The 130000-nt window shown below is 36.6% G+C and overlaps 6 protein-coding genes across 9 annotated transcripts in view; 1 reads left to right on the forward strand and 5 right to left on the reverse strand.

Annotated features, from left to right (window-relative positions):
- Positions 1-36951: 36951 nt before the first annotated feature.
- Positions 36952-55024, reverse strand: mst1rb (macrophage stimulating 1 receptor b). Of its 2 annotated transcripts, XM_089125177.1 has the most exons (21): positions 54775-55024; positions 52064-53355; positions 49121-49297; positions 48916-49038; positions 48609-48779; positions 47713-47873; positions 47363-47501; positions 47083-47219; positions 46470-46649; positions 46278-46377; positions 44946-45164; positions 44558-44704; positions 44312-44465; positions 44053-44145; positions 43448-43660; positions 42884-42964; positions 42317-42498; positions 41991-42100; positions 40782-40947; positions 40567-40703; positions 36952-38737 (listed from the first exon to the last, which is right to left on the reverse strand). In XM_089125177.1, exons 2-21 carry the CDS (start codon positions 53261-53263, stop codon positions 38506-38508), a joined length of 4122 nt encoding a protein of 1373 aa, XP_088981303.1. In that variant the 5' UTR covers positions 53264-53355; positions 54775-55024; the 3' UTR covers positions 36952-38505. The 2 variants fall into 2 exon arrangements, with proteins under 2 accessions (XP_088981303.1, XP_039529640.2); XM_039673706.2 differs by lacking the exon at positions 44053-44145.
- An 886-nt stretch (positions 55025-55910) lies between these two features.
- LOC120480504 (uncharacterized) lies at positions 55911-61127 on the reverse strand. Its single transcript, XM_039673707.2, has 5 exons — positions 58445-61127; positions 58132-58245; positions 57914-58039; positions 57164-57247; positions 55911-57007 (listed from the first exon to the last, which is right to left on the reverse strand). Exons 1-5 carry the CDS (start codon positions 58494-58496, stop codon positions 56763-56765), a joined length of 621 nt encoding a protein of 206 aa, XP_039529641.1. The 5' UTR covers positions 58497-61127; the 3' UTR covers positions 55911-56762.
- A 147-nt stretch (positions 61128-61274) lies between these two features.
- On the reverse strand, positions 61275-67390 carry mon1a (MON1 secretory trafficking family member A). 2 transcript variants are annotated; one of them, XM_089125178.1, is made up of 6 exons: positions 67247-67390; positions 66397-66652; positions 64734-65150; positions 63278-64043; positions 63011-63158; positions 61275-62535 (listed from the first exon to the last, which is right to left on the reverse strand). In XM_089125178.1, exons 2-6 carry the CDS (start codon positions 66539-66541, stop codon positions 62395-62397), a joined length of 1617 nt encoding a protein of 538 aa, XP_088981304.1. In that variant the 5' UTR covers positions 66542-66652; positions 67247-67390; the 3' UTR covers positions 61275-62394. The 2 variants fall into 2 exon arrangements, with proteins under 2 accessions (XP_088981304.1, XP_088981305.1); XM_089125179.1 differs by having other exon boundaries at positions 66397-66610; positions 67247-67367.
- A 153-nt stretch (positions 67391-67543) lies between these two features.
- Positions 67544-72861, forward strand: traip (TRAF-interacting protein). The gene is made up of 16 exons (XM_039674279.2): positions 67544-67712; positions 67835-67939; positions 68332-68389; positions 68479-68565; positions 68661-68700; positions 68789-68916; positions 69012-69106; positions 70055-70168; positions 70343-70430; positions 70518-70607; positions 70863-70951; positions 71065-71220; positions 71304-71343; positions 71438-71545; positions 71979-72029; positions 72140-72861. The coding sequence occupies exons 2-16, from the start codon at positions 67842-67844 to the stop codon at positions 72254-72256; spliced, it is 1359 nt and encodes a 452-aa protein (XP_039530213.2). The 5' UTR covers positions 67544-67712; positions 67835-67841; the 3' UTR covers positions 72257-72861.
- A 43447-nt stretch (positions 72862-116308) lies between these two features.
- inka1a (inka box actin regulator 1a) lies at positions 116309-118859 on the reverse strand. The gene is made up of 3 exons (XM_039673234.2): positions 118735-118859; positions 118517-118565; positions 116309-117355 (listed from the first exon to the last, which is right to left on the reverse strand). The coding sequence occupies exons 2-3, from the start codon at positions 118517-118519 to the stop codon at positions 116432-116434; spliced, it is 927 nt and encodes a 308-aa protein (XP_039529168.2). The 5' UTR covers positions 118520-118565; positions 118735-118859; the 3' UTR covers positions 116309-116431.
- Positions 118860-123854: 4995 nt separating this feature from the next.
- The window catches only part of gnai2a (guanine nucleotide binding protein (G protein), alpha inhibiting activity polypeptide 2a), a 60998-nt gene continuing 54852 nt past the window's right edge, over positions 123855-130000 (reverse strand). The window contains exons 5-9 of one of the 2 annotated variants that reach the window (XM_039673597.2): positions 128764-128892; positions 127502-127631; positions 126736-126889; positions 124935-125142; positions 123855-124852 (exon numbers count right to left, since the gene is read on the reverse strand). In XM_039673597.2, coding sequence (XP_039529531.1) covers positions 124952-125142; positions 126736-126889; positions 127502-127631; positions 128764-128892 — 604 coding nt within the window. In that variant the 3' untranslated portion in view covers positions 123855-124852; positions 124935-124951. Of the gene's footprint in view, positions 124853-124924; positions 125143-126735; positions 126890-127501; positions 127632-128763; positions 128893-130000 lie in introns of both variants that reach the window. The other variant, XM_039673596.2, reaches the window with a different exon arrangement.

Consider the following 130000-nt stretch of genomic DNA (forward strand, 5'->3'; position numbering starts at 1 on the left):
TTTCAAAATTGATAATAAGAAGAAATATTTATTTTTTTAGTTTATCAACTCAGAAGTTAGCGGCGCATGGGTTCCCTCGATCGAAAAGCTTTGCATTTTCCCCAAAGAATTTTGGAAAATTGCAAAAAAATAAGATCTTTGTTCAACAAAGAGTTGTGATCCTTACACGTTTTGTCTAGCAAGATGATATTTACAAGTTAATCCAAAATGTATAAATTTTGAAGCCAATATAAAGTTTTTTAAAAAAAACACAAGCAGACACAATAAAGTTTTAAAAACCACAAGCAGGTTATAACGGTGTGTTAGAGCTGTGAAACGATTAAACGCGATTAATCGCATCCAAAATAAAAGTTTGTGTTTACATAATATATGTGTGTGTAGTGTGTATAATTTTTTTATATATAAATACACACAAGCATGTATATATTTAAGAAATATTTGTATGTATATACTTTATATATATATATATATATATATATATATTAGGGGTGGCACGGTTCACAAAACCCACGGTTCGGTTTGTATCACGGTTTTAGGGTCACGGTTTTCGGTTCTGTACGGTTCTTGTTATTTTTTCTTTTAATCTTTAACACTCCAGAAATGTACTTCAGCATGTGATATATAGCTTAATTATCCACACTTTAGGATACAGTATTAAAAAAATATATATTATATTCATGCAATCATGCACAAACTGAATTTGACTCTTTGACTTTAAGCACATTTTGGGACTATCTCAGAGGAAAGCTAGGTGAGATTTTGACACAGCAAGAGAGAAGAAATTGACATGCTTTTTGTTTATTTGGCAAAAAAAGGAGAATGTGTATCACTATCTCTACAAGAACTTGTGCATTTTTATCACATAAATCTTATTTACACAAAGAAATTAACTTTCATGTATCAACTGCTAACTTTTGTAGCTCTTACCAAAATTCTATCTTTTAAAAGAAAAATAGAGGAACTCTTAAAACACTGTCTTTTAAATGTCAATATACATGAAACCTCATTGCCTATAGATAATTAAGCTATAGCAATAGCAAAGGCCATAAACATAAAGTGAAATTGAAATTCAACCTCAACACAAAAACAGTATCAACAATGCTTCTATTCCCAAAATGTGAGGGTACTTTTTTCCACTTAAAATTAAAGTGCATTGTTTGGAAACGTATGACTGAAGCTCTTATCTATACATAAAGTGCCACTGTAGTTAAATTAAAATATCATAACATGAAATCCAAAATGTACCCACACACCGGACTTATACCATAGACTTATACGACGCTGGCGCATCCTCCAACTCCCTCATCTCTCCCACTTGCCATTTCTCCGCGTGCCGTGACCTGCAGCGCTCCATACTCCACTTTTACTGGCTTGTTTATTAACTTGAACCGGCGCTGCACAGAGCGATCGGTAATGACATCAAATACTGCGAAAGTGATGAATGCATACGGAGCCGACTCGCGCTAGATTGATGTTATTCACCGGTCGCTCTGTGCAGCGCCGGTCCAAGTCGAACAAGTTTATGTCGCGCGAAAAGAAAACACACGTCACATACGGGCACGAGGTTACATTGCGCATGCGTCGAACCGTGAGACGCACACGCGCTCCGAACCGAGACAAGCGAACCGAACGGTTCGGGTGTTTTTTCATGTACCGTGCCACCCCTAATATATATATATATATATATATAATTAATATTATACATAAATATAAATATCTGATATATTAACACATTTTTCTTAAATATATACATGCATATGTGTGTATTTAAATATACAAAATAATAATACACACTACACACACATATATTATGAAAACACAAACTTTTATTTTGAATGCAATCAATCATTTCACAGCCCTACTGTGTGTTCTAGATGTTATAGATCAAAATGTGAACATATTTAGAGGCTTTGTTCACCACAGACCTTGTTTCAGGCAATTTAGCAAAAACCAATTCAAAAATCCCATAGACTTTAGAGCGAGGGAACCAGGAGTGCTAAAATACTCACTTCCGCGTTTTGGCCTACAGAGTGACGTCATCACTTCGGCACTCTATTACAATGATTTCTGAAGGATCATGTGACACTGAAGACTGGAGGAATGATGCTGAAAATTCAGCTTTGATCACAGGAATAAAAAACAAATGTAAAAACAGTATATTAAAAATCAAAATAGTTCATATAAATTGTAATAATATATATTTTTTAAATGCACTGCATTTTTTGCCATTATATTTTTAAATTATTTTTAAAAGAAGTCTTAAGACAGCAAGGCAAGAGACTTTTGAAGGCAAGTTTATATATGTTCTGAACACACTCCCATGGTGTTTGTGGACTCAAACTACCAGTGTCGGACCATGCTGAGTTCCAGAAACTCTCAATTGAAAGCCTTTCATTCTATTGCTATTACTGAGGAAGCCATGCGACATATTCACATTTGTGCATCATGCAGACCAGCAACTGCAACCATTCATTCAGTATGGTATCAATACCTGTCAAAGGTCACGCTGTGTCATGAATAATTAAGAGACAGCGCATTCTCATGGGATAAGAACAATAAGGCTCTGATTACATTAATACTATAGTGACACTAATGGCACCTGAAAAAAAAAAATCACAATTTTCCATTTAAAATTGTTTAAATCTTTACAAAAAGGTGGTTCGATTTAGGCAAAAAAAAAAGTGTGTGTGTGCTCTCTGTGTCAGTTGCCTGGTGTTGTTACTTTGACTCATCTGTTGCATTATTAAAGGACTTCTTTATTTTGAACTACTGCTAGTCTCTTCGTTTCCTTCTTGTACTACCTGTGATAGTAGGATGAGCTCAAGATAAACCTGAATTTATTTTTTTTATGTTTTTATTTTTTTACCTGAATTCTGCCTATATTATGGTGATGTGATTCTTAGAAGCGCAGTAGAGTTGCCCTTAAAAGCACTGCCTGCTAACACAAGGTTCACTTCATTCAAATGAGATGTTGGATATAGCAAAAAAAGCCACGGGCTTAATCTTTTTATCATTCTGCTGAAAATCCAGGAAGTCTTTTGCTCTGATATTTTTTCTGCTTGGAAAGCACAAAAGTATTCAACACTTTAGAGCCATCTCACACTGAAACACATCAGAAAATGCCCCGACAAACCAACAGACCATGTAAGACCACTAAATAATAGAATGGTTGTATGGACATGCTAAATTGTCATGGATATGCTAAAGAAATTGCTTACAAAAAAAACGTCAGCGCACTTAATAAGTATATTGCATGACGCATATGTAACTAGAATAAAACATTAGGAGCTACTCTGATAAAATATGACATCATCCTGCCATGTTTTCTTAAAAACACTTTATTGTTCTTTATTGGAATTGATGGTTAACTTCCATGAAACTTCCCATTGCATAAAAGGTTAAAACACTAACTTTCCATAAAAACATGATTCTTTTAAAACCCATTTCCTGAAAGGTCAACTATCCCTTTAAGATCAATTAGATAAACAATTATGATCTTGAAAAAATGTAGTTTTGCACATCACTACTAATCAACCAGCTTGGTGCAAACAGCAGCATCCCATGCTGAGGACCAGCATCTACATCCCAGCATACAGCAGATTTTCCTTTCATGCTGAGTAATGAGCATGCATAAGAGCAACATGTAGATGAACTTGGATATATCAGTGGTGTGTAGAAGCAGAGGAAGGAATAGTACACTACAGACTTCCAAGCATGTACGCTTCCCTCTTCTCCCACACACACTGTCTGCATTACAATCAGCTGGTAGGTGGTGAGGTGCCGTTGACGTCTACTCGTGGGTTGCTAGTCTGTACAGCGTTTTTAACCTCTTTCTCTTTTACTGTCCATTGACGGGGAAAATGCAAAGATGAAGAAATGGTATATCTATTCTTTAGATGCCAAAAGTCAGCTTTCAATATCTGTTTGTTTGTTGTTGTTTTTTTTTACTATAGTCACAGATATATCCAACTCATCAGGGTTGCCATAGTTATGGAGAGGCAATGGAAAAATACAGCAGTGGGGGAAGTGAAAAACATCTCACATAGGACAGGATAAAAGATCAACATGGCTGTTGAGAGTACAGAGACGAGAAATAAACGAAATACCCTCATTTAAATGTGCTTTGTGGAAAATTATTGTCATTTACTCATCATGCTTGTTCCAAATTAGTATCATTCCTTCATGAAACACACTTATAATTGAAGGCTACTTTCCATAATGAAAGCAAATGAGAATGGAGCTGTTAAGTCTAGAATCACAAAAATGCACCATGAAAGTTTTACGAAGAATTATCCATGTGACTCGTATACTACATATCAAAGTTATACTGAGTCATAAGACAACTTGTGTGAAGACCAGACCGAAATTTAAGCTACTAAATCAGTTCTTCACTGAAAATCATCCCCATCCAGTGAGCTGTTAAATCGCTGCAGCCTTTTGTGTTCAATGGAAGAATAAATCAAATGATGTTCTTTTAGTATTTTTTTTTACACAATACACACACTATTATATTTATTAATATTTTAAATTTGCATTTATTTTCAGTATTCATTTTAGTTTAAGTACAAACTGATTTTGATATTTGATTTCATTATAGCTTTATTTCAATGAACAAAAAAAGTTTTAGTTCTGGTTAACAATATCATCACTGGTCACATGGGTGTAGCCCTCAATCGGGTCATGGGGTCTATACGACCCCAATCGACTTTTATTTAATAAAAAAAAAGGTTCCCTTCATCTCAGTGGAATAAGATTTTGTGACTTTTTTAATACATTATCCATCTATACACACACAAAAAACTTGATTCGGTTGTTCTGAAGGTATGTAAAAAAATGTTTACACTTCTGGTCTTTGGGGTCAATATGTCCCCACATTGAAATGAATGGGAATTGTGAAAAAAAAAAAAAAAAAAACTAAAATATATTTTCTTCATGTGTCAAAAAAAAAAAAAAAAAAAAAAAATACGGCATAAATCTGAAAATTTTTACACAGAAATGAAGGCCTAGTACTAGAGCATAAATGCAATGTATCATAAAAAATAATATTTCATATGCAAGCTAATGGTGTAGTTGAGGAATTGTGTGGTATATAGATACAAAAGTACTTTATATCTCCAAAAACACAGCATTAATGAATAGATGAGAAGGAAACAAAAAAATTATATATTATTTGTATGATTAACTGACGCTGGTAGGTCACATGATAATGACAACATGGCGAATGTAGTGCATTCAGATTACATTCGCTACACACAATCATACTAAATAAAACATATAAATAAAACAACATACCTTTTAGCAACCATGAAGTAATTATTTGTTCAAAACAAGTACGCGAGAGTATGCGATTTCAGACACACCATTGTTTGTATACAATGTATTTATACAAGTGCATGGTGTTTCTTGACAAAGTGACATCGCCAACTACTGGCCTGGCATGCATAATAGAGCGGTTTTAGTTGTTTTCACAGATCCGTGAGAAAAGTAACTTTTATTTTCAAAAACGCGAAGGAAAAGCTTTTTTTTTTCAGAAATCATGTTGTCATAAACGTATCCTAAGCTACGCTAATGCCCTGACAACCCTCAACAACACCCTAGTATTATTTTCAAGGACAAGCACCACTAAAAATCACCACTTTATTTTTCTTAATGCGCATTAACACTCGAAATAACTTTAAACTTCATGGTGCTCTCTTCACAATGAACATGTGAAATATTTGTGCCTTTTTCGAGGCCAACAATTTTCTTTGTGCGAATTCTTTGCAGCCCTGTAGTTTATTTATGAACCGCTGTCAAGGTTTTCACCTCAGCTGACTGAAAATATCCTATCTTCTGAAGAACGTCCCTTCGGTTCAACGTGGCCCTTAAGTTGATTTCAGTTTAATGAAGTGTCTACTGCATGAACTCAAGAGTTCAGGGCTCTTATAACCTGTGAAGATGACAGTGATGAAAGAACAGCACATTCATCTTCACCAAACAAATCACCATGGGAACTACATCACACATACATCACGCAGATGCGCATGGGTCCTCTAAGCTCGAGAAAGCAGGAGAGGTTTGGATGGAGGAGTGATGGATGGAGTGTTGATAATCAGAGAGATGAGAAAGAGTGCTTCACCGCTCTCCTACCATTTTAATGATCCTTGTGTGTGATTACTCATTTGGCCAATGACACTCTGATTATATAACACTTTACCGTATTTTGCTCTTAATTTATATCTGTTGTGTTTTGACTCAATACCAAACCTTTGGATTTGGCATGATGATATACATGCTTTGACAGGAATATGGCCATATATACACGCACTAAACCGTTCACAAGTCCCTCGTGGTGGTGAAAATTAAGCTTTAAATGTTGTTTATGTCTGTGGTGTTTTATGCATTAATCTTGTAATCAATCACGTCAATGTGTGAGTGCAGATGGGGCTAATTTGCATATTCATAAAAACATTTAAATATGTCATTTTGGTGATGCATTTGGCAAGTATTTGAGCTTATAAAACTTAAATTTTCTTTTTGTTTTTTTAAATGACTGATCTTTTCACTTGATAAGAATCGTTTAAAGCCATTTGAGCAGTTTGCAGTTTGCACTAAAACTGTCTTTTTAACCGTTTGGTGCCCAATGAAGTCCATTGTTTGGAGAAAAATCCTGGAATGTTTTCATCAAAAAAAAAAAAACTGAATTTCTTTTCGACTGAAGAAAGAATAACATGGATATCTTGGATGACATGGGGGTGAGTAAATTATCAGCAAAATATTTTTTATAAGTGAACTACCCCTTTAATGCATGCTTGCTAAATATAAATAATTTATTAAATATAGAAAGGTGAAATCAAAGTAAAAGACTTTTAGTATTTTTTCATTTACTTTTTATTAAAAGGTTTTCCAACGTTATTTTATTGGCATTTTTTGTACCGGTATAAAATATTGTGTTCTTAAAGATCTCAGGCCGTATTTCCTTTTCCAATTCAAACTAAAAAAGCACTCCAAAAAGTCTCCACATTTCCACCTCTAACAAGGCACCATCATCAGCCTCTCAGGAGGACCTCTTGCAAGCCTCTCTAACAGGAAGACAGGGTGGGGATTTTCCCAGGTACAGGTCGATGTGTGATCTTTAATTAAACAGCACTGCTGGACAGTAAGCCGCAATTATACCTCCCCCTCTGCTGAGTGAACCGTAGGTCCCTCTACTGCATGCATTATTTACCCGGCCAGGGGTGGGATGAATAATTTACGGGCCTTACTGGGAACCATTGGCTGTATAATCACAATCATCCAATCCAATAACATATCTTCAATATGATTATTATTCAACACAGGTTCAATCTTCAACTTCAGTCTTGCAGGAGACATATACTTCTGATGTTCCAAACTTGATTAAACGGAAATACACTGAAAGGCAGTGAACCAAAGGGATATTCTTCAAAACAAAAAAGAAAAGAAAAAACCCTCAATGTTGGAAACCTGTACGCCAGTTCTTCAATACATACTGGGACGCAAGTGAAAGATTGAACGTTGGAAAGCCAGAAAAGGAACAGATGCATCACAAGGTCACTGTAAACAGATCATCAGATCATCTTGTTTATAGAGAGTCATTTTAAATGATCACACATTAAACCCGGGCTCAGATTACAGGAGTTATTCAATCTTAACCACTTCATGCACAAAAGGACAATTTTCTTCTTTCAAATCTCAAACCTAGACACACAAGATTGGAAAATCATGTCCAGTCTATTTGATGTGTGTGTTTATATCTGGAAGGCGTATTATTAATTTAGAGTCTTTGCTGATCTGTAATACATCTTTAGGACGTTTCCTGTCAGATGTCAAATAGACGTTTAGAAAATACCTTTAAGATGATTATGATAGTATGTAAAACTGAGATCTTAAAGACATCTATCAGATATTAGTAAACAGCAGATGCTTTCCAGATGAAGTGATATTTAACAGACATCTTGCAGACGTGTGCTATCCTCACAAGATTTTCTTAAGGTTTTCATGCCAGATTTCGTACCTCACGGGGAAGTAACTAAATTGATACACGATTGTTTTCCCATAAATCAGTCTGAAACTCCTGTAGTCTGAGCCCTCTTTCACGGAAAGAGTTAACTCTTTTATGAGACAATGCTTAATTCAAATTTTGCAGACCTTTTACATTCACAAACATCTACATTAGACACTCCATGAAAGGTCATTTTCAGAAAAACACAATATAGGCGCACTTTAATACTAACCTCTGATGGCAAACCTCTTCACTAGTCAGTTTGGAAACTGTGGTTGCGATATCATCTTAAAAGTTTATTAATGTAAAAACTCACTCATAATGTTTCTGCTGATCTTGCACTTCTGGAATATCAAAGCAAACCTGTAACCACGTACGTGTTTCGCATATTCATGTTTTAAGATGATTTTCTCTCTCTCGTGTTCACAGACTAGACTCACTGTTTGCCAGGGCCTACTACATCGCTCTGACCACCACACAAAAATCCAGCGAGAGCATCATGGTGCCTCCATCTACCCTTTATGTGTTTGTTCTATTCCTGAATAATAATAAAAAGTAAGCCTCATCACCCAACAAATCTTATGTAATATACAAATTTCAGGGGGAAAATGGTGCACTTATGCCTGTTCAAAACACTCATGTTGAACTGAATCCATTATTCACTACATCTACATCCTTCAAAAAAAGCCCAAGCAAGGCCATTTGATCTGGTTTGGAAGTGTTTCACAATCACTATTCCAGTTTTATTATCTACGGCAGCAAAATAAAGAGAGTGATGTTTCGTAGCTGTGAATAATTCCATTTGAATAAAAGTCAGTCAGAAAGCAACAAACGCGTGTGTAAAGCAAACGCAGACCCGTTAATCTATAAACCAAAATTCTGGCTTTGCCTCTGGCAACCTACACATCCTCATTGTCAAAAAATCTGTTACCTAGGCAACAGGATCACGACAATAAGGCCATGCTAGGGAAGAAACAAACGTAGCGATAGCAGAGAGTGGAGGTTGGATCGGTGAGACACATTTACGTAATCACAAACGCTTCTACTGTACTGATCCTCAGTGCCATCTCCACGGAAACACTCTGAAAAGCACAGCTGCGGTTCCTTCTGTCCACGGAAAGAAACCACATATGGAACATTTGGAATTTCCTATTGTCCCTAAACATGAAACCAGACAGATTTTGTTGTGCTCTAAATAGATGTTGTTGTGAATCATATGTTAACCGCTATTTTTGATCATAAACAAGAGATCTAATGCTGTAAACAACATTTTTGCACACTTTCAACTTGGGGATTTTGACGTTAACTAAAACCATATATGATGTTTCATTGCATTTTGTTACTTGAAACAAAATAAACATTAAAAAAGACACTTATTTTATTTTTAGCTATTTGCTTAAGCAACATTTCTCATTTTGGATTAGTTTAACTTAAAACTTAAAATAATACACTAAAACTAATCAATTATAATGAATAAAAATTATATAGACATACAAATTACAAATTATATTAATTCTATATATATAAATATATACAATTATACATAATTAGACATATTAAATGATAAATATGACACTCAAACTTACTAAAGCTTTAAATAAAATTTAAGTATGAGAAATTATGAAGAAAAAAAATACATTTCAAAATATCAACATTATCATCTTCACCTGTAGGGAAATTAAAAGAAAGCTGTTAAAACTGCACAAATGCAACAATAATATTCCTTAATTTATTTATTTGTTTACTCATACATAATTTAAGTATTTTTTGACATGAACTTTTATTTTATTATTATTTCTTAGAAAAATGATAAATGATAAAGCGTTTTGTCTGACTTTTGTCCACCAAATCAAAGTAAATATCTTTCTGAAATATATATATATATATATATATATATATATATATAAAGATAATATTTTATCTTGCGCACGCACACACACAAAAAGACTGCCATCAAATGTCAGAAATCAAACATTTTGTCTTTAAATGCTTTTTGATCCAATTATATGAGCTATGTTCAATATGATTACTTTATGTTATGTTATCTGTTTTATTTCATCTAAAGGGATTTTAGGAAAATCATCTGAGACAAAGTTGATCCTTAAATGATGCGTAACTGAGAACTCCATTAAGTCTGCCGAGCTGTGAGCCTGTGAGTAATAAAAATCTTCCTCTGGGTATAACAATGCCATTCTAATACCATTATAGAACTGTGTAGAAATGTTTGAGACATGTTTATGTAACTACTAATGGTCAGAGGGTTTTTATAATCTTGTCTCTTATTAGCTTTGCAATCTCAACAGTCAAGCCAGAGAAAAGGTGCAAACAGAACAGGTTTAAATCCTGTCAGATTTGCACTCAGAATCGCTCCATTAGCTCACCTCTCCTCAACAGGGTGAGACTTTTGTGCTCGACCTACATTTCTCATGCCTAGAGGACAGCTTCCATCCAAAATCCAATTAAAAGCAAACACTCGGATCATCAAGAGAGTAAGGACACTGTATCGCACATAGATTTCCTGGATCTCAGTCTATCATGGATGATATCATATGTGGACTCCAAAAAAGCCAGATTTCTTATACTGTAAGTTGAGTGCGTCTCAATCAGCTCCCTAGGTCATTAATCAGTATATCATTAACATATCAGTTGTAAATTATGTCTAATTATAAATGTTGGCTAGATTATGCCCAATACCCATCTAGCGGTGCATTTATTTGCTTAGCTCATAATTTTTGATATGTATTAGCTTTCCTACTGTCTTTGTTTCCACAGTATTTTCAATTTTGATATTTTTAGGTCAAACCGTTCTTGTCTGTCAGTCATATAATGGAGGTCTATGGTCACCACCTCAAAGAACATGCACAGAGAAGTTAAAATTAAACATGATTTGATGACTCGTAAATGTAAGTACACATTGATGGCCTAAGACATGAAACGAGCGGTTTGTGTGAGAAAACGAACAGCATTTATATCGTTTTTACCTCATGTAATCACAACCACATCCAAGTGATCTGAACGCTTTTGTCTTCGTTGGGTTATTTTGGTGTTTTCATGAAGGGTGGTCTGATTTAAACATATAGCCATTAGCTTTCAGGTACCACTTGTTTTAGTAGTCTTTTTTGTCTAACTTCACTCTGTCTTCCTCTAGCCCTTGTTCGTTTTCACTCGGCTTCTCTCCAGATCACTCATCGAATAAAAACTTTTACATCACAAACTCCGTCTCAGTGCCAGCTGAAGTTTCCAGCATTAGACAGCTTCGCCACAATGTGAAACTCCATTTTGGATTGAACATTCAGCTCTGAGAAGCAGACCATATAGCTCAAAAATAATGATCACCATTTCACTTTTAATAGTTCTTTGACAATCTGTAGACGGGTGAGAAGACTCCATCATCGATTTAAACAAGCACTCTGTCTCTGTATGGGTGTGTGGATCGCTGTAGCTAAGTATAAAATGGCTGTCTGCACGGCAGGCTAATGGCTTTACAAGCCTCAAATATTTCAAATGGAGAGTAATTTCTGATGTTATTCTGTGTAATTGGGGAAGCTGGTGGATGGAGTCAGCAATACATTTGTCCCATCAATAGAAGCATTATGTTGCTGACGGTGAAATCTCCACTTTTACACAAGTTTCTAAACACAGGGACTATAGTTTACTGAAGTTCACAGGTCAGAACATGGAATTCTAATCTCCACTGGCAGACAAGACGTTTTCCTTTATGTGTCTAGGTCAGAGGAGAATGGGCCGACTGATTCAAGCTGATAGAAGAGCATCTTTGACTGAAATAACCACTCGTTACAACCGAGGTATGCAGCAAAGCATTTGTGAAGCTACAACACACACAACCTTGAGGCGGATGGGCTACAACAGCAGCTCATCTCCACTACAAATAGGAAAAAGAGGCTACAATTTGCAAGAGTTCACCAAAATTGGACAGTTGAAGACTGGAAAAATGTTGCCTGGTCTGATGAGTCTCGATTTCTGTTGAGACATTCAGATGGTAGAGGCAGAATTTGGCGTAAACAGAATGAGAACATGGATCCATCATGCCTTGTTACCACTGTGCAGGCTGGTGGTGGTGGTGTAATGGTGCGGGGGATGTTTTCTTGGCACACTTTAGGCCCCTTATTGCCAATTTGGCATCGTTTAAATGCCATGGCTAACTTGAGCATTGTTTCTGACCATGTCCATCCCTTTATGGCCACCATGTTCTTATCCTCTGATGGCTACTTCCAGCAGGATAATGCACCACGTCACAAAACTCGAATCATTTCAAATTGGTTTCTTGAACCTGACAATGAGTTCACTGTACTAAAATGGCCCCACAGTCACCACATCTCAACCCAATAGAGCATCTTTGGGATGTGAACGGCCCTGGATGTGCATCCCACAAATCTCCATCAACTGCAAGATGCTATCCTATCAATATGGGCCAACATTTCTAAAGAATGCCACATAGAATTAAGGCAGATCTGAAGGGGGTCAAACACAGTATTAGTATGGTGTTCCTAATTATCCTTTTGGTGAGTGTACATTGTACTGTCCCAGTGGCAAAAACACACATTTTTCCAGAGAGTATCTCTTAAATTCCAACGTAAAGTTCACTCTTGGAGGTCAAAAACTACAAGTTTGGTTAAATTTGTTGCACCATTTTGTCCTAAACTAGTAGATCAAGAAAGGATTTTAACCCTTTCAGGTCCAATACAGCATTTACCACAGCAGAACTGCACAATGAGACATGATCAGATTCCTTGTTAGACATACAATTTCACTGACCATGTGCCTACAGCCAAAACTGTAACAATGCTACAGCCTCGAAAACACAGTTCTGGGAGGTGTGCGATCAAATAGAGACAGAAAAACACAGCATGATGGTGTCTATCTAGAAGATATGATGGGATACAGCAGCTCTCTATGTGAATGTCACACTGGATTTCTTATGAGTCCATGACTGCCTCATGGATTTCGACACCAACACCCTCCATTTAGCATAAATCCCGATTCCTATCAGCCGCAGGAGGAGTTCAGGAGGAAGGAGCTTCAGCTCATCATAAAATGTGAATTAAAAAGTGTTCCATACATAATGCTCATGAACCTTGTGAGAAACTGGGTCAGATGTGATGAAAACAATGTCTTCTGCTGTGTGTCCCTTTATGGCATGTAAGCACGATTGTGTTGTATGAATCTACTTACTGTGTTGGCACTTTGAGTGCCTCTGGGCTCGTTCTATCCGATTATACGGATTACACAGGTAGCACACACACATGAGTGTTGACATCTGCTGGAGGTGCATTTCTTCAGTGGCACAGCATGATCACCGCACTTTCAACATCTGCCATGACAAAAGCAAAATACATGATTTAAATATAGTAGTCAACAATTAACCTTGGTGTACAATTATTCTTTAAAAAAAACCTGAAAAATAAACTATAATTATTTAATTATCAGGGTTTTTTTTAATAAACAACATATATTGTAAATCATAAGAAGACGTATCTTTATTATGTCTGATGTAAAAACCTAACCTTTAAAGAAAATATTTTGCATAAAACACAAAGAATAATATAAAAACTTACTTGCAAAATTAAATTAAATTTAATTAAAAAATGTTACAAGTCTAAATGACCTTCAAAAGATCAGGGCTTGTTAAGATAAACAACATATATTGTAAAATATATTGTAAAGGTAGCTTTCAACATAAAACATTTCTTTAATTATTAGCATGAATCCACAATAACAAATTATTAGTTAAAAAAAAATGTAAATATCCATCTAATGTACAACCATTAAAAACATTTACATAATGAAATCTTATAAAAGAAAAAATATTTAAAAATTCTTTGGACATATAAATATACACAAACACACACACACACATGCTGTGCATTTTAATGATGACAAATTTAATGATGAATTATTCATTCTTTTAAAAAATTTAAACAGTAGATCACAGTAGGCTAATACATTTTAATAAAAGCTTTCCTTACTAAAAGTTCTACCCAAAATGCATATTCATAGACTGACTTTGTCTATAGATAGACCGATTCCTCTTAGTAAGTGCCACATTCCCACAAGCCAGGCTCTGAATTGGCAGCATAACAAACCAAATAAATCAGAGGGGGGCGAGCAAAGGCACTTTGTAATGACTTTAACCAAAGCAAGAGGACTGAAGACTGTTAGTCACATTTCAAGGGTTCGTAGATGGGGAGGGTGACAGATACTAGAGGGGATTCTCAGAAGGGCGAAGGAATATTCAAGACCAGATGAGATCTGGTGTCTTAATCTGATATGACAGTTAGAGACAGTGTGACAGCCAAGATATATATATATATATATATATATATATATCCAATTCACATCAGTTTATTTTCAGTGATGAAATCTGAAACATCCTTTTCCAAAAAAACAAACAAAAAAGCATTGCAGTCGACTGACCTTTTAAATATTTAATTCACGCACACATAGCTGCAGTTTCTAAAAGATGATAATTTACTGATATCTTTAGGTCTGCTTTTAACAAGCTTTTTTGCTTCTATTTTAAACTTGGCAGAGGAAAACATTCAAATAGTAATACAGGCCCGCAGGACCTGCCCTGAGGTGAACCCTGAATTCAGGCCAAAAACTCAACACTTCTACTACAATTTCATCTGATAATTAGTTTCATACCAATTCTGATATGAAGAGAATAAGCGTTAAAGAGAATGGCTTACAAATATGCTCTCCGTTACGTGATTATTAGTGTTGATTTAATGAGTTCACAATTAAAAAAAAGGCTCTGCAATTCAATTCAGTTGCTGCATGGAGATTCATTTATTTTCAATGTTAAAGGACTAGGGAAACACGTCAAAACTTGCCTTAAATATTTCCTGCATCTGTATCCTACAAACTAGCACTCAAAACTTGCCCTGCAAATTAAAGTGGTGGGGTGTTAGCGCCACTACCTAATTTGCATAATACCTTTAGTGAATCATGTGCTAAAATAACGCAGACAACACAAACAATTAACAACGCTATCATCAGCATCATTCATTCTTGATGAATTCACCACTTTGTGTCTTGCACATTTTAGTATTTCACTTTGTTAACACATTATATAACATCATTTTCCTCGTGTCAGCAAGACGTAGAGAGATTATGAGCTACATTTCCAAGTTATTGTTCAACAAACCTACAGGGATTTGGGTTCAAGACTGCGATATGAATGCGAGTGATTTTTCAGAATATATCATTATATGCATGACTCAACAGACTTAATGAGCGACCAGAGTAACTAGCGGAACAACAAGATTCATTCTCACACTGACAGTACTTTATCCTCATGGCTCTATTACTGTTAAACAAATAGAAGGGAAAGGTAATGTCAAAGCACAGGATGGCATATGAGAAAGCAGCACTTTTGTTTGCATGACATCCAGCTAATCAGAACACCATGACATTTCCCTGCTGTCTGCATGCGTTTTTGCAGTTTAGGAAGTAGATTATCTATGCCAGTCTATGCAACTACCACTTTGACGCTTCAAAAAGTTCATAAAGAGATTGTAAAACTGCCAAATAAACCACACAGATATGTTTTAGTAGAGCTCAGGGAACATTTTTTATCAACAGCATGGAGCCTAACAGGAAAAAAAAAAAGCTAAAGTGAATCAGTAACTGTGAGTCACCTTCAAGTAAATTGCTTTTTGTAAAATGTTTTTTGACGTTTTGATACCAAAGGATTGAACTTATTTGAGTGAGACAAATCAATTATCCATTGCTCATACTTACGTATGTTTGTGGGGTTGTTTTCCCTCCAAGTGATGTCACTTCCTGGAGGATGAGGTCATCAAGACCTTTTGTTAAAGGGATACTGCGAAAAAAAAAGAAGATGGATCATATTTTGAGGACACTTATAAAATGATTAGCAATTTTTGAACTTTTGAAAGGGGGTTTCAAAGTGCATTTTTTAAAGGAGTAGTTCACTTTAAAAACAAAAACAAAACTTTTGCTGATAATTTACTCACCCCCATGTCATCCAAGATGTCCATGTCATTCTTTCTTCAGTCGAAAAGAAATTAAGGTTTTGGATGAAAACATTCCAGCATTTTTCTCCATATAATAAACTTCAATGGGAACCAAACGGTTCGAGGTCCAAAAGACGTTCGTGACTCTCCTATTTGAACTCGTTCATCAAAACGAATCTTTTCCAGAGTCAACTCGTTCATTTCATTCATTGAATGAACCAAATGACACGAAAAAAGATGAACAAGTTTGAACAGGAGAGTCACGAACGCGCATCACAGAATAGAGCAAGGTGAGCATTTGAGCTTATAAAACAAACTTTGCTATTTTTTTTTAAATGAGCGATCGTTTCGCTTGATAAGACCCTTATTCATCGTCTGGAATCGTTTAAAGCCCTTTGAACAGTTTGTAGTTTGTACTGAAAGTGTTTTTTGGACCTTGAACCGTTTGACTTTGCATCAGTGAGCATATCTGAAATATATTGAGGTCCTAGCCCGTTGAATGATTTATATACCAGAAATAATACCTTAAAATCAATTCTAAATGTAACTGTGAGCCAGCGTGCTGTATGAGCTGCAATGGTCTTTTTAGGAAGGCCAGTGAGGAGACTGCGGTCAAGCCAGCCGCAGTTTGAAAATACACGGTCAAGCCAGCCGCTAAAAAAATAAGCGTGTGCGCCTATTACTATGAATACGGTAATTTCAGTAACGGCAGAGAGAATGCGCTTTCATGGCGCTTCAGTTGCCCAGCTCTCTCTCTCTCTCTCTCTCTCTCTCTCTCTCTCTCTCTCTCTCTCTCTCTCTCTCTCTCTCTCTCTCTCTCTCTCTCTCTCTCTCTATCTATCTATCTTTTTCTTTATTTCTATCTATATATTCATAACCTTTCTTTTTCTTTCTTTCTTTCTTTCTTTCTTTCTTTCTTTCTTTCTTTCTTTCTTTCTTTCTTTCTTTCTTTCTTTTTCTCTTTCTTTCTTTATCTTTCTTTCTTTCTTTCTTTATTTCTATCTATCTATCTGTTTGTTTGTCTGTCTGTCTGTCTGTTACAAAAAAAAATTGTAATAAGAAAAAAAACTAATGGCCAATTCTTATAGGTGACGTCCCATGCAATATCACCTCATATCAAACAATTTTATAGCATTTTGGAGAAATGTCCCATTATTCAACTTCAGAGGGCCATAAATACCTTATTTCTAATAAGTAGAAAAAATTAACTGTCAGTTCTTGTAGGGGACATCCCATAGAGTACACACACCTCATATCAAACAATTTTACTGCAGCATTTTGGAGTAATGTTACATTATTTGACTTCAGAGGGCCATTATACCTCTTTTCTAATAAGTAGAAAAAAATGACGGTCAGTTCTTATATGGGACGTCCCATACAGTATACGCACCTCGTATCAAACCATTTTACTGTAGCATTTTTGAGAAATGTAGCATTATTCTACTTCAGAGGTCCATAAATATCTCATTTCTCATAAGTAGAAAAAAATAATGGCCAATTATTATAGGGCACGTCCCATACAGTATACACACCTCATGTCAAACCATTTTACTGTAGCATTTTGGAGAAATTACACATTATTTGACTTCAGAGGCCCATAAATACCTCTTTTCTAATAAGTAGAAAAAAAACAATGTTCAGGTCATGTACGGAACGTCCCATACAGTATACACAACTCATATAAAAACCATTTTACTGTAGGATTTTGGAGAAATGTCCCATTATTCGACTTCAGAGGGCCGTAAATACCTCATTTCTAATAAGTAGACAAAAATAATGGTCAGTTCTTATACGGGACGTCCCATAGAGTACACACACCTCACATCAAACCATTTTACTGTCGCATTTTGGAGAAATGTCCCATTATTCGACTTCAGAGGCCCATATATACCTCATTTCTAATAAGTAGAAAAAACGAATGGTCAGTTCTTATACGGGACATCCCATACAGTACACGCACCTCATATCAAGCAATTTTACTGTAGCATTTTTGAGAAATGTCCCTTTATTCGACTTCAGAGGCCCATAAATACCTCATTTCTAATAAGTAGAAAAAAATAATGGTCAGTTCTTATACGGGACGTCCCACACAGTACACACACCTCATATCAAACCATTTTACTGTAGTATTTTGGAGAAATGTCCCATTATTCGACTTCAGAGGCCCATAAATACCTCATTTCTAATAAGTAGAAAAAACTAATGGCCAATTCTTATACGGGACGTCCCACTCAGTACACACACCTCATATCAAACCATTTGACTGCAGCATTTTGGAGAAATGTCCCATTATTCGACTTCAGAGGGCCATAAATACCTCATTTCTAATAAGTAGAAAAAAATAATGGTCAGTTCTTATACGGGACGTCCCACACAGTACACACACCTCATATCAAACCATTTTACCGTAGTATTTTGGAGAAATGTCCCATTATTCGACTTCAGAGGGCCATAAATACCTCATTTCTAATAAGTAGAAAAAACTAATGGCCAATTCTTATACGGGATGTCCCACACAGTACACACACCTCATATCAAACCATTTGACTGCAGCATTTTGGAGAAATGTCCCATTATTCGACTTCAGAGGGCCATAAATACCTCATTTCTAATAAGTAGAAAATAATAATGGTCAGTTCTTATACGGGACGTTCCACACAGTACACACACCTCATATCAAACCATTTTACTGTAGCATTTTAGAGAAATGTCCCATTATTCGACTTCAGAGGCCCATAAATACATCATTTCTAATAAGTAGAAAAATTGAATGGCCAATTCTTATACGGGACGTCCCACACAGTACACACACCTCATATCAAACCATTTGACTGCAGCATTTTGGAGAAATGTCACATTATTCGACTTCAGAGGGCCATAAATACCTCATTTCTAATAAATAGAAAAAAATAATGGTCTGTTCTTATACGGGACGTCCCACACAGTACACACACCTCATATCAAACCATTTTACTGTAGCATTTTCGAGAAATGTCCCATTATTCGACTTCAAAGGGCCATAAATACCTCATTTCTAATAAGTAGAAAAAACTAATGGCCAATTCTTATACGGGACTTCCCACACAGTACACACACCTCATATCAAACAATTTTACTGTAGCATTTTGGAGAAATGTCCCATTATTCGACTTCAGAGGCCCATAAATACCTCATTTCTAATAAGTAGAAAAAAACTAATGGCCAATTCTTATACGGGACTTCCCACACAGTATACTCATCTCATATCAAATAATTTTACTGTAGCATTTTGGAGAAATGTAACATTATTCGACTTTAGAGGCCCATAAATACCTCTTTTTTAATAAGTAGTAAAAAATAACTGTCAGTTCTTGTAGGGGACGTCCCATACAGTTTACACACCTCATATCAAACCATTTTACTGTAGCATTTTGGAGAAATGTCCCATTATTCAACTTCAGAGGCCCATAAATACCTAATTTTCAATAAGTAGAAAAAAATAATGGTCAGTTCTTATACGGGACATCCCATACAGTATACGCACCTCGTATCAAACCATTTACTGTAGCATTTTGGAGTAATGTTACATTATTTGACTTCAGAGGCTGATATATTCCTCATTTCTAATTAGTAGAAAAAAACAACGATCACTTCTTGTAGGCAACGTCCCATACAGTACACACACCTCATATCAAACAATATTACTGTAGCATTTTGGAGAAATGTTCCATTATTCGACTTCAGAGGGCCATAAATACCTCATTTCTAATAAGTAGAAAAAAATAACTGTCAGTTCTTATATGGGACGTCACATACAGTACACACACCTCATATCAAACTATTTTACTGCAGCATTTTTGAGAAATGTCGCATTATTTGACTTCAGAGGCCCACAAATAACTCATTTCTAATAAGTAGTAAAAAATAACGGTTAGTTATTGTAGGGGACGTCCCACACAGTTTACACACCTCATATCAAACCATTTTACTGTAGCATTTTGGAGAAATGTCCCATTATTCAACTTCAGAGGCCCATAAATACCTCATTTTCAATAAGTAGAAAAAAATAACGGTCAGTTCTTATACGGGACATCCCATACAGTATACGCACCTCATATCAAACCATTTGACTGCAACATTTTGGAGAAATGTCACATTATTCGACTTCAGAGGGCCATAAATACCTAATTTCTAATAAGTAGAAAAAAATAATGGTCAGTTCTTATACGGGACGTCCCACACAGTACACACACCTCATATCAAACCATTTTACTGTAGCATTTTGGAGAAATGTCCTATTATTCGACTTCAGAGGGCCATAAATACCTCATTTCTAATAAGTAGAAAAAACTAATGGCCAATTCTTATACGGGACGTCCCACACAGTACACACACCTCATATCAAACCATTTTACTGTAGCATTTTGGAGAAATGTCCCATTATTCGACTTCAGAGGGCCATAAATACCTCATTTCTAATAAGTAGAAAAAACTAATGGCCAATTCTTATACGGGACGTCCCACACAGTACACTCACCTCATATCAAACCATTTTACTGTAGCATTTTGGAGAAATGTCCCATTATTCGACTTCAGAGGCCCATAAATACCTCATTTCTAATAAGTAGAAAAAAGTAATGGCCAATTCTTATACGGGACGTCCACACAGTACACACACCTCATATCAAACCATTTTACTGCAGCATTTTGGAGAAATGTCCCATTATTCGACTTCAGAGGGCCATAAATACCTAATTTCTAATAAGTAGAAAAAACGAACGGTCAGTTCTTATACGGGACGTCCCACACAGTATACTCATCTCATATCAAATAATTTTACTGTAGCATTTTGGAGAAATGTAACATTATACGACTTTAGAGGCCCATAAATACCTCTTTTTTAATAAGTAGTAAAAAATAACTGTCAGTTCTTGTAGGGGACGTCCCATACAGTTTACACACCTCATATCAAACCATTTTACTGTAGCATTTTGGAGAAATGTCCCATTATTCTACTTCAGAGGCCCATAAATACCTCATTTTCAATAAGTAGAAAAAAATAATGGTCAGTTCTTATACGGGACATCCCATACAGTATACGCACCTCGTATCAAACCATTTTACTGTAGCATTTTGGAGTAATGTTACATTATTTGACTTCACAGGCTGATATATTCCTCAGTTCTAATTAGTAGAAAAAAACAACGATCACTTCTTGTAGGCAACGTCCCATACAGTACACACACCTCATATCAAACAATTTTACTGTAGCATTTTGGAGAAATGTTCCATTATTCGACTTCAGAGGGCCATAAATACCTCATTTCTAATAATTAGAAAAAAATAACTGTCAGTTCTTATATGGGACGTCCCATACAGTACACACACCTCATATCAAACTATTTTACTGTAGCATTTTGGAGAAATGTCGCATTATTTGACTTCAGAGGCCCACAAATAACTCTTTTCTAATAAGTAGTAAAAAATAACGGTCAGTTCTTGTAGGGGACGTCCCACACAGTTTACACACCTCATATCAAACCATTTTACTGTAGCATTTTGGAGAAATGTCACATTATTCGATTTTGGAGGCCCATAAATACCTCATTTCTAATGAGTAGTAAAAAATAACGGTCAGTTCTTGTAGGTGACGTCCCATACAGTTTACACACCTCATATCAAACCATTTTACTGTAGCATTTTGGAGAAATGTCCCATTATTTAACTTCAGAGGCCCATAAATACCTCTTTTTCAATAAGTAGAAAAAAATAACGGTCAGTTCTTATACGGGACGTCCCATACAGTATACGCACCTCATATCAAACCATTTGACTGCAGCATTTTGGAGAAATGTCACATTATTCGACTTCAGAGGGCCATAAATACCTCATTTCTAATAAGTAGAAAAAAATAATGGTCAGTTCTTATACGGGACATCCCACACAGTACACACACCTTATATCAAACCATTTTACTGTAGAATTTTGGAGAAATGTCCCATTATTCGACTTCAGAGGGCCATACATACCTCATTTCTAATAAGTAGAAAAAACTAATGGCCAATTCTTATACGGGACGTCCCACACAGTACACACACCTCATATCAAACCATTTTACTGTAGCATTTTGGAGAAATGTCCCATTATTCAACTTCAGAGGCCCATAAATACCTCATTTTCAATAAGTAGAAAAAAATAATGGTCAGTTCTTATACGGGACATCCCATACAGTATACGCACCTCATATGAAACCATTTTACTGTAGCATTTTGGAGAAATGCCCCATTATTAGACTTCAGAGGCCCATAAATACCTCATTTCTAATAATAGAAAAAACTAATGGCCAATTCTTATAGGGAACGTCCCATTCAGTATACACACCTCATTTCAAACCGTTTTACTGCAGCATTTTTGAGATATGTCATATTAATTGACTTAAGGGGTGTATAAAGAACTCATTTCATATGAGTAGGAATTCAGTGGGTGCTGGGGTCTTGTGGATTACCACTTACCGTCCTAACTGTGGACAACAACGCCAGTCCCACTCACAACCCAGTTCCCAGATAAGATCACCCAGACTCTGAGGATCAACAGCATGAGCCCACCACAAGCAGCAAGGGGGAATCTGCTGGTCCCGCCCAACCTCCCACCCCATCCCCAAAATACTTGTAATAAACTTGTATATTTCCTATTATCTGTCTGTCTCTGCAGTCCCAAGACACTCCTGCCACCAAGTCATCTCTTCCTCCCATCAGTCCCGCAGTGCAACTCAGTCTCCTCTCTGTGGCCCTGCTACATCTTTTGCCTGCTGTAAGCCATCTCCTCTTGGGGGTGTGAAGACTGTGGCTCCGTCTCCAGCATCTGAGTGCTCCGCCTCCGCTCCACCTTTACCCGCCGCCCTTGCTCCTGTGCTCACTTACCACCCTTGACTCCAGCGTGGACAATCGGCCATTCAGCCTTCCCGGGCTCCCTCTGTTGGACATTACACCTTCTTAGCCATGGACTTGCGGCCCATTCGCTGCCCTACGGCTCTCCACCTCTTTCGCCTTTGACTAGCTCCGCCCTCCCTCAGCTTCCACCTCTACCTATGGTTGTTGCAGCTCAGCCTCTAACCTCAGGATCGCTGCTTCCACTTCAGGGGGTCGGCGCTGTGGCCTAGTCGTGGTCGCCTAGGTCTTTGTGTCTCACTGCCTCATCGCATCTCTGGCTACGTGGTGTGCTCCACCTCCATCACCGTTATCACCTCTGGTAATCCCCTTGGTAGTGTTGGGACTCTTCACTCCATGGCTACTCCCTTCTGCGACGCCGCCGTGGGATGCAGTCTTGACTGTGGGCTGGGTCTCCGTCTGCTCTTCCCTGCTCAAGGCCATCGCCCTGGCTGTCACCATCATCTTCACCAACCTTTTGCATGGTTCTCTCCGGCTTTTTATTGTCCTCCAGCTAAGCCGCATTCTATACATCTGCCGGCACAAGATGGCACCTTTGGCTTTATCATTGTGTTCATCTGCGTTCTACAACACAATCTATAACATGCATATAGTATGGGGCTTTGAAGTAGTAAAATATAACATATCTTTAAAACGCTGCAGTAAAATGTTTACTCTATGGGACGTCTCCTAAAAAAACTGACCGTTTGTTTTTTCTACTTATTAGAAATGAGGTATTTATAGGTCTCTGAAGCCGAATAATTGGACATTTCTCCAAAATGCTACAGTAAAATGGTTTGATATGAGCTTTGTATACTGTATGGGACGTCCTGTATAAGAACTGACCGTTAGTTTTTTCTCCTTATTAGAAATTAGGAATTTATAGGCCTCTGAAGTAGAATAATGTAACATTTCTCCAAAATGCTGCAGTAAAATGGTTTGATAAGAGGTGTGTATACTTTATGGGACGTCCCGTATAAGAACTGACTGTTCGTTTTTTCTACTTATTATAAATGAGGAATTTATAGGCCTCTGAAGTAGAATAATGTAACATTTCTCCAAAATGCTGCAGTAAAATGGTTTGATGTGAGGTGTGTGTACTTTATGGGACGTCCCGTATAAGAACTGACCATTATTATTTTCTACTTATTAGAAATGAGGTATTTATGGGCCTCTGAAGTCGAATAATGGGACATTTCTCCAAAATGCGACAGTAAAATGGTTTGATGTGAGGTGTGTGTACTTTATGGGACGTCCCGTATAAGAACAGACCATTAATTTTTTCTACTTATTAGAAATGAGGTATTTATAGGCCTCTGAAGGCAAATAATGTGACATTCCTCCAAAATGCTACAGTAAAATGGTTCGATATGAGGTGTGTATACTTTATGGGACGTCCCGTATAAGAACTGACCGTTAGTTTTTTCTACTTATTAGAAATGAGGTATTTATGGCCCTCTGAAGTCGAATAATGGGACATTTCTCCAAAATGCTACAGTAAAATGGTTTGATATGAGGTTTGTGTACTGTATGGGACGTCCCATATAAGAACTGACAGTTATTTTTTACTACTTATTAGAAATGAGGCATTTATGGGCCTCTAAAGTCGAATAATGTTACATTTCTCCAAAATGCTACAGTAAAATTATTTGATATGAGGTGCGTATACTGTATGGGACGTCCCGTATAAGAACTGACCTTTATTTTTTTCTACTTATTGAAAATTAGGTATTTATGGGCCTCTGAAGTTGAATAATGGGACATTTCTCCAAAATGCTACAGTAAAATGGTTTGATATGAGGTGTGTGTACTCTATGGGACGTCCCGTATAAGAACTGACCGTTATTTTTTTCTACTTATTGAAAATGAGATATTTATGACCCTCTGAAGTCAAATAATGTGACACTTCTCCAAAATGCTACGGTAAAATTGTTTGATATGAGGTGTGTGTACTCTATGGGACGTCCCGTATAAGAACTGACCGTTATTTTTTTCTACTTATTGAAAATGAGATATTTATGACCCTCTGAAGTCAAATAATGTGACACTTCTCCAAAATGCTACAGTAAAATGGTTTGATATAAGGTGTGTATACTTTATGGGACGTCCCGTATAAGAACTGGCCGTTCGTTTTTTCTACTTATTAGAAATAAGGTATTTATGGCCCTCTGAAGTCGAATAATGGGACATTTCTCCAAAATGCTACAGTAATATTGTTTGATATGAGGTTGTTGTACTCTATGGGACGTCCCGTACAAGAACTGACCGTTATTTTTTTCTACTTATTAGAAATGAGTTATTTATGGGCCTCTGGAGTCAAAAAATGGGACATTTCTCCAAAACGCGTCAGTAAAATGGTTTGATATGAGGTGTGTGTACTGTATGGGACGTCCCGTCTAAGAACTGACCATTATTTTTTTCTACTTATTAGAAATGAGGTATTTATGGCCCTCTGAAGTCGAATAATGGGACATTTCTCAAAAATGCTACAGTAAAATGGTTTGATATGAGGTGTGTATACTGTATGGGACGTCCCGTACATGACCTGACCATTGTTTTTTTCTACTTATTAGAAATTACGTTTTTATTTGTGTCTAAAGTAGAATAGAGGCCTATATCTCCAAAACGCTGCAGTAAAATGGTTAGATAATTGGTGTGCACACTCTACGGGACGTCCTGTACATGACCTGACCATTGCTTTTTTCTACTTATTAGAAATGAGGTTTTTATTTGAGTCTAAAGTAGAATAGAGGCCTATATCTCCAAAACGCTGCAGTAAAATGGTTAGATAATTGGTGTGCACACTCTACGGGACGTCCCGTACATGACCTGACCATTGCTTTTTTCTACTTATTAGAAATGAGGTTTTTATTTGTGTCTAAAGTAGAAGAGAGGCCTATATCTCCAAAACACTGCAGTAAAATTGCTAGATAATTGGTGTGCACACTCTATGGGACAACCCGTACATGACCTGACCATTGTTTTTTCTACTTATTAGAAAATATTTTTTATAGGTGTCTAAAGTAGAAGAGAGGCCTATATCTCCAAAACGCTGCAGTAAAATGGTTAGATAATTGGTGTGCACACTCTATGGGACGTCCCGTACATGACCTGACCATTGTTTTTTTCTACTTATTAGAAATGCGGTTTTTATTTGTGTCTAAAGTAGAAGAGAGGCCTATATCTCCAAAACGCTGCAGTAAAATGGTTAGATAATTGGTGTGCACACTCTATGGGACGTCCCGTACATGACCTGACCATTGCTTTTTTCTACTTATTAGAAATGCGGTTTTTATTTGTGTCTAAAGTAGAAGAGAGGCCTATATCTCCAAATCGCTGCAGTAAAATGGTTAGATAATTGGTGTGCACACTCTATGGGACGTCCCGTACATGACCTGACCATTGTTTTTTTCTACTTATTAGAAAATAGGTTTTTATAGGTGTCTAAAGTAGAAGAGAGGCCTATATCTCCAAAACGCTGCAGTAAAATGGTTAGATAATTGGTGTGCACACTCTACGGGACGTCCCGTACATGACCTGACCATTGCTTTTTTCTACTTATTAGAAATGAGGTTTTTATTTGTGTCTAAAGTAGAAGAGAGGCCTATATCTCCAAAACGCTGCAGTAAAATGGTTAGATAATTGGTGTGCACAATCTATGGGACGTCCCGTACATGACCTGACCATTGTTTTTTTTTTCTACTTATTAGAAATGAGGTTTTTATTGGCATTTATAGTACAATAATGGCCTATATCTCCAAAACGCTGCAGTAAAATGGTTAGATAATTGGTGTGCACAATCTATGGGACGTCCCGTACATGACCTGACCATTGTTTTTTTCTACTTATTAGAAATTAGGTTTTTATTTGTGTCTAAAGAAGAATAGAGGCCTATATCTCTAAAACGCTGCAGTAAAATGGTTAGATATTTGGTGAGCACACTCTATGGGACGTCCCGTACATGACCTGACCATTGTTTTTTTCTACTTATTAGAAATTAGGTTTTTATTTGTGTCTAAAGAAGAATAGAGGCCTATATCTCCAAAACGCTGCAGTAAAATGGTTAGATAATTGGTGTGCACACTATATGGGACGTCCCGTACATGACATGACCATTGTTTTTTTCTACTTATTAGAAAATAGGTTTTTATAGGTGTCTAAAGTAGAAGAGAGGCATTGGGACATTAGGACATGGGACATTTAATTCATGAGAAACTTTCATTTTAATACTAAAAAAACATGAAAAAAGAGGCATTTAAAAAAAAAAGTATACTTTTTTTATCTCTTCTTACAAATAATTATGCTGTAAACCTGTACATAAAAAATGTCTTGAGGTGTTACCTGTAAAGAAAAAAAACAAAACATATGTCAAAAAATTTCAAATGTCAAAGACGAAATGAGTGTATATAAAAAGGAAAACAGAGTAACACAAAAACATTCTCAAAACATGGAATATATCATCATAGATAGATAGATAGATAGATAGATAGATAGATAGATAGATTAATTACAAAGAAAGAAAGAAAGAAAGAAAGAAAGAAAGAAAGAAAGAAAGAAAGAAAGAAAGAAAGAAAATAGATAGATAGCTAGATAGATAGACAGACAGATAGATAGATTAATTTCAAAGAAAGAAAGAAAGAATGAATGAAAGAATGAAAGAAAGAAAGAAAAATAGAAAGAAAGAAAGAAAGAAAGAAAGAAAGAATGAAAGAAAAATAGAAAGATAGAAAGAAAGAAAAATAGAAAGAAAGAAAGAAAATAGAAAAAAGAAAGAAAGAAAAATAGAAAGATAGAAAAAATAGAAAGATTGAAAGAAAGAAATTAAGATAGAAAGAAAGAATGAAAGAAAAAAAATAGAAAGAAAGAAAGAAAGAAAATAGAAAAAAGAAAAAGAAAGAAAAATAGAAAGAAAGAAAAATAGAAAGAAAGAAAGAAAGAAAGAAAGAAAGAAAGAAAGAAAAATAGAAAGAAAGAAAGAAAGAAAATAGATAGATAGATAGATAGATAGATAGATAGATAGATAGATAGATAGATAGATAGATAGATAGATAGATAGATAGATAGATAGATAGATAGATAGATAGATAGATAGATAGATAGATAGAGCTGGGCAACTGAAGCGCCATGAAAGCGCATTCTCTCTGCCGTTACTGAAATTACCGTATTGATAGTAATAGGCGCACACGCTTATTTTTTTAGCGGCTGGCTTGACCGTGTATTTTCAAACTGCGGCTGGCTTGACCGCGGTGTGAGGAGGCCATTACAGTAATCCACCCTGCTGGTGATGAAAGCATGCACACATTTCTCTACGTCTTGACTGGAAACAAAGCATCTTATTCTTGAAATATTTTTTAATATGCTGATTTAGAACAGACGTCACAATTACGTCATGTATTTTCAAAACTTGAAAATGTGCAGCCTAGTAGGAATGACTCAGCTACAGTTTTACAGAGTCTAGTTGAAAAGAAATCCTGCAGTGATCTTCCAACATGCTAGTCAATAACCATTGATTTACAAAGTCCTGTGTCCCTGAAGTTACAACCCGTCGATGTTAGACAGCTTCGGGCATTCAAATGCAAAATGTGTTGGATTATCTTTAGATTTAACAACCATGCCGAGCTTGAATAATTAACAATTTTATATAAATCAGCAGCAAGGTAATTTGAAAGCTGATGGTACCATGCATCACCAGTGGCAGCTTAAACACTTAATGATGAGTATGATGAGGTGAGCTAATGATGCCTTATGTGCCTGTTTAGTATTAGCCTACACCGTGCAAGCATACGCTTAGATAAATCGTGGCCAATGTTGAACTAATTCGGGAATAAAAAAAGGGAATGAATCATTACAACGTGGCCAAATTTGAGTGAAACGAGAGAGTGAATTATTGTATCGTGCGCACAATTTACTTAAAATGAGGTAACGAATTCGTAAAAAGCCGCGGACGTATATGTTGTAAGAACTAATTGTTAATTTGTGTCCACAATAAACATATGAAAAAAAAACATAAAATGTTTTCTTATTGGTGATGTGAACGTTAGAGAAAACATTAAGGGGACGGTCCATTTTATCATTTTGCAAACGTTACTTTTGTGATGTTCTCTTAATGGTCTCAAACAAGTAGTAACTTTTAAAAAAAATTGACAATTTGACAATTTGTTCTAATCTTTTGAGAACATTATTAAAGGAGTAGATCACTTCTGAAAAAACTTTTGCTGATAATTTACTCACTCCCATGTCATCCAAGATGTCCATGTCTTTCTTTCTTCTGTCGAAAAGAAATTAAGGTTTTTGATGAAAACATTCCAGGATTTTTTCTCAATTTAATGGACTTTACTGGTAACCAAACGGTTCAAGGTCCAAAAGACAGTTGCAGTGCAAACTGTTCAAAGGGCTTTAAACGATTCCAGTGGATGAATAAGGGTCTTATCAAGCGAAACGATCGCTCATTTAAAATAAAAATAACACATTTTAATTAAGTTTTATAAGCTCAAATGCTCACCTTGCTCTGTTCTGTGATGCGCGTTCGTGACTCTCCTGTTCGAACTCGTTCATCAAAATGAACTAATCTTTTTCCTATAGTCAATTAGTTCGTTTCGTTTGTTGAATGAACCAAATGACACGGAAAAAGATTTGTTCATTTTGATGAACGAGTTCGAACAGGAGAGTCACAAACGTGCGTCACAGAACAGAGCGAGGAAAGCATTTGAGCTTATAAAACTTAAAATTTGTTATGTATTTATTAAATGAGCGATCGTTTCACTTAATAAGACCCTTATTCATCGTCTGGAATCGTTTAAAGCCCTTTGAACCGTTTGTAGTTTGTACTGAAAGTGTCTTTTGGACCTTGAACCGTTTGGTTCCCACTGAAGTGCATTATATGGAGAAAAATCCTGGAATGTTTTCATCAAAGACCTTAATTTCTTTTCGATGACATGGGGGTGAGTAAATGCAAAAGTTTTTTCAAAAGTGAACTACTCCTTTAAAGAGGAGCTAACTTTGAACGAATAAGAAAGTTTGTTCATAATGTTGAGAGAACCTCGCCAGAATGTTCTGAGAATGTTCCCTGTTAGCAGGGATGAGGTTCAGTGTGTTGCATTAAGTGTTCAAAACTAGACACAATGCAGCAAAATATTGGTAAACTCAGTGTTTAAATTCTCTCTCTTTCCTCCACTGCTCATAAGAGGTCTCTTCAATCAAAACATTTTCTCTCCAGCATGTAATTGAATTTCAGAGGTAAAAAATAAACTATTTGAGATTGTGTTTTTGAAGCGGAACAGTTTTTTTTTTTTTACCTACGTTATTAGAAATATAGTATATAATCGATATATGCATAGAAGTATTTGTGCACATGAGAAGCACAGGTTTATATAATATAATTCTTGACTGATCCAGAACCAATAGTACCCATATAACTCTTCCAGCTTCAGTTTGATGCCCACAAGAGCCCTTATCTACCTCTGCAAACCCACAGGGGTCAGGTGTGTGTGTTTGGTACTTGACAGGTGGCAGTGCAGCCAGCTCCCCATATTAAATATGGATGTGAATGTGAAGAGCCAACTTGTTGATGTGATATTGCAGCAAACCCATCACATAGGCAAGAGTAGCTGCTGTTTCCCCAGCAGTCATTGGCTGTCAGTGTGGGGTCGAGAGAGAACATTGGTTATATGGGCTTAAAAACAGCATTTGAGTGAGGGAACAACACTGAATTATTTCAGGATGATTGGAGCACACAGTAAACATCACTCTACAAATAATCACATGCATTGCATAATGTGTTTTTATGAGATTGTGTAGCTTGAGAGGGGCTTGTTTATCTCTGTATGAACCTTTTGTGGAAGAAAGGGCAGTTTTGGATTTGATTTAGGTGCTTTTATTATAGTTCAAACAAACAAACTAAAAATCTGATTATATAGTGCACAAGCTTTATGGGATAATTTTAATATATATTTTTGGAGCAACTGCATCTATTTTTTCTTATCCCCTGTTCTGTTAATTGTAATAGCAAATGGAGTTTTCAAGTCATTGAATGAATTAAATTTTTGTGGAAAGCATTCCTTTAATGACATCGATTTTATTTTATTTTAATATGTTCCTTGAAGTTAATTTATAATGTTAATAAAGATTTTTGCACATGCACACACACAAAAACAACAAATATAAACAGTATGTGGAAAAACAATTATTTTCGACCTTCCTTCTGACTCTGACAGAAATTATATTTTTTTAAGGCGCGGCTCGTTTAAGGCTTGTCAGTAAACGACCACTATTATTGGCTAAAGTCATTGCATAGGAAACAGTATTTAAACTCCCGTCTCACACTGGGCTCTATGCACGGCGGTATTTCCGGTGAAGCATTAGGGATGCTCGATAACTTCCGCCGATCGTAGAGTCCAATGCAATACCGAGAATTTATATTGAATTTTATACTCCATGGTTATACTAATGAAACGTTAGTCACAAAAACAGATAAAACAGACACCCCTCGTTGTGTTTATGCTTCTTTTTAAAATTATATTAAATAAATATAACTATATATAATATTACATCTAAACGTATGTACGTTTCATTTCAAAGACTGGAGGACAGTAAATTTTGAAGACTCTGCCATAATCCCGTTTTCCTCCGCTTTAATCTCCACAACCGGAAATGGACGAGCATCCTTGCGTCAAATGCGGAATTTATGCGTGCATTTATATAGCCCATTGCACGAGTGTTTTTAAAAGCATTATCCATATAAAAACCGTCATTTACAGACAACATATTATGAAATAATTTACCAGTTTGTGATGCAGCTGCTGTCAGAATCTGATCCAATACCGCGGACTGCTTCATCTTTGTTTTGAAACAGTCTTATTTATTTTTTTCTTTCTTGTATTGTTATCTATGTAGGCAATGTAAGCTCAACCATAATACTTGGTAAATAAAACGTATATAACAGCAGTTTATTTGATTATTTATGTGCTACATTTAGGCCTACTAATATTTTGAATGAGCTTTTTCAGTTTTAGTAGTTTTAGTACTTCACCAATAATATTTATTTCAGTTAGTTGCCAAGGCAACATATTTAATTTTCATTTAAATTTTTCATCAAATATTTATATTGTATATGGGATGCTATTTAACACAATATAAAAAATGTTTGGCCGATACCGATAACCAATAATTGTTTGTTTTTGAAAGCCGATGACCGATATATTGGTTGATAAATCTAAATCCAGTCCATTTCCCAAGCATACAGTTCTTGTTATAATTTTATGTATTTATAACAGACTTGTCCTGTGCATGATATGTCGTGCATCCCTATTTTATTTCAGCTTTATTTCAAGTACTAAAATAACTTTAGTTTCCAATAACTACTCTCACTGTTCTTCAGGAAGGACAAAAATAACAAACTGAACTGTATGATTGTATGAGTGGAAAACAGTGGGTGTGATTCAAAGACTTCATCACAAAACAATTCTTTCCTTTTCATATTTGCTGAAGCCAAATGATCCTAACAGGTCTGGTCTGAACAGAACTAAACTGCACCGATGACAGCGACAACAACTACAGTACGTGTGATATTTCACATTTCTATGTTCTCAACACCCACACAAACACACATTGAAATGAAGTCTCCTATTGCACCTCAACCCTGCTCGGTAACCTCGAGAGACTCCATCCACTGACTCTGAGATTGAGCAGACTGGCCAAGACAATGATTTCCTGTCACTCCCGCTCTTCATCACACGCTAAGAGAGGTGCTAATGCCCCTTTAGATACTGATAAATCTGAGACGGTAATGAGTTCTAATGTCTTATTTCATCTAGCAATGAGAGCCAGCCAAAAGCTTAAAGCTTAAACCATATTTAAACTCATGGAAGCAAGTGCCTGATCTACAGTACATAATGCTCCAAAGATATTTTAGGGTTTTTTAATCCCTCTAGTACCCATATGAATAAATAACTTCACCACTTGCAACTAAATATTCATTGAGATTGATTTTGCAGATTAGATTGTGTTCCATGAATGTGTTCATGTAATATTCAGTGGTCATGACAAGCTTCATTAGTCATACTGCTGGTTGGTGGTTGTCTACCAAATGTATGTAATGTACAGAATGCTTGCCAATTGTCTTCTCTATTTCAGGCTTAAGAATAACAAGTTTATTTCTGCAATTCAAATTCATGTCTATGCACATGAGATTCTCTGTAGACGTGCTTTGGGAGGTGATGCCAATCAACCTCACAAAACAGGGCTTAAAGGGGTAGTTCACTTTGAAATAATTTTTTGATGTGTTTTAGCTTACCTCAAGAGCATCCAAGATGTATGCGTCTTTGTTTCCTCAGTATTTTCAATTTTGATATTTTTTGGTGAAAGAGTCATATAATGGAGGTCTATGGTCACCACCTCAAAGAGCATGCACAGAGAAGTCCAAATTAAACATGATTTAATGACTCGTAAATGTAAGTACACATTGATGGCCTAAGACATGAAACGAGCGGTTTGTGTGAGAAAATGAACAGTATTTATATCATTTTTACTTCTTGTAACCACATCCACAAAGCGCCCACGCCCTCAGATCACTTTGCTGTGGTTTCAAGAGGTAAAAACGATTTAAACATTGTTCGTTTTCTCACACAAACCACTCGTTTCGTGACGCGTCTTAGACCATCAATGTGTACTTACATTTACGAGTCATTAAATCATGTTTAATTTGGACTTCTCTGTGCATGCTCTTTGAGGTGGTGACCATAGACCTGCATTAGTAGACTGATACACAAACGGTTTGACCTAAAAATATCAAAATTTAAAATACTGCGGAAACAAAGACACCTACATCTAAAGCTAAAACATACCAAAAATTAATTTCAAAGTGAACTATCCCTTTAACAATCACATCGTTTCGTTTGTTTCTTCATGCATTGCAAATACAATAACTGCTACCAGTCTGTTTCAGAATCATCACAATGACTAATTTGAGGACGCCATCACAAATATCAATTTTAGATGATATTCTAGTTAATTCAATTTAAGTTCCTTTTTAGTTACATTGTGTTAAATATATCAGACGTCCTGATACATATATTTCCCTCCAATCTCCTATATACGAAAAATAAACTAAATTCTGAAAAGCTTCAATTGACATGCAGGATGCTAGAGGATTTTTTTTTTTCATTGAGGCGCTGACAGAAGCTCCAGCAGAGTGAGTCTGGGTTTATTCAGGCTTTACTTCTCCCAGCACCATATAGAACTTTTGTTTTGGTGCTCAGTAATGAGTGATTCAGAGCAACACTGCTGGAACAGATCCCTACGGATAATAACCCGGACCTGGATGTGTTTTCAAACTCTCACACATGCCGGAACGTCTTTGATTCTCTCCCCCTACCTCTCTGTCTTTCAGAGTTTGCTCTAGAGCTGTCTCTGTCTTGGACACAACCACCAAAACCTTTTTTTTTTTTTTTACTCAACACCCTTATTGATCTCTCTTTCTAATACCAGCAGCATAAATCTTTCACGTCACCTGACCAGATTTGTGAGCTGCCTTCCTAGAAAGCATTTTATGGAGCTCAACACTGCAAAAAATTACTTCAGTTAAATTTTTCAGTAAAAATATCCTTAAAACAAGATATAACCAGCAGGGGACTTCGGCTAACATTCTGCCAAGGTTTTCAAAGTTATGAACATTCCAGAAATAGATTGTTTTAATAGATTGCTTGTTCAGTTATCTGGTCTTTAATAGCCTAATGTTCAGCCCGTTCTCATCCCAAGGCGTCATCTAACTGACGCTTTTGACCATGCGTCAACATCCGATGCACATGGCACCCTTTAGCGTCAATATGAGACGCGCCTCCTAGTGGTCTAACCCTAACCCAGACCTAAACCTCCCCGCGTCATCAAACTGACGCTAAAGGTTGCCATGTGTGTCGGATTTAGACGCATGGTCAAAAGTGTCAGTTAGGATGAGAATGCGAATGTTCTCCAAACATTAAAATAAAAACATAACTCATGTTTTAAAAACATTTTTGTTGGACGTTTGTCTAGCATTTTAAACGGTAGCCAACTTCTTGTTTCAGAGAACATTCTAAAGTAACGTTCCCACAATGTTTGCGCGATGATGAAACGGAATGTTCACGTGACAAAATAAATGTTTAAAAAACGGACCTTTTGAACTTTCATAACTTAATGGGAATGTTAGAGGCTCTTTAAACATATATTAACTGGGAATTTACTAAAGCAAAATTCTGTAATCTTTTAAAATATATTTAATAGCATGTACAGCTATTTATTTTTGCATATTATTACTGTAGCGATCATCAGAATAGCTTTCGCAGGCAATTTTAAAAATCTTTTGTTCAAAAAATAGGAAGCAAAATTCTATCTTATCTGATAACTGTCTATATGCAGCAAGATAGTTCACTGGGATGTGGAACAGCTGAAGCATGTGATTTCTACTGTATACCTCAACAGATTGTGTGCGCGAGTGTGTGGTGTCCTGGTATTCCCTACTTTATGGGGGTAATACAGTTATTTCTTCCTTGTAAGGACATTTTTTGGTCCCCAGGGGGAAAACAGCTCATAAATCGTAAATTGTTTTAAAACATATAAAAATGCAGAAATTTCTGTCTGTGATGGGTGGGTTTAGGGTTAGGGGATATAATTTACAGTTTGTGCTATAAAAATTATGTCTATGGAAAATCCCCATAAACACGAAAACCATATGTGTTTGTGTTTCAGGAACACCCTACATTATGTGGACAAAATGTCCCCACAAAGGTGGCAATACAAAACAGCTTATAACCCATGTTTTTTTTTTGTATTTTGCGAATATAAAAATGCATGTTTGTCTGTGGTGGGTAGATTTAGGGTTAGAAGATATGTCTGTACACTATAAAAATCATTATGTCAATGGAATGTCCTCATAAAGCATGAAAACACAACGTGTATGTGTGTCTATGTGAGAGAGTGTGTGTAAAGTATGTGTCAGTGAGTGAGTGTGTGTGTGTGTGGATCTAAATCCGAGCTGTTAGAACATGATGAAAGGGTTCAAGGCTGCAGGTTGCGACTATGCGGCGAGAGCAGCCTGTGTCTACAGCTCACTATTCATCTCACCCAGTAGGAATTTTCTTTCTCCCTCACACACACACACACACACTTTTGACACTGGTGCAGATATGAGCTCACAATCAAAGGCTGCATCTTCTGGGAATTTACTTTGGTTCTTTTATCTTGTAACAGAGGAAGTGAGCGAGGGACATGGGAGGGAAAAACAACGTTATGATGTTTGTTTCCTTCTCTGTTTTATTTGTATTGGCTTCTGTTGTTGGAATGAGACTTACTACCTCTGAACCTTGAGTTTTTTGTGGCTTTTTGTCGACTTGGATCTCTCTTTTAATTCTCTGCATGCTTCTGTCTGACACTGTCGGCCAACAAGTTTTGCAATTGTACAGTCAATTCAGTATTGCAGGTTTTATAGTCGGTGCATTACAAGTGAATAAAGGATATGCATAACAGACAGTGTAGGAATCATATAACGTTAGTAAAACTACCATACAGTGATATTGAATGACTCACATTCTTCTCTCTCTCCAAAAAAAAAATTCACATTGCTTTGAAAATGATTAGTGGACTGTAAACTGCATAATTATATGAGGGAATCATAATTAGTTTTTTGTTTTGTTCATTTTGCTGCAAACTGAGAAAAGCGCATCCCATTTAATATTTGCTCCATCACGAAAAGGCTTTTACTGACCCCTAGTGTTCAATTCTAGCACAAGCTCAAAGGTACAGTGTGTTCCCTTTTATGATTTTAAAATATATTTTTTCTACCCCACTTTAATATTCAAAGATACACATTATATCAGGGTCTTCCAAAAAACATCCTGGCCAGACAAAAAATTGTACAATGTACAGACCCCTTGTCATTACATCAGAACAAAATCCTTTTTAATATACAATGTATAAAAGCATTTTTGGTTTAAATATGCCAATAACTATTTAATCAAAGTACGTTCTTTGAAAAAACATTCAAACAAAAGTATTACCCAAGATAACTCAAGTATACACTAATCCCTGGCACCTTTGGCAAAATTGGATTTTATTTAGAGATGTGCGTCATAGATGTCAAATTCTCACTCGTTTCTACAGGCTCTATAACTGCAGCACGGTGATATATTCAGTTCAACACCTTTCAGTGCTGACTCATCCCAAACATTGTGCACTCAATCCCTTTTCTGTACAAGCATCTGATATAATCACAAACCAAACATCAAGTTAAGGCCCACTGATTACAGCCTATCTTTAAAATGAAGTGGTGCAGATATAGACCTATATGTACATAGGAAAATACTGAAAATTATTCACATAAAATGTAGTTGTCTCATAAATAAAATAAACATCCTCTACAACTGAAATAAATTCTAGTGAGGACAGTGCTTGAGTGTGAAACAAATGTGTTAAGTGCTGTTACGGTCATTGCTGACTTGATTTCAAAAGCTTCATTAACAATACTGCACATACAGTACAAGGCCAGAAGTATACTAACATACATACAGTATTTTGGCTCTATGGCGAGCGTTTTGCTTTGTTAAATGCAAAAATAACGTCATATGATATGAACTACACATAAATGTAACTTAGTTTGATAACATTTTGTAATGGCTATGACGATGTTGATATGTGGTCTTGGTGGAATAGATCTGCAACACCGCTATATACAATTGGACAATACATACATGTATGTAAGACATACTGCTGCTGTACATGACTTACCCGTAGCAGATCTAGACAGGTGGAGCTGGGGAAGATGGAGGGTTTCTGAAAGTGTGCTGCGCTGCTAAGGCAATCGCTAACCAAGTATTTGAAGGTATTTGAAGGCAAGTAAGCTCATTGGCTACAGATACAGCAGGAACCAATCAGATGTGCCCTAAAGAGAAGGATATGATTGAAAGTCTGCACCATCTGGAGCAAGTGTGCCCAACCCTGCTCCTGCCGATCGACTGTCCTGTCCACAGTTTATCTCCAATTCTAATCAAACACACCTGAAGCAACCAATTAAGGTCTTCGGGATTGCTTGAAAATGAAAGGCAGGTGTGTTTGATTTGGGTTGGAGATGAACTGTGCAGGACAGTCGATCGGCAGGAGCAGGGTTGGGCTGGTCTAGAGGTTCATTACAGAACTTTGTATGAGGTCATCCAACTCTTCCATGCATAGGCTACATTATAAAATATTGAATTATAAAAGCCTAATAGGGGCAGTATGTCAGTAATGCTCTGTTTAGTTCCTCCCTCCTTACGAAAAGAACAATGTGGCTGATTGGTCGGCTGGACCAGTGTGATTGGTCAACTGCTTCGGGCACGTTTCGTAAATGTCACAACCCTTAGCATAACCGCACGTTTCAACACACTACTAATTCAACTGCAACTTTTTTTTGTGTATGCCTCCCTCTTTAAAGCACAGTCATTAGGTTTAGTGTGTTTATATGCTTTTGCGGTACTTTGATGTCATACACCGATCAGTCTGCGCAGCACCACTTCAAGTCAAACACACCTACTGCCTTGTCAGCAAGGCCGTTAAAAAGACTCCCTTTTTAGTGAGTATCAAACCAGTTAGCCAATCAGCTAGAGACTGAGCCTGCATCATCTGCATCTGACGAATCATATTCATCGGCAGAGTCTGTTAGAGCGGGGTAGGGCCGGGGTTGGTCCAGATTGACGTATGTGACCTTCAGGCTGATGTAGTGTTCCCCCTCCAGGCTGGACAGGATACTCATTACAGCGGACACTAGTGTGGAGAAGGTTGGTCTCTTCTCAGGGTCGGGGTCCCAACACTGTAGCATAATGGCAAACCTGCAGATGGAGATGAGGGTCAGTCAAAACTCAACTGGTTCACCTCACTTGAAAAGTGACTGGCTTTGTCATACTATATTTGCAAATCAGGAAACACATTCGCTGTTTCCATGTCTGAACTCCACCACCCGCCATGTTTCCACATCCTGTTACAACACTCTGAGTCACTAACCATTCCTTAAATTATGACAGTGTTCCAGAGTTTCCAACTCTGGCCTTTAAAGTGTAGGTCAATTTAATTTATGACTGTAAATTCTAGGGCTTGGTTTTGACACAAATTTCATAACTCGATTTCGATTCACAAGCTTGCAATTTGATTCGATTTCGATTCGATTCAATATTGATTATCTTGGATATCAGTTACAATAAATGGCAAATTTTCTCAAGGAAATCAAATCTATTAGCTAATGCTGTAAACTATGAGAGTCTAGTTGTAGACTAGGCTTCATTAGCCTAATATGAAGGTAATAATGAACTGTTTTGTAGCTATACAAACACTTAAAGTACACTTTTATAATAAGAAGATTTTATGAAATATAAACATTTAAATGGTGGCTGCCAGATTTATTCAAATATGCATTAAATATTGAAGAACATTAAGATATAATCCATATGTAATATGGTGTATATATTTAGCAAAATGCTCCTCTCTAGAGTTATTTTTTCTAGCTGACTAACGAGTTTATGTGGGTTTTCTGAGGTAAATATGACGATACATGATTACAAGCTGTTTAACTGACGTATTTCCATGGTTGAAACGCTGATTTAGCGAATTAATGTGACATGATACGGATTTCGATAAGTTGTACTCTATCTTTTAACACACTTTCAGATGCTCATTCATGTTTATTTGGCGCTGTGACTGGTATTATTAACCCGGAAGAGAGATCAGCGCTGCTGCTTCTCTTGAGCTGAGCCAGAGCGATCTCACGCCACAGCGCTAAAACGTTATTTATGTTTTTGAATTTCTAAAGAAAATGGGCGTAATTTGAAATTTGAGACTTTGTTTCATATTATAGTAACAAAGGACAAAGTCGATTATTGCGATTTTTTGGATGCGCGCAGCCGCGATACAATGATCCATTCATTCAAATGAAACAGGATGTCTAATCGATTCTTGAGATTTAAGAATCGATATCGGTTCGTAAAGATGAGAATCGATAAATATCAAGAAATCGATATTTATTACCCAGCCCTAGTAAATTCGTCAATCAGATTAGAGAACTAGAACTAACTGTTGTGTGTGTATGGGGCTTTTGTAACTATATCCAAGAAAAACAAAGATAATACTTTTTTGGTTTGCTTTAAATATCTAAAACTAAAAACTCTTTTAGAATATCCCCAGACATATTTTTAACAGTTCAACTGTGGCTAAAAGCTAAAAGTTGGGTTAGGGATTGCTGGAAATTTTGCAGCGTCACTTGATGAACATTAAAAACTATGTTGGTTTTTAAATATCTCCCTCTGTCGGAAAGTGAATGATGATTAACTCTCTGAGTGTAGTGCTTGAGGTGATGGATAATTGAAGAGACATTCACAATAACCTTTCGATTGACCTTTTCCACCGCTCTGAATACTGAGTAAGCTCTAAACCCTCTGAACCTCAAATGGTGGAAAAACACTAAACGGACTGACAGCTGCTTAAAACCATTGCAATTCCAAAAGGCCATGTCACTCTTGTGGAGCAATGTCTAAAAACAAGTGGAAGAATGGAAAACAACTGCAGCCTGTGTAAGCCAAACTTTCTACAATACACCAACATTATCGATCAACTAATAAAAAGCACGTTGGAGTATAAGTACATCCTGTAGAAAAATAGAGAAACTTACAGGGGACCTGGACAATACTGTGGCTGAGGCAGCCGTCGTCCCTTTAAGAGGTAATGTGTGATATCATACGGGTCAACTTCAGGGTACGGGCTGGCTCCTCGTGTGAGCATCTCCCACATCAGGACCCCAAAAGACCACTGCAGTCAAAGACAGAATAAAAAGTTGAGACATACTTACTGTAATCCAGTATTGCATATTTTATTTTCATATCTCACCACATCTGACTTGGTCGTGAACTTCTGCGTCTGCAGGCTCTCAATGGCCATCCATTTAACGGGTAATTTGGCTTTCCTGTGATCCTGGACGCTGTAGTACTCCTTCTCAAGCACATCTCGAGCCATTCCAAAGTCTGCTACCTTTACGGTGTAGGATTCATCAAGCCTGAGAGAGCATTGGTTGAGACCTTTTATCAGTTTGTAGCCCTTAAGGCCCCAATATACTAAGGGCGTAAGTTCTTTTTCGTTCTTAGCTCAGGGGTAAAAAGATGTATGAAATACCTGAGCAGTTTTATGCCGTTAGCAAACATCATGATTACAGTACGCCGACTACACTGTTGACAGCGATGTTTAGATTAATATATTAATATGTGCTGCATGGTTTCCAGCGGTGAGAAAACAGCAGTTAAGAAAGCATCTGATCATAGCGATGTGGAAATGTCTTTCTTCTTTCAGCCAAACACAATCGTGTTTATCGAGTTATATTAAAAATATCATGGCTCTTTCAAGCTCCCATACAGCTTCAGGGGGTTAATAAATGCCTTCTGAGGCGAAGCAATTTTTAAAGAGAAATGTCGGAGGAGCTTGAATTTGTTGCCCAGCCCCATTTGTTTGAACCGCGAGATGCGTCTACTCAATGAAGTTTACGCTTGACGCCTAAGTCCTACGTCATACGCCATAACTCGACTCTCTCGTGAACGCATGGATGGACGTTACCGGAAGCTAGTGATTACAGTTTATAAAGTTATAATTATGGATATTTTTCTTACAAAAACACTTCAATCCAGAAAGCCTTTCATTAATCCCCTGAAGCCGTATGGATTACTTTTATGATGAATGGATTTGCTTTTTTGGGCTTAAAAAACTGTACCATTCACTCCCATTATAAAGCTTGGAAGAGCTTGGATATTTTTTAATATAACTCCAGTTGTGTTTGGCTGAAAGAAGAAAGTCTTGAGGGTGAGTAAATTATTCGATAATTTACATTTTTGGGTAAACTGACCCTTTAATCAGAACGGACCAATAGTAGTTTGAAGGTGTTTGAACATTTTTATTGAACATTTGATTGGCAAGCTGTTTCAAACTCCCAAATCAAAAATTTGTTTGGGCCTGATTTTGTTTTCGAAACGACGTCACATCACAGTTTTTTCTTCGATTTCGCTTGAAATATATAAGGATCTTAATTCATAATCTTTGTGCAAAACTCACATGCAATTGCGTGCTGCTAGATCCCGGTGAACGAATTTCTTTTGTGCCAGATACTCCATTCCTTTAGCAACCTGGAGTCCAAAGCCAATCAAATCCTTAACTGTGGGATTCTAGGATAAGACAACAAGACTATATAAGACTAAAAAAAAACTGACACAGTGAGTTTGTGTAATCTTAGGCAACATCACTTCCTGGAACTTCTAAGGTTATGAGCAGTGCAGGAGGTCATGTTGTGAAATCCATCCACAAATACAAACCTGTTTATTTGGTGTAAGGCAAAATTTATGCATATTTGATGTGTCTGAGTTCACTTTCTAGCAACTGACCCTCTTTTCACAGCGAATGAAGTGACGCAAGTCTCCGTGTTTCATGTAAGGTAAGACCACCAATGGAAGTCCCTCTTCGGGAAGCAGGATACCCAGAAGAGAGAGAACATTACTGTGATGAAATCCCTTCATCAGAATGCCCTCTTTCAGAAACTGCTCCACTTCTTCCACATCTGTTATTCCTACCACAGAGAAAAAAAACATGTCATGCAAGCATTTACATTATATATTTACATTTAGAGATCAGTTTTCTAAAAAAAATTATCTTAGATGCATGATGTTGTTTGAAAACAAATGTTTTGAATATTTTGGAATGAAAATAATTTTTTCATAAACTATTATTTATGCATTTGCATTGAAACTTGCATTGTGTTCAAGGTACGGTAGACATTTACTCAGGGATTCGAACCCATGACCTTGGTTTAAGCAACAGGAACACTGCAAACAGCTAGCTAATTTAAAGGCAGCTCATTGTGAGAGATAAATGTTTTTCATCAGGTAGGTCATCCCAAGAGTGCAGTTCAGATTTTCAGGAGTATTTTTATGAGCCATTGAGGAGTTTCTTACTGTTGAGAGATTTTACAGCACAATGGATTTCTCTGTTGTTGTGGTCAGTGAGGTAACCATGGTAAACTGTGCCGAAATGTCCTGCGAAAAAAAAGCATGTTTATTAATCTTCAAGTTCAAAATAAAAATGACCTTATTCCCTTTTTCAGTAATTGCATTTTTTGAGAAATGAAGCAATATCAAGTTCTAAACCCTGGAGTTTAGGGTCAGTCATTTTTTTTAAAAGATATTAACAGAAAAGATGCATTAAATTAAAGTATCAGTAAAGATATTCATAACGTTTAAAAAGATTTCTATTTCAAATAAATGCTGTTCCTTTGAACGTTCAGCATAATCAGCATATTAGAATGATCGAAGACTGAAGTAATGATGCTGGAAATTCATCTTTGCATCACATGAATAAACTACATTCTAAAATGCATTAAAATAGAAAATAGTTATTTAAAATGATAAAAATATTTCACAATATTTCTGTTTTTACTGTATTTTTGTGACCCCAAACTTTCTAACGCAAATATATTGAACTTATTTGGAGCATTCAGCATACTTGATTTATAAGCATACCCTTTCCGATGATCTGGTGGTGGTGAACCTTGAGCATGGAAGCTGGGATCAGCACGTCCTTAACCTCCTCCAGAAGCTCAGGGCGGAAACTGGTGATGGAGATCTTCTCTGGGGGCATTAGAGGGGTCAGGGTTGTGTCCAGGGTGCCTGTGTAGGCCAGGCTTGGGAACGCCACGACCCCAGCGGGTGCAATGATGGTTGTGACGGGCAGTTCTACAAGGAGCAGAGAAAAATGGAAGTGCTTCCGAAATATTTTTTAGCCTTGAAGTAAATGTTTAGACCTAATATTTCATGTTAGGGTTGTGCTCTTTGTAGGACACATACTTTATTTGAAATTTATATTTCATAAGATATATAGATTTATATATAAAGTCATAAATTAAGATATATAATGTTTTTTTTCTTTTCTTTTTCTTGCGCATGGAATTAGTATCAGAACCCAACCAGAACTGTTCCCCCATCCCTAGTAGAAAGCATTCAATTATATAAAACTTATATTGAAAAATATTCAATAAAAAATATGAAAACGCTGATAATTCAGAGATCAGGATCGATCATTATGATCTTTTTTTTAATTGATTGCTGATGTGAAGGTGTCTTCTCACCACGTCTGTAGTCTCCTAAGGGACTTAAATCCACACTATTATTACGCGAACGACTGTGGGAAAAATAAGACAGACGACTTTCTGCCAGCGAAGCTGTGGATTTAAAAAAAAAAAAAAGAAGAAAAAAAGTATTGATAAAATCGATAATCTTAACTGTGCTTGCTAAGATGTGTAACTGAAAAAAATGGATGAACAAGATTTGACCACAAAATAAGACTTGGCATTGCTTAAATGAAAGGAAAATGTGAAATGTGCTCACCTTTTTTCTGCTTCCTCAGATGTTTCAACACAATGAAGGCCATAACCGCACCCGTGACCAGAGCTGCCAGTATGCCAAGGACAATACCCACCATATAGTGGTTACTGACCAAGATTACAGTGCCAACATTATGTGTGTACCCATTAACTGTTACCTGGCATGAGAAAATACTGATGTCAGGTGCTTTGGCTAAAGAAAAGGTAAAATTACTGAATTAATAGATCTACACATATTTCAAGCACTCACCTTCACAGGTAAACCCTCACTGGGAATAGTGATATTATTAGGGATCCTGCATGTGATCTCATTATCTAGAACTTTAGCGCCACAGTCAACGTCTCCAACCGTCATCGTGATTGACATGCAAGAACTCACAAGGTTCAACTTCTGATGCTGCGTCATAAAAAAGGTGTATAATCACATACAGTGTCTTTATAGTGAAATACATTACAAGTGAAAATGATTTATCTTTAAATATTATTTAGCTTTTAAAATGTTCCAAATTCTAAAATCCTTTATTTTCAGGTTTTTAAATATGGTCTCCCCATAAAACATTATCAATGCATACATTGAAAGATGATTGAGAGTGAAAAAAGTCAATGGAATAATGTGAATAATGGAAGTCGCTACATACATGCAAGGACACTTCATCAAACCCAGGGTAGAGTCTCAGTATGTGACCTTCAGTCTCAAACGGGATGGGTCTGCCATAGGGGTGGTAGGAGAAGTCTTGTTTCCACAGGCCAAGCACTCCGTCCATGTCAAACGAGAGCTCGCCCTCTTCGGTCTCATCTCGATGGAAGACGGGGGTGATGCACTCCATTCGGGTGGGTTTTGCTTTACCCCTGCACTCCTTCAGAGAACAACAGTACGGAACAAATGTAAACAAGGCGAATGTCAGGTTGTGCAATGTGTCCACAAATATATATCTGTACGCTTTGATACTGCAATCTGAAAACACTAAGGCTGCACTGCAAACGTAAAGATTTAAAACACTTTAATCTTTCATTTATAATCGCAGCTCTCGTGGAAGAATGTTATGAAAGTCTAACATGCCCTGAAGCAACCAACATCAACGCATATGATTTGAAATGAGATGCTTTGAAAACATGCAACTGAAACAGATCCGAGTCCGACTGAATATATATTTAAGGTTCTTAAGAATTTTAGAAGTAGCCCTCAAACCGTATTCACTTTATAGCTCTTAATACTGTAATTGTGGACAAATGTGGGCACACAGGACTCAGGTGTGATCCTAATTTTAATTTATTATAAATGTTATATCACTGTCTTCGATAAAGTTTTGTCTATCCATTTATGGTGTGATATTTTTATTTAGGGGGTATTTTTGAATTTATTTACTTCAAAAAGTACCATATTTTCTATGTAAATTATGCTTATTTTTATGTTTTATTTTTGTATTTTTTTAAACTACATTAAAATATCATTCCAATAAGTTCTTCGAGCTAAAACCTAAAGATGAAGTGACTTTTGCTGTCACCTGGTGTCTTATTTTGGCTTATTTTAGAATGCTCTAAATTATAGTTTTTCCCATTCATTTCTATGGGTGCCCATTTTTGACCCAAATACAAGATTAAGGAGTTTGTTTTTTTTCACCCACTTAACATTGTAGAATTGAGTAAAAAAAAAGTGCGTGTGTTCAGGAGGCAAACTTAGGACAGTATCCAAGTTTTGTACCGCTCAGATCAAGGGAAGTATTTTTTACAAATAAATCAAAACTATTTTGCCCACATTTGTCCAGAATACGGTTTTAGGGTTAACCATTTTTTCCATCCTACAGTACCTTCAATAAATCTTTTTGAACTTTTGAGTTCTGAAAGTTACAGAATAATACAATACCTTTTTATTTTAAACTATTAATCAATACTACTCATGATATATGACCCCTTTAAATAAACAAGGCAAAAGATCAAATATCTCAAGAGCAAAAGTTTACAGTTCATACAATGGAAACAGGCTTGAGGTGGCTTTCTTTGGGTTTAAAGTAGACAACAGTTTTGTAGACAGAGTCCAGATTTCGGCCTTCAATGACGATTCTTGACCCACTGCAATTCAGCAAGATAAAATGTTAGACAATCCAAATTTTTTCTCAGTTGCCAATAAGTAAACAACATATAAGTTCCTGCATCTACAGTACCTGTCAAAGCTGCAATCGGGCAGCACCGAAAGGATCTCAGGGGTCTTTTTGTAGCGGAAGACGTTAGTGGTCACAACACGGGACTTATCGATGTAGACACGGAGCACCACGTCCTTCACCTCCGTCACAGGCTGAGAGACACATACGATGGAGGACAGGTTTCCTCTGGCCACAGAGACACTGAAGCACGAACACCGTTACATATTATGTGAAACAGTGAAAAATTTTAGACCTGGCCAACAGTAACATGCATTTACATACTTTGTTATATTTCACACATTTTGCAAAGCAATTCAATTAATAATGACTGTTATATATCATATACATGTAATACCAATCAAAAGTTTGGGGAAATGTTTTTTTTTCTTCAGCAAGGAGCAAGGACACATTAAATTGATCAAAGGTGATGTATATGTGTATATTTATAATGTGATTCAGCCTTCTTGATCAAATGAGACTTATTTCAAAGACATAAGAAAATATCAGTTAGTATATATTATTTTAATATAATAAATTGTGTTTTAGGCATATTCACACAAAAATGAATTTGATATAATTGGCAGGGCCTCTTCAGGCCGCCAGTTGAAGACGGATATAATGAATACACACACACCTTCGGATTGGACATGTTTCTCCATCAAGTGTAACTTTCCTGTTCTTGCCAGAGTCCAGATAAGGACCTGTGATGGTGATGAGGGTTCCTCCGTCCACCGGCCCATAGTCAGGTTGAACCTCAGTGATGTTTGGAACCTGGTGAAAAAAAAATAAAAAGTTTTGCAAAGGTAATCTATTGTCAACACACATGCTAATGACTATTCTTTAAAAAGTCAAGTTGACATTTTTAAGAGAAAAAAAAATGCACGTTTTGCTTGTGTAGCAAATTAACTAGTTACCACAAAGGTGAATCCAGGCATTTCTGCACTTCCTTCAATAGAGTAGCGGCCCTCCACTCGGCCCTCGTGCACTTTTGCTGTGACGTTCAATGGTTTAAAAAGTGGCTCTGACGTCCCAGAGCGGATCTTACACAATAAGCTGGGCAGAAAAATGACCAGTTACAGTGCATGACTTAAACACTTACCTTCATTCAACCATGTACAATGCAAATATCTTTCTACTTTCCATGAGCATACAAAATCTAATGCAAATATGTATGTGACAATGAAGCTGACTAATTTTTTTTTTTTTTAAATCCACTTTTATTGTTATTCATCATCTGTAAGAAGAGGAAATCAGGAATACTTACTGTGTGTTGTTGCTTCTGTGAGGCTGGACCACACAGGCGGTCTCACCCAGCTTCACCTCATGGGTTCTGGTCGTGATGGCGGGTCGCAGGGGCGACTGGAACTCCCATCCACACAGAGTCATCTCACTCTGACCATCAGGGGGCGCTGTCTTGGGGAAAAACTGAGCACAGAACATTTCCATTCATGTATTATTTGCTAAATGCTTTCTATTACCCTGTGGGTAAACATATATAAACATGTGTGTACACTACCGGACAAAAAAAAAAAAAGAGTCACAGTTTGGATTTGAATAGGCAATTGCTCAACAGTCTATGATTGGATTATTTTTGCCGTGATTATAATGTTTCTAGCATGTTATATTTTGGCAAAAGTTCTTCTAATGCTAATTGATAGAGTGTGTAGCTTTTAATTTCTTAAACAACCATGTAGGAAGAAACATCATGGCTATATTCCATTGTGAAAGAATGGTTGGGAGGGATTCTTGGCATGAAGAATCCTTTTCACACATGAAATAGTCCAGACCTTAAATTCATTGAAATTTTTTGGGAAGTGCTGGAGGAAATTTTACAAAGTGGTTGACTCTTGCATTGACAATACAAGAACTTGACCAAAAAATTATGGAAATATGGAATATGGTCATGATATGTCTTCCTAGTTCCTACATGGTTGTTTAAGTAATGAAAAGCTACACACCCCATCAATTAGGATTAGAAGAACTGTTGCCAAACATGTAACGTGCTAGAAACATTATAATCACAGCAATTATAATCCAATAATAAATTCAAACAGAAACTTTTTTTTTGGCCAGGCAGTGCATGTATAAACATTTATATCCATTCGTTACATCTACAGCCTTGTTGTAGACTGTCCGATTTATTTTCCAATCATATCTCACCTCTGTGATGCCAGGCGGACATGACTCATTTCCCCAGTATCCCCTGCACTCCAAAGCCCAGGTGCACTGACCCGAGCACCAGCCACACCCCATGAACGTTGGTGCGGTCAGGCACATGGCACATGTGAGGAAGTGTCGGCAACCTGGACCTCTCTGAGGCACCTGAATCATCTGCCAGTTATGAATATAGAACTTTTATTAGCCATCTTGAAACTTGGCCATGTCCACTTGGACTGTTTCTTGCATACTGCATACTAATTAAAAAGATTCATGTGAAATCATGGTTGGAACTTTATCTGGATCATACCTTATCTCCAACAACAAACAGTAGATGGTCTGGGGAAAGAACCGCTGCGGTAGACGACACCTTCTGGTTCTCTACAAGGGAGTAATTGGCAAAGATGACCGGGCTGGACCTTCTCAGGACAAGCTGTGGTGTGAAAAGAAAAGAGGTTGACATAATGATAAATCATAGTGGCATAGCTAGCAACTGTCTTGTTTCTGATCCACACCTGCAGGAGTCTCCCATCTGATGTGCCTATATGAGCCACTGTCTTGTTCTCGATGCTGGTGACCAGTATAGAAGTGAGCAGAACGCCTCTCATCTGTCTGTTGAAGAGGTCTACTCTGTAGTACGGCTGAGACACCAGGGTGGGCTGATCTCTGCAGGTCATATTGTGCTCCATGCTCTAATCACACATACGCAAGAAAACAGAGTTGCACTGCTGTATTACAGATACCTGTTTGTCTGTTTTTATAATAGATGTTCTGTGGTCCAGACATTTTAAGTTAGACATTTTCACAAACACTTTCATTCATTTTCTAAAATCAGTCATTTACCCACAGTCAAAAGTTATCTGTATGTTTGTAAATAAATAACTAGAATGAACATAAAATGAAAATAACATTTGGGATGTTCAAAAAAGGAAGAAAAAAAAAATAGGTCAATACAGTCAATTTAAACAAAAATGTATATAGTAAAAAAATAAAAAATATACTGTAGTAAATACAAACTAAATTTGAAAAATAAAAAGACAGATAGATAGATAGATAGATAGACAAAATGATGAATGATATAGGCATATAGATAGAAAAATGAAAGATAGAGAGGCATAAAGATAGAAAAAATAACAAAAGTGAGATAGATAGACATACAGACAGGAATTGAAAAAAATTCAAAAAATTGGATATTCCAGTAAACTAGGCAACCAATTTAGAAAACACAAACAAACTCAGTCTCAAATTTCCTTAGTACTGCGGTGCTCTGTTGAATACTATCATGGTATTCTGCTCTGCTGTAAACTACAGTGAGCTCTTACATCTCTCTGAAGCCTTTCCTGTATTGTTTGCCATATACACTGGCATATACATTAACCACACAACCCCTGATCAACACAAAAACTGTGCCTAATATGAAATAAGCGGGTCTGACTGACTACTTATTTATATAGTCTGATTTACCACAAACTAAACTAGCTCAATGCAGATGCTGTTTAAAATAAATAAATAAATAAAATGTACCTGTTCAAAAATGCTAAATCATCCTTTTGACAAAGTGAGTAATCTGTGTCTCTCATTGAAATCTAAAAAAAAATACACTGTCATTTTCTCCTTTTCCCACTCATTTCCCATAAACATTGACCACATTGGAACAAAAAAAAACTCTTAACACACACTCATACACGCATACCAGCTGTAAACTGTGTTTTTATAGCACCAAACTCGTAATCACACTCTGAGATTTCCGAGACATTCTCCCACACATTACAGGGATATTTGGATTGCGTACAAGTAGGCAGTTCTCATCTGAACACTAAAAAAATTATCTCTGATGAAAACTTCACATATTTTAAAACACTTGCCACACATTTATGCTGTGTGCAATACTCAAATGTACATTAGCATTATAGGCATATACAGAAAAATGTAAAGGTATGATACAAATAAGTTTCTTGCAAATATGCAGTGCCCACAAAAAGAAAAGAGTTTTTAACATACTTTGTACACATCCTCATGCTAATTTTAGGGCACATACCATAATCATGAACTGACACACTCAGAGGAGCCTAAAAGTGTTCTATCTGCCGCATGCCCAAAAATGTTCCTCTAAAATACTCTGCCTTACAAGTGCATTTTTTACATTCAAATTTTTGTAATGTTCCAAAACCTTCCGCAACACTGAAAATCAGACTTTTAATGCTTTCTATAATGAAGAAAATGAAGCTAGAATATCCTGTAAGTGGTTGAGATTGTTTTCAAAGAATACTGCTGTGATACAGAGCAGGGGAACATTAGATTTAAGCAAGTTATTTAACAGATGTTAAGATAGAAGAAGCAGAGCTATTGCAAGCTTGAATATGAAATATAGGCTACATAATAGAAATATATATGGATGTTTAAACACACACTCACAAACAAAGTCTACTTAAGAATCTTAAAACTTAAAAACTGGGGGTTTTAAATTGTTATTTTGCCAGCAGGCCAAACAGGTCACTGTTTTGCAAGTCTGATTCAAGTTTTTAAACATTTCCATGTCATGAGTAATGTCTCAGACGATCAGACTCACAAAAAGCACAACCACAAAAAAAAACAAAAAAAAAAAAAAAAAAAACAGTGACTATAATGCAATATCAACCTCATAAAAACTTGAACTATCTTTGACTAAATGTGTTTTTCCCATTGGACTACAATAGTTGTATACAATAGTATACTTTTAATCCCTGCATTAACAAAAAAATGTTTTTGCATTTTGTGTGCCACAGGCGCAATAACACTTAATAAGTGCTTGAAAAACAGATTGCATCTCTGAGCCTCAGTGTAAATTACAAAGGATTTTTACATGGTTTCTTCAATCAGACGACACAGTTATTGTTTTATGAGTGTAGTGCATTCAGTGCCATTTTTACTCTCTATAGAAGTTTAAACCCTAACAAACACAAAGACATGAGACAGAATATACAAGCAAGACTTATGACCCAGACTGTGGTCACTCAAACTATTTTACAAAACAAAAAACAAAACAAAAAAAGAAAGAAGCAAGCCAATTAAAATACCTTTAGGCTTTTCTTACAGTAATTTGGCAAGGTACGACATTGCCCACTTAGAAAGCTTCTCAGGTCTCAATTTAAAACAATAACATGCGAAATGAGAGAGTGTAATGGGAACAGACTGAAGACGGAAACAATTAAAGCCGACATATGGAAAAGTTATGATGGGCAAGAAATCCAATCCACCAGCCAATTCTTCAAAACCATACGTTAAGTCATGTGCTAAATTTAAACATTGAAAACAGTGTGGCATTTACACGTTTATTTGTGGTGCTTAATGTCATTTTTCCTTTAGAAGTCATAGATCGTTTTCTGTGGTAATCGATGCTTTCCATTAAAACTGGTTCAAAATCGTACAGAATTTACAGTAGATTGTTGTGAACAAAAACAAAGCTGAAATGCACTAACCTCGTGTGGGCAGCTCTCACAGGGCTGAAAATGGCAAAGGCCTCTGGAAAGCTGTTCTGGTCCCGACTTGCAACAGTCCTCCACTCCGTCATCTATTGCTGTGTTTACTGTATCCATCGGAAACGCACAAAGTGCCGAGTCATCTTCAGGAACACCCGAGTCATCAGTTACAGCGAACACACCATATAAGATATCATCCTCTTCCTCAGCACCCAGCTCATCCGCGAGCTCCCGCCCAGCCTTCCCAAAATGGGCCGCTTGAACCACGTTGTAGACCACGTCTTTGAAAGGTTCGCTGACATTGCTTCTCCGTCGCCGTTTGGGCTCAAAACGACACTCTAAAACAATTTCACGATACCGTCGCATCTCCCACTCGTGGCGTGGTAGACGGCCTAGTCTTGTTTGAAAGGGCGAAGTGTCTATGTCGGTTCTCTCTCGTTGGACCGACAAGAAGTAGACAAAGTCCTGCGTGTAAAAACTGTAGATGTACTCAATGCTGTATGTTTGCCATAGAGCAGGCAAAACCGTCAACCCTCTGACGTCGGTGTAAAAACCATCCTCGGTCGCAACTGGTCGGCGTACGGAAATGGACATGCGACCGTATTTTTGAGTCACGCTGCTGTTCACTGTCGCCGCGACAAAGAAGTAAACCGTTTGACCCTCTTCCACCATGGAGACTTTAGTTCCCAAAGGACTAGCGATGCAATCGGGACAGAAGTGCGGAGAGTTGAACTTCTTCCGGAATAAACACTTCGAAGGCCCAGGAGGCTTTCCATTTTCATGGAGTTGATGGAAAAAGCAAACTCCATACTGGGAACTTCCACACGAGTACAAGTACATCAGGAACGTGTCTAGGAGCAACACCTCATTGTCTGTGTCCTCTTGGAAGGGATCTCTTGCGATATCACACAAATTGCATATGTCACACTCCGGACTGGCAACCGGTCCCGTACGGAGTTCCCACAGTTTCCCTAGAGTGATGTTCACGGCCTCGATGACGTTCTGAGAGGCCACGTAGACCTCTTGGAAAAGGGAGTTGGTAACTATGTTCTGGATGGGATTGCGGGTCTGAAAGTAAGTCATTGGGTACGGCACCGAGAAGTCCACAGCGATGGGGGCCGTTGGGGGACAAGAGTCTAATGCAGACATTACAGCCTGTATCCAGACACATGTCACCAGATGAGTGGCCCAATGGACCATGTCCACTCCAGGGTGAATAAAAATGGCTGTGGTGTGTTTCGGTTACCTCCAGCAGGCATCTGTCAGAGAAGACATCCTGAAAACAGGAAGCCCTGAGAACAGAACAAACGGAAAAGAAGCTTTATTTAAAATGGTTAATCAATAGCTCAAACAAAAATGATAATTCTGTCATCATTTAGTAGTCTAACCCTAAGTGATCCTACTATCTGACAAAAAAGGTTTCAGAATCTAAATTATAATAAAATGACATAATGGAGGGAAACATTTCAATGACCACAAATAATTCTGACATCAGTAAGTCTATAAACACCAACAGAGGTTTTGCGCATTCATGTCTGTCTGTGCCTCCAGCTTTAAGTCATGTCTCTGCAAGAGAAAGTCATTAAAGGTAAAAAACAGCTATTTTGTACAACTCGGAGATAACAGAATGTTCTATGTAATATTTCTTGGTTTTCCTCTGAGTTATTTATTAACAGAGCTCATCACCATGTTCTACACTGAGGACCTCTCTAATTGACATTCATGTCACAATCTAGACGTGCTCTTTTGAGCAAAAGTTGCAAATGGTCTGTTCCGCTTTTCAGTCAAGCGGTTTTTTAAAGTAACAAATGAACTAATTACTTTTCAAAATCGTGCCACAGCATTTGCACCGCGGAACAGAATGCATTACATATATAGAATTTATTTATCTTTAAGGAAACAATGGAAAGTATGTGTTTCTTTAAAAAAGATCTCGACCTTAAAATGGATCACATGTCTCTTTTGATTGCTAAATGCAAATAACAAACATACAGTATAACGATGCATAGTTATGACAGAAATATGAATAGGCAGGCTTATCAACTTTTAAAGGATCCTAGTGAAAAACTCCTTTTTTAAATATTCAATTACTTGAATCCAGGCTTACATGACTGCCTTACCATGTGCCATGTAAAACATGCTATTCTTTGTTATATTTGCACTGATAAAAAATAATAATCTCAGTCCCCAAACTTGTAGAACTTGTTGAGACATACAGGCTGCTCAATCAAAGTGATGGATGCTCCATTTTAATTATTTGTAACAAGGATATAAAGTTTAGGCAACGATTGAGCTTAACCTAAGGTTGTTTAATCCATGAAAAGGTTATTTAATTTGTGTCTGATATCACCGGATCAATCCTATTTGTAATGGTTATTGGTTTAAAGGAACAAAACAAATTTGCGATGCTCTGTAACTATGACTATAATTGGCTACCCTTCTTGCTATTTATAAATTCTTATAATTATTATAGAACCAATGATGCTGATAGATTTTATAATGTAATGATGCAGGATAGGGGCCGTGTACAAAGTACAAAATGAACAAAAGACAATAAATTATCTAATTCTTACAAGGATTGATTACAAAAAAATGTAATCTTGTAAATAGGCCTACCTAATTCAATATAGTATAATTTAATATACATATATTCAATAATATTTCAATATTTATTTTAGGATAAACAGACAGTAAGATAAGAACACACAAACCTGTTAATGATGATGATGACGATAAACCAGCGAAGAACAGATCTCAGGACAGATGAATAACTGCATTTCCAATAGACGTGTAACGTTAGACACTTCAACGAGTGAAAACAATGAAAGAAAGGAAACAACTTTCCAAATATTTGAACAGAATATATTGACTTTCGTTTATACATAAAACCAGATAAGAAACGTTAGCAAAACATTTTAGAGAGCTGTCTTGGTGTTTGGGACGGCTGCTCGTTTCGTTTGATGCACGAGCGCCACTGACTGAAACTGATAGGCCCCGCCCACCAGCATACGTGACTCAATGAATGGAATGAACGCTACTATGGTGACGGCATTTTTCATTAATACTATTGACGCATGCAGACATTCTTAGAGAACGTTATCTAATTCATATTCATTAGCCAATCCTAGTAGGCATAGTAGGAATCAATATTATTCCTTTAATGAACAGAATAAATAAATCTCATTCAAACGTCCATGTCTAATGTAATGGGTGTCACTGTGGTTGTGAGAACACAAATGCGCTACAAACCCTAAAGGCAAACTTTTTAATCTAATTCAAACTGTGCCAAAAACATTATCGATATACGACCATGAATTCTTATACTTTTTGAGTGAGGATTTTCAGAGAAACCTCTCATTGTTAAACATGATTGTAATATACATACAGCTTATAAGTGGCTGACATCACCAAACTTGATCTGAAATCCAAATATCTGGTGTTAATCTTACACTAGGTTACATTGTTAATAATTATCAAGTATAAAAAAAAACTGATTTCTAGCACACAGTGTTTGACTTAACCCTTATGACAGAAAAACTCTTAACCATTCTGCATAATGCTATGGAATCATATGTACAGAATTATGGCAATGTTTTTGGTTGTATTTACATGCATATACATTTGTTTGTGATATGAAAATGTATAGACCAACATGAAGGGTATTTTGATTACTAATCTTAAAATATGTTGTCATATAACCCTTAATGTTCCAACTGTCTTTTCAAGTTGAAAACTACATAATAGCTTATAGGGGTCATCGGATACAAAATGTACTTTGATATGGTGTTCGCATATAGATGTGTTTTTGCAGGGTGTGAAGACAACCAACATACAATGAAAAAAAATTCATTCACTCCTTTTTTTAATCCTCAACAAGCATAAACACTTAATAATCAAGCCGTGAATAATTTTAACCAAAGTAGATTACAAACTTTACACGAAGAAGACCCTGAAGAATCCAACTTGTGGAAAATGGGCATCCGATGACCCCTTTAAAATAGAGCCAATGATGCAAATGGTCAATATTTATATTTCCTTGTGTTTAATTTAACATTATTTTATGGTATCTGATTTAATGAAAAACATATTTCAACTTATTCATGGCAAACCTTTTTGTTCTTCTAATGTTATATCATAATACCATTTTTTTTTTACAGATATAATGGTAATATTATTTTGTTTCAAATAAAAATATTATAATATGTTATCCACACTATTATATTATAACATGTTATTAGCTATGAAGGGGCTTGAATACTCGACTTACATTATCAACATTAAAGTACTGCTTGATAAATTATGTTTAATTAAATCTCAAACCTAATTTCATATGATCTCTTACCGTGTCCTCAAAATGCAATGTATAAGTGCATTATTTATCTTCAAAATACTACTATAAAAATATACAAAGCACACCTAAAGTGTGAAAATGTGCTGTAATTCAACTTTCATCTATATGAAATTATTACTCCCTGTTACTTTTCTCCCTTTCTAATTATTCTGCACATCGACAAGAATATAGCGAGGGATTTTGATCATTCACATTTTAGTGTTTAATAAGACTGCTAATAAAGTAACTGTTAATAAATGGTTATTTTACATGATTAAATTCCTGATTAGAAATAGAAGACTTATTACACAGGTGATCATTTTCAACAAATACATTTCTCTTAATTAATCAGAAAAGCTTGAAACTGCTTTACATTGACAAAACTGAGCATCTAAATACTAAAACCAAAAGAAAACCTCCTAAAACAGATTTCAGATGGGAAAAAGTACTGGTCCCAGCAGAAACAGGTCCCTGTGTCATATTTTTTGCTTCATGGAGACATGAAAAATTAAATATGTTTACTCCTGGGGGTAGTGTAATGTTCCTTAGTGTACTGTTACAGATGTTTTGGCTTGCGCATCCTTTGAGATTAAGGTTCGTGCCATTAAATCCAACTGGCAGAAAAAAAGAGAAGAGGAAAAGGATTTGTAGAAAGCTTTCAGCAGAAATTAGTCTTGGTGGTAAAACATAACTGTTATTCATTCACATTATAAAACAGCAAATCTGTGCATTGTAGCTTAGAATCGAATCAGCAATTGTCTATGAATCACCTGTTACAGTGAAGCACTGGTTCTCACCAACTTTACATTTCAGTGTGCCGCCTGTGACATCGCAGCTCAATCCGTTCTCTGAGTCTGAAGGTGTAAACAAAAGCAGAGCCAGTTGAACATCATACATTAAAAAGCCTTAGCAACTGTCACCATATTGTCAGAGACTTTCAAAAAGGACACAAAACACAACAAGTGATCCATAGGGCTTGTGCATTATATTTATATATTTATATTCGCATTATATTTATCTTCTGAATCTATACAAGGGCTTTGTTTGAAGAACATACTTATTTAAACAGTAACATGTCTTCTGTTTAAATAAGATCTCTTCTTTTGAGTTCTCTTCTCTTTTCCCTGATTCAGTTGATCAAGTTTGCCAAAGCAGTCAGAATGACTTGGTTCTTAATTTCAAATCATTGATTAACTATAGAAATAAAGATTATGAGTGAATAATGACATAAATATGAATGGGTTAATCTGTGCCCTTTTTGAAGTTTGAAACTTCCCTTCATTGCAAATTAAAACAAATGATCATTTTGTATTACATGGAAGACAGAAAATCATACAGGTTGGAACAAAGTTAACAATGACAAATACGCATTGTTACAATGATCGTACTAGCAACTAAAAGATCACAGTACCATTGTGGAAATGTTATGTAAAATTAATATAAAACAAACCTTTTCAAAAAATGTAATGTATAAATTTGAATAATCTGAAGTTTCCTTTACATTCACATGTTTATAGTACCTGTAGCATTGTTGCAGTAATCTGAAGAACAGCATTTGGAGGAGATGCTGATCAATTCAGAATTTATGGTCAAATTAACACACGGGCCAGTGTCGCAACTCTTCACATCAACATTGTTTCTGCCATCTACAATCAACAACATTAAAAATAATCAAGTTCACGAGCAAACCCAGTCAATAACACAATCCTTTATTATTATATAATAATGTTATTATTACCGATTGAGGCCATGGTCGTGTTCGTGGTCATGGAACTGCACTGTGAACAGTTAGCAGTTGATGTGCATGTTGCAGGTGGAGTCCCGGTACAGTTGAAACATGTCAGTGTCAGTGCTGAAAGACAATGACAAGATAATGAGGGACATTCATAGCGTGCATATAAAGCCTTTTAAAACATTTCTAAATGTTTTTTTTTTTTTTAAACAATGAAATAAATGTCTGCAAAAGACTCACACATTTGTTTTATAAAAGTGCATTTATCAGCAAAGCTATAAAAGAAATGGATGGGCACAATAAATCCTGTATGACGTACCTTCGGAGACGAACACAGTGAAAAGAACCACGGTGATGATGTGCAGTGCCATGATCCAGATGAAGGGTGTCAGATGGACAGTGTGAGAATATTATATACTGAATTTACAGAGGTGGGGTTTGTGTTAGATTTACAGCATGATATTCCTTTGCATAATCAAAACACGATTACGCAGGTTTACATGTCCTTATACTGAGGTTTAGTATATTATAAAGTAAATAATGTTAATATAATAAAAGAATGTATTCTAATTATAATTATTTTAATTTCAACTAAATATAGATGAAAAATGGTTTGTAAAATATGCCATTCATCATTTGTAAATGTTCCTTTTTTATTTCTTAATGTCAGTGAACGCAGAAGTGGATAAAGTAAAATTCTAAATAAAACAAATACTGTACATGTTAATGTACTTCACGACTCTAATTTTACAGATGGAGATACATTTTGTATTCATAAATGTTTTAACAAAAAAATATATCTGTACTATAATGAACTAAGATATGTCTTTTCATTCATTTAAGAGTGGATTAATGTCATAAATAAATAAAAACTTTAAGTAAACTCAGATATTCAACTTATTGACAATGATTTAGTACTGACCATTACCATTTCAAAATAAATATATATTTAATTAACAAAAATAATTTAATGAAATAAATAAATAATACATAAAATAATTTGCTAATAATTAATAATTTATTTTTTCCATTCAAATCATTCAGGAAATATTTCTCAAATGTATTTCACTTATTTGCATGTTCAGATGTTGCGGGGTGTAGTATGGATGATTCTCACTGCTTTTGTGAACTGGTACTGATCCATTTAAAAAAAAAAAACTATCAAAAGAATGATTTGTTAATGAATTACATTTTTCAGAGAATAACCATTTCAATTCAAAGTCTGTTCCTCATAGCTCATCTCCTCTAAAAACTTTTAATGGTGTTGTTTAGAACCCGAGGGTTCTTGACTTCTATAAGTTCTATACAAGTAGTAATATCTTAAATGATTGCACAATAATCTCATGTTAAACTGGTTATTTCATTTTTTTTCTACTGATGAATTATGTTTAATTCATCAAATTCGATTCTGTCATTTATGAATAAAAATTAGTAACTGCTATAAATATGGGATACTTGGTGCTCTTTGAGGCAATATATTGTCTATAAAGAACCCTTTCCTCTAAAAAGTGTATTGCAAGAATCAGAAGATGTAATATAACACACAAGTCATACTGATCAGTTTTATGATATTGTGGTGTTTTGTGTTTTATTTTTAAGACTGAAAGTCTTTCAGTCTTAAATCAGAATAATGTACCTTTACTATAAGATTGAGCCTTTGGGAATGTCTGTTCATTCTTTTGAGAGCTTTTGTAGAAATTAAAAACCTTAAATAAAAAACAAACAAAATTACAAGAAACTGCAAGTAAAGTCTAAAATCATATAATTCAACTTGACAATAATGATTCAGTAAGACCAACCTAAATCCCCATTTTTTTATAAACCTGAATCTGTTATGTGTATTGTGTTTGTTTGTTTTTTGTGTTTTTTCCCCGAATTCAAATCATTCAGGGGTTTTTACGACTTATTTGCATGCAGCATTTTTTGCATGTTTTTCATGCTGCAAATGTCATGTTTACATATGTGGATATAAATGTTTTTTATTCACCTTTGAAAACAGACAAATCACCTGTGTCAGTTGTTAACGGAATAGTTCACTTCAAAATGAAAATTATGTCATCATTTACTCACCCAGGAAGATATTTTTAAAGAGTGTTGGTAACCAAATAGTTGATGTACTTCATTGACTTACATAGTATTTTTTTTCCTACGACCGTCAACTGTCTGGGTACTGACATTCAGTATCAAGGTTAATTGTAAGAGCGCAAGGGTTTTAGATACTGCTTTGGATGCGACTAGCTTAGTGAACTCTGTACATTGTTCGGTTCCGGCTGAAGTAGAGCCCGTGCAGCAGGGCAACTGGGTGACCGTGAGGTGCTGTAGATTTGCATACTTTTGAATTTCATGTGTTTTTTCCTTGTATCTTCTTTCCAATCTCATCAAGAATAGCATGGCTGATTCACAACCAGAGTAACCAAATCTCTCTCTACACTGGACGCATCAGTGATCCTTTGTTTTTTGAATACTACAAGGAAATGAATACTTCTATTCAACAAGGGTTCATTAAATTGATCAAAGATGAAAGTAAAGATTTTTTTAATGTTACAAAAGATTTCCATTTCAAATAAATGCTGTTCTTTTGAACTTTGTATTCCTCATCATCTAAAAATGTCAACATTGATAATAATAAGAAGAAATGTTTCTTATTACCAAATACGTAAGCATAATTAGAATAATTTCTGAAGGTTCGTGTGACTGGAATAATGCTGAAAATTCAGCTTTGCATCACAAAAATAAATTAATTTTTTTAAAATATATTAAAACATTAATTATATTTCACAAAATAATTGTTACTGTATTTTTGATTAAATAAATCCAGCTTTGGTGAGAAAGATTTCTTTTTAAAACAAACTTTGTGACCCCACACTTTTGAACAGTAGTGTACAAGACACAATTACGTTTTTATAGCTTTTAATGACACAAATATGAAATATTAAATGTTATTCTTTGATTATTTGTCTTGATTACTATTAATTTGCTAATTATTGCTATTTTATATTCATAAATAAAACTATATGGAGAATAAATGTCTGGATCAGACATGACTAAAGCTGTCATTCCTATATCCTAAAACACAACAGTATCATGTCATTTTTCATTTGATGAACTAAAGAGAGAGCCAAGCTATAAAGTAAACATGGCACAATGTATGTCTTCTGTAAATGCATTTAATTTCTTAAGATTGTTTTCAACTTGCATGTGTCAAAATTGCTTTAGATAGAAAGTATAAGCATGAGTGCCGCCACCACCAAAATTATTCTTGAAATACCAGATGTACAAATGACTTTTCTCTGGCATATATTAACATCCACATCATTTCTCTCACGATTTCCCATAGGACTAGAATAACCAGACCATACATGGATAACATGAGTGCATTACAATCCCTAATGACACACAGTGTCACTTACACTATTAATTCAAATTAAAGCATTAGTAACAAATTAACAATCAAGAGCATCTATGAAACAAAAGAAAATCATTATATAAAAAGTTAATATCTCTGATTCAATTGGTCCTTCGAAATATTTTGGAGAGGCGCTCAAGTAGCAACACATGGTCAGTCACTGAAACATTTGAACCAGAGAGATTGAGATCTTCATTCAGACCAAATCACAAGTGGATTCCTCTTTAAATCGAGCCATGCTTAAGGTTTTTACGATGCTTACACCTAGTCAGTCATATCTTTTAAGTAAAATGCTAGTCAGTTTGGTCAGCTACACTACATCACATATTTGAATGTCACCCAAACATAACATAAAAAAACATTGTTTATCATCTCGTGAATATAAAGATATTTGAAGGCCACAGTTCAATATTAATGCAATCAGTAATACTTATTAACTTGGCTCATTTAAAACTATAGAGGCTAGGTTGAAACAGTGACAGGTCTATTATATTTATATATATATATAAAGTGAAGGCCTAGATGTTCAGTTTCTAGCAGCGTACAGACAGTGCAAGCATTTTTTAGATTGTTTAGTTCTACTGCTTTCAATGTTTTGCTGCAGGTTACAGGGCACATTTAAAAGCAAGTATTTGTTAGCTTCACTTTCACAACACTTTTCCCACTTTTTTTTGTTACTCAGTTTTCCTGATTCCACCGACTGTAGTTCACTAGTGTGAGTAGCCCTCAAAATAGCAATCAAACCCTTAATATCTGACAGCATCCTTTTGCATATTCACGTAGGCTCACAGATGCTGCTCTTCCAGCAGTCTGAAGCCAGACGTTAACTAGTGTTTCAGGTGTTGAGAACTACCTGAACTGGCTCAGTATGTTAAGGGACTGAGTATGAACAGACGATCCTCCTCCTTCCTGATCCACTTTAGGAGTTTGTTGACAGCAGATACAGCAAGGCTCTTTGTTCCCAAAGGACTGAAGCAGAGGTAGAGCTCAAAGCCACTTGTTACCTACAGAGAGTTGAGGTTTGACAATGTAAGAAAGGTAGAAAGCAGCAAAAACCTCAGGGTTTTAATGCACACTGAAAGGAACAGTTCACCCAAAAATGAAAATTCTGTCATTAAGTACTCTCTCATGTCATTGGACTTTCGTTTATCTTCTGAACACAAATGAAGATCTGTTAAATCTGAGAGCTTTCAGTTCCTCCATTGACAGCGACACAGCTACCACTTTGATGCTTCAAAAATAAATGTATAAATAGATCTTAAAACGAATCAAAATGAATTAAGTGATTTAGCCCAAATTTTCTAAAGAGACGCGATCGCTTTATATGATGAACAGATTGAATTTAGGCTCGGAACCGGTAAAATTCAATTTCATTTTTGAGTGAACTATGCCTTTAAATGGATACCTCCTCAAGAATGCACACACACATTAGAAAATCTCTGAAAGGTATCCATCTAAAGGATCTTACAGTAGACTCACCAAGGCATAAAGGTTTTCAGTGTCTGCACAGCGATAAATGTAGCGTAGGAGGCGTGTGGGGTTATGCAGGCAGCTGTGCAGTTGTTGGTACAATCCCATCAGCCTTTCTTGCTCCTCTTCTCCCTGGTATGGTGCTGGAAGGTCAGGGCTGACAGGAAAACAAGAAGTTAGATAAAAGGCAGGAGAAAACAATGAATATCCGGCATCCATCCATGATCCATGCATCATTTATTGCCTTTTTAATGACGATCATCGCTAAACTCTTACCTTGTATAGAGCCCAGAGCTTTTAGATTTGTACACAAAGTGTCGCAGCTCAGGTATGCCGACCTGTGAGACAGGATAACTCGGCATGTTCAGCGCTTCCTGCAGGGATTGATATGCACTGCGTCTGCGCAAACGCTCCAGAAACCGCTTCTTGCAGTCGGAGAGGTTAAAGAAATCCTCTCGATCGGTGGATACCAGGATCAGACACAGATCAGAGGCTGGTTCCAGGTAAGAAATATGTGCATGGAAAAATCCAGCCGGGTTAAACTTGGGCAGACATATGGGCGTCCACCCCTCGCCTGCACGGAAGGAGGACGAAGAGCCGACCAAGTTGAAGAGCAAGTGCAGGTCCATGTGGTGCAGGAACTGGTCCTTTTTGCGCACCAGCGTCACTAGTCGGTTTCCTGCTAGCAGGATGGAGAACACCAGGTTCTTGGATTTAGCAGCCTGCAAGCTGGAGGAGACCAAGTCCCGGGCCGAGCTGGCCAAAGGCAGGCACATCACGGCGCTCAGCAGCAGGCCCGGGTCTCGGTCCAGGAGCCGCAGCAGGTTGTCGGTGAGGTGCTCTGAGCCGGCCAGCAGGCGCCGCAGGTCGTAGCTCTGCCGGTGCTGGAAAACGTGGTTCAGCTGCGTGAGGGTTAGCAGGCTAACAATCTGGTAGTAGATGTACTGAAGCTCTCGTGTCAATTCCCGGTCGGAGCAGCTTGTACGAAAGACGCCCACCAGGATGAGAGGGCTCTTCCGCAGGAATACCACCCTGTAGCCATCTGAAAGAGATGTTTACACAAAAGTGGCTATGCTATATTGTTTGTAGGGCAAAAACTCATGGAAGAGTGCTTTTGCATTTTGATAATTTCGTTAAAACACAATATAAAGCCAAAAGTCTTTTTTTTTTATTACAAAATAAAATAATTTTTAATAAATATTATTAATACATAATAATAAATAAATATAAGCTGATGTTCCTGATAAAAAAAATTCAAAAATATCTCACAACCATTCACATTTTTTTTTCATCAAACCATTTTTTAGATTTTTTTTAATCCAGTAATTTTTTTTAAATACAGTAAATACTGTATAATTTAAATTTGAAAAAATGTAAAGATAAAACAGCTGTCAAAAAGCTGGAAAAAAATGTCAAAATCATTACTCTAGTCTTCAGTATCAAATGATCCTTCAGAAATCATTATAAAATGCTGATTTGATGCTCAATAAAAAAAATTTATTACTAACACCAAACTGTATGTGGAAACCGTGTTATTTTTCAGGATTCAAACAGAAAGTTTAAAAGAATTTTATATTAAGATTATACTTCAAATCGTTTTTTAACACAATATTACATTACACTGTAAGGAATGTATAAATCTTTTTAATAAATCTCTTACTAAACCAAAACTTTTGAATAGTTATGCACATATTTCAGTTATTTTCCTTTTTGTTTCCTGGATATTTCCTACCTGCATGGATGGAGCGTATGATATTCTTTCTATCTTCTACAATTGACATGAGTAACATCATGACTCCCATGATGCTGGAGAGCGCCTCCTCTGTGCCGTAGCGTGTGTAGATGGGTTTCCCAGCCTCACTCAAGACAAACACATGCTTCCTGTGACTCCGCCATGTTTCGCTTGTCACATCCTCCTCTTTTGCCTTTTTCCTGCTCTGTATCTCCTCTCTGCCCACCTCCTCCTGTTCAGCCTCTAAGCTTTCCTCCTGTGCCTGCTCCTCACCTCCTTCCAGAGCCGCTTCTTGAGCGTTCTCTAGGTTGGAGTCTCCCACCTCTGCAGATTTATCACTAGTGTTCGACTCACTGTCAGCAGTCAGGTCCTCAAAAGACTGGGCGTGAACAAACATGGCGCCCTCCTGTCCGGCACCTGTGAAGAAGTGACACATTGCTTAAAAAGGTAATAGCACACCTCTGTTCAACAAGCTATATGATTTGAGGTATCATTAATGTAATCAGTGCTGACAACAGATAATAAATAATCAAGAAAAATAAGTATTTTTCTGTGGATTTTGAGTAAAATAACATGTAAATTAAGTTAAGTAACAAATATTCTGTGCTTCTCATTTTGAAAAATTGTATTATATAACATTCAAAGGTTTGGGGTTGGTAAGTTTTTTTTTCAGCAAGGATGCATTAAATTGAAAAAAAGTGGCATTATTTTGAGAAAAGTGACAGTAAAGTATAATATAACAAAAGATTTCTATTTCAAATAAATGTTGTTCTCTTGAACTTTAGATTCATCAAAGAATCATTAAAACATCTAATCATGGTTCTCACAAAAATGATCTTGAAACAGTTGCAGCACAACTGTTTTAAATATTGATAATAATATAAAATGTTACTTGAACACCAAACCAGTATAGTTTGATTAATGAAAAATCATGTGAAACTGAAGACTGGAGAAATAATGCAGAAAATTCAGCTTTGCATCACAGGAACAATTTCACATTTTCATTGCGGCCCTAAAGTTCTTTATGTACTCCTAAATTTTTTAAATTAGGAACAAGTGCTTCTTGTGAAGAAAAATAACATCTCTTGCTGGTTAAGAGTGAGACTGGACACTGACAGTCATCTTTAAGCATCAACTAAATGTATTAAAAACTACTTAACTCATTTAGGAATAGGATCAAGAATTCCCACAAAGCCAAGTAGCCATTGTAATTCAATACAGGGACACTCTTTTACTTTTCCAGTTTCAGGAAACAGCCGAAATCTTTGAAGCTTTCATAGCATTATGAAACTGTTGTGATAAACTTCAACTTCTGTAGAGAATCATTTATTTTACATGACTAAACTAGTTCTGAGATTCTAGTTATCCATCACATATATACTGTACATACATATGGGTTTTTTAATCACCGAATACAGGAAATACAATGGGATATTATGAGGATATGCATGACTAAGAAAAAAGGGTGTGATTTGTTTATAAAGGACCAACATAGGCTTAAGAACCATATAGGTCTCAGGCTTTGTTACAGCGTCATAAAAACTTTAGTGACAAATAGTCTTTCTAAGATGAATAAAGATTACAATCTTGGACAAAAACAAAATCTATTTAAATCTAATCATTACACAGCTTTATAACTGAGAGTGTGAACTGTGAAACTAACCTGGCTCTGTCCCCTCCACCAGGCCGGGGGTCGGACTGTCCGACCGGTCCTGCCGGAGTCGATCTGATGGTGCCAAGTTGCCATTTTTAACCTCCCAGGATGCACCCTTATTGTGGACATCTGCCGCCATCCTGGCATCAGGCATAAGAAAAGACGCAGTGTCCTGTAGTGCCAGTCAGTGCCAGGAGCGATTCACTGCATGATCCCTACAGCCCTGAAGGACCAACAGTACAATTGAAAGAGTTTCCATCAGTGTCTGGAAGTGAAATTACAGATAAGAGGAACCAGAAATTAGTAAATTCCTCAATTTCAAAAAGTTAATTTCTGACATTGGGCCATAGTGACCAAAAACAGTGGAAAAATGGCAACATTTACATTTTTTGGTAGATTAAAGTTATTTGTGCTTGTCTGTAACGTTAATATTAATAATAATAATGTGTTATAAGAAATTATGAAAGAAAGATTACCATATATTCACATCACAAGCATTCAGACAGTTAATATCAACAACAAAAATTATTATTGCTGTTATTATTGTTATAAAAAATAATGCATAATCATATTTTTTAAATATTTTTTTTTAAATAAAAGCTCATCGTTCAAATCTGTAAAACAGTGTATGTTAATACCAGTCTTGACATATTCATGCACCTGAGTTGTGATTTTTCTCATTTGTGCATAAATCCACGAACACCGGCTAACGCGCTAGCCACGGAGCTAACGTTAAACCTCTAAAAACTGTTGAATTTCACAACAAGACATCTTCTTCTCCAACTTCAATTTAATTTCGTCTAACAGATGTTGCCCACACAGTTTGGACTCCTAATAACACAATTTATCGCAACGGTACCTTAATCGGTCTTTATCCAAATCAGTGCTAGTTGACCTGTCTTCTTGGGTCAAAAATCAACTCCGACTGTCACAGAACAGGCAACACAAGACAAGAGATGAACTATGGGAAATGTAGTTGTTAATTCGGGAACATGTAGTTTTGTTTAAGTATTGTTACTTTGCTCAATACAATGTACACGCTTTTTATGTCAAATTTAATTTTACACGCAAACAATATACATCTCGTTTGTCTTTTTCTATAACGGTTTGATATGTTTTCTGTACATTTCTCAGGCAGTTCGGAGTCGTATGTTGATGACGTACTCAAAGAGGAGGAGTCATTACGTTTGAACTAAGCGCGCTGCTTCGCTGTTATCGGGAGCTCAAAACTAAACCAAAAACAAACCATTTAATCATGGTTATGGCGTTTAATTGAACTCACATTCGTGCGAATAAGACCCTTCAACCGTCTCAGCGTCATTTGGGTAAGTAAAACAGCACATGAATTAATAAACCAGTAGCACAAGGTATTACATAACACATCAGTAAGAACAAAACTTTCCATCAACATGGAGTTTTTTTAAGCTTTTTGTGTCTAATATTTTAGGTCAACAATGCCCATTCGCGCATACTGCACCATCTGCTCGGATTTTTTTGATAATTCCAAAGATGTGGCTGCAATTCACTGTGGTCACACTTTTCACTATGTCTGGTAAGTGTCTCCTTTTTCATTCTACCGCATGTTTGTTTTTTATTGGTGAGACTTGTATATATGTATTTTTTCATAATATCAACAATTATAACATTACGTATTGCTTAACACAAGATCCTCATTGAGACAAGTCATGTACATTTCTATAGTGAATTTAAACGACACACACACTATATATATATATATATATATATATATATATATATATATATATATATATATATATATATAGGAAAGAAAATACATACATTAAACAGTATTAATGCATGTACATTCAAATAGTTAGAAATGTCAATGTTTGAACAATTAAAAAGTGAATAAATAATGTTTCTTAATAACATTAAAAGACTTGTTTATGTTTTAAAAGTCCATGTTTATTTTCCTTTCAACAGTCTTCTCCAGTGGTTTCAGTCGGCCCCAAGCAAAACCTGTCCACAATGTAGGAAACAGGTAAACCTTTGGCTTGATCTGTGAACATGACTAATTCTTCTGTACATTTAAATGAATTTCTGGACTGAAACTCGCTCTTTCTGTTTAAGGTCAGCACACGACACATCATCAACAAGCTCTTCTTTGACATTGCCCCAGAGGATGATGGAACGCCGGTGGACCCCGAAAGTTTACAGGTAAAAAAAGCATGTTGTTAAATGTATTCAGTGCTCAGACTTTAATTAGCAACTTATATTGACAAAATTGTCTTGATTTATTGTTCCGATTTCAGAATGAGCTTGATCGCATGAAAGCAGTATTGTCTGCAAAAGGTAAGATGGATATCATTTCCTCAAGTTATTGATTGGTACATCCATCATCCATTCATATTTGTATGTTTGCATATGTTGAACATTCCAGAGAAAGAATGGAAGGACAAGCAAAAGTCAGTGGACACTCTAACAGACACAATTGAGAGGCAGAAGAAGGACCTGGATAGAGTCCGGAAGGAAATCGGAGACAAAGAGATGTTGTGTTCTGTCCTCCGGGTTTGTTTGTTTCAATGAAAATGTGTCTATTTGTCTGGCATGCTTTCTGAACTAATTTAATGCTAGTCTTCTTTTTGTTGTGTATAAATTCTCAGAAACAGATGAATTTCTTGGAGAGTCAGAAAAATGATGGACTGGCAGCTAAGGAGGAAGCCAAGCGACTCAGAGTCAAAATGAAAACCTATGAGAGGTACAAGTTATGTCTAGTAAGACAGAACATTTAGTGTTTTAATGCGGAGGTCTGTGAAAAAAAATGTGTAAAAAAGTAAATTAATAAATTAGATTAAAATAAATGAATAAAAAAATTGATTAAAATATGTAGTTATTGTTCTAATAAATAGATTCAAATTAATAAACAACGATTGATTTATACAAATAAAATTATTTTTTAAAGTTAAATACATAATACATTTAACATTACTATAGTGAGAAGTAAATGTATATAATAAAGCATCTTAATGGAAATTTATTTTATATTTATAATTTATTATATTTTTCAGTTTATAAATTGGGACCACTGAATAAGGTCAAAAATGTCTTGTGCCTTTGGATGTCAGAATCCGAATGCAAAAAAAATGTTCTTCATTTTTATATAATCTCCTCGTCTTTTTGAAGCAAAATGATGACGTTTATGATTGCAAGTCATTATGGAGAGACAGGACTGATGATTATTAGTCTATTATTAAAGCATGAATGTGAACAATATATCTATTTAATATTTACACGTGCAGTTCATAGGGGGCATAATATATAAGCATGAATATTTTGCATAGATCAAATTTAAGCCTATAACATTTTTATCTTGCAATTCTGACTTTTTTTAGTGAGTTAAGTTTGTCACCTAATTTGGAGTTTAAATCAAAATTTTAAGAAAAGAAAAAAAGCAAAATTTGTAGGATATAAACTAACAATTCTTGGGGGATCTGAATATTGAGTTTCAAAATCTCACAAATATGATTTTTCTTCTCAGAATTGTGAGATGAAAACTCTGTAGGATCTGACCACAAAACACGTCATCACTGTTTGCAAACTCCCAAAATGGTCTATTGAGGTTTTGATGCAAGTTATATGGATTATAAATATTAGTGAGTTTTATACTTATTTTATGTGCTCTCTTGCATATGTTTCCATCCTTTAGTTTAGACGTGGTCCTACAGGGTCAAAGGTCTGAAGTGGAGGCTATGATCACTGATATGGGTGTTGGTCAGTCTGCAGTTGAACAACTCTCCATATACTGCATCTCACTTAAAAAGTAAGTTTTACTTCCAGCAGATCCACACATTCTCACCGCTGTATATATAATGCATTTGTATAGTTTCTAACCTAGAACTTCAGTAGTTTTACTTCCCAAACCATCAATACTCACCTCAAAACACCAGTTGTGCTTCTTCATATACTAGGATTGACTTCTTTTATTTGTCCTTAGGGAGTACGAAAACCTGAAAGAAAGCAAGAAATCAACAAATGAAATGTGTGAGAAGCTAAAAAGGGAACTGATCTCTTCTAACAGCAAGGTTACTTTCTTTTCGGTGAACCTATACATTAAAAATATGATTTTAAAATGTATAATTGCTTATTGATTGTTTTATACTTTACTGCAGTTGCAGAAAGCCACTAAAGAGACCAACAGGATAAAGGAGGACATGAAGGCACTTCAGAATGACCTGTCCAACGCAGACAAAGAGATCACAGTTAGAAAATCACACTTTTGTTATATAAAATATATACAAACACCCTTATAGCTTATATTGATTGTTTTTCCAGTTTGGAGTGTTTCAAGGTTAAAAGTTACATAATCTGTATGCAAATGAAATTCAAGAGAAAGATGAACTGAGAAATCTTGCTGTTCTGAAAAAAGCATTTATGAGTATCGAAATCTTGTGTCTGATTTGAGTTATTCCTAACTGACCCTTATGGCTGTGTTTCTAATATCTGATGTTTTGCAGAGCCTGAAGAAGAAAGTGGAAATTCTTCAGCGGACGTTAAGCACTCCTACTCGCACTAATGAGGCCATCAGCAGACTGGTGTTTGAAAGGTCAGAAATGACTTTTATTTGAGCCAAATCCTCCCTTTGATAGATCATATACTTTTAAATTGATTGTATAGATCTTCTGTTCTGAAAGAGATGTTTTTTTCCTGCATTTCTAGCCCTGCTCCTCTGGAGCTGAAGCCTCCTGGTCATGGTCCGATGACAGACTCTCAGGAAATTGACCTGAATTTGACCTTTGACATCAACACACCTGAACAGGTGGAGAAGAAACCCGTTCAGGTCCCGTCTAAGAAGTTTCGTCTGGACCCTTCGGCGTGAGTTTTCAGTCTGCGCTGTTCTGTTTAGTTACTGTTCATCTGAATTTTACTGATATCCTTTTGTTTTCATTTTTCCACAGACCCTTATCCAACAACATGGAAAATGCCCGCGGACGTAGTGTATGTGTTCAAGCGGGCTGTCTTGGTGTTGAAGAATATGACACTGGATTAGATGGAGGGTGTAATATTTGCATGTCTCTGTTTTTGCTTCTAGAATGGTCGTGCTAAAGAAGATGATGTCATGGGGCCCATGTTAAGGAACTCGCTGCTCTTCAGAAAGAACGCGTTTGGGAGCATGCTGGACCCCTGCAAATTTGGCACTGTGAGAGACATATATGTTTTTGTAACTTATTCTCCAAAACCATTCATGTAGTTTTATGCTCACCATGAATACAGTTATTTCAAACAGTAAGAACGGTAATATTGTGAAATATTACCGTTCGTACGTATAATACCGAAATATTAATTCTGGTATTTAAAAAATGTGTTCATGTGATGCAAAGCTGAATTTTCAGCATCATTTCTCCAGTCTTCAGTCTCACATGATCCTTCAGAAATGATTATAATATAATGATTTGCTGCTCGGTAACATTTCTTATTTATTATCAATATTGAAATCAGTTGTGCTGCTTAATATTTGGGTTTTTTTTTGGTATAAATCTGACTGACTCCAACCTCTACATGTTAATGTATATTTGGGTCTGTTTTGTTGTTTTTGTGCAGTTTGCCTTCATGTATCTTGCTTTTTATTCCAGGTAAGATCCGGCTATGATGGACTTGGAGGAAGAGCCAAATTTATCCAACCTGTATCCTTATCCCATGAAAATAGTTATATTGCTACTATTATGCATGGAAATAATGATTTGAGTTATTGCTTTTGTTCATAAGATTTCCTTAATTATAGTATGTGCACCAGTCTCCTCTATCTGAGATTCGACCCCTCGCCATGAAGGCCAAGAGGAAGAAGGTTTCCAGGCCCGTTACAAGCAAGCCCACCTCCAGCCTGACCACTCTGGATGGTTTCTTGGAATAAAACATCTAACATTTGATGCCTGCCAAAAAAATGCAAAATGGGAAGCAACTATTTACAGCAAATTCAATAAGAGAAGTGGTTCTATTGGGCCATGGCTGAGAATGGTTTTACTTTTACAGTGCGTCTGACCAGTTTAAGGCAGATTTTCATCTGCATTGATCTGGTGATAAATATAGAACACTTGATGCCACTTGCTTTCGGACATTTTTAGTAGAGACTGAAAATGAAGAAGTCCTGTGATAAATCTGTGTTTGTGGAAACCTCAATGGCCACTCTGCGCTCGTCTGTATGTTTATCTGTGTTTGTTTTTAATCTATTCCTTGTACAGATTGAATCGTCCCACTGGGTAGTGGGAACCTCATATTACGCTGGAATGAACTTGTCATGAGATCGAAAAGTTGTATTTATTACTTTAATTTTGTTCACCATCAAAATTTAACAGAGCTACATTTTTGTCGTTCAGTGTCTTTGGATCATAATTTGCTCTATTTGTTTTTTTCCCTTTGATGTATAAAAATTTGTCTTTATGTTCTTTGAGATTTTTCTCTTGTATCTGTATAGATGAGTATAATTTGAAACAATAAACTATAGTTTTTTAAAAATAATATTTACATCTCCATTGTAATCCCTATCATGATTCTTGAAATTCTTAAAAGGTGCCTTGTATATCCAAACACCAAAATATTGAATAAGCCAGACAAAAACCTGCTGAAAACGTAACAATGCCCTAGTAGAGTGTAGCCTGGTGCAGGCAGCAGGGGGCGCTAAACGGCTGTGTATTTGAGGGCTTTACGAGCACATCATGATTTCCACTGTTTTCAACATGAATAAGAAATGTTTCTTAAACACAGAATCAGCATATTAGAAATCTAAAAAATTTAGCTTTGGATAAATTATATATTTAAAATATATAATAAAATAGAAAACACTTGTGAGATATAAACTTGAAATTGCAAGAAAAAAGTCAGAATTGGGAGATATAATCTCAAAATTACCTTGTTTACAACTTTATTCCGTAGCTTCCATTGACTTCTCTGTCTTTGCTTCTACGGCAGAACCGTCATTTTCGGTGACCAGGTAAGCTCCGCCCACAAAATACGCCATGCAAACGTCCAAATCGTTAGCCTCATAGCATAGCAACAAGTCATTTTGTTTTTTCTTGTTTTCCAGACACTGAAATATGACTTAGGCAATTATGCTATGAGGCTAACGAAATAATCTATTGATGAGAGAGAAAAAAGATAGCATCTTTAAAATGAATTTTAGCCGTTGTCAATACGAACAACTATATCCAATGTGTCTAGTTGACACATCTTTCCATGAAAGAACGATTTCATTTCAATCCAATTTCAAAAAGACTAGAATTCCTTAAGCAGCTTATCACTGAAGAGCAGACACCACAAAACCCATCTAACCCTTATAAAGCCAGAATAGATCACCACAGAAGTCCTGTGGAGAATAATTTTGATCTTATCACCAGTTCTGGCACTTCAACATCATTACACACCTGTAAGCCTCTTGTGCATCAGGTCCTCTCAGTTCCAATTTTCTCCCATATTTTTCCTTTATGAGGTGTGTGGACGACCTGCTGAATGCGGTTCATGCTCTGGAAGGCTTCCATCAGGCTGAGGAGCGAGGGATTTATTCGGCGAACACAAAGGGAATCTGTTTTTGATGGGATGATTACTGATCTTGAAAGCCTCTCATGGAGCAGGTAATTGTGTCGTAGAGGTTATTATCTCTCCACAGCGTCCCGGTGCTTCCCGGGTACCCATAATTCTCTCTGAGGTACTTTCTGGAGCACTGAATGATGTTTTCATGCAATTTTCACCTATGTCTTAGTGTCCATGTCTTTGTTCTCATTGGGAAGATTGTTTTTCCTATTGAAAGGTATGAGCAATCATATACTTCTCCCGCTCAATTAGCAGTGCGGCCTACTAATAGGCTTTTGGAATGACATGGTCAGGGTCGTTTCTAGTCGCAGGCCACCTGAAGAGCCCAACGCCACAGTTAGCCTGTTAACATATTGACACTGCATTTTAGCAACACATTTATTTTGCTAATTCCATTTAAGAGGCTGAATATGAGCTTAAGAAAGATGGGATTTTTCAAATGTTTTCAGAAAAACAGAAAAGACATTGAGTGTATATTGAAATTAAATCGTTTTTAAATTAATAGTGGCATCAGCGAAATTAACGACTAAAGCTTCAATGTCGAATTGGAGAAGAAGAAAAACACATTCCAGAAAACATGAAAAAGCATTCTGTTCCTATCTGTAAATCTAAAGGTCAATATAATAGATCTCGGTCTTGTCTAAAGCACCAAAATACTTCTGGACACGCTTTTGGACTTGATAGGTTATACGTTGTAGACGTGAAAGGTTTCGTCTCCCTCCGAAACGTCCCTTCTCAGATTTCTCCGAACGTTTCTCAGAAGGTGTTCCCGTCAGATCAGTGCACTCGCTTTATAAGAACCATCTGTGCCGACTCGTGGTCCGTAATTGTTTTCGTTAGGTTAATGAAGCTATGGAAGATAAGATACGAGGTCTTTTTATGGACCATGAGGCTCATGGGAAAGCAGAACTGACAGGAAGCTGCCATGAAAGTCCCACAGAACACATGCTAAGCCGAACTGACCTCTCGCTCTCCTCCTAGTGCCTTGAACTTCCTACAAGACTTAGAAAAAGGATTGAGAAGAAATTAGTGTGGCTTTTCTCATGTTCCCCAAACAGAAAATATTTACAGCCACATTTAGCGATGAGTTAAGTTGGCCACTTCCTGTTCAGGGCAGCAGCTGGGCGGCAGTATAAACATCTGTGGCTGATTTGGTGGTTCTGCTCCTCTGGGCTGTTTTAAAGCAGATCCTGGAGTGTTTACACAGAGCCTGTGGGGGAACGCCATGTGAACTAAAGCGAGTGGGCAGAGCTAAAGCAGGAGAGGGGCTCTGCTGGGCCTCCATTTCCTCTATTTTATGTCTATACAGATCTGGAAACTAATCATAGATCATGTAGGTTTGTGTTGAGATCTTCGCACAAATGCTTTATCACCCCAAACTCCAGCGGGGGGAGCAAGTGAGAGATGCTTATAATTTCCCATCTTAAATAACAGGTTTCAATTTGTGCTTCTCCCAGCTAAAACTGCATCATATTCAAGTATACATGTGTGGGTACTTGGCTTTAATCTGTCCTGGGGCCGGATTTCCGAAAATCTTCTTAAAGTCACCATGAAATCAAAATATTGCAGTATTTATTCTGAATGATTTATCCGTGCAAGTCATTTTTTTGTGCTCTCGTAATCTTTAATCAAAATATCTTCCCCTTAGCGTAGTACATGTCTTCTCTGGAAAGGAAATAATCGCAACCTCCGTTTCATGACGAACTTAAGAAGGAAGTATAGAAATCCTTAAGAATTTCTCAAATATTTCATTTTTCTTAAGAAGAAAATGATCTTAGATATCTGATTGTAAGGCGGTTCTTGCCAAAGATTCAAACACCTCACAGCCAACTTTTTGAGATTACGTAATAATTATAAGAAGTATGCACACTATTTACTACTTTCGGTTGCAATTGACTTGGTGGCAGTTTAGCTCTTGGCATCACATTTGATGCGTTGTGTTATTTTGTGCTAAATACGAAAATTGTATTTATAAAAACAAGGTCTCTATGAGTCATTTTTGAATTTGAGTCGAGTACTGAATTTTGAATTCAAGCAAAGACACCACCAAATCATAATCACACTTTATCTGGGCGAGCAGGGGAACTTGTCGTGCTTTTGCAAAATATTCTAATTCATACAACTTGCAGATTTCAAATAAAGATTGAAAGAGTTCTCGGGAGCTTAATAATGGTGACACTGAAGTCGTTCAAATATTGTATATTTAATTTATAGCCTAAATTTACACTCTAAAAATGCTGGGTCATTTTAACCCAACTTTGGGTCAAATATGGACAAACCCAAATGTTTGGTTAAAAATATAATTTAAAAAAAGTAACCCAATGGCTGGGTTTGTCCATATTTGATTCAAAGTTGGGTTAAAACAACCCAGCATGTTTTAGAGTGTAGCTTCTTATTTCTGGCGATCTCAAAATAATTAAAGTTGTGTTAATTTTTGAAGATTATCCTGATCATGAAACTTTTGTTTGTCACAAATCAAATAGTTTAAAAAACAGTTGAAAAAAAAACAAAAACCTAATGCTTTTTTGTCGATGGAATCAGGGTGACGCTTGCTAACTTCCATGTTGGGCTACAACAGGGCAGAAATAATAAGCTAATATGCTGTTCGGCACTATGTTTGCCTGACGAAACAGTCAAAGGAATGCGATCTGTACATTTTCTGGAGAATATTCATGGCTAAAGTCACCATGATCATGATCACAGGGAGGATGTCTTGGTACAGGATACGTATATAGGGTCAATAAATAAGCAGATCATTACTTCTGCTACTATAAATATAAATATATATGCTATAAATATACATTTTTACATAGATAATGTTTAGGCACATTTTCATGGAAGTCCCACAGACCTCAGCTTAAACTGATTTTCAAGGAAAACTGAATAATGAAGGCTGACAGTGTCCTTTAGGGGACAGTATGTGATGATTATGACGGCATCTTAAAACAAACTGTTTCATTATGAAAAGTAAAAGCAGATTGATGTAAACACTCATATCTGAAACATAACACTATCCTCTAGGATGAATTATATAATTATTAAACTATATCAAGAGTGTATTTCTTTGTTCGGAAAGTCTCTAAATCAATATTCCAGTGCATCTGTTTAAAAATAAATAAACTGGACTTTCTCGTGAGATAAAACCTCTGGGGGTGACGGGAAGAAAGGAACAAAACAGAAAAAAAGACTGTGAAAATCTGACTGCTGCTATTCATGGATGGTTCAGACATCATTCAGAAACTCACATCCTGTGTCAAAGTTGAATTTTAGCATGGGAAGAAAGAATCAACTCTATTAAAAAAAGGACGAGCCATAAACAGGAAAGACTCCCATTGAGCCACTGTGTTTTCTCAAACGAAGAGACCCTATTTGACATCAACATCACACTCATGCACAGAGCGGGACACATTCATTAAAACACAAGTGTTGGGTTTGGTGTGGACTGGACACAGAGGGAAGATCTACCCTTCTTGTCTTTCTTACATTTTCTGTATTTATACTTTATTTTCATTACTAATTAGGAGGGATCAAAAACGTTATTAATCCCAGATGGACAATTTAGTTATGAGGCAGCACAATAAATCATAAGGACACTAAAATAAGAAAAATATCCTAGGAAATTTGTCATGTTATGTGAAATAAATCTGTGTTATGTGACAATACAGCCATGACCAGCAATGAAATAAACTGTTGTCTGTACAACTAAATATAATATATTATGGAATATACTAAATAAATCTTATGTACATAATGAAGCTGAATTAAATATATTGCCTCATGACTAAGATTGCGATATCTCACAATAATTCTATATGCAAATCTAAAGTTATGGTAAAATTAAAGATTTGAAAGTTGAGAGCTTTCTAAGTGTCATAGAGACCTGAAGCCACGAATGCTTGTACATTTTCACATAAAGGATGTACCATCTTTATTGTGGTGTTGTGTTTGGATGGCTCTACTGTAAATGTCACACTCAGAGAGTTGTCTTACGCTCTGATCCAGGAACAGCCTGTGTGATTCCAAAGGATCAGCTAAGCTGCTTTCAGATCAGTGTATTGACTATTAAATGTCAGGAGTCATGGGCGGACCGTGACTCATCCACTGCTGAAGACACTGTTTGGTCTGGAGAATGGATGACAGTTTCTTTAATTCTTTGACCTTTACCTGATACAGTTCTGTGTTTATTTCACTGATCTCTAACTGATCTGTGAAAAGGTCAAAACAGAATTTTCACAGAAAACAGTATAAAGACCATAAAATAACTAGATTCCAAAAAGGACCAAATATAATGTGAATATTTCATCACAAAGGAAAGGACTCATTAAAGAAGTAGTTCACTTTAAAAAACTTTTGCTGATAATTTACTCACCCACATATCATCCAAGATGTCCATGTCATGGTTTCTTCAGTCGTAAAGAAATTAAGGTTTTTGATGAAAACATTCCAGGATTTTCTCCATATAATGGACTTCAATGGGAACCAGACGGTTCAGGTCCAAAAGACAGTTTCAGTGCAAACTGCAAACTGTTCAAAGGGCTTTAAATGATTCCAGACGATGAATAAGGGTCTTATCAAGCGAAATGATCGCTCATTTAAAATAAAAATAACAAAGTTTAAGTTTTATAAGCTCAAATGGTCGCCTTGCTCTGTTCTGTGACGCGTGTTTGTGACTCTCCTGTTCGAACTCGTTTATCAAAATGAACGAATCTTTATTCGTGTCATTTGGTTCATTCAACGAACGAAATGAACGAATTGACTCGGAAAATGATTCATTTATTTTGATGAACGAGTTCGAACAGGAGAGTCACACAGAACAGAGCAAGGCGACCATTTTGTGCTTATAAAACTTAATCGTTGCTATTTTCTTTAAAAAATGAGCGATCGTTTCGCTTTATAAGACCCTTATTCATCGTCTGGAATCGTTTAAATCCCTTTGAACAGTTTGCAGTTTGCACTGAAACTCTCATTTGGACCTTGAACCGTTTGGTTCCCATTGAAGTCCATTATATGGAGAAAAATCCTGGAATGTTTTCATCAAAAACCTTAATTTCTTTTCGACTGAAGAAAGAATGATATGGACATCTTGGATAACATGGGGGTGAGTAAAAGTGAACTACTCCTTCAATGATAAGATTATAATTTGATTAAGCTTTATAAAGGCCTGGTGTTTTGATGCTTAAAATTTCATTTTAGTAATCACAGTAGTGTTCATAAGTTATAATTCATTACATTTCTTTGATGAAATTGCTAGCCGATACACATTGAATTAGGCTAACTAAATCTAAACAGGTTAATATATCAGACAGTGAGGCGGTTTATGATAAAACAGGTTGACCCTCCCTACCAACACAACGCAACACGCCGGCGGTTACTGGTCTCCAGCTCATCAAACTGGCCTTTTGGGTTGTTGTGCCACTCCACCTCTCACCTGACCTGATCCGTGTCTGAGCCTGTCCGCTCGGTGACATAACAGACACTTTCTGTAAAGTAAAACACAAAGGCAAAGGTTTGCAGGAAATCACGTGACTCATACCTGTACACATACAAAATATGATTAAAACCCGTCTGGCTATCCATGTTTGTGTCACTCCTCTGAGTCTGGCTAGTGTGGGGTGTTGGGCTATTAGACAGGAAATGAGGTAATGAGATTCCTCAGATATTGACAAAGGGTATGTTCGGAATTGCATACAACCATAGCTCTTACATATTTCTGCAGTAGCTATGAATTATGAACACCATTAAAAGGTTTGAGTTTTAATTATTATTATTTTATGTAAAGTATCTTATGTTTAAAAAGGCTGCATTTATTTGATATAACAGTAATACTGTGACATATTAACTGTTTTCTATTTTAATTTATTATTTTTAATTTATTATTTTACTATTTAGTAATTTATTCATGTGATCAAAGCTGAATTCTCAGCATCATTACTCCAGTCTTCAGTGTCACATGATCCTTCAGAAATCATTCTAATACTGATTTGTCACTTAAGAAACATTTCACAGTGTGGAAAACAGTTGTGCTGCTTAATTCTTTTGTGAAAAACATGATATATTATTTTAAGTCTTCACCGTCACTTCTGCTCAATTTATTGCATCCTTGCTGAAATAAAAGTATTAATTCCTCCACTGTAAAAAAAAATAAATAATAATAATATTATTTTTGTTTTGTTTTTTGGCCACATTAATTATCTAAGTTGATCTGACAGTTATGATAACAAATCATGAAAATCATTTTTACAGTGTTTTCAAAAATAATTTTCCTCGTCAAAAACTTTTGAATGTTAGTGTATATTTTTGCCATACTGTTTCATATGCTGACATAGGATTTATTTTTATATATAAATGTAATTAAATCCATATTCAATGTATAACGCGCAGTATTGAGTATGCATTATCACAAAATTCACCTGACATGTGACATAAATAGCTGATGAACAGGAAAAAGTTAATGTCGCTCAATTTCTCTTTCTTTTCCAATCACTCACATATTTTGCCTTCTCTTTAAAAAAGAAAGAAAAAAGATTTCTTTCTCTCTTCTCTCTTCAAATCCATTCCTGTTGGAGCTGTCAAATACGTGTTTTTTTCTCATTAAGTACTTGGAAAATGAATATAATAACAGAATAAAGCATATGAGGTGAGAGGAGGGGGCGTCTAGTAAAATATCACACACACATTTCTGAAGAACCCCTTGAATACGGTCTTCACCCTGCAGTTAGATGACACCACAGCCTCTCCATTTGAGAAGCATCACACACACACACACACACTCCCTCCAGCGGGAGATTGGTTTGAGTGGCGGTCCTATTGTTCTGAGCTCTGCTGTTTTTCCCCACACTGACGCTGAATGTGGGGATGAGGAGCCGGAGCGAGAGATGACGGGGTGCATGATTTCAGAGCGGAGGTGTTGGTTTGGATCACGCATCACTGACCTCAGTACCTGTGCAGGTAGCCAGCCAATGAACAGAACCCAGAGGTGTTGGGTTTCCCAAAACAAACGACGAAAGCCTGCAAATATCCCTCTGGCTCTAGAAGTCACTTCACCAAATCCTTTATACACACTCAAACACACATGCAAAGAGAGTGACCTCATGGCGAGAATATTCCAGTCACGATTAAATCAGTCTGTAGCTGCTCTATGAAAATGATACAGCTCTCGTTTGCTTACAGGTTGCTTTCAGCAAGATATTTTAAGTGACATCATCATAAGCCTAGTTCAAGGCTTTCAATGCTGAAAAAAAAATGATATGGAAGAAGGACTGAAATTTGTGTTTTGTTTAGTCACAGGGCTAAGCTTACACTAAAATGAAAATGTAATCATTATATCATTACAAATTAGCATGACTTTTATATCTCTAATTTAGCTAATTCTAGAGTTTTTTTATATATATATTTATATTAGGGCTGCACGTTTTCAAGTTTTTCATTAACCGTTAACCGAGGCCCTTATCGGTTAATACTCGGTTAGTGCGCTCCGCAACCTCGAGATACAAATTTAATTTTGAACACCTTTAATAACTGGTTGGACCCCATTTGAAACGAAATTAATTTATAGAAATAAAACGCAGTGGTAAGTACAGAGCATTTAAAGTAGGCGCGTTTCCATCACCCTTCAAACTGAAATTGCCAATTGAAAATAAGCACATTGACACGTCCATTTCCCAAAAACTCCGTGTCCGCAAATAATAATAATAATAATAATAATAATAATAATAGGCTAATCATCATCATCATTATTTTAACATTTTATTAGGCTGCATATGTAGAAGACGCCTTTATCCAAAAAAGTAACAAAGCATTTGACACATATCCAGTGTGTTATATACTATTTTGTGTGTATTTTCACTTTTTATTTTAGTTTAAGTTTGCTATGTACTTTTTTAAAGGTTTTTCTAAATATTTAAATTTCGCATTATTATTTTTTTTTCCATTTTAGTAATTTTAATACTCAAACAAAAAAAGTGTTTGGTTCACGAAGAAGTAAAAACCAACAGGCTAATTTATTTTAATGCACTATTCCTTTAAATCACTGGTGAGATCTGTTTGTGTTGCTAGGTTTATGCCTGCGTGTGCCCCTGTAATAAATAGCAAAATCTGTAGCCAAAGGCAATTCAACTAATAAAGGTAAACACTTGTGTGAGCAGCCATCCACACACACACAAACACAAACACCTTCTGCCCACTCAGGCCAGAAAAGACATGAAGGTGATGAAAGAAAATGTGAGTATCAGTGTTGTGTTGTTGTGCAAACCTGCCTTGCAGCCATAAATTGTCTTCAATGAGTTTTGGCACTACACTCAGATTTTCATCCAGCATGAACCAGAATGTGTTTGTGTGTGTGTGTGTGTGTGTGTGTGTGTGTGTGTGTGTCACAGGGAGCAGAAGAGCTGACTGAACTCGCTGTGGTGCGTCAGTTTCAGTGGAACTGTCTGAACATGTTGAAGAGAATCCACCCACCCATGTCTTCCTCCTTTCTTTAATTATGTCACAGGCTTCATCCTAAGCAGGGGTGATCTGTGAACTTCAGAGAACCCTTTCACCACTTTACCCCTTTTAGCTGGGCATGTAACCTCAAAATGACCCAGAGAAATTGCCCATATAATTATGCCGTTTGAATCAATCATATAATGTCCATATTAACTAAATTCTTACATTTTCCAAAGAAAATGAATGGAGCTGTGCAACACTCCCTGCCACAGTGGAAAAAAAACCTTTCAAAAAACTGTTGATAATATACTCACCCCCATGTCATCCAAGATGTCCATGTCTTTCTTTCTTCAGTCGAAAAGAAATTAAGGTTTTTGATGAAAACGTTCCAGGATTTTTCTCCATATAATGGACTTCAATGGGAACCAAACGGTTCAAGGTCCAAAAGACAGTTTCAGTGCAAACTGCAAACTGTTCAAAGGGATTTAAACGATTCCAGACGATGAATAAGGGTCTTATCAAGCGAAACGATCGCTCATTTAATAAATAAATAACAAAGTTTAAGTTTTATAAGCTCAAATGGCCGTCTTGCTCTGTTCTGTGATGCGCGTTCATGACTCTCCGGTTCGAACTCGTTCATCAAAATGAGTCAATTCGTTCATTTTGTTCGTTCAATGAATCAAATGACTCAAATGATGAACAAGTTTGAACAGGAGGGTCACACAGAACAGAGCAAGGCGATCATTTGAGCTTATAAAACTTAAACTTTGTTATCTTAAACGATCGTTTCGCTTGATAAGACCCTTATTCATCGTCTGGAATCGTTTAAAGCCCTTTGAACAGTTTGCAGTTTGCACTGAAATTGTCTTTTGAAGTGCATTATATGGAGAAAAATCCTGGAATTTATTCATCAAAAACCTTAATTTCTTTTCGAATAAAGAAAGAAAGACATGGACATCTTGGATGACACGGGGGAGCAAATTATCAGCAAAAGTTTTTTTTCAAAGTGAACTACCCCTTTAACAAGACTCCAAAGTCTGCAATCAAAAGTCAGAAATGTCAATAATATGAGCTCAAACATTCCTCCTCAAATTCCCTAAATCAAATACTGCTATATTATACACAATCATGTCAACCATATCTACACTATATTTCTATTTCTTCTGTCATTTTAAGAGAAACATCTGATTCAATATGCTGTGAATGAGCAACATTTGAGCAACAGCATTTCCCTCTGCGCTCCCTTCTTCTCAGTGTAACTAACACCTTCATAACAAACATAAATCTCCAAGTTCAACTCCCTGCTGCCGCCACACTAAACACTCGCTGTTTTCTCTTCCACATAGAGGTGAAAAACGAGTTTGAGGTATCAACAGATATTCTGGCACGCTCAAAAAGGCCCCGTTAAAATAATTAGTGTGATTAATCAGAGAGTAAACACACGCAGGCGGCTCATTATCTCTCTCAGAGAGGGATTGTGACGACATCCGCAGAGCTCAGCTGGAAGGGGAATGAATTGAGCGGTTTCCTCGGCCTTTGCGGAGATGAATGGACGCTCGTTTGTATTTGGTCATTATCTACATGTCCGAGCGAGAGAAAGCAAAGAAAGACAGAGGATCTTGGGTAGACTTCAGTCCTTGGGTAACAGACGGATTGTGCTCTGCTCAGATAAATCTTCAGGCCCTTAATGAAGAGTGATTTTAGTTGGAAAGAGATTATAGTCTGGAGAACAAGCCGAGCGAATGTATGGCGAAGTGTGTGAGCGTAGCTTTAGAGAGATGTGAGAAGTCTGTCAGCTCTGTCGGCTGGGGTCTTCTTGGCTAGTGGTCCTCATGGGGAGGGAGCTACGAGTGTGGGTTTGAGTGTTTAAGGTCCAGACCTTGTTTCCTGCATGTTTTAAAGTGGCTCTCTGTTTCCGGCGTCTGATTGGTACCAGACCTCAAGGTCAGACAGTTCTGGAGAAAACCCAGCATTACTATAGTCCAAAGACCAAACCCAACAGTTTACCGCTGTGGATCTTTTCACAAACAGCCAAGCCAGGTGGAGGGAAGTCATAATCTATGTGTGTGTAAGTGTGTGTGAGTGTGTGCTTGACCTAACTCCCTCACACACTCCTCTGGCAGACATGTGAAGGCCGGGCAGTCCTCCAGTAAGAGTGTGCATAAACAGACTCAAGGCGAGGACACACACAAAAACACACACACACACAATGCATTTTTACATTTCTCATACTTGAAAACCCCTTATGAGAAGAATGTAGTATAAAATGAGAGAATATCTTACAGTGAAGGTTCCACAAAGACTCTTTTTGCTTGGGCTAGTGCACATCCATCCAGAACCTCTATCTCACAACCTACACTCTTAGAAGAAAAGGTTCTATATAGAACCTTTAAAGGTTCTATCAGCGCTACGTATTTGGAACCCCTAAAAGGTTCTATACACTCTTAAAAAAAAGGATTCCTCTGGGTTCTATATAGAACCCTGGGGTTCCATACTTGGCCAATAGAACCTTTTACCAAAAAAAAAAATGGTTCTATATAGAACCATTTTGGAGTTCCATATATGAAGCGGGGGATGGAACAATTTTTGGTTCTAAATAGAACCATTTCTTCTAAGAGTGTATTAATGGCATAGCAACCACCCAAAACACCCTACTAACCACATAGCAACCACCTCCCCCCAGAATGCCCTAGCAACTGCATAAAAACATGCTAAAACCACTCTGAAGAACATCATACCAACAAATGACTTAGCAACTCTATATTCATGTATTAGAACCACTCAGAACACTTAATGAACTAGCAATGTACTAGCAGCACCCAAAAAAACTGTAGCAACCATCCCTAGCAACCACATAGCAACACCCTGGTGACCACACAGAATGCCCTAGCAATGTACCAGAACCATTTAGAACACCTTAAATGGTTAGTTCACCCAAAAAGGAAAATTATCCCATAATTGACTCACCCTCAAGGCACCATTGCAACACTTTGGTGACAGAATGCCCTACTAACTTGGAAGCATGTTGTGCACAGCAAATAACACAAGTAAAATATTTGTGCAAAAATATTTGTAATATTATAAATATATAAATTATATTATTAATATTATTATAATATTTAATAATTTAGTTGTTGTATAATCTAATCTGGTGTTTCTTTCCTATATCAGGATTGATTAATAAAGAATACAAAAGAGAACAGAATTGAACTAGTAATTTTTAGTAACACAATACATGTCTTTACTGTTACTTTGTTTGACCATTATTGCTAATTAAAGTATTCATTTTATTTAAATTAAAATCCTCAAACTTTTGAACAGTAGTGAACGTTTCACTTTCTCCCCACCAAGGACACACACATGCACCAACCTAACTAAAGCACTCACCACATTTAACTACACATGTCTCTGTTCACCCCACACTGAATGCAACCACACACTGACATAATAGATTTTGTCAGAGGAGCGAGTCTCGGCTCAGAGCCATGCTTGAGGGCCAGAGAGTTCCTCCAGAAGTTGTAACTGGGCCTCTCACAAAAAACACCCCATTTCCCTTAAATTCCAGAGCTGTTTTGTAAGCTAAAGATCAAAAATCACGGTTCATGGTCTATCGCGAGTGAGTGTGTTTATTATTAAAAATATCATGCTAATGTATATAGATGGATTTGACATGGTTAAAGGAATAGTTCACATTTATTATTGCATTTAAGATAAAAAAAAATGATAAAAATGCTTTGATGAGTGTCAGATCTAGAATCGGTTATCGGTTAAACTCGTCAAACACTCAAAGCTCCTTGTTGAAGTGATCATTGAGCGGGCGAACTGAAGTGGCCTTGTTTCAGGGCTGCCGTCACCTCTGGCCCCCTCGGGCAATCGTAACCCCTCTCTGTGACCCCTGGTGACCCCTGAACCAGTGGCAGTCGCTTTGACCGACACTCATCTGGGATGAATTATAGCATCTTCAAACGACACTTTAGACACCAGGAGAAGGAAAGCTGGGTCTAATATCTAAAACAGATTTACAGTATATGACGGATTTACAGGCGAGTTAGAGCTTGAACTAGTGCTTCAGTTGAGGTGAGAATTATGAATGCAGCTCTTATGAGTGTTCAAGATAGAGAGGAGGGGGAGAGATTATATTAGCTTTCATGTGAAGGTCGTGCTGATAGTGTAATCCTCTCTATTGTGCTCTCATAAAGCAGACCAGCTTCAGTGAAAACCTGGTTCTACTGTACACCCTGATTTTAAAGTACCCTATTCTGCTTTTTTAAATATTTCTATTTTGGTTTTGGATCCAAGGTCAAAAAACACTAGTTTTCTCATAATATACATTGCAGCATCACCTCTTTTCTCACAGTGTCTGAAATGGTTCGATAAAGGATTCAGTCTCTATAAATCCCTCCTTTCTGAGAGCCTCCTATGCTCTGATTGGTCAGATGGCCTAGTCTGTTGTGATTGGGCTACTGCTAACAGTGCGTGATTTAGAAATTAAACGCTTCCCTAATTGGTCAATCAAATTAGATGACTGGATTTAACTGATGAATGAATAAAAATGAGGGCTGTGCAAAAATTAATTGCGATTAATCGCATCCAAAATAAAAGTCTGTGTTTACATAATATATTTGTGTGTGCTGTATATAATTATTTTGTATATATAAATACACACACATGCATGTATATATTTCAGAAAATGTGTTACTCATATATAAAATATTTATATTTATATAATTTAGATTATGTATTTATATATATATACAGAATTTAAGCGCAAATAATTCTTAAATATATACATGCATGCATAGGTATTTATATATACAAAATAATTATATACAGCACACACAAATATATTCTGTAAACACAGACTTTTATTTTGGACGCGATTAATCGCAATTAATTTTTGCACAGCCCTAATAAAAATATATATTTTTTTTAATAAAACAGTTTGCTAGTTTTTTCTTTTTTTTGTTGTTGAAAGGACTAGCTTGCTTTTATGATGGTGTATGCTGGTCTGCCTCTAACTAGCTGGATTATTATTTGTAATATTACTGCCCCCAAACCTTTGAAATGTGTATGTAAGCCCAACGCATTCTCATCCTAGGTTATCATATAGTGATGCTTTTGACAATGCGTATACATCCAACACACATGGCACCCTTTAGTGTCAATATAACACGCCTCGGTTATGGGTAGGTTTAGGTCTGGGGTAGGGTTAGGGTTAGACCACTAGGAGGCGCCTTCTGGCCCATACCTGCATCTCATATTGACGCTAAATGGTGCCATGTGCATTGGATGTACAGTATATGCATTGTCAAAAGTATCAGTATATGACGCCTTGGGATGAGAACGGGCTGGTAAAGGCCAATTTATACTTCTGCGTAGGGTGCGCGCAGTAGGTACGGCGTAGCATACGCACAGACGCGCCCCATTGCGCGTACCCTTCGCAGTCGCCAGACGCGCACCTCCTCAAAAATGTAACTACACGTCGCGACGACGCGGACCGCAAGATCGGTGATTGGTCGGCTTGGTAGCATCGCATTTCCTCCTACGCATTTCCGCACGTACCTTCTCACGCATTTCCATCACTGTCTATGATTTCCACACGTACCATCTCCTCCGACGTCTTCTCTCATTTCTGCCTTTCAGTTTTAGTAATTTCACTAAAGTGAACTGTTTTTCCACCTCAATAAGCTCCAACTCCAACATTATCAGCTCTCTTTCAATCGCTATTGCTTGTAGTAACCTAGCTGCGAGGAATCTAAACACAGTGGAACATTAAAACTCTCCGCCGCCAACTAGTGTTTCGGAGCAGTACTGCAGAGCAGCAAGACCTGAACGCAGAAGTATAAATGCTCATAACGGCGTCGCCTACGTGCGTAGCCAACGCCGCACATTACGGCGTACCCTCAACGCAGAAGTATAAATTGGCCTTAAGCCAGGTAGCTAACTTGCTACGTGCTAATTTTGTTTCCAAAATCAGACAACATCTTTAATATTGAATAATCATTAATAAAAAGTCATGACCATAAAATCAATGACTTCAATTGACAGGAAAAACACCCCACTGGTGAAAGCTCTCAGGTAGGAGAATTAAGGGCCAGATGGGATTTAGTCTGCCCCTGTATTTAGTTACCCTATAGCAGTAATTCATGGTGCTTCCTTTGTGTGAGTCTGGTGTACCTGAGCTACTACACAGATGGCAGAAATGAAGGACAGGAAGTGAACATATGTTTAATATAAATCCAAATACCCCCACACCACAACTTAAGAAATCTCTGAGAGACAATGTTTGTGTTTTGCATTTTGCAAGATTGAAGTTTGATAATGCTGAATGCATGCTTTTTCACAACCTGTTTACTGGTCGTAAAAACAGTCTTCAGATGTTCTAGGCAAATTGTAAATGGTCAAATTGGTGTGTTTGCCTAATGAGGCAGAGAGAAACAGGGCATTTGGCACGGTCCTGGAGTACACTAATTGGGTTCTCAGATTACATGTGAGCTACCTGATCTGCACCAGCATCCTTCACTAACACACACACAGCACGATCTACAGCTCACCTACCCTAAAAGACCTTAAGACCTTCAGAGAGTGTTTTTCTGTGGTCACAAATACACATTCTTGCATAGACACTAGTACAATTACACATAAGTAGAACCGTGCAAACACATATTTAATTACACTGCATTTACAATTTCACCCTAGAGCACAGGGTGTGTGTGAGTCACAGACCTTGTCGTGAAGTTCACTTTGTGCTGCCCAGAACGAATGGGTTGGTTCATACACATGCAGACGAGTCAATGATGTGATGCACAATTTTGGCCAGATCTATAAAGTTATTAAAAAAAATACATCTCATTAAGATCTCAAAGACAGCATCATGAATATGATTGAATATGATATAGACCATTTCACAAGATGTAAACAACACTGGTCCAGAAGCACGTCCTGTTTCAGTTTTTTAACACTACATAAAAGCTGGGATAAAATACAATCAACAAAACATTTAAAACTGAATCAAAAAGTTAAATAAACATCTTTAAAATGTTTTCTTTACATGTGAAATAAAGAAAACAGTTACAAACTGAAACAGGAAGCGCTTCTGGACCAGTGTTGTTTACATCTTGTGAAATGGTCTATATATATATATATATATATATATATATATATGCTCAAAATATATGCATATAATATATATATCTCAAAATATATGCATATATATATATAACAGCGTTGATTCATTCTGGCATAGATTCAGCAAGGTGCTGGAAACATTCCTCAGAGATATTGGATCATATTTTCATGATAGCATCAGTTTCAGCAAATTTCTCGCTGCAAATCTATGTGAATCTCTCGTTCCACCACATCCCAGAAATCTTTAAAGGTTTAAATATAGGTTTTTAAAAGATTTTATCATCTCAGATAACCTTATTTGTCATTGACCCAGACACACACAAAATGCTCCTCCTATCTCCATATATAACTCTCTCTTTGTTTTCACCATGGACGTTTCTATTGAGACACTAATGGCCACCATGCTGGGAGAAAGCATGCAGTTGGAATGTTTACATGCATTTTAACATTGTCAAACATATAAAAGAAGCTAATCATACTGCAGGAGGTAAGACATCTTACTGTTTAGGAATGGAGGATGTCAGTTGTTAGATGGTTTGACCACAGGTTAATCACCTGGAGAGACAGATAAAGACAGAGAGCATTCATTTATAATATCACAAGCTGTATAACAAAAGAAATGCTAAACAATCCATAACTGTACACTCTAAAAAATGCTGGGTTGTTTTAACCCAATTTTGGGTCAAATATGGACAAACCCAGCCATTGGGTTACATTTTTAAATGACATTTTTATCCCAATGTTTGAGTTTGTCCATATTTGACCCCAAAATTGGGTTAAAACAACCCAACATTTTAAGAGTGTAATGATCCAGACTACAAATATCTGGCAACTGGTTTATGATGCACACTGCTTAGATACAGAAACAAACCTTCATCAGACACGAGTACATTGGCATTCCTCCAAATATATTTATATTAGACAATTAACTTAAGTCATTCAAAAAAACCTATGACATCTGACAACAGTAACATAGACTCTGTTCTAGGACTGTCTACCCAGCCCAATGTCATTGTGTTGAGTCTTGCGCTTGTACAACATATTATAGTATGCCAAGTGAATAGCCATTTGAGGTTGGAAGGCAGTCTCTGAGAATAAATACTAAACTAGAAGTTTTTTGTTGTTGTTTTGATATGGAATTCAGCTTACCTGTAATTTTAATATTAGTCCTTCCCTCTTTTGTGCTTACCTTAAGTAACACTACTACTAATAAAGTACAAATGTTAATAGAGCAGGCCAGTAGGAAATAACCTATAAGCCGTTTATGAATCCAGAATGTGAGATCAACTTCTTATCTCATGGCTCCTAAAGGAAAACTCTGTGCCATCAAACACATCTGCTTTGCCAATTACAATCCCTCCTGCATATTTATCAAGGGATCTGGAATGAGTGCATCAGAGTTTTCTGTGAATGTGGAAACCCAAAACTCACGCACAGATATCGGTCTGTTGATTTCTGATACGCTTCATATAAAGGTGTGCAGCTCAGGCCTGAAAAAGCCTAAGAAAATAGCATTATCATATTGAGTTTGGTGTCAGGTCAGCTCCACATGTTGCTGACGGGCGTCAGATTTTGTCAGTGACTCCGTGACCTCTGAAGGCGGGCGGGTACGGCTTCACCCCGGGCCTCGGCAGCTCTAATGTGGCTTCCTGTGGGGAAACTGACCTTAGGAACGCCAGAGAAGCAGTTTCCAGAGCTCGTGCAGAAGACAGGGAGGCTTTGTTGGGGCTTTTGAGAGTGAAGGGCCATTTCCTGCCTTCACAGGAAGAAGTCATATTGGAAACAGATTTGCTCTCCCGTCGGTTCCTGTGATCTAGACCTCTGTGCTAATCGCTAAAGAGAGAAGCCAGGGGAGGAGAAGGGGGTCTTCAAACTCATCCACTTTGTCTTTTCTCTTCCTTTTCCTTTCACTTTTTATCAGTTAAAAATATCAACTCCACCTTCGAATCTTCCTCTTTCAGTTAGCTCCTGTTTCAGGGCAAGATTTTCAAATATAAACACAAAGGAGAGCCAAATACGGGAGACACCCAATCATGAAAGGAGCCATGGGCCGCCCACGCAGGCTGAGTCTCATCAGCTCTGCAAACGTAAATAATACAGCCAGTTCAGAATCAAGCGAAAGCCATACCGGTGGGAGTGAAGATATGAAACCTTCCAGTGAATGTAGCCAGCCATCTATTGGGTATATATAAAACTGTCAAAGCAGAGCCAACTGACCCTGGCGTCAACCCAAACATCCCGTCCCTGCTGCGCTGGAGAACGCCTGAAACTTCAAGCACACACACACATACACCATAAAAATACAGCTGATTATGCTCGAATGAAGTGTGTGTATGTGTGTTTGTCAGGGTGGTTATACATTAGCTGAGGATTGTTATAGTTATATAACCTGCTGACCAGGAGGATCTGTGGCTTGATTGTATTACAGTCCAGAACCTCATCCAGCACTGAAGGGATAACTTTGGTTCCGTTTTTTGTCTTTGTCATGGGGTGCTTACTTATGGAGTGCCAGCATTTCTTACCCATTCAAAGCAGTTTATTTTGTTTTTTATAAGGTTGTAGAAGCACATGTCTTTCTCTCAGTTTTGTAGTGTCATCTGCATTATTGTTTTACATGCATTATTACCAAGACATCAATTCAAATAAAAACGGATGGATGGATGGGTAGAAACCAATGGATGGATGGGTGGATGGATGGATCAATGAATGGATGGGTGGGTGGGTGTATGGGTGGATGGATGGATGGATCAATGGATGGATGGAAACCAATGGATGATGAATGGATGGATCGGTGGGTGGATGTATGGATGGATGGATGGATGGATCAATGGGTGGGTGGGTGGATGGATGGATAGAAAACAATGGATGGATGAATGGATGGATTGGGATGGGTGGATGGATCAATGGATGGATGGGTGGGTGGATGGATAAAAACCAATGGATGGATGGATGTGGATGGATGGATTTGGATGGATGGATAGAAACCAATGGATGGATGTATCGATAGATAGATTAAAACCAATGGATGGATGAATGGATCTTGTTATAAGTTACTACTTCAAAATAAAATACTAAAATAAAATAATTAAACTACTAAATCTATACCAACAGACAGCACCACAGATCATCTGAATTCAATCCAGTAGCGTTCCCTATGGGAGCCGTAGAAGTGGGTTGTCATGGAGATGACCCTGGGGTCGGAGGAAGTGTGCCAGAGTGAGACCCCCCACACTGAGGCAGGACCCCTGGGCTGTCCTGTGTACATTACTGTAGCACTAGGGATGCCTTGTTGATCTTTTCCCTTTTGTAAGAATGTGGCAAGTCTACATGGGAGGCTAACAGATATTTCAGCCTGAACACAGTTTCACTCCCAAAAGTGAAGTCAGTTGGGAAGATTTAGGTATTTTAGGTATTTATAACATCCATGAGCATTCAAGGATTAAATTTGAAAATGTTCTGGGTTTAAATCAACACCATCTTCCTTTCATTGTGTTACATAAATAACGCATGTTAAAAAGCAACATCACCCGACTGGCTGGAGATTTTTACCAGGGCGTTCATTGGGCGGTGCGACTGGGAACCCGCACTTTGTGGTCACCAATTGGCTGACCTAGGAGGGCCCCGCTTTCTCTAACTTGCACTGGGACGTGCCCCATGCTTGAAATGGCCCTGATTTTAATTTTTCCACATATTACTCATTATGTTCATTATGTTTAATTTATCATTTAGAAACTCAACAAATGATCCACAGCAAATCCGTGTTCGTTTCGATTGACAAAGCTCACACAATTCCAATCAAACTTTCAGTTTTTCAATATACTTATTTGTGTAATGCATGGCTTTTGTCAGACAAATGCTTTAACAGTGTTTTATTTAAATAAGCCCATGGAAAAATGTGTCATTCCAGGATGATGTTGTTCAAACTGAGCTCTGCTAGAAAAATAAAGCTCTCTGTAGTAACTTGTGGAGGTGCAATTAGTTTAAAAAGGACAAAAGAATTCAAAAGAACACAAGATTAAAGTTTCCTTTCCGAGTCATTCTGACATGACTGTAAGTCTGAAAGCATCTAGACACAGTACACCCAATCATTAAAGCAATTGAACTGTGTTTTGACTATTGGTCCTCACGGCCAGTGCATTTTGGCGTTCAATGCTAATCTTCATTTCTTTGTTTATCTAAGCAAGTTACCCCCGGCCTATTTCACCTTTCTCGTCAATGTATTTTGTTTCACTTCCTCAAATTTTCATCGCCTTTTATTTTCTTTGAGCAGATTCTTCTGCGCCAGTGCATGTCACAGCCTGCCGTCTTCAAAGCTTTTTGTTCTCGTGGACGGTGAGGTAAGCCCTAAACTTTACCTAGGCAGGTGCTGGCAGCCAGATGGAGGTTTCCTATAGCAACCCAGCAGGGCTGAGGGTTAGCCGAGGCGGGCAATTGAGAATCTATGGGGAGGCTGCGTCCTAAATTATCAGGTTCCACACAAATAAGGGAGACTAACATTGCCGCCAACATGTCTCACATGAAAAGACATGGCCTACGAATGACCCAAAACAACACATCATTTTAAAACTGCAGCTATCAATGGATTAAATATACAGATTTTTTTTTTTTTATATTTTCTTTTATTTATTTTTGTGGGTCAGTGGATTAGATATTAAAAAAATCTTTATTTAGAAAGTATTTTAAAACATTTAGATTTTAAAACTTACATAATTTGATTATATTTTTAAAAAATGTATATTAGGAACACCTGTTCAATTTCTCATTAATGCAATTATCTAATCAACCAATCACATGGCAGTTGCTTCAATGCATTTAGGGGTTTGTTATATAAATATATATATAAATTCTACATATTATAATTTTATAAAAGCTGTAATATATAGCTTTTATAATAATTTATTATATTTATATATGACTAACGTTGCATTGATAGCCTGATTCAAAACACGTTGTAAACACTGTTGCAATCTGACTGGTTATGATTTATTGCGAAAGACATAAATGATGTGGCAAAAGATGCAGTATGACTAAAACTGAACCCGCTGTGGTCCGTTGTGCAGTCAATCAAGGGCCGCACCTCTCAGTCCGAAACAGAAAATGTGTGTGGTTGTGTCGATGGAAACGCCCATGAAATCAAGAAAAGAAAGATCTATTTGAGAGTCACGCATGCACAGCGCATCCAGGGGTGAAATTACATGTTGAATTCACTCGCACTCAATCTGGATCTCCACAGCGCCGGGAAACGCAGCAGTTTTGGCAACAGCAGCAGGGATGTTTCTGTAACAGGCTGCTGGAAGCACAGGCCCGCAGTATATCATTCCCTTCCTCACATTTTGCCTATATTTGTACACCAAGTGATCCAGAGAATAAACAGGCGCTTTGGCAGAGTTCAAAGAGGCAGTTTCTCTTGGAATAGCTTGTGACAAAGTGTTAAAGCAAGACGGTGAAAAGCTCACAGTGTATTCTCAAACAAACCACTGCCGCAGATGTTCTCTGCTCTTAGTCAGTTGAGATGAGAGACTAATGTGCGTAAAAGACGATCTAACAGTCACTCATTAACACAGATGTGGTGGGAAAATTTTACATTATAAAAACCTGTTGTAACTGGGTATAATAAGCATTGCAACAAAATAACTATGATGAATGATAGACTGATAGATAGAACGGTAGATGGAAAGATAGATGGTGTGTGTGTGTGCGGCATGTGGCTGTAATTAAGCGGCCTGAAGCCCCGAGAGAGTGTTAATTGAGACCAGTGCTTCTCTCTTTTCACAGCAGTCTGATCTAAAGCTCTAATCAAGACATGTGCATCCATAAACACACACACATACTCTCTCTCACACACACAAATGTGTTTTTTTTTGTTTGTTTTTTTGTTATGGGGACATTCCACAGACATAATGATTTGTTATGTATAAACTGTATATTCTATCTCCTAACCCTATACCCCCACCAGGACAAGGATTACAGATATTGCCTTCTTTAACAAGTAAACATAAAGGTGCAGAAGAAAAGAATAAAGCCATGTGAATCTCATATGTGGCTTTTCAATCTCTTCCTCTCAGCTGCCAAACTGATTGTTATTTCTACAGTTTAATTGGTGGTTTTTGCTGTGAATGGTTTGTGGGGAGCGCGTGTGCGTGTGTGTGTGTGTGTGTGTGTGTGTATGCTCTCATTATATGACACTGACGTTCTTGCTGGAGGTCCAGATGGTTTAAAGCAGCTCTATACTTTTGAGCCATGCAAATAATCTCCTATAGAGTCAGAGAAGGAAACCACATCACACTGCTTGCACTCCTCTAATCCTGATGTGAACACTCACTTTAGAATAAAATACATAAACATCATTATTTCTACTCTTGTCAAAAAAAACTGTGTCTATCTAATCTAATCTAATAATACATCACCCAAAAATTTGGTATCAGTAAGATTTCTTTTTAATTGATACTTTTATTCATTTACTTTTAGCATATTGCTGAAAATTCAGCTTTGCATCAGAGGAGGAATGAATCATTTTTTTTTGTTAAATACAATAGAAGTATATATAAATGCAAAGCAATCCTGGCGTGTAGATTGGGTGTTGTATGGTCAGGTGTGATGTAACTGGATATGAGGACAGCAGTTGAGGCGAGCACACGGGGGATTTGGTGTAAATTGGTGCAGTGATTGCACTTAACCCAGCAGGGACTCAGATTTACTGCTCTTCTCTTAATCAAGGTGAACGAAACATAAGGACTAGAAATCATCAGCACTACTAGTGCAAGTTAAGGGAAAAAAATTAAACAGTCCCATTAATCATCAATCACAGTTTCATAAAAAATGGTGCTTTAAAAAAAGTTTTTTACATGGCAGTCCCTGAAATAAAGCCCTTGGTGATGCATATGTATATATTATGCATAAATATTCAGCAAATCTACATATTTTCTAAAGCATTTGGGGGTCTGAGAAAATGGCAAGTCACATAAAGCTAATCATTCAAAAACCATGGTAACAAATGAAGAGCGAGAAAATGGAACGAAAGTAAACAGTTAACTGAGAAAAACAAACTGTAGTTATTGTAGTTGTCACTTGTCCATCATTAAGTTCACCCTGTGTATTTAAGTTCCTCAATTCTTTGTCTGGTATTGGTCGTGTTGTTATTCTGTTAAGATTAGGGTTGGGTATCGAGTATCGATTGGAACCGGGACTAACTTTTCATTTTTCCCGGAATCGTTCAAAAGTTAAAATTTCGATTCCTAGTTTCGATGTTCACAGTCCGCCGAGCGGAAGAAGAAACCACTGAACAACACCAAAGAAGAAGCGTCTACCGGAAGTGTTGGCATAACCGCGCGAGTCGAACATAAGTGGCTTACGTCGGTGGTCCAAAGTGTGGCTTCACTTTTCTAAAAATAACGAAATCTCGGAAAAATGCAAAATTTGTGACAAAAGGAGTATTTCCTTCAGAAAGACCATTGGTTAGCAAGGTTAGCTAAACTTTTTTGACCCCGCCTCTTAAAAGAATCGCAATCGAGAATCGTTAGGAACCGGAATCGAAATAAGGAATCGGAATCGGAATCAGAATCCTTCAAATTCAAACGATACCTAACCCTAGTTAAGATGTCTTCATATCTGTGGAAAACCTTGTTTTATTTACTGTAATAAACCCCTTGGAACCTTTTTGTATCTTTATCATCTTCATCTGAGCCACACATATCCAATCTCTCATAAATCTCCTATTCCAGATCTGAGGTGCAACACAATGCAGTGAACAGCTCCCACTCAACTTATTGAAATACATCCGCCCTGTAATTACGATCTCTTCAGCACAGCCTACACTGACCGTCAGACCGAGCCAAGATTCAAAACAGCTGGTCCTTTCGGTTCAATCTGACCTGCCAGACAGTGTTAAATGCCAAAAATAAAGTTGACATCTGCTGTGTCCCAAAAGGGAGCAGACATCATTCAAAGTCAGTTTCTCTGTCTGTCATTGTGTCTCAGCTGAATCCAGTAGAGTTTGATGTTAACGTCTAAGACTCTCCAATAAACAAATACTTAGTTACCTTTACAGCATATTTATCATAATTATTAAGAATTTTATCATTATTATTCAATAATTTTTATAAATACTTTTTTCACAATGCATTCTGGGAAAACTTTCTTCATGAAGGATATTTGCAATGCTAAGGAGCTAAAAGAAGGCATCTTTGAAGATAGAAATTACTATTATCATATTTAGTAAAATAATAATAATACTGCCTACCTTTTGGATGCAGTTCACTAGCAAAGTTATAGTCATACACATATACTGCCCTACAAAGCAAAAAGGCAGTAACTGCAGTTTTGGTAAAGCATTAATTATTACAATTTTCATGACATTCAAGACATCCTTTGTTATGTGACAAAACATCTTATCTTAAATGCGTGTTGTTTTAGAGAAAAATGGTAGTCGTTTGTACAGTAACTGCAAAAAGCCCTAGCAAAAGTCATTTTTCTCAGTTCTGCACTCTGCGTAGTTACTGCCTTTTTGCTTTGTAGGGCAGTATACACACCCCATCCTTCCCAGACACACACACACACACACACAATCCAAAACCAGACTGGGGTCTCTGGGTCAAAGTTCAAAAATGAGCCCCATTTCCTGTGGCCTGTAACCTCAAAAAGTCTTTCTTATTCAGATCTGTCATCAGAACTACTAAAACGGCTCCAATCCTGAACCCGTTACAGAAAACAGTCTACCAGATGTTCATAATAACACTGACATACACATAAAAAGCAGACAGGGCTGCTTATTTGTGTGTCGATGTGATGCTGAAATAAATAAAGCACAACGTGACATACATTAATGTCATAATTGACAAAGAATGTTTTAGTTTTGGTCATCAAAGCCCTTCTCTGTTCACAAGGGAGCATAAAAAGAAAAGAAAAGAATGGAAAAAGAGGGGAAAATGCTATCCGCATGACCGCCGTCTAAATGCTAATGTGTTTAGTGTGAGAAGAGAACACAACATCCTTCACGCAGCACTTTTAAAGAGCGGTAATGTGGACGGATGCCTTCAGGCCTGTTTTGGGTAATACGACTGTGTGACTTCTCAGCATTCCACATTAAAGACTCACTCCTTTTCTTTTAAAGGGACCCTGTTTCTCTTTAATCAGGGCCACTGGCTGCAGATGCTAAATAAAATGAGCGTGAGGAAGTGGATTACAAAGAAACAATCTGGCATTTATATGACCGCATTGGTGAGGGACATTCAAGACTGCTGAACTACCTCTTCCTTGAAGACCGATTCTCATTGAAAAACTCATAAAGCGTTGGTGAATTCTCATAGATAGCATCCTCATTTTTATAGTCTCCTAATAATGCAGGATCTGTGCCGAAATCATCCTCGGTTTTAAAGGGTTTGTTCAGCTAAAAACATAAAATGAGTCATTATTTCCTCACCCCCACCCAAACTTTCAAGATTTTATATCAAAAGCATACAGTGACCTTTTTTGTCCAAAAAGGACCTGAAAAAAGCACCATAAAAGTGCTCGATATGATTCATCCTGCTATTGTTCAGATCATCATTTTCATTCACCACAAGCTCTCAAATCTCACTGTAAATATTCAAAAAGGCCTGAATGCACATGATATTGGATGCCAATCAATGATCCCATTGTGAGTTGATTGGTGAATATATGATGACTGATTTTTCTATGCTGCTTAGTTACTTGGATGAAATAATCTGCTATACATGTAGCCTTGAGTTAAAACAATTTAGCTCACTCTTTATCAATATATTGTGAGAAAGAGGGAAAGCATATCTTCATCTAGGCTTAATGTCCTGAATTTAAATTAGCAAAAAATCATTATTCATCAATCCTGCAGAAACACTTGTCCCATCTTGTTTAGGTCACTGAGGAACAAGTATCAACAGGTATATCCAAATACAAACAACACGTCCAGCACAAACCTGTTGTCAATGAACCGCCTACAGGTGTCAGAAAATACACTCAGGCTGATAATAATAAGTCACATGAGATCTGTCAGTCCCTGCTCGACAATACAACAGAATTTAGTCATTCAGTCGACTACTAATTTCAGACCACAATTAGATATCCTGATCCACCCTTTAATGATTTTTGCACTTGTTTTATCACCAGACAGGTTAAAAGTGTTAGTCTGGTCGCTAATCTGATTGCATTCGCCAAATCAGACCACTTGATTTGAGGAATCATTTATGTCAAGTAAAGTATATTTATATAGCGCATTTCACAATATAGATTGCATCAAAGCAACTTCACAGTATCAATTAAAAGATAACAACAATGTTCATTTCTTAGTGGAAAAACATCTATGTTTGGTAGAGCTGATCAATTACTGATTGGTTCATTAATTTGAATATCCCCAACTGAGCAATCCAAAGGCAACAGTGGCCTTAAAAAACTGAAAAACTCCATCAAGTGACCTAATGGAGAAAAAAAAAACCTTGGGAGAACCCAAGCTCTCATCTTGCACTAGTGCAAGATGAGGTACACGTCAAAGTTTAATACTTAAACTAAGGGTTTTAAGAAAGCATTTGAGAGCATCACCAACTTTTCTGTGATCAATAGTGAGTATAACATTAATCAACAACGCAGATCGTCAAATTTCCTGAAATCCAAGCCAAGAATCTCTCAGTCAACGATGCTTTGATAAGCGGTTACTCATCACGGATGTCAGTCTGAGACGTTCACTTCAAGTCATGCATCGGTTGTCCTGAATGATAATTCTCAGGAAAGAGAAAGTTACCATACAGCATAAATGTAAACATACTTCAGCTCAGACATCCACTCTTTGACAACCACCCATTGACCTGATTACAGATTTGTGTTGTCTCAAACCACATTTTTGACACTGTCTTTGTTTCACTGCAGTTTTAAGGAACAAATACTCAGCAATGGTGCTGACGTACTGTATGAATTTGAACATGGTTTTTCTTAAAGCAAATTAAAAACACTGCATGGACATATAGACAACATTATACATTTTTAAAAAGCTTTCCCAGACTTCTAGACCCCATTTACACCTGGTATTAAAATGCGATCTATATCCAGATAAGTTATCCGGATAATAAAAAACGCATGTTAATGCAAGGTGTAAATGCATTGTGATCGGATCTACCTGACCACATCAATCTGGCTGTTGAAACCGTATATTTTATATTGAAATATTGAAAAGTATATTTTACTCCTCCCAAAAAGGCTAAAAAATAAATGAGTGAGAGCGTGTTATATAGGCTATATGTCATGTTATAGTCAGATATGAAGGCGCTACTGCGACACGCATCACCGCAGATGAGCAGCTGAGCGTCTATTCATCCAACCAACGTGCAAACATCGCAAAACACACAACCATCTTCAAGTAAAGAAACTAAATTATCTTACCAGGGCTTTGATTTGGAAATTAGCTGATGATCAATAAAATGCAGCTCATATCTGTTGCTTTTGGTGGCGTGCAATCCATTAAATCTGCATATAACGCGGGAGTTGAAGATCGGATTTATATCTGTTTTGCAAAAAACATATTTATGTGGCCAGGTGTAAATGGAATCAGTACTTATTATCCGGATAACTTATATGGATACAGATCGCATTTTAATACCAGGTGTAAATGGGGTCCAAGAGTCTGGAAAACAAGTCTAGAAAAGCTTTTTGAAAACTTTAAAAGCCTAAAACATTCAAAATATCACCTCATGCAATAATCCATGTAAAATCATAAAAGAATTCTTCCAGTCTTGAATGCTGATATATGAAAAGTGTCTGGGACAGAACACATGAAATGCTGAATAAAATCATGAGGGTAAAGGGCACAGTGAAAGCTCAGGGCAGTATTTGTTTTTGGTGTCGTAGAGCGGACAGTAATGGCTGATGGGCTCTCAGCAGGGGCAGTGTAGGGTCAGATCCCGGGTCAGGGTAATTAGGCAGACAGTGGTCAGTCTGTGCTGTCAGATGTTAGTAGCTATTGATGTTGTCTGCCCTACGGCTACCCACGAGCCTAATGAAAAGAAGGGAATGGTCATCAGTGGCATGACCCGTCTCACATCCTGCCAATGCATTCAAAAAAACTATTATATTTATTGGCCTCTGGTTTTTTTCACATTCACATGTTTTGTGCACAAAACTATAAAAATCAGAAAACTACCCATTCCAAAATACCAGTTAAGGCCAATTCAAACCGCACAGACTATCACCAACACACAAGTTGGCCTTCGAATTTTATGAAAAATAACGGTCATGCTCACACTGCCACATCACACACCGACAGACAAACATCGGGTGAAAACAAACCCTAACCAAAGCCAACAGGGGTAATACACTGATCCAACCAAACCCAACAAGCATGTTTGTTGGCATTTTTCTGTGGTGTGAATTGCCCTTTACAATATATTTACACAGTTGTGGTAAAAAAATGTACATACACCTAGCGGAATCTGCAAAACGTTAATCATGTGTTTACACGTCTTCATCCTGTTCAAATGTTTTCACCCCCTGCTCTTAATTCATCATGTTTTCTTTCAGGAGCATCACAAACGTTTTCAGATTTTGTAATAGTTGCATACGAGTCCCTCAGTTGTCGTCAGTGTGAATATATCAAAATCACTGTCACTGCTGGAAAGGATTCAAATATGCAAAAGATGCAGGAAAACCAAATAATTTGCATAAGACTTTGAGGATTTTTCTGAAGAACATTTTTATAGTTTGTTATATGTGTGTAAAGTACGTTTATCCTGAGCAGTTTGACTCAAGTATACAACCATCAAGTATTAAGGAATAAGTGAATGTAAACTTTTGAACGGGGTCGTTATAAGTAAAACTTTTATTTTGACTTGTTTGATGTAAATAAAATAAAAGCTAAATAATACAAAAAAAAATAATCTTATTATGTTAAAATAATTAGCATTTTGCAGATTCCACAAGGTGTATGTAAAGTTCACACACACACACACACACACACACAAACAAATATTTATCAATTATTAAATATGTATATATGATTGCTTTTTTCACTGTAATGTTATCTTCCTTGCAAATTTTAGTATCGTTTAGTCGACTAGTCTTCACATCACTACTCAGAACCACTTAAGCCAAGAAACCACTCAAAACAAGTTATCAATTTCATATAAAATATTGGGAAAGTCAGGCTAACTCTAGCATTGCAGCAGTGAGTTTTGCATGGGCAAGCACCATTCACATTTTCTTCAGAAAATATTACACTTATCACACCCATAATACAGTTAATAATGGGAATTTCTGGATGCTATTTTTGTCTACTTTTCCAACTCGTTTGCATATGTAGCTGGTTCTGCAGGTATCTCCACAACGGTCGATTCCCACGATCCTTTGTGCCCTGTAGCGGCACTGTTACTGTCACTTCCTCGCTGACTCAACTCATTTCACACACTCCACCGTTACACCGTTAAAACACAATCAAATTTCATAGCGTGACTGTCCTTCCACACGTGTGGCATTGCCCTCGCAGACTGGTTTGAGATAACTGGTTTATGCTAATGCTAGGTCTAAAATGCGTCCTACCGGTCAAGAATACACCCAGATTCAAGGAAAAGGATCAATGAAGCTAAACACAGAGGACACTGTGTGGTATCAAATTAACCCTTAAACAGATTAGAAAACTTAATATCTATCTTTTAAATAGTGTGATCAAATGATGCTATGTTTGATAATCAGGGACACAATGAAACAACCCCTCACATGACTGCTTAAAGTCCAACTTAGGGAGATTGTGAATGCGTGATTCTCATTTCTCACAATCAGTTTCAACTGGTTTCTCCTTGTTGTGTTAAGAGACTCTAAAAGGGTAGCGAAGAAAGAGAGGGAGATACTTTCATTTTTCCAGAAAGGACAATGGTAAATTAGAAATTTGTGTGATTTAATAAAAAACATTATAAAAGAGTATTTCTGGGAGCAGTTAATTAAAAATGGTATCGTTGTAAAAGCTTTACTCGTATCATTGATTCTCTCTTACCAAACCAGTTGTGCTTTGATTATCCGTTGGTTTTGACTGAAGCTGCAGCACTTGAAATTCTAGTAAATGTGACTGACAGAATTAAAAAGAAAATAATAAACAACTGAATCAGTCTTTCAAGAAAAACATCTGTTCAATTAGACAGAAATGAGCGCTATTCACTATTGAAAACGCAATGTTAATGAGGACATCGTTGCTAATTTATTATCCTGATGGTTTTCAAGATTGTCAAGAAAAGCTGTAGTTAATCGGCAAAGGAACAGCTACACCAGAGCTTAATATGGTGCAGAAAGCCAACGTTTTTTAAAGTATTTCAACCCCAGCCATTATAAGCGATACGCCTGGATGACAACATCAATCAAGAAGCTAAAGCTTTACTGCTGGAATAAGATATTTAAGATAGTGCCAACTGATTTTATTCTAGCAGCCACTGCCTCTGTTTTATAGATAGATAGATTGTAGCTTGTACCATTGTAGCTATAATTTATATAAAATGGCAAAAACCCAAAATATCACATGTAAAAATGTAATAGAGCAAGAGAGGAGGAATGTGAATGCTTTGGTTGTGAAAAAGCATTATCCACACCGAGGTCATACGGTTAGTGCGGCTGCCATGTGACCCTTCACAAGACCTTGTCTCCCTCTTTTTTTCCCTTTTCTCCATCTCTCTCTAGGCTACGAGACTGCCCGCTGACTTCCTCTTCGGCCATTGCCACCCATACAGACAGCTCTTATACAAGAGCTATTGAGCTTAACCCAAAGAGAGCATCAATACAGTATTACATCATCGCTCAGACTTAGCAATGATCACCATGCGTTTATCTTAATGAGAATGCTATTGCAGCAATAGAGTTGTTGTGTAAGGGCAGAAATCAAGCCGTCATGTCTGGTCATATAATACTCTTGAGTATTCACAGAAAAAGCAGCTCTTGTTTGCAGAAATAAGAGGGAAATACAAACGCACTTAAGCAATTAGGAGATACTTTAAGGAATGCTCTGGTTATTTTAACCCGTCACGTTTGTAAAAACAGGCAAAAAAAAGGTTTACAGTAATACACTTGCAATGAAACAGTATGGCTTTTTTTTTTTTGCTGACTAAAAAGGACATATTTACTAAGGGTGAACTTTTCTTGAATGTAAAAATTAGCTTTCTGGTATCTGTGCACTTTGAAATAATAAAATAAAATAAAATATCTTTCTGTTAAAACATACTTAAGTTTAACATACTTAAACATATTAAGTATGTTTAACATACTTAAACTTAAACATACTTAAGTTCAATCCATTGCCTGGTTTACTGACATCCACAATAAGTGCATGACTGTAAACATGATTTTTGTAGAACTTATTCTGGCAGTAAAATAGGGCAATAAACCCATAATTATTATTTTAATTTCCTTCAGTTATGATGGCAACTGATAAATGGCTTATATTCCAAACTATTTTGTCTTAAAAACAATAATAATCAACTAAAAACTAAAATCGGTCATTTGAAATGCTACAACATAACAAGGTACAGTATCAAATTGGAGATTTGCTAAAGATTAAATTATTAGTGTCACAGATAGTGTGACAGATACTAGAGCTTGAAATCAATGAAAACTAATAAGAGCAAATTGATCTTCAAATCTGAATTGAATATTCAGACACACAGGAAGATCCAAGAAGATACAAATACACCCAATTCTTTCTCTCTCTCATTCAGGCTGTAACATACTGAGTCAGTCTCTTCTATGTGGGCCACCGCTTGATATGTCTATTCTACTGTCCGCCACAGAGACGCTCCACATCAGGGCCGGGACTCTGACCTCAGCTTCCGTCTCCCAAAGCTAGTCTTTATGTGGGCACACAGGGTGACATCATGGTCGCCACCGGTGGCCGATCACTGTTCATCTGCACTTTACACCCCTGCAGCCAGCCACAGAGCTCAACAGAACCGGCTTTGTGTGTGTGTGTGTAAGAGAGAGAGAGAGAGAGCAATAAATAAAGAGAGTGTGTGTGTGTCCTTATCACAGTCCCATTCCAACTGTGGCAAGGCCAGAAGAACATCCACTCCTCCATTCCAAACCATTTCCTGTGTTTCAGACATCAGCCGGGCTGATTCTCTGCTAATGAAAAGCATTGTGGGTCAGTAGAGGTCATGGCCCACATTGTGGCATCCGTGGTTGTTCATAACACCGCTTGATTCTTCAGGTTCAGATGAATATGAATGAATGTGATAAAAGCATATTACGCAAGTGGAAAGCTTAACGCGTCAAGTCGTGCGCTGACTGACTGGCATTCATATGCTGATGATTCCTATGAATGATTAAATGGAAAGGGGAAATGGGACAAGATGTCATTAGGCACTTCACAGTTTTTTTGTCCTTTCCATCTGTCGTGTTTTTAAAAATCACAGATTTAGAGACGTCATTTTTTGTTATATAATGTTGCTAATCTGTGTTAAACATCATCACAAGCTCTAGAACACACAATTCAGCAGACTTTAGAGGTGTTGATTAAGGGACCACTTACATGACACCTTTTCAACTCAAAACAAAAACTTTTGTATGCAAATAAGCTGTTCATTTACATGACAACAGCGCTTTGGGGGCCTGTAAAAGCTTTAAGTTTTAAAAAGGGTTTCAAAGTGATCATTTTTAAAAATGATACTGTTATTGCCTCTGTGTAAACGACAAAAAAATCGTGGTGATGTCATACGCATGCGTATTACGTATTCAATCTATAGGCGCGTAATGTTTCTTTAAAAAAAACTGACATCGCCAACTACTGGCCTGTCAACATATTACAGCGTTTGTAAACATTTTGCGCAGGATCGTTGTCACGAGGAAAAACATGTCCGTTTTTAATACATCATTGTCGTGTAAACGTTCCCTTGGTGAAATATGCATAAAAGGAGGGCTCCATGATTGATCAAAAAGAAAATGAAATCACTGTGTGTGATTATTAAAACAAAATGGCTGTCATTTCAGAATGATCTCATGAAATGGCGTATATATTACACACCAATTCCTATTTCCATTTTTGGTGTGCTATCAACATGCATAATCACCTTTCGGTGTGTTTATGAACGCCGTTGACTTAACGTTACATTACTGTATATATAAATCTATGACCTACCCCAACCCCATCCCTAAAGCCACCCGTCACTGGGGTTAATACCATTTATGAGTCTTCCCCTACCATCCTAAGAAAAAAATATCACTCTCCAGATGTAGATCTAAATTTTGCTTCGTTTCGCTCAGACATTTAACGGCGTGTACATTCACGTGGAATCACTCGGACATGCAATTTTACAGTTGTAGGCTAATTGTTAGTATTATTTTACAGCCATATTGATATATAATCACAAATGTTGGACAAATTGTAGAGCCTTACAATACAAACAAGCACAGAAACCCTGTTTTTTTATCGCAATGTTTTGCAGAAAAATGAAATCCCAATTAGACCCCACAATTGCGCTCTAAATAAAAAAAGCCAAAGTCAAATATGTGATATGCGTTGTTGTTTCAATAAACACAACAGTCAGCAAAAATGTGAAAGAATCTGTCAGGAATCTAAAGGCGTTTGTTCAGCCATTGAGGACAAGCACATCACACACATACAGTCGGATCTTTATAGCGAAGACATGGAGGAATGTGGAGTATTCTCTCTATGTGTCCACAGTGGCACCTTCTGCTTATTGTGGCTGTAAAGAAGCATAAACGTTCAAACAAACACAATCTCACCTCTGACCTAAAGCACATGTGACACAGCTCAGTTCACGTTGGCGATATTTAGAAATGTAGCTTTTCTTGCATCAGAGAAATCCTCACAGTTTGTGTTCAAGCAAAACACATCTTACTCTAACCATAATTTTTCTTCTTTTACACAAGAGAAACATCTGAGAATCTCACTGCATTTTCTAAATGCATGTTACTGATTTAACTGTGAACGATTCATCCATCTGTTTCTCTTTATCGACTTTGTAATCAAAATGTGATAACTCGATCTTCCAGTGATGCATGTCTGACTTCAATCCTTTCTGCCTCTTTCTTACAGCTGACTGCATGCTCACTTTCAGCCTCCATTCAATCAATAACCGACAGATAGAAACAAGTCCCTGTCCTACATTTTTTTTTCTTTTTGATAATCACTTTCACGTGGATGTACATACCAAAGAAAGATCTGTCTCTTTACCTCATTACATTGTGACTTTAAAGGGATCTCATTTGTAAATTTTTCCTTCTAATAGTAATAACAGAATAAACATTTGTGTATGTTTACAATATGCATTCATAAAAGCTTCGTTCATTTTTTTGGTTCTATATATCGAAAGCCAGAATGACTTTAAGAACATTTATGGAACTTATAAACAACAATGAAACCCAATGAAAGAAGTAACGGGAACTGAACTGTGTCCAGGTGTGAGCGTGTTTTTTCCATTCTTCCTAAATTAGGTGTGTATATGCATCTGTGTAGGCCAAAGTTGTCTTTTTTCTTCCTCTTTTTCCACAAGTCCACTAAACCGCAGTAAATTCAGATCATGCCTGATACTGATGCGGCGAACGTGACTCTAAGGATTCTGGATCTGTAACGTGGAACAGCCTGAGGGTTTCTGCTACTCACACACATATTTCCACAGATTTGCTCTCTTGCATAATTGTAAAAAAAGAAGCATAAGTGAAAGTAAATAAAGAATAACTGACAATCGGAACGAAAAAAACAACAGCAATGAGCTGACTTCTGTACCAATTCCTCAAAAATCTTATCCTGTGTTATTCTCTTTCTGTAGAAAAACTCCTTTCTCTCTACTTAACTTTTGGCAGTGGACGATCATCTGTCTTCATTGTGACCCCACAGGAAATATAAGAGACTTTGTCTGCCTCAGCCACCACAGATAAGATTTTCAACCTTAATGTTGTAAGTAATCATATGACTGTCCAGCAAATGACCTCCGTACAAAGAATCTGCGAATGAGACGGTACACTCAGATTTTTTTTAACAAAAAACACACTTTTGGTACCAATTATTTTAGAAGAAATTATTTTAATTTCTTCTATGTAAAGCACTTTGAATTGCCATTGTGTATGAAATGTGCTATATAAATAAACTTGCCTTGCATCCTAGCTAACAGGGAACGTTCCCAAGATTGTTTCAATTACGTTCTTTAATAGTTATGTAAATGTTGGGACAAAACGTTCTTAAAAGTTATTCGTTCTTGTAATAAACGTTCTAATAAAAACATTTTGGAACATTCTTATAACGTTATTTTTATTTCCCGTATGTTTTCATAATATTAATGGTACATCTTTATGAGTTCGCTACTCATCTCTACTGTATTGCATGGAAGATATGCATATTGTGAGATATAAACTTGCCATTTCGTGAAAAAAGTCTCGAACTAAAAGTTTGTACCTATGATAATAACATTAAAAGGACATTCCAAGATTTATGTTGAGAGAAAACATAAACCTCGCATTTTATTGCTATTGTCAATTTATCGCAAATCAGAATTTTATCACAGCCATTTGCTCTCAAAATGCATTTTAATAGGCTGAGTTGATGATTCACCAAATATGAAAGAAACAAATATCCAAAATACATTATAAAACCAGGATAGCTTAAACGTTCAGCAAAATTTAGTTTACACAATAAAGAACAACGCCTATAAAGATAACTACAATGATAACGTTCTGTTGATTATAACAGTGAGCTGCAATTTTGTCGTTTGGTGAGTTCTGATTGGCTGTAAATGTTTTTATCTTTCATCAGCTTTCATTTCTGTAAACAGTTGCAATGATATCGATTGTGTGTTGTTATCATTATAGCTGAGGTGTAAACCTCCCTATTCTCATAGAATTAGAATGATTATTAAAACTACATGTAGTTATCATTGAGGCCCGTTCACACGAAGAACAATAACTACAATGATACCTATTAGCATTCACACCAACGCATGATAGCATTCTGTTTATTCTAAGAGTGCACTGTTAAGTCGTCTGACTTTTAAAATGTTTTTATTGTTCATCTGATAATGATGAAAATGATTCCAAAACTATTGCTCCTCTGCGTCATTACCATTACAGCTGGTGTGAACTTCCTAAGATTAGACAATTAAAACTATATTTATCCGTCTTGGTGTGGACAACCCTTAAGTCTTTAAGATTGATCTTACTTATAGTCTGGGAGGGATACTGATTATTATTATTATATAATTTTTATTATATATATTATTATTATAATTATTAAGATCAATCTTGGATATCTACAACCTTTTTCTCCTTCTGTGAGGAATTTGGATGTGGAGTTAACTCAAGTTTAATAAACTCATTCCTGTCGTCTCTGTTTGCTTGCAAAAATTAAGCCGTTTCTATCCAAAAAGTCCCTGGAAGCTGCAATTTTGTATGGTATATCAATGGCGTATGTATGACACGCCAATTCGTATTTTCATTTTTGCCGTCCTATCAACACAGATAATCGCTTTTCAGCGTGTTTATGAACGCCGTTGACTTAACGTTACATTACTGTATATATAAATATATGACCTTCCCCAACCCCGTCCCTAAACCAACCCGTCACTGGGGTTAATACAATTTATGAGTCTTCCCCTACCATCCTAGGGAAATATCGCTCCCCAGATGTAGATCTAAATTTTGCTTTGTTTCGCTTGAACATTTAACGGTGTGTAAATACTTGTGGAATCACTCGGACATTTAACGGCGTCGGATAGCTCAAAATGCGTATAGATAACATGCCACTTGACTTGAAAGTGGCGTGTATGTTTACGCAAAAGTCATGATGCCATGTTGCGAATATCAAAATTGGTTCAAATTCAAAACGCAGCTGCATGATTTCTGAAAGGATGTAAAAAAAGGTATGCATGTCACTTTCCTTCTGAAAGATCTACTAAAGAATTGGGTTTGTCTCTAAATCTTCACATAGTAAAATGCAGAGCAATCTGTCTAATTTACTCCTACAATCCCTCATAGCCAAAGGACTGAAGATCAAAACTTACAAGTTCCAAGAACTTGCTTAAAGGGATACTCCACTTTTTGGGGGAAAATAGGCTCATTTTAGCACTCCCCCAGAGTTAAACAGTTGAGTTTTACCATTTTCGAATCCATTCAGCCGATTTTCAGATATTTAGAAGAATATCAGTAAACAAACAGTTTCTGATCTCTGATATTCTTCTAAATATCAGAAAATCGGCTGAATTGATTCGAAAACGGTAAAACTCAACTGTTTAACTCTGGGGGAGAGGTAAAATGAGGCTATTTCCCCCAAAAAAGTGGAGTATCCCTTTAAAGTGTTAATAGAGCTTTTTCTGTGGCTGCTCCCACTTTATGGAACAGCGTTCCAAACCACATTAGGGCTGCTTCTACTTTATCTGCATTCAAATCTAGTCTTAAAACGTATATCTTTTTTATTGGCTTTTAATACATCATAACGTCTTGTTTTGTTCTTCTCCGTTTCCTTTTGAACTGAAACGGAATTAAAACAAAGCAACATTCACACAGTTAACCCTGCTGACCAACCCTGACCCAGATTTACATTCTCAAACGTAAGAAAAATAAACCACAGTTTCTGAGTATTACAACTTCATACCAGAGTCTGTCTTTGTGTTCAACAATTTATTATAGGCCTGTGAAAGATCATGTTTGGCAAGCAGAGGGAAATGGCCTGTGACCCTGAAGGCCATGTTTGGCCTTCCTCATGACCATGAGAACTCATGAGCAGCACTGCAAAGCCTCGTGGGATATGTCTTCGGTTCGGCCTTCGGGCCTGTTTTTCCCCATGAAATTCAACGTTATGCTACAGATGCGATCAATCTACATGGATATATGGAACAGCACAAGGGTTGTGTTGAAATCAAACTAGAACTGTTAATGTTTTTAAATATGTGTTGTACACAACTTAATGTCCACAAAAAGACATTTTTCCATCAATATTCAAGTGGTGCAATTACAGCTTTGTTCAAATCTTGTCAGCAGCAAATAAACGTGATTTTCTCTGCTGAAGGTAGTTCTCTCAAAAGGAGGGGAGGGATTGACCTCTGTGACAGCTTTGGTCTTCACCCTGACTGATTCTTGTTTACCCAGAATCCACTGTTTACCCAGAGGACCTGCAGAGAGACGGGCATTCATCATATTCACCTGGGTTCGAAAACCCGCTGATTCCTTGCCATGCATTTATCCTCAATTGACAGGGCCGGACCAGAACAAAGACTAAGTAAAACAATAATGTCTTCATTCCCATTGGTGATTGCTGCATTGCATTGCTGCTCATTTATGTACTATTTTACCACAGTGCAATGAAACATTTTCAGCTAAATGTTTCAGAACAAAGCGACACCAATTTAGCCCTCCACAAATTAAATCATTAAAGGCCAATTTTATGATATCCCATAAAGTAAAATGTGAATATAAAAGGCAGCATGTCCACATTTTGTCTAAGTGAGTCTGTCTGCACATGTTTCATTTCACCACTGAGCTGCATTACTACTCTCAAATTGCAGTGTATTAATATAGTGCATTCTCCTTTAAAAATGTAGCTCACATTGTGTGTATGTGTGTGTGTGTGTGTGTGTTTTAAAGGCTTTTATATATAAATGTACAATTCGAGTGAGCCCAAATGCACTGATGTCTAATTATCCAGTGTAGAAGCAGTAATGTACACATCTGCACACACACACAAAGCACTAATGTGTGCATTAACATTTTCCTGACATTGCCAGGCCATTAGCGGCTGGTTGACTGACTATTATGGACCAGGATCCTAATTTAGGAGGTGAACTCTGCTTTTAATGAGGGGGGCGAGTGGGGGTGTATGAACAGAAAAGACAGAAAAAAAAATAGGATAGTTTTCTCTTCATGAATAGCAGCCGACCCATACACAGACAACAAACATTAGTTGGCGAGTCTGGACACGTTTCCTTCATTGCTTTTAATTCACCCTACTTCACCAGTCACGTTTTATGAAACGTTCCAATGGTTCGAAGTCATTTCCTGGGTGCATCACTACAATCTTGAGACTTATTTATCCAGTTTCAAAGGAATTGTGGAAAAACACCCATAATATATTAAATGGAAGTGTTTTAAACAATCAACGCACATTATAGATTTAAAACAGGGATTTACCCTTACTTCTACAGCTCTTAAACCAATTAAACAGACAAGCAGGGTGTTTACCATTGGAGGTCAACTGTCCCATTGACACAGGCGTTAACGCTTGGACATCGGCCTAAAAGTGACATCTCTGTGTCATCAGATGTTAATGCTTGGCTGATTGGCTGCTGTTGAATGAGTCCACTATCTCAATTCAGATTCAGATTGTAAGGTGGTATATGACCACCAGAGTCAGCCCACATTTCCATTGCAGATGTCCACAATGTGTTTAACAACCTCTCAACCAGCATTGAGAATTCAACGGTTGTTTATACACTGGAAAATGAGCAGATTTTTAGAACAGAGACTGCAGAAACATCATAAAATGTTTTATAATAAAATGGATCATGTGGTGATTTTGTCCAAAACCTGGAATGCAAAGCAATATCGGAAGGGTTCATCATGGTAAACACACAGTGATGGTGGCAGTCGTGTGCTGTTGTTAATTTTAGATGTATTTGAAAAAGAGCTGGGAGCTTCTCAACAGTGTTTGCCAACACAGACAGCGGTGATGATTGTGCATCTGGTCTGAGTTGACTTATTCAATGTTTGAAGTCACTGACATCTGGCCCCTTCACACACTTACACGTTTACTTCAATTAACACACTCCACACACACTTACACTCTGTAAAAGCTGCCACACATTCAACGCTTGCTTTTGCACAAGAGCTTTTAAACACCACCAATAGAGCTTCCATGCATATGAGGAATCTTAACATTACCAACATTTCAGTCTTTCCTAACCCTAACTAAATACATTTTGTGAAAACATAAGAATCTGTCAAACTTATAAACAAGTAGACAAGTATGTAAATGCCTGAGGACTGCATTGTAAGTGTAAAGTTCTACATATGTCTCAGCCTCAGACGTCACACCCACGGACACCAGATGCATATGGCATTACATCCATTATATTTTCAAATCCCCAAACAAGAAACTGAACAAAACAAACTGTGGTTGTTTTCTTAACATGCCAGTCAGATCTTGGCCTGCTGCGATGGAGTCCAGACCTTCTGCAGTCAGTCTGAATGTCTGGCTACGCGAAATTTTACTAAACTTTACTCTGGCAGTAACAAACCTCAGTCCTCAAGGGGAAAATAGTGATACATTCAAATGTCTGTGCCATTGATCCATATGTCCACAGTAAAAAAATATTGTTGGTTTAACTTAAGAAAGTAAGTAACCTGGGTAGCCTTAAAATTTTAAGTTGATTGAACTGGGAAAAGTGAGTTAATACAATGAAGTAGATTAATTTAACCATCAGAAACTCAAAATAATAAGTTATCTCAACTAAATAAAGTATTATAAAGTTGATTTGACAAAAGAAAATATGTTGTGATAACAAATCTTGAAAATATTTTTTACAGTGTGCTATAATTTAGGTAGTTAGCTAGTGAAAAACATTTCAGCTTTTTAAAATCTAGTTTAAATAAATAGCTATGCAAGATTTTTTGCATTTGAAACTGTTGCAAACCATGACAGTAGTTGATTTAAAAAATATATGACAATAGAAGAAATTAAAACTAATAATAATATTTCTCAATTTTGACATTATAATTAACAATTGCGTGATATAAAGTCAGAACTGTGGGTTTATTTCTTGAAACTGCGCCTTTACAATCACACAATTCTGACTTCATAACACTCAATTGCGACTTTATATCACGCAATTCTAAGAAAAAAGTAAGAATTGTGAGATGTAAACTCGCAATTGCAAGAAAAAAGTCAGAATTGTGAGATAAAAAGTCGCAATTACATTTTTTATTCCATGGCGGAAATAAGCTTCCACGCCTGTTATGTTAAAAATGCAAAAGTGATTTATGAATTGCTCATTTTTGAGAACAAGTGAAAATGAGCTTTTGTAGTGATTGCATATTTACGTAGATCATTTTTGGGGCCTTTACCAATACACACATCTGCACACTATGATAAGGAAAGGAAAGGTGGACTTTTTGAACATTGCACAAAATTAAAAAATAGTTTACTATAAATATTAGACTACAAATAAAATACTAATATAGATTATAAATGCATCGGCTATAGGAGGAAAGGTTTGCACTAAATTATAAATCTATAAATCACACACTTTTTCTATGTATAGAAATGAAATATTCAAGTTGGCCGGGCTCCATGAATCTTTTGTTCTTCTCCATTAGTTATTTAAATCATTTTGGAAGTATTTTGAAGTCACATTGCAAAAATTCTCCCCAAGGAGTGAGGCACGAGGCTCCAGGATATTCTTAAAACCTCAGGCAGGAATTTGTTGGCCGTTATGTATTCCACTAAGCTCTAAGTGCAATTCCCTGTTTCCACTTGTACACCAGAAACTCTGTCCATCTGTTCCATGTAACCTCAATGGAAAAAGAAAACTTTTTTATATAAGCATGGAAGGTTACGGCCTGATTTTACTGTCGTAATAATTCACTTTTTCCACACAAAGGACGAGATAAACAACATACTGATACCCAACTGAGTATTTCTCTCGCTCTCACCTTACAAGGTCAGTTGTGATCTTAACTGTAACACTTGAAACACAAATATAGCAGGCTGCTACGCATTTGTCATTAATTCCTGGTATTATCTCGAAAATAATAACTCTGACATCATACGGTGAGAACAGCCTTCAGTATAGGAGTTTTATTTTCTTTCGTGACTCTGCGGTCACCATCTGTGACTGCAAGTCTTTCAAACAAACCAAAAATGATTAATAAGTCTCTAAGCAGACATTTCCCTATGAGCCTGCACAAGTTGCGGTGTTGCAGGATGCATTAGTCTGATAACTGAGGCACTCTAAAGCTTAATGAAGCTAAAGTCAACGTCTTCTACCTCTAACCAGCTGCTGCGGATTGTTCCCTATTGGGTCGTGAAGTGACACAAGAAGGGTTACCTCATTTAACACAAGCTGCTGGGGCCACCTGAGATATTTGTGTTGATACAGCCTTTCTGCCATTACTAAAGATCTTTCTGCTTTTTTCCACTCCAGAGATGCCAAAAAGCAAGAAGTTGGAGTCAAAGGAACACTGCGTTCCTGTCCACTGCTGCAAGCTGCTAAAAATAATTTCAGCTGTTCATAATAACAAAAACTGGTTAAAGGTTATAACTGAGCAAGTACAGACACTGCCACTTCAAAAATGTTTCGAAATATAATAAAATAAAAAATCCTCTAGCATTGATATATATTATTCTATTTTACTGTATAATCCAGACATATTGTCACATGATCCTTCAAACCTCATTCTAATGTGCTGATTTGCTGCTCAAGAATATTAAATATTATAAACGTTGAAAACAGTTGGGCTGATTAATATTTTTGTGGAAATCTTGATTCATTTTTGTATAAGATAAATAAGTAAATACTATTTTTTTGATGTATAGAAAGTTTAAAAGAACAGCAAATCGAATTCGAACTTTATAAATGTATTTACTGTCACTTTTGATCAGTGTAATGTGTCCTTGCTGATTATAAGTATTTAATTCTTTGTCACCGGTTATCACATCCGGTCATTATCACAAAATAAACCCCTTCAGGGTAAAATAAGACCCCTTGTCTTCATGTCTGGACCCTGTCTGTTTTTTGTTTTGTTTTTTGTGATAATGACAGGCTGAGCGGACAAAAAATCCTGTTAGCTGCATGAATTTCCTTTCATTCATCGAGCTCATTGAGGCCGCCATCATCAAGAGCAATGCAATGACCAGTATTGTTTTGTACTTTTTTTTATTTTTGTGCATTTTACATAGCATTACGGACAAAGCTTTTTATAAAAAAAAAATTAGTCTCTCCTGGAGATATTGTCCATTTAGATATTGTCCGGTTTTTAGTCATATGTACCCAATAATGTCATTACAGACAATGGGCATTCTGCTTCCAGATTTCATGAGAGCTGTAAACTTGAAGAAATCTGTGTCCAGTTCGTTCAGACCTGTGTGAGATTTATAGAAGAATGGCATTTTGTGTTGTACGTCAACTTGGCAAGAAAGTCGTTTGGGAGCCATAATTGATTTGCTCAGTTTTGTACCATCTGACGACTTTCTTCGCCCATCAGCACTCCGCGAAATCCCGGCTATCCTCCGTTTGACATTTACCATGAAGTCTTTAGCGAAACTGCGTCCAGAACTGTGCTTTTGTTCCGTCTGTTCCGGACATTCCGGTAAGTCCATCCAGTTCTGAATGAGATCAGCGAAGCTGTTGTCTCCCAGCACTAGCGGCTGCCGGTTACGCCCGCGGGTGAGTAGTGACGTAGTCCAGTCATCCGGGTCACTTGCGGTCTCAAACGCCGTCCAACTTTCCAAGCAAGCGTCGGAAGTTGACTTCGGACGCACTCTGGAGTTGGCGGCCTGGTTGGTGCGAAGACACGCAGATGAAGATACGCGGATGTTTTTGGCGCGTCGTAACACCACTCCTTCATCCTGCCAGGAGGCCTCAGAGTAACCCGAATCAAACTCCAGACTTCGCTCGCTGCTCGGTGAGCTAACAGCCGATGGGTCGCCGGCGGTGTCCTCCTCCTCCAGAGAGCTAGACAGACAGCAGGCAGAGTCGTAGCTGCTCGCCTCACTGGCATCGCTGATCCTCAAGCGTGCTCGCCGTTCCCGCTGGGCTATCAGCTGCTTGCAAGCACGCAACCTCACTGGAGGTCCTATAGGGGGCGCTGCACAGCTCCGCCGCAAATGCTTTAGATCCTGCAGGGATCGCATCATATAACGCATCTGTTCCCGCAGACAGTCGCCAGATTCCTGTAGACACAACTGCAAAGAGAAAGAAAGAAACAGTGAGAAACCGTGCGAAAATTTTGAAATGCATAAACATACTTATATTTTAATTAAACTCAAGCTACAATTAGAAGATAACCGCCACTAAATTAAATTTGGGTCACCCTCTTTTAGGCTTGGTATTCCTCTGATTAACTAATCATGCTCCCTAAACAGGCTTGGACCTGCACTGTTAGAGAGGGCATGGCTCTATTTATCTGGAGGAGCTGAAAAACCACTCTATTCTAGGTAGAGGGAAACTTAACAACCGATGAATGCACATGGTGTGGACACACTCACGCCCAGCTATCAAAAAGGATGGATGACTACTACCAATCGGTTAGAATAAACCTGTTACTAGCCACACCTGAATATATCTTTTCAATAGAGTAATTACCACACCTTCCATCCATGCTGTCAGAAACATGTACACAAACATTAACATACACACAAATCATAATCAAGAAACGGAAGAGCAATAGCTTCCTCATTTGAAATGGATGAAATTGGTTAATTGCAATATCAATACAAACTGCTTTCAAGACTGAAGCAACATCATTTATTCATAGACAGTCAAATAAAATATTAAAAATTGAAATATGACCAGATAAGTCTCAAAATGTCCCACTTCCTAACTTAACTAATAAATACTACTACTGCCATGTTTGATTTAGTTGCATTCACCCCAATGCATATTAATTTCAAATAACTCATCATAAACAAAACCAGCACAATAATGCAAGTGCCTAAATACTCAAGTGCATGAGTATTTTTTTCCAAACTGTGAGTGCCAACATCTTCCCTCTTTGGGAAACTTTTATTGTTTTTTGAAACTTTCTTTTTTTTTTTTTTTTACACATTTGCTGAAATTTGTATCTAAATTGACAAAACAGCTTAAAAACACACAGAGTGTGGATAGCATGTGAACACAGCAATAATAGCATGCAGACGGGGTCGAGTGACTGGCATTATTTATATGCACAGATTGGCATGAGGTCCAGATGTCATTCCATATGCTAAAATTTCAGCAACGGACATTGCTTCACAATAACTAATCCTTTGCTGCACATAATGTAAAGTGATGACCAATCAGTGTAGTTCTACAGAGTAAACAATCTATTGCAGTGTGGAGAGATGATGATTTAGAGGCATGCTTACCATGATTCTGGAATGATGACAATCAAAAATCCAGTAACTTTAAATACTCCTGAAATAAAACAAAAAGTTTTATGAAACATCATACTTTGCAATAGTTAAATAAAGCAAAAATACGATTTTGCATTTTAATAATTAGGAAAACAAAAGTAACTTTTATCTGGTAAAAAAAAAAATCATGCATGAAGCTGATCAAATGTGGAACTAAGTCTTGCACTTACATTTGTTGTGAAGCAGAAAATCAGTACAATCCAGGCAGTGCAGATGTGGCTGTTGTGACTCAAACTCCAGATCATGAGCCCCTCACTGCAGACAAGCTCATATAATGTGCGCCTGTGTCATTCTAGCATGCGCGTCTCAGCCAATCACAGCGCAGCATCGCGCCGCAATCCAATCAAATGATCGCAGCTGGAGCCAATCAGAGCTCGCCTGAAATCTGAGCGCTCGTTTCCACCCTCACTCAAATTATAAAAATATTCAATGATGCCATATAACCACAGCAAATATCCAACACAAGACGATAATCCCGCAATTCTTTATCTATTCTTATATTTTTATTTATAAATAAGCTCTTGCGATATTTATTCAATTTTACTGCTATTCTTGGTAAGAAAGACAATGAAACAAGCATTGAATTGGCGAATATTAAAATGTCGTAAAAAATACAATTTGTTAATTAATACCTTGTTCATTTTAAAATAAAATACCGTCTTAAAAACTGAATCTATACGTTAAGCACCAATGTTGAATCATTAGAAAACCATCGTCAGATTTAATATACGAGCACATTTAGGCTGCCAGGAGACATTTGTCTTCGCCCGAAGTTACTCATTTGAGATTCCCATTATCGCATTTTTAAACATGTTAAAGATGTACTGCTGATTCAGAGACGCCAATCTCAAATTCACTTACCCTGCTGTTATCAGTATAACTGAAATGTTCCCTGATAATGTGTATATGACACTCAGAAGAGTAAGAGTTAGTGAGATTCAGCAGCGCTCTCTGGCGGTCGGAGAAAACGCAGCATCGTCCGATTCTTTCTTTTTTTTATTGGCATTTTCAGTAAATAAACTTTGCCTAGTTCTGCGGATATATTATTATCTCAACCAATTCAACCAAATTCCCACAAAGCCACATGGGGTTGATGCCACTGTCAAGGTGTTTATTGTAATTAGAGTAAAATCTTCCCATTCACGTTTCCATTCTTTATTTTTCTCCCATCCTAATCTGTGGTAGGTTAGAATAGAAGTGTTTGGATGATTAGGCTTGCACACAAAAACATGGCTATACAATAAAGTTGATCCTTTTGTGATGCAAAGCTGAAGTGTGGCAATCCAGTTTACATATAAGAAAAAGTGTGAACAATTGCCTAAAACTGTGATTCCACCCATTGTGTTAAAGATGGCCACTTCATCCTGGCTGTTAAAGTGATCTTCCTGAAGTGTTAAAAGTTTACTATGTTAGATCAGCAACCCGGGCATGTCTTCAAGATTTGTTTCATTATTTGCCTTCAACGAACAGAAACAGCCTAACACATGCTGCTTAAAGTTAGCGTTCATAACAGCAGTAACCTACAGGTCTACAATCAGTTTACCTTTCATCTATATAAAAATAAGGACAAAGTTCAACTAGACCAGCCTGACCCTTAAACTAATTTATACTGGCACATTTCTAGTGCTTGTAATTCAGATTTCCAAGCAACAAAGGGAGTGTAAAACAAACATTTACCAATCTCCAAGTGCACAAAGAGTCCAAACTTTACCATTCCCCTTCCAAATAAAACAATATGAACATCAAATGTGTGTTCAATTACAATAGATTGTTCCCTTTATACAGGTAAGTTATATCAGTGTAACGTACCATTAATTAAATATTACCACCAGCAATAGTTGGTGGTATTTGTGTTTAATATTTCTGCGTATTGTGCAATATTTTATAATTTGATGTGTTGGTGAGATTTAAGATTTTCTAATATGCAAAATTACATTTTAAAAGCTGCCCAAACAATTACTGGAAATAGAACAATTAAGTTTATTTATTTAATTACTTTCTTTAGGTTACTTTCTGCATCCATATATCCACACCTCAGTGAAAATTAAAACGTACATCCATATCCACACTTTTTTTTTTTTACATAAACCTGTTTATTTGTTATATGTATATTGTTGGTCTTATATGTACGCATATTAAGGGGATTCGCTAAGGGGATAATAAAAGTAATCAATCAATCAATATGTAAAACTATACATACTGTATACTTATTCAATCACTTCGATGACCTCACTGAGTCATTTTGCAACAAAAAGGGGCTATGATAGGTTTAATGACTGATCTATGATCTGTTTTAGGCTTTCGTTCACCTGCCGTCCTGCTGGAGTTTCAGATCCTCTCCGTCACACCATCAGCTGTGTTTGTGGATCCTGTCATCAATCCCAACAACATCTTCACCATCCAGGTCACCTGAATATAAGCAAATGAATATATTCAGCATTATTACTGTACTGAATATATAATCGAAGAGCAAGGTTTCAAAGTCTAATAATTCAGCAGTGTATTTTTTTATATATATTAGCATTGTGGCTACAAAGTCTTTGGTAAGACATTATGCAGACTTTAGCAACCAGAATATTCTATGCATGTTAAAACCTTCTGATGGTAAAAAAATGAAAATGTTGTCATCATTTACTCAACCTGATGTTGTTCCAAACCTGTATGAGTTATTTAAATAATGTACATTTTTACAGCATTTTAATTTGTTTTATCATTATTAGAAGCTCATATTGGTCTCTTAAGCTCATATTGGAGTCTATAAGCAATATGTACCAGAAAATATAATTAATATAGTCAATCAATACCATCAAATCAACCACCATCCCATCTCCATTGATACCATTGATTTGATAACAATAATACACACACACACACCCATATATATATATATATATATATATATATATATTGCAAACAAACAAAATAATTGACATTTTGAATTCATCCAGTAAGTTAGATGCTCATTTGAACTAAAATGCATTTCAAATCTGTATGAACTGCAGTCAAAAGTGATTCCAATCTCATTTTCTCTCCAGCCGAAATCCAGATCCTGATCACAGTCACTCCGGTAGATGAGTTTGACCTTCAGATTTTGGGTCCGTTGGAACTGCCGGTCCCTGAAGACACCTGTCGTAGACGGGCCCTTTAACTCCCTCCAACTGGCCATCTCAGGAGGAGACTCAGGTTTCACCATTGATCCAGTCGGAGGTGAGATCATATGGATCATCCCAACTTAAATGCTCATAAATGGTCCATTATACTCCAAACGTAATTTTAAATGATTATTTCAATTACCCTCCACAATAATCACATTGTCCAGCTGCATCAGTCCTGCTTTTTCAATCTGTTGGATAGCTGTATTTGGCTCCAGAACTGGACAATCACACCAAAAGTGTGATTCACCAGCTGAATACTGAATAAAAAAAAAAAACACACACTCTGCCTGTATTACCCATATTGTTAAGTGACAGAGGGCATACTATGCGTTTGAAAGAAGAAAATATTTTGTTTTAAATGTTAATGCCTTTTTTGCCGCAGAATATTGCACTCCATTTACTGTAGTAGCATAGTCACACCTAACCAGTTGAGAGCCACTAGTTAAAAGTGATGCAGACGTTCACATTATTCTCTTTCTCTTATAGTGCAGAATGTCAACGATAACTCTCCAGTCTGTGACCTATTCTCATTAAAATCCATTATCTTCTCCATCCTGGCGGCTGGAGTAGTTCCCATTGTCACCCTTCTGCTGCACAATCACCAATGTTAACATCACAATCATTATTATGAATTCAACAGTCAAAGCTGAACATCAACTATGTTTGAGGTCACCATTCAGGAAATACAGCACTGAAATGGTCACTTCCATTACAGTTGTGCCATTGACCACCACTAAACCCACTGCAAATACTACAACCACCACAGTGAGCATTTCCTCTCAGCCTACATATGTTTTTGTTTTTCTTCGAATATATAAGATAGATACTCACTATTACTTCAGATGCTAGTACCTGTTTGTGTGTCTGTATCCTCCAGACAAGAGCGTGTTGAGTGAGTGAGTTCTGGGATTCACAGGCCTGTGGTTTGTGGTTCTTTTCCATCTTTTCCACCAACACTGTCGGGTCACATGACCGTAGTCATACAAAAATTATTGTTTGTTTTGAGTATTCTGTAAAATATGTGAGACATGACGGTCAGACATATCTGTAATATAGCGCATGGTCTATATAAAAAGCGAATGGAACCCTACAAATACATATAAACACATTATGTTCCCTATAAAAATGTACAGTTTCTGACAAAATACTATAGCCTACTTACCATTAGTATTTCTACATCAGCCACCAATTCATTCACACACTAAAAAGTCATTTTTTGCGCGTTTTTACATAAAAATAAATTCAAATGCGGTGCGCATGCGCTATGCGCAACCGTCAACCGGTGTCGATCATGTACACAAAAAAAAAACGCATAAAAGTCCATTCTGTGTGATCCAGCTTTACTTTTTGTTAGGAAAATAATATACTAAACCACTGAAAATTTTGTTTCGGAAATTAACTTTTTTTACTTAGTAGGATACGCTAGTTTTACTTTTAATCGTCCATTCTTTGGTGTACACGATACACCAGTTTGTCGAACATAAGTTTGTCTACTCACGCTAACTGAACAGAATCCATCAGAATTAGATCAAAACGACAAGCTGGGTCAAATCTGTTAATGAGAAGTGAGTTTATGTAGATTTAATTGTTAAAAAGATTGATAATAGGCTAATATAGTATGGTGCCATTTCAAAAAACAGCCACTAGATGACAGTGTCAGTCTGCCAAAATTTTCCATTCATTTGTAGAGGTTAAATGGGAAAGCTCAGGACCCAGGTTAAATTACAGTGTGTGAGACATTTCCAAATGAATGAATTTTGAGAAGCATATGTTCCAAACATAGCGATTAATTAACCTGAGATTTTCTGTCTTTCGACAGTAACTTGTTTAATTCAGCAACGAGCCACATCTTCCAGCTGTCCGATCTTAGAAAAGAAATTAATCTTAATGTTCCTTAAATAATTAAGTTAGTTAATGTTCTTAGAGACCTCTCCAGGTAATGGTTAGCCAATTTCAGCTAAAGCATAATATACTAAAATTAGAAAATGTTCCAGTTCATGCCCTACAGCAACTCCTTAAATGTGTATTTTATTACTGCGATTGGATATTAAATGAATTATTCAGCCACTGAAGTGAACTTATTAACCTCCACAAAATGTACACTTGAAATAAAAACCACAGCTGGCAGAGCTTCATCTAGTGAATGAACTTTTATTTAAATTAAATCATTATATAGGACTTTCAAAAGAACTTTATTTTTTACCAAAAAAAAAAACACTACCCTTTTTCTCAATTAGATTTCCATTATTAATCACTATTTATTCTTACATGGTGTGAAATTTCTGGAGCAGAAATGTTTACGTACAGTAGGACAACTGGGGGACAGAATAAAGTCCATTGTAAACGGAAGTCAAGGCACAAACAGAATGCTAGAAAGAGGAATGAGAAGATAGAAAAGAAGAAAAAAAGATTGTTAGATACTGTTACGAACCTACTTTAAATATCAGTTACATTTTAGCAGTTCTTTCTCCATTTGTGAAGCATTTTTTTTGTGCTTTTTAAAGTTTTTTGTTGTTTTTGTACTTTTTTTTTTTATTTAATTTTAAAAAGGAATGTTACGCTGATGTGAACTGATTACTTGTATTGATATATTTGCTATCTTCTATCATGCAGGAAAACTTTCCATTTTGCTATCAACAAAGACGTCATGTAAACATCATAAAAAAAAAAAACGCTTTCCTTTTTCAATCATACTCTATATCCAATGCCTGCTGGTAGTTTAAAAAATAAGCATTATGCAATTAAAAGTTGAATAAAATTTGCACATCATATTTCCTAGAGTAAAATGAAAGTATCATATAAAACGTTTTGTTGCCTCTGTTATTACTTAGGGGAGGGAAGAAACAAAAAAAAAATGAACAAATGTAGAGAAAATAAACAACACAAATGGACAATGGATAATACAACAGTTGGCGATTTGTGTCATAGCCCAAGTTATTAATACAGATATTAAATGTCAAACACAATGATGGGACGGTGTCCGGAGGGAGGGAGGACAGAGGCTAAGGTTGTTGGCAATCATTGAAACTGTGTCGGGCTCCTCTGAGCAATCAGTCGTCGTGGTTGGCCAGAGCAGATGCCCAGGACGTATTCCACCCCTGCTTCCTCTGGTCATCAAAACTGTTCAAGTAATCTAAAAGAGGAAGCGAAATAAGTTAGAATGCCAAGCAAAGTAGTAGAAGTACTAGACAGGACTTTTCCTTACCTCGACTCACCTTCCTGTTTTTGTGCTCTAGAAGAGCCCACAATCCTTCAGGTTGTTTTTAATGATGACGTCGGTGACCGCGTCGAAAACGAACTGCACGTTCTTGGTGTCTGTGGCACAGGTGAAGTGAGGGTAAATCTCCTTGGTTTCTTTCTTCTTGTTTAGGTCCTCAAACTTGGTGCGGATGTACTCGGCGGCCTCGTCGTAGTTGTTGGCACCTTGTCCAGAGGGGAAACACAAAGCACAATGAGAAAAGGATGGAGACGGAAAGACAGGAAGCCAGAATTGGAAATTGGAAAACAACATGAAATCAAAAAAGTTCACACAATAATTTTCACTTTGATCATTAAAATGACACATGATCTCTCCCAATTGATGGATATCAGTAATGCCGCTTGCTCTGTTAGATCGATGTCCCGTGCACTATGGGATATAATGAATTGCTGGCCTTTTGGATATCAACATTGATGGACACCCTCATTTGAATAAACCCCTTGATGAGCGCTTGAAGCGAACAGCCTCACAAAGACTCAAAATGCCTGAATTAAACTGGTTTGGATTGGTCTGTTTTTCACATGGAATATGTGCATGCTTCAAAGACAATATGAATATGGCATTAGCAACACTAATGTGGTGCATTTCAGGGTGGAACGAATCCTCAGCCTGAAATAATGTAGGATTTATGAGCGTTTGATTGGATCGTGAAAAGTAGGCAATGTTAGTAATGGTTGAAGTACGGAGGCGTATTGCATTCACATGAAGAAGAAAAATCTACTCTGTTTTTCTGAATTAATGAGTTAATTTTTCATGAGAAAAAAAAATTGCTCTGTTTTTCTGAATTAATTAGTTAATTTTTCATGAGAAAATGTTTTTTTTGCTCTGTTTTTCTGAATTAACGAGTTAATTTTTCATGAGAAAAAAAGTTCTGTTTTTCTGAATTAATGAGTTAATTTTTCATGAGAAAATATTTTTTTCTCTGTTTTTCTCAATTAATGAGTTAATTTTTCGTGAGAAAACTCATTAATTCAGAAAAACAGAGCAAAATATTTTTTTTCTCATGAAAAATTAACTCATTAATTCAGAAAAACAGAGCAAAAAAAAAAAAATCCATGAAAAATTAACTCGTTAATTCAGAAAAACAGAGCAAAAAAAAAAATCCATGAAAAATTAACTCATTAATTCAGAAAAACAGAGCAAAATATTTTTTTCTCATGAAAAATTAACTCATTAATTCAGAAAAACAGAGCAAAAAAAAAATTCCATGAAAAATTAACTCATTAATTCAGAAAAACAGAGAAAAAACTTTTTTCTCATGAAAAATTAACTCATTAATTCAGAAAAACATAGCAAAATTTTTTTTCTCATGAAAAATTAACTCGTTAATTCAGAAAAACGGAGTAGATTTTTTTTTCTTCAAGTGAATGCTACGCCTCCGTATTGAAGGGACCGTACACCCAAAAATGAAAATTTTGCCATTAATTATGTCGTTCCAAACCCAAACACAAATGAAGATCTTTTTGTTGAGCTTCTGTACCCCACTTTTTGTATCCGATTATTAATGTGAATGCTACAATAATCTAATATAAATTATATTACATTAATATTAACAATTTAATATGATTCATGTATTTTATGGCACAAAAAGACCAGGTAACAATTATTAAGAAACTAAAAAGGTTTGACGTTTTCTTTGATGTATAGGTAAAGCAATGAGCTTGCATTTTATTGAACTGAAGCACTCAAAAGCACTTCTGGAGCACTTGTGCACTTGATTTAGATGATTTATTGGGAAGTTGGCTGTTTTATAGTACCTGCATACTCTGGGAAACAGATGGTCAAGGGGCTGTGTATGATCTTCTGCTCAAACAGGTCTTTCTTGTTGAGGAAGAGAATGATGGAGGTCTCGGTGAACCACTTGTTGTTGCAGATGCTGTCGAAGAGCTTCATGCTCTCGTGCATTCGATTCTGTGGTGGAATTAAGAACCGGTTCATTATTCAGGCCTGTATTGATGAAAGAAAGCCTGAAATATGACACAACTACACTACCGTTCCAAAGCTTGGGTAAGAGAGTTTTTTTTTTTTAAATAAAAAAAAAAAAAATTAGTACTTGTGCACTAAATTGATCAAAAGTGACTGTAAAGACATTTAATTTGACAAAAAAAATCATCAAAGAATCATGAAAAACAACGTGTTCACAAAAATATTAAGCTGTTTTCAACATTGATAATGATAAGAAATATTTCTTGAGAAGCAAACCAGCATATTTTGGATATTCAGGATTTCTGAAGGATGTGACAATGACGACTGGAGTAAAGATTTGCAATCAGGATTAATATTTTTCAACTACTTTAGATTTTAAAAAAATCTTACCAAACCCAAACTTTTGAAGGGCAGTCTATGCCATATCATATGTGAAGAAGTCTCATTTCAAGCAGCATATTTCATTCTAACAATACAATTAAACCTTGACCAAAAAAAAAAAAAAATGTGCAGGAGTGTACAAGTGCAGCCTCTTTGATTCTTAATAGTTTCATGAATTATAAAACTGATCTGGGGTAAAAGCTAAGAGGCTCTCACCATTTCTTCATCCTCAGCCAGCACCAGGTCATACGCACTCATGGCCACACAAAAGATAATGGCCGTCACACCTTCGAAACAGTGGATCCACTTCTTTCTCTCTGAACGCTGGCCGCCCACATCAAACATCCTATGGGGAGAGAGAGAGGAGACACGTAAATGGCCAGCACAGACAAATGTACAAGTAATCAATGACAAAAATGCCCTGAACAACCAACAAAGCAAGGCAGAACATGCATTCATTATTTAATTGGACGCAAATGTAACGAAGATGTAATGAGCAGAAGAACAGCCTGTTTAATATGTCATACTGTCCTATTTTATAATAAACTAATCAAAACATACCATAAACCTCCTCCAACCATGTCTTAACCAATGGCATTAATTATTGTATTGGCTTAATAGACTTGAAATAAGGTAAACATTGACTGTTTTTCTATGTTTTATGATTGTTTTTGTCGACTGGAAATTTGAGGGAAATTTTCGACGTTTTGTCAGCAGAATTTTGAGGTTGCTGACTCAGTAGTCTGATGCCCTTAGAGAGGTTTATTATGTCCTTTCCTCTTCTTTAGGTGCGGACGTTCACATCTGTCACTGACATTTGTTGACATTTGAGTCTGGGCTTTGTTTCTATGGTAATGGAGGGGTTGAAAGCAGAATGGATGAGACTGGGAGGGAGGATGGAAGAGCTGGGACTTCCTATCTGTTGCAGGAGTCGTTTATTTCTGTCTGTCACACATTTGTCTCTTTAACCGCGTGGACCTGGAAAAAGACGTCATTGGCATTTCTAGGAAACTCCATTTTTTTTTTTTTTACACACGATACATAATATGATTTACAAGTCATTTAATAAAGTAATAGACCTTCTTGGACAGCTGGCTTGTGTTTGATCTTTCTAAAGGTTGGGCTGACATTTCTTCTGTAGATTAAAGCCGACTCATTCAAAGAGAATCATTCCAGCCTTGCTAAATCCCATAAACTCCTAAAACCAAACGCCCTCAACAGTTTTAAGAGAAATTAATCCCAAAACCTCAGGCCAGAACACATGGATGGCATGGAATTAATTCCTTGATTCCATTGAGGGTTAAAAAGGGTGTTGCTAGCTAACGGAAATAGCGAAGGCTGTTCTGATATGGCAGATGAGTTATTTGAAGTGCGAATGTGCGTGAACACACCTTAGCGCGGCTACTAGAGAGTGTGAATTAAAATAATCTGTTAAAATCAGAGCGAAAAAGACATCCATGTGCGTAGAGGTTTCTCACTTGAAGTGTAGGTCTTTGAAGGTGAAATGTGTCTCTACGATGCCAGTGGTCTTCACTCTGGTCCTCAGCACGTCCTGCTGGGTTGGGATGTAGTCTGATTTGGCTATCCTCTCCATGTCATTCAGATAACTGCAAAACACACACAGGATGGTACAATTAGCTTTTTAAATAATAGCATTTCCTTCTAGACTAGACCCTTTCAATGTTCACTACTGCATACAATTACTATATAGAGTGATGGCCAAAACGATTAGAAGGGTAAGATTTTTTTTTTAATGTTTTAAAAGAAGTCATTTATTTGATCCAAAATCTATTTTGAATATATTTTAAAACGTAATTTATTCCTGTGATCAAAGCTGAATTTTTGGATTAATAGAAAGTTCAAAAAGAACAGCATTTATCTGAAATTTGAAAGCTTTTGCAATATAATAAATGTCTATAAGGTTACTTTTGATCAATTGAATGCATCCTTGCTTAATAAAATTAATTAAAACTTATTCAGGTAATTCACACGTCTCACTCTAACTCTAACTGCATTAGTTTGCCATCAACTGCTGAGCTTTAAAATTACGTTTTTGAATTAGCAACGGAGGCTTGGGACTTTGCTTCGCGTTGTGGACGCATTACTACCTCTGGTGTGCATTATTTTTCAAATTATTCAACAGGCCATTGTCAATTATTCCTTAAGAATATTTTACACCTGAAAAACTAGTTAACTTTGCACAAAAATCTTTTTTTCTCTCAAATTTTCCAGACACCCAACTTTTACTCTGAAAACCACTGCCATAAAATACTAAACTTTCTCACTAAATATACACAAGTCAAATATGTTTTATGTATATATATATATATATATATATATATAATACAAAGTAGTGTACACTTCTGTCTCTCAGTTGTATCAGCATTGGTTTTAACAGGTCTTGTAGATGTTCTTATGCAAAACACTGTTTGGAAATCTGTTGTAGACCATTGCACACAGAGAACAGACGATCCGCCCAAGTCTGCGAGAGTGACAATGCAGATCTTCATTCAGCTGCCAATCAAAGGCTGATAAAGACTCACAGTAACACAGCTTGGATAAGCTGCGTAGGCAAGAACTCCTGCCAGAAACACTGAATGTTATTGCTCCACCTAATGCCGTAATATCCCACTACAGCTCAGGATTCATGTTTTCAATATCACAAAAGACCAACACAGCATAAGTTCCTCCAAGTTGTTTTCGTTCGTTCTTCAG

The sequence above is a fragment of the Pimephales promelas genome, chromosome 21 (genome assembly GCF_988280905.1).
Source record: "Pimephales promelas chromosome 21, fPimPro1.hap1.1, whole genome shotgun sequence".
Lineage (NCBI taxonomy): Eukaryota > Metazoa > Chordata > Actinopteri > Cypriniformes > Leuciscidae > Pimephales > Pimephales promelas.

Bases quoted from the DNA above. Each gene is read 5' to 3' on its own strand.
- mst1rb (XM_089125177.1), bottom strand. From the start codon at position 53,263: ATGGTCCATTGGGCCACTCATCTGGTGACATGTGTCTGGATACAGGCT. The intron at 49,298-52,063 runs GTTAGTGCATTT...ATGTGTGATTAG, and splicing joins GTGAGAGCTGCCCACACGAG to AGCATGGAGCACAATATGAC. The intron at 47,502-47,712 runs GTAAGTATTCCT...TTTTCTGCCCAG, and splicing joins CACAGAAGCAACAACACACA to CTTATTGTGTAAGATCCGCT.
- traip (XM_039674279.2), top strand. From the start codon at position 67,842: ATGCCCATTCGCGCATACTGCACCATCTGCTCGGATTTTTTTGATAAT. The intron at 70,608-70,862 runs GTTAGAAAATCA...GATGTTTTGCAG, and splicing joins ACGCAGACAAAGAGATCACA to AGCCTGAAGAAGAAAGTGGA. The intron at 70,952-71,064 runs GTCAGAAATGAC...CTGCATTTCTAG, and splicing joins AGCAGACTGGTGTTTGAAAG to CCCTGCTCCTCTGGAGCTGA.
- LOC120480504 (XM_039673707.2), bottom strand. From the start codon at position 58,496: ATGGCACTGCACATCATCACCGTGGTTCTTTTCACTGTGTTCGTCTCC. The intron at 58,246-58,444 runs GTACGTCATACA...ATTGTCTTTCAG, and splicing joins CACTGTGTTCGTCTCCGAAG to CACTGACACTGACATGTTTC. The intron at 58,040-58,131 runs GTAATAATAACA...TGTTGATTGTAG, and splicing joins CACGACCATGGCCTCAATCG to ATGGCAGAAACAATGTTGAT.
- mon1a (XM_089125178.1), bottom strand. From the start codon at position 66,541: ATGCCTGATGCCAGGATGGCGGCAGATGTCCACAATAAGGGTGCATCC. The intron at 63,159-63,277 runs GTAAGAGTTTAG...TTTTCCTGTCAG, and splicing joins AGCTCTGGGCTCTATACAAG to CCCTGACCTTCCAGCACCAT. The intron at 62,536-63,010 runs GTGAGTCTACTG...AACTCTCTGTAG, and splicing joins CTGAAAACCTTTATGCCTTG to GTAACAAGTGGCTTTGAGCT.